The 108,621-nt window shown below is 43.7% G+C and overlaps 3 protein-coding genes and 1 long non-coding RNA gene across 9 annotated transcripts; 1 reads left to right on the top strand and 3 right to left on the bottom strand.

The window, feature by feature from the left end:
* Positions 1-615: 615 nt before the first annotated feature.
* LOC310675973 (beta-1,4-galactosyltransferase 3-like) lies at positions 616-16,895 on the bottom strand. 4 transcript variants are annotated; one of them, XM_083437194.1, is made up of 7 exons: positions 16,629-16,895; positions 11,862-12,346; positions 6,131-6,366; positions 4,995-5,185; positions 3,878-4,000; positions 2,037-2,141; positions 616-1,275 (listed from the first exon to the last, which is right to left on the bottom strand). In XM_083437194.1, exons 2-7 carry the CDS (start codon positions 12,112-12,114, stop codon positions 1,107-1,109), a joined length of 1,077 nt encoding a protein of 358 aa, XP_083293320.1. In that variant the 5' UTR covers positions 12,115-12,346; positions 16,629-16,895; the 3' UTR covers positions 616-1,106. The 4 variants fall into 4 exon arrangements, with proteins under 4 accessions (XP_083293320.1, XP_083293322.1, XP_083293323.1 ...); XM_083437196.1 differs by having other exon boundaries at positions 16,554-16,638; XM_083437197.1 differs by lacking the exon at positions 16,629-16,895 and adding an exon at positions 16,421-16,621.
* Positions 15,968-18,567, top strand: LOC310676014. The gene is made up of 2 exons (XR_014510352.1): positions 15,968-16,072; positions 18,390-18,567. It is a non-coding gene; the product is annotated as an uncharacterized lncRNA (long non-coding RNA).
* A 2,138-nt stretch (positions 18,568-20,705) lies between these two features.
* On the bottom strand, positions 20,706-27,827 carry LOC310675979 (galactosylgalactosylxylosylprotein 3-beta-glucuronosyltransferase 1-like). Of its 2 annotated transcripts, XR_014510335.1 has the most exons (5): positions 27,444-27,827; positions 26,749-27,284; positions 26,049-26,345; positions 24,807-24,952; positions 20,706-20,852 (listed from the first exon to the last, which is right to left on the bottom strand). XR_014510335.1 is itself a non-coding variant. In XM_083437221.1 (4 exons), the coding sequence occupies exons 1-4, from the start codon at positions 27,553-27,555 to the stop codon at positions 24,866-24,868; spliced, it is 1,032 nt and encodes a 343-aa protein (XP_083293347.1). In that variant the 5' UTR covers positions 27,556-27,827; the 3' UTR covers positions 23,942-24,865. The 2 variants fall into 2 exon arrangements, 1 of the variants encoding a protein (XP_083293347.1); XM_083437221.1 differs by lacking the exon at positions 20,706-20,852 and having other exon boundaries at positions 23,942-24,952.
* Positions 27,828-36,655: 8,828 nt separating this feature from the next.
* On the bottom strand, positions 36,656-99,276 carry LOC310675978 (galactosylgalactosylxylosylprotein 3-beta-glucuronosyltransferase 1-like). 2 transcript variants are annotated; one of them, XM_083437219.1, is made up of 9 exons: positions 98,444-99,276; positions 69,151-69,250; positions 63,857-64,078; positions 56,273-56,417; positions 55,577-56,112; positions 52,579-52,875; positions 51,374-51,480; positions 39,793-42,938; positions 36,656-39,448 (listed from the first exon to the last, which is right to left on the bottom strand). In XM_083437219.1, the coding sequence occupies exons 4-7, from the start codon at positions 56,382-56,384 to the stop codon at positions 51,394-51,396; spliced, it is 1,032 nt and encodes a 343-aa protein (XP_083293345.1). In that variant the 5' UTR covers positions 56,385-56,417; positions 63,857-64,078; positions 69,151-69,250; positions 98,444-99,276; the 3' UTR covers positions 36,656-39,448; positions 39,793-42,938; positions 51,374-51,393. The 2 variants fall into 2 exon arrangements, with proteins under 2 accessions (XP_083293345.1, XP_083293346.1); XM_083437220.1 differs by lacking the exon at positions 69,151-69,250.
* Between the last annotated feature and the right edge of the window lie 9,345 nt (positions 99,277-108,621).

The following is a 108,621-nucleotide window of genomic DNA, read 5'->3' on the forward strand; positions in this document are numbered from 1 at the left end:
GCTAGAGGCTTGTGGGGAAAAAGAAAAGAAAAATTGAGTTGGTACCAGAAAGTTTAGCAGCACATTCCCAAGAGCTGACTGATCCATATCAGGGACGCTCTGAGGAAAAGAGGCACAGTACAGGATGCCCTAATGGAAGACACAGAAGCACCTTATGTAAAGCAAAACCCAGCATTCTGACATGCGCTTAAACTGTGCATGGTCTCAAAGTGGACTAGGTGACCCTCATGGTCCCTTCCAACTTGAGGATTCTATGAATATAGCCAAGCGCAACAGAGCTACATACACCTAGAAGCAGGTGTCTTAATTTTTACAACAAAAGTGCACGCGGGGTGCAAACCTTGGCCACTCTCACACCTCACTATCATTTATCTCCGTTTAAGATGGAATTGCTTTAGGGAGGAATGTGAACTAGGGAGTTAGCTCCTAACACCCATGCCATACTGTAAAATGACCATGTGCTCTTTTATATGGGAAGGAGGCAAATAACTCATTGGCTATAGTTTTCCCTTGCCGTGTACTGTATATCAGAACCCTCTGGAGCAATGCAAAGCCTCTAAGGAGAGAGATGATCCTTCAGAAAAGCAGGTAATGATTGCAGCTGAGACAAAACGCTAATACTCAGTGCAGTTTATTTAAATTCATTGAAAAATAAACTTTTACAAAATTAACACTTTGAAACACATTTAATACTTAACTGCCACCTTAAAGCATTAACACTGGTGCAAGGGAACAGAATTTATAATGCCAAAGATGTCTAAAAATAGAACAAACACATAAATTTACGTTACATTCATACGGTTAAGAGGATACAGTAATGTCAAGTATCCACATCACAGTGTAACTGGTTATAAGATCTAACACTTGCTCTTCAAGAATTGTGCAGGTGAGTAAGAGTGCAGGGTTCAGTAGACATCGCACTTTACAATGGCTGCATGCTTTTCCAAAAATACACAAACTTAATACTCGCGTGTTCATTCGTGGTGACTTTATTATTATTTTACTTGTAAATAGAAGCTTTAAAAATGGATCTTCATGTCTGCGTACCGCACAATCCTTTTGTACCCAGCAAACTCCAGCACTGCAAGAGTCCAATGCTGCCAGAGTCAGGCTTTGTTTCCTTTGCTTTTGCCCTCGGGTGGTAGGACGGGTGCAGCCCCAATATCCACAGTAATGTTAACATACAGACGATACTTCTTCTTTCCCAAGAGTTTGTATTCCAAAGAATTCATCCCATCATCTCTCCACGTTTTTTTAGTGTTCAGTTCAGCAGGCCTAGAGGGGAAAGTAAAGGGGGAATTATGTGAGGCAGGGACAGTAGAGAGAGAAAAATGCTCATCAGATACCAATGTTACAGGTCTAGGTTTTTCAGCAGAGATGAAGAGGAAGTTTTCTAGCGCTATGAAACGTGAATAGATAGGCGAATTCTTGCAAAGAAAAACTTCCCAAGTAGGAGGTGCCTCACCCAGGAATGTGCTATTAAGCACATGAGGCTCTTTCGGGAAATTTGGTGGCAGACTGAATGCCTTCACAAGCAAAGCCTTCAATACCAAAAAGGCCAGGTGCAGCCAAAGAGCGGCATAGTTTTCAATCTATCTGAGTGCTATGAACCGAGGGCAGTCCAGTAATCTGCTTGGTGTGCCTCTGAGCATATACAGTATCTCTCAGCTCAAAGCAGCCACAACAGCGAAGGCTGAGAAGAGTTTCTGTGTCAGATGATGTAGCTGATAGGCACCTCTGCTGTTCATTTATCTCCATTCCAGTAGAGCTGCTGGAATGCCTCAACTCTGGCTGTTGGGGAGATGTTTATCAATAAGATATTTAAATATTTTGCTCCATCCTGCTGGTAGTTGCATTGATAAACAATGAATTTGAGGTGCCAAAGACTGTAAGTCTCTACTACTTAAATATAAATCCTGGCTCAAGGGTGAAGGTGTGGTTTGATCTGGTGCTGATGCAATGTGTTACAAGCCCTGTCTGCTGGGAAGTGTAGTGCACATAAAACCGGTCATGGAAAAAAGAAAATCTGTATTCACCTTTTAAGGTTCTGTGCACGTTCAGCAGCTTGTCCATAGTCTATCATTTTGTAATGCCCAACATAAAGTGGAACGCGATCTATTCCCATTCCTGCGATAGCAATCCTTTTGAAGTGAAGAGATGGTGAAAATGTTAATTTACAAGCATAAGTACATGCATTTCAGAACATTTCTCCATAAAAATGGCAAAATCAAGGCAGACAGCAACAAAGGTGAAATGGTTAGGACTGGCATATTCTAAGGGTTCATGATTGTCAATTATTTTCTGTCTAGCAGTGACACAGACACAAGATGGCTGGATAATTTGCTCTTGGTGGGTGGAATTATATAAGATCAGGCCAGCCGTTTTCTTTCTTGTCCTACCTTGGGTGCATTGCTCTGCCTCTGCTCAAAAATGGCTCACAAAACCCGAAACAACAGATTTTAGCACCAGCCTCCACCCTGTATCAGGGTTAGGATTAGGAAACCAATGCTTTGAAGTTCAATCTGATGAGCTTCAATGCGGTTCCCTAGAAATTGTTTTTCCTTTTTTTGAAAGGGGGGAAGGCATATGAGTAACATTGTCTTTATATAACCACATATGCTGACAATGGCTTCACGGCCTCAGTGGCCAGTATGAAAGCCTATCAGGCTGGTGATGCTGTGTCAGATTTCTCTGCTTCAAATGCACTGGGCCAAAGTGAGAACTGCAGTTATCAAGTCTACATTCCAAAATACTTTCCCATCTGCTATTCGGCACTATTTTAAATTATTTATCATTCATTAACAATTTTTTAAAGAAGGAATTAGAGAAGGGGGTCTTTGGTTTCACAACAATTATTAGGCACCATAGAATCACAGGAGGAGATCCTCAGGAATGGTAATTAATAACAATAAAATGGACAAATAGGGAGCATGAAGGGCACAAAAACAATTTGGCATCACACTAGAGTTAGTCAATGTTAACACATTTTTAACAACTAGAAAAATGGGGGGGGGATAATTCTGCCTTTCAACAAAAATCAACAAATTTGGGGACATCTTGAGGGGCACAAAACATGGGGCGGGGAGGCCTGGATACCGCCCACAGGTTAGTCACCTTTACTTTGAACAGCGGTTAGAACAAAGTGTTCCATTTACATTTTTATATTCTGTCAACAGTGTTTGGGAACAGAAAAACGCCCGGGAAAGATGAACAGAAATTTCACAAGACTTTGCCACATTCATGTTTGATAGGGCTGATCTTTGCTCAAACTAGCAACTGGCTGACATTTAATTCAACGCCCAGTAAGAAACCACCTTGTCACCTTGCAGCCCCCTGTACACATCCCAATCTAAAGTCTTTTTATAACTGTCTGCAAAGGCTTGTATGGGTGCCCTTTTATCTCAGACAGCAATCTTCTACCCTTTATCATAAACTGCTTTGGAAATCCCTAAGCAGCTTGTCACATGGTACAAGGAGTTTGGATTTAAAAGCAAACAAACAACAGAGTGAAAATTCCTGCTCCCTGCAGTGCAGCTTCAGGCTTGTTTATAGATTCTTGCACCGTAGAGCCCTGTCCTTGGAACAGCAGCCTTCAGAGGACGGTTTTCAAATGTTCTGCCATTTCAGCCAACTTTTCTCACACTTTTCTAACTAAAGGTGCAAAACAGTGCTTCTTTGAATGGAAAACACATTCCACACGCAAAAGGGCACCTTTAAATCCAACCTATCAAATGAAGTAATTACCAACCACTTTCTGAACAGAGGTCCTATTGAGCGATGGAGAGCTCTCACATCATTCTTTTAAGCAGGCACAACTTAACTGTTGTTACGTTTGAATTTATCACAACCTTTTTCAACGCCTGTTCCTCAAGAGTACCTTTCAGCAATGTCATCATCTTCACCATCTTTGTCCCAGAAGGTATTTGGAAACCCATTTATCTTCATGTAATGCTCTGGGGTCAAAGCAATTACACCACCAAAAAAGGACCAGTATGGGAAACTACAAAGAAAAATAAACCTAGATCAGTTTACCGAGAAAAACAAATATTGCACTGCACTGTGGAAAGCAAAGAGTACATGCGTCTGGTGCAACAAACTAGAATACTTTATTTTTCTTTGGTCCTACATGGAGCATCAGGACACAATGACTTTCACATTCATGCAAGTTTAGTGCTCCTGATGCTGTACCAGAAGTGTTGTGAAGACAGGGAGTATTAGTTCTGGAAAAAGTTAAAGACTTCAGTATGCTTAAAAACATACCTTCCAAGTTTCTTCTCTCTTACATCTCAATGTTAAGGCCATGATTTAAGCATGCTTAGAAGTAAGAAAATACCAGAAAACAGTTTTTCCTTGCAACAGAAGCAAAGCACTTTGGAATGTGCTTCCAATGAACACCAGGAAGGCACTTGCAGTATTGGCACTTACACACCTGCTTAAAACTCATTGGCGTTCCTGAAGGATGCTGTGTTGATGTATTAGGCTTATCTAATGTATTTTCTACTTGTTTTATGAAGAACATTTTATTGTTGATTGTATGCTTCTCACAGCCACATTTTTTCTAAAGGTTTGTTGTATTTTCAAATAAAAATAAATTGCAAATAAATTCAATGGGACTTACAATCCCAAGTTCAAAGTGCCATACAAAAGAAGCGCATGCAGGAGATCACCTGTGAGGTTTTATGCTCCGTACCCTAATCCATATGCACACAATGTTAGAAGGGGAAAAGGAGGAGACATATTCTATCCAATTGCTTCATAAAAAATGAAATTGCCAGAACCTGCAAAACTGCTGGTTGACTGCAAAGCACTTGGCCCAGTGTTAACCCTTATAATTTTTAAACAATTATTATTTAATAAATTCATTTTCATTTGTACTATTTGCATTTTTGTACTACTTGTGTTACATTTCTTCTCCTCTCTCCTGCCCACCCCCAGCCAATGGTAATATTATGGTTTATGGACCTAGTATACCTTTTCCTTAGGATATTTATTACCTGTAGGATAACTTGTCAATAGCAGTGGACAGTTGTTTGGGGAAATAATCATCACAGGCATAAACATTATAATCATTCTCTGGAATGAGGTCCACATCATGCAGAAGCAGACAGTCCCAGTCATCGTCTTTCATGGCCTCGCGGACTCCAACGTTAAGAAGCTTTGCTCGGTTAAATGGGCCACTTCCAGCCTGAAAAGAGAAAACGAAAATCAGCCTTAGAACACAATGATGAATTGGTTAGAGGGTGCTCATAATATATTGTGTTGCTTTTGTGACACTGAGATATTCGGCATGCTTGGTTGAAGAAACTAGTTTGCAGTCCAGCAACTGTGAGGAAAGACAAAATTAGTGGTTAGGAAGGGATCGCCACCTCACACAAGCAGCTGGACTATGGGATGAGAGATAAGGAGGCTAAAATAAGGGTGAAGAATAGCTATTAAGTAAAGAAGAACATGAAGAAAGGTAAGTGGAGAATGAGGATCTGAGGAAATGGAAGAAGCAAAATGGAGCTAATAATCACTGGACCAAGACTGCCAGCATTTCAGGACTGGAATTTCATGCAATATGTTAACAGCTGTAAAGTGAAGTTTACATGGTTAATAATGAGTGTGATGACCACAAAATTTGTAACATACAAGCCTGATATCAAGCCTGATATCAATTGTACACATTCACACCTAGAAATGAAAAACAACTAATTAACCCCTCCACAAATGGCTTTCTCTTCAGTACTTCCCTTTTGTTTCTGATCTTTACATGTGATTTTATTTTTTATTTTTTAAACTCCCCAGCAGATCACATTATTTTCACAGAAACATCCATAGGAAGAGTTTGAACTAAGCAGCACTCATAGCATGTACTCCATCTGGCATAAAAGCAGCATGGCTGATTAGAAGATTAACCACTTGCAATTTAGAAAGCAGCAGCATCCTTGACATTTCAACTTTTTTCTCCACAGAAGATTGTACATAAAGCAGATTTTGATTTTATGAGGAGCACTTTATAGACAGCCATATATCGAAACTGCAGGCACACTCCCATATTCTGTACTTATCTGACAACCTTTGCGTTAGCTCATTTTATTAAAAAAAAACATGTTAAAGAGATTTGCAGTGTGCCTTTGGTTTGGCTTACCTGATGAATCAAGTAGATACAGTAGTTAATCTGCTGACGCTGAAGGAAGGGATGGAGATAATAGAGGAAGTGCTGCAAGTGTTTCTCGTGATTCTTGTGTGGCACAATGACAGCAGTTTTGTAGCGAGCCTCACAATGTGGAGGGCTGTAGTGACCACCTGACTGGACATATGGGTTTTTGCTGATGATCATTTCTTCACTGGGTAGTGTGTCAAATGTGACGGCTAAGGGTCCAACTGTATGAGAAGAAGGGTTAAGTGGGTGAGTTTCAGAATAAGTTATTCATGGAGATGAAGTCTCATACGAGGATGGTTGGTAGAGCACAGGTGCTGATTTAAACATTTTTCTTTTACAAGAATGAGTGTGGGAGGCTCTGGATGAGCTCAGACATAACTGACTAAACCACTAATTAGCATTAGGAGAGCAAGCCTTTGCAAGCCTCAGGCCTGTGCATTTCCCCTCTCCTCTGATAAGGATGCAGAGGAGATTAGAGGCTTCTACTTCCATTTAAGATTAACTGGTTTAGCATTCCATCTAAACCCTAAACTATGGCTAAACTAAACTAAAGCAAGCAAGCTTCATAAGAGTACAATTTGATTTGCAGCTTGCCTGAGCTTAGATGCCCCCAGCAAGCTGCTGGTAGTTTAAAATGAATGCTTCTTTGCACTTGTGCAAGGATGAGTGCATGATCCCAAGGCTCATCCAAACAAGGCCATTATGTTAGAACGCAAAATCAATTAGGGACAGGCACAAATCAGCCAATCCCTTGCAATAAGAAGCTAGTCAACTGCTTTCTTACAAACTCTAGGTGGTTTTTAAATTCCAGCATGTTTTTATATAAGTACTTCACAGAAAATATATTTAATTGTGGAATCAGTACTTAATTTGTCTTTAAACAGCAAGAGCTATTAAGTATACAATGCAGCTTCCTTGGGTCAGTGGGGTCATAGCGCTTCAATTAACATTTTTAAATTAAAAGTGTTCCATTTTCACAATCAATAGCAGCCTTGAAACCAGAGGCTGGTATAAAGCTATACATTGACCAACTCTATTTACTATTCTGAGGGACTGATCCTTCTTATGCCAAGGGAACACCAATTGCTATGCCAGCACGCAGTTGAATATGACATTGCACCAGCACAGCAAGGACACTACAACTAAATTGCATATATAAGCTGGTTTAGAGTGAAGGAGGAATGGATTTACTGCAGACTAGAGTATCCCCATACTCTAATCCTGTATAGAACAAACGTTGGTTCCTTTAACTCAAGCAGATCCAATGATTGCACCTGTACAAGGAAGAAATGGAAAACAAGAAGAGCATACAGTGGTACCTCAGGTTACAGACACTTCAGGTTACAGACTCTGCTAACCCAGAAATAGTCCCTCGGGTTAAGAACGTTGCTTCAGGATGAGAACAGAAATAGTGTGGCGGCGGTAGCGGGAGGCCCCAATAGCTAAAGTGGTACCTTAGGTTAAGAACAGTTTCAGGTTAAAAACGGACCTCCAGAACAAATTAAGTTCTTAACCTGAGGTTCCACTGTACTGTGTGACTTCCTTCATGCATCCACAGGAGACAGACCACACTGGGACAAGCACTGCGAGTAACAACACCTGGCCACACTGTTTGCTGATCTCTTTTAACAGCTGAATAAATCACATACAGCATGATTTCTGTTCTCATCCTGAAGCAAAGTTCTTAACCTGAAGCACTATTTCTGGGTTAGCAGAGACTGTAACCTGAAGCGTATGTAACCTGAAGCATATGTAACCTGAGGTACCACTGTAATTAGAATGGTCTGGAAAATAAGAATAAGTTATGCAGAACAAGGATTAAAAGGTTCAAGATATTCATTTGGCTTCATGGGAAGGGAAAGGGTAGGAGGAGAGCATAGGAAGTCAAACCACACTTACTTAAGGCATATAAAATTAAAGTTAACATACCAAATAATAATAACAATAATCCCGTGCCCATCTGAGTGGGTTGCCCCAGCCACTCTGGGCAGCTTCCAACAAACTCTCTAAACTAGGAGGGATCAGATCTGCTGATTCAAGGGGAAAAGGCAATTACAGTTCTCAGTAATATTAATGGCAGAGGAGGACTTTTGTAATATGGTGTCCTGGGCAAGGACAGAATTTGGCACCCCACACCCAATATTCCTTCTCTTCACAATAATTCCTTTTAGTGCTGTTACTTTTAAAATGGATCTTCTCAGTTGGTGCCTGTATAAATATAGGTTTTATTATCATTATTATTATTTTGCGCCCCCTCAGCTCAGCGTCCTGTGCAAAGGAACAGCCTGCACCACACTACAATCCAGAATTGGTTATGGCCATGGTTGGTGCAGAAGACTTCATTGGTAACTAAGCAGATTATACTGATGATTCAATCATAGGTAAACTCATCTTCTCAAAAAGCAGCACAGCCTATTACAAACCTTACCCTTCAAGAATATGGAAATGAAGTTATTTCTTCTCACTACTAATGAGGACCCTAGACATTTACTGCATACAAAAGCAAAGAACACCATCTCTTCCACAACCTGACTACACTATTTGGATTGAGTCAGCTATTACTTTTTTTTCCTAGACAAGGGCTGAAAGATTGACAGTGTCACTTTTTCAAGTGTGTGAATTTCATTACTGCAAATCTACTGCTTTCCCATCAGGAGTCACAGAATGGCAACTATACTTTGTCTGGCTCCTATTTGCTGATATTGCCACTGCCGCACAGAATGATTTACACAAGCTTTATCAAAACCAAATGAACGCTGCCTAGGATATAGTACCATCACAACTCCCACTCATTTCACCTTATAATATCGGCTTGATCGGAATGTAATGAGAAGAGAGAAGAAATGGGGAACTTATAGTCATCCAAATGTTGCTGAACCACAACTCAGGTCATATCTGATGGGAGGACTGGGACTGATGGGAGTTTGAGTCCAGGTCAGCATGCTTTTGCTAACCATAGTTAAGATTAAACACAATTTGGGTTTGGATGACACAGCAAGCTGGAGATTATTCGAAAACAGTAATAAACAATTCTGAACTCGCCATCATGTGGAAAAAACACAAGCCAAGGGTGATGACTTTGCTGCAAAAAACAAATTGGTCAACTGAAATCATAGTGATGTTGGGTGATGGACAGCCGAGAGGCCTGCCAGAGTTGGGTGGGAAAACAAGGAATTGGCCTGTCAACCAGATCCTGTTCCCTACTCCTGTGTTAGACTATGGCGAGCATTATGTCAAAACCAGTCCAGCAGTAAGAAAAACAGGCATTGGAATAGACAATGCAAGCACAAGAGCCAGTTCCCTACCCCTGTGCTAAACTATGGTTTGGCCTTATGTCAAAACCAGTACAGCAGTAAGAAAAACAGTCATTGGAGCATTGGAGCAGATAATGCAAGCGCAAATCCAGAGTCAGGCAGTTATTCAGAAGTAGTTACTGAAAAAGATTAAGTTTTTAAAAATAGCAACATGCAAGATAAGAGGTACTGGATGCTAATATCTAGCACACTGAAAACCATCTTAAGATGAACAGCAATTGTTAAAAAGGATAGCTACTTATAGCAAAGGACGCGGGTGGCGCTGTGGGTAAAACCTCAAAAAAATCATATGGTCGGCGGTTCAAATCCCCGCGGCGGGGTGAGCTCCCGTCGTTCGGTCCCAGCTCCTGCCCACCTAGCAGTTCGAAAGCACTCTTGAGTGCAAGTAGATAAATAGGTACCGCTTTATAGTGGGAAGGTAAACGGCGTTTCCGTGTGCTGCGCTGGTGCTGGCTCGCCAGAGCAGCTTCGTCACGCTGGCCACGTGACCCGGAAGTGTCTCCGTACAGCGCTGGCCCCCGGCCTCTTAAGTGAGATGGGCGCACAACCCCAGAGTCGGACACGACTGGCCTGTACGGGAAGGGGTACCTTTACCTTTACTTATAGCAAAAGCAACTGCTTCCAATGGAAGATTAATATAGGAAATAATGCAAAAAGAACACAATCCTACAACCCAAAATACAAAAGCAAGTTCACTAGCCATAGGGTTTCTGAAATTTCAACAACAAAGGCAAAAAGTTAAAAGGACAATCAAAATCTCCTGTCAGACTAATGTGGACTGAGTCTCAAATGCCTTATGTATAAAAAGTCCAAGTGTTGGGCAACATTTGTCAGATGAGATTAAGATACAGTACACCAATGGAGCTTTGCTCATGAGGTAGCATAATAATAATAATAATAATAATAATAATAATAATAATAATTTATTTATACCCTGCCCATCTGGCTGAGTTTCCCCAGCCACTATGGGCGGCTCCCAATCAAATGTTAAAAACTGCACAGCATTAAATATTAAAAACAAAGCCAAAGCAATACAAAGCCAAAGTTGTGTATCTGCTGTTGTATGGCAGATGTGTGAGTATGAATATTTGGAAGACCTGGGAAACCAAAATCACATCTCATCAAAACCCAAGTTATGCAGAAAGTCAGATCATTGACTGCCCCTGTAGCATACAGCTATCACCTGGAAGAAGGGAACAGTTGCTAAACCAGGCATAGCTTGAAATGCCTGAATATAAATTTGTCTGCTTTTGCGCCTGCATTTTGAGGATATAAAACTGAAATCACTCCTGAAGTAAACTGCCTTACTTTCATTAGTAATGCATAATTGGTGTGGGGGCAGTAAATACACACAGTACAGTACTGCCTTTCTGATAAAGTCAAAACTTCTTTTACTGATTTATTACCTAATTAGCATATGAAAATTGTGTTATCATACAATCATAGAGTTGGAAGAGACCCAAGGGTCATCTAGTCCAACCCCCTGCAATGCAGGAATCTCAGCTAAAGCATCCATGGCAGATGACCACCCAACCTCCGCTTAAAATCCTCCAAAGAAGGAGAGTCTGCAACCTCCAGAGGGAGACTGTTCCACAGTCAAACAGCTCAAACACATGGGTCCACTGGAAGGTCATCCAATATCAAATCAATGTTTCCTGTAGTAGCCAAGGTTCTCTTAGCACAACAAACCAACCATTTATCAAACACATAACAAAGACACATAACAAAGACCCAGCCAGTCAAGGACAGAAACAAAAGTAGTTGATATAGCTACAGGTTTTTATGATGCTGTTTGTTGACTCAAAAAAAGGAAGCACATACATTGTTTAATGGATATCCTGGATTCCAGCACTAGAAAATACAAGCCAACAGGTGTAATTTCCCCTCAAAATTCTATATTCTGAAAGAATGATATAATATTTGAAATTAATGCTACTACAAAAGATGCTTTCACACATTGGTCCCAGTATAATAACTATCCCACATACAGGTAAAGCAATCCTAAAACCCAATCAGCTTAAGTGAAGAGATAGAATGCAGCAGGTTTCCCTCTACCCAGTCCTGGCAGTGTGGGGTGTGCTCTGTGAACAAGGTAGATCCCACTGCACCCAGCTGAGGTTCTTATGGAGCCTTAGTCAGTCCAGCTACTACCAATGGGCCTGATCCAGGCCCCTCTGCAACACCAGCCAGGAGCTGGCACAGTGAAAACTGGAAATTTTACTGTGTGTATCCCTCCTTATCCCTGAGCAGTACAACCAGGAAATGGAAGAGATGGTGGCTCCACTACTTCATGCAGCCCTGCTGCTCCTAAGTGCGAGTTAGGATCACAGCCAGATACAGCTTTCATGTGCAACTCAAATCATTAGGATGCATTACCAACATCAACCTGCAACAATACATACCCAATATTGGTGACTCAGTGCAGTACCGCATATTTGCCTTATCAGGAGCAGGAGTGAACAAACTGAGATTTGTATAGACATCCTCTGTTTTTGAATAGTCCAATGGGCGAGGTAGCGGAAAAGAAGTCCGATATACAGTTGAATTGCTGCCTCGGTACAGGATCAAGATGAATATGGCTTGAAAGATTATCAAAAAAAGCAGAAAGCAGGGGTTTTCTACTCGAGAAAGGGACATTTTCTTTCCAAAAGCCATACTTAGGCTAAACACTTAATTCTTCAAGACACACCGACATTTTAACTTCATGGGTACAGTGCAATGGAACAGTAAATGTTCTCGACGGGCAGCTGAATAAGGGAGCTAGCATCTTTGGAAAATGCCCAAAGTTCTCACAGGACATAATGCAACCTATATTATCATTGCAGATCAAACATCTTAGATTTTAAACATCTTCTATGCATCTTTATCCATTCTTCTATTATTCAATCTGCAATTAAAATGAGAAAAACAATGAAAAGGTGCTAACAATACATTTGACTTCTAACTGGATATAATGGCATATAAACTATAACTAGGAATACTGTTTTTAACAATTGTTTGACCTCTTCCGTGTTAGGTGGTCCCAGGTTCATCTGGTGTCTCCGGTCAAAAGCAGCTCAGGTAACATGACTATGAAAGCCCTCTGCCAGAAGCTTAGAGAACAGTCACCAGTTCAGCTTGTACAAGCAAATACAAGCCAATACTGTACTAGCAAGTGAATGAAAGGCAGCTTGATGAAACTGAGTTAGATAGATAAAAGGGCTGACAGCAGAAGCAAAGTGGGAGGGCTGTGACTTTCAATTCATTTACGTATTTAATTTATATAAATGTATGAACATTTATTGGAGGCAATCTATAATCACCTGTTTCCCACTTGCCACTGTGGAGTCGAACAGTTTCCAAACGCTGATCTCCACACTTCAGATTAAATTCTGGTTTATTAGCTAATAAATTTTCTTTACATTACTGAAATTCTTGTTTCAGGAGAAAGATTAACCCAAGCATAATTATTCCATATAATACAATAGGATCTAAAGCAATATTGTACTCCTATTCAGGGTTCTAGTCAGTTGGCCAGGCCCTCTTTCAGGAATCAGAATAAACTATTTCTCCTCCCAACCCTAAGTTTTATGTTTCTCTTTTCCAACTGAGACTCAACATTCTTTGGCAGCTAAGCATAAGTCAGTCAGTGTGTTTGTCTAGATTTAAAATTTTAGAAACTGTGAAGCCCAGGCTTCCAATTCAGTGAGAAATTCAAATATATTCAATACTTAATTATTTATCAAACCTAAATTTGTTTTGCTGCTTTAACAATACAAAATACACAATTTAACACTTAATTAGCATAATATTATACTTATTTGGCATTTTTCTTAATTTTACAAAGCAATGCTATGTATACTTATTCAGAAGAACAGCCCATTTTGCAAAGTGCACATAAATGCAGTATATGACTGGACACTTACTTTTGTACAAGCAAATATAACCAATACTGTACAGTACTAGCAAGTGAATGAGAGGCAGACTGCAGCACCCTATGCTACTTAAAACACAGGTGTCTTAATTTTTACCACCTGGGACACAGGCAAATAAAACTTGAAAATAGAAATTACAAATGTTGTAGTAAACAAACAAACAAAATGTATTACTTGGGAAGAAACCGCACTGCATACTCACAATATTAAGGACTGGCAGCATATTTGGGTATCAAGATAAACTTGCAACAACAATGAAAACAGTGAGCACACCTTGCATGAGTGCTCACAGGAATTAGCATTTTCTAACAGTAAAATAGATTGTTCTACATAAAACCATTACAAAATGTGTTTTAAGTAAACTGTTGTCCTCATCCGGAAGAAAAAAAAGAATTATTAATAATATACAGTGGTACCTTGGGTTACATACGCTTCAGGTTACATACGCTTCAGGTTACAGACTCCGCTAACCCAGAAATAGTGCTTCAGGTTAAGAACTTTGCTTCAGGATGAGAACAGAAATTGTGCTCCGGCGGCATGACAGCAGCAGGAGGCCCCATTAGCTAAAGTGGGGCTTCAGGTTAAGAACAGTTTCAGGTTAAGTACGGACCGCCGGAACGAATTAAGTACTTAATCCGAGGTACCACTGTATTTTCTCATTGCTGTTCTCACATATTGTCATTTTTATTGGCTAAGCAATTGTACTTTATGGCCTTTCTTGCTGTTATATGAATTATTATGGCAGCTGGGTGTTTTGAACTACTTGAATATAATCCCAGTAGTGCAAGAGTTTCAGTGTGGTTCACTGCTAGCTGGTTGACGCTCTCCATTCATCTGAGAACAGGTGTTCTTTCAACCAGACAGGGAAAGTTGAATGTAATTTGATCTGGCACTCAAACATGTCCTAGGTCACTGAAACGAGAATGACTGTTCTTTCAAATGGTCTTTGACTCTCAGGGTTTTCAAAATCCAGAACGCAGTGTCCTTGAAGCACAGGGGAAATACTCAGTTGATCTTATAGAACAGTATAGCACACTATTAGAATATCTCATGCCTGAACCCCAGATACTGTTTTTAATATCAGGAGTCAGTCATGGAACATGGGGGTAGGGAGGAAATCAGACAGATCGACACAAAGACTTTCAACCATATGCAGAGACTTTTCACAACCGCTGAGAACCAGCAGGATTGGTGGGGACATCTTAAAAGGAGGTAAAAGAGCCCTGCCATCTCACCTTTTTCATAGAAATTTGTTCATATTTTTTTTTCAAAATATGGTCCAGCCCCCCAGAAGGTCTGAGTGAGCCGGCCCCCTGTTGGAAAAGTTTGCTGACCCCTGGCCTACACTCTACAACAGAATGGAATAAACTTTCTACTGACAGAAAATGTAAAGTGGTGGGGGGGGGGCGGAGAGATAGGAGAAAATCACAAGGGGTAAGAAGTTGGCTTCCCACCTCTACCTCTACCCACACAGAGCAGTCTTGAGCATATTTTTCTCTCAGAAGTGGCGCTTCTAAGTGTCCTTAGCAGTCCCGCCATAATGTGGTGCCTGGGGGGGGGGGGGGGGAATGAAGCTTCAGAAGAGGGTCAAGCAAGCCCCTGAACTGTGCCAACGGAAGGCAAAATAGAGAAATAAGAGGAGAGACCAGCAATCAATCTACAGCAGGGATCAGCAAACCTTTTTAGCAGGGGGCCGGTCCACCGTCCCTCAGACCTTGTGGGGGGGCCGGACTATTTTTTTGGGGGGAGGGGGATATGAATGAATTCCTATGCCCCACAAATAACCCAGAAATGCATTTCAAATAAAAGCAAACATTCTACTCATGTAAAAACACCAGGCAGGCCCACAAATCACCCAGAGATGCATTTTAAATAAAAGGACACATTCTACTCATGTAAAAACACGCTGATTCCCGGACCGTCCACGGGCCGGATTTAGAAGGCGATTGGGCCAGATCCAGCCCCCAGGCCTTAGTTTGCCTACCAGTGATCTACAGTATTGTGCAAGACAGGGAGCTTGCGCATTCGCACTGGAAGCCATTTTTAGATCTTCCATTAGGCCCGGGTAAAGCTGAGTGAGAGCTTCCTATTGAACACAACTGAGAACCTCGGGATTTTACCATAGCAGTGAATCAGTAATCCTCTAGCCGGTGGGGCAGGAAGGATTTTCTTCTAACCTGTATGCTTGCTATGGTGGCTATTTCATCATGACATCCTGCCTTGACCCTGTTAGTACACTGCTTTGTGAGTCCTTAAAAAGTGACTAAAGCTGCTTTTAAATAGCGAACCCCTCACAGGGCTTTTGCAACTCGGATCTTCTTCTACGTGTGTGTGTGGCAGTGGGGGAACCCCTTATTAATTTATTTCTCACAAACATGGGCATAGCCAAATTAATCAAAATCAATACAAATCTGAAGTCCCCCACCCTTACAAAAGTCAGCCCCCATTAGCAAAAATCCTGGCTATGCCATTTTTAAAAATCGAGTACCAAGACCAGTAACACAGCCTGTTATCCCCACAATGTGTGTCTGAGAGGGATTAAGTCAGCGTATGACAGTTTGGACTCCTTTATTATCATTATTATTGCCAACCAGAACTGTGACGTTTCGCATTTTTCCTCTGAGGAGAAAACAACCGCGGGGGGTGAGGGTGGAAAAGAAGGGTTGAGAAGCGGACACAGCAGCGCTGGCAGAGGCGGGGTAAATTTAACTTAACCCCCACCCCAACCCCCCAAAAAACCACCCCTTAAAAGATGAAGCGCAAAGTCCCATCATCGCCTTACAATTCGCCCCGCAGCCCAAATCCAGGGCTGAATCCCGCGCCTTGAAATGTTTCACACCCAGCAAGACCCGAGTTAAGAAAAGCTACTCCGTGTTTGTGTGTGGAGACCGAGGGCGAAGCGAAAACCCCTCGATTTAGCTTTCGGTGCCGGTATTAGGCGACCGTCCCTCACCCCTATCTGCCCGTTTGCTTGTTTATGCAAGTATTTTTTAATTATTATTTTAAAGGCTGCAGTCGATGAGACTTTGGAGAGTCGCTTAGCTCACTCTACGGGACAAAGGGCAACTTTATATGTCTTGACTTCTTCCCCAGCCCCCGGCCTGCTTGGGTTCCCGGCCCCAACCCGCCACCTCTTGACGGTTCACACGAAGCCCCGTTCCCTTCCCCCCCCCAACCCACCCCGCTTCTCAGAGAAGCCTGACGAGCGAACAGGTGCCGCCGCTGCCGCCGAGGGCGAGAGATGGGGCTGCTCACCTGCCCGCCTGAGAGAACGCGCGTGTGCAACACTTCCGTCCAGAGGGCTGTCGTCGGGACCCGCCCACCTCCTCCCTTCATCCCCGTGTTTTTTTGCATAACAAGGGTTTCTAGGACTACAGCTCCCGAGATGCAACGTGACGCCTAGGCCCTCTCGGTGGGGTTAGCGTTGCATGCTGGGAATCGGAGTCCACTAAGGCTCCTGCCTTGCTGTAGTCTACGGAGAAGGAATCGGCGCCTGTCAGATGGAGTCTCGCTCTCTCTCTCTCTCGCTCGCTCTCTCTCTCTCTCTCCCGCCCCCGCCCCCCCCGCGCGCGCGCTCGCAGAACTGACTCCTCTTCAAGCGAATCCTTCCCTCTCGTTCTCTCAAGAGCAGGGAAGAGATTAAAATCTGAGAAGAAAATAATATTTAATACAAAAGCAGCAGCACAGTGTCAAAGTGGACGGAAGAGCTCTGCTGGATAGGAGCAAAGGCTGATCTCTCCCTATCCACCTTCTGCACCTCATACATAATTTTATATCACATTCAAGCCACATACCTGTCCCCACCCCCTTCTTATCTAAAAAGCCTCAGATGCAAAAGGCCCTTAAAAGCCATTTCCCCTCCCCATAGGCTCCACATTATATTGGCTGCCCCGTTTTGCAACTTTCGTTGTGTGTTGCAAAACATAAGAGATATAAGTGACACAGCTCTCGGGGCTGTTACAGTGTGAGAGTATCGACATTTCATAGCAGAAACATAACAATTCATTTTGTGCCTTTACATTAAAAGGAAAAGTTGAGAAGCAGCAAAAGCATCAGAATGACGAGTAGATGTAGCTGTCAGCTTCCACTACATTTATAGACATTTTTAAATATCATCACTATCAATTATTAAAACCAAGTTTACCAGTTAATTTTTAAAATGTGGCTTTATTTGGTAGGTTCAAGCTTAATATATTGCTGTCTTAAACCTCTTTGGGTTGATTCCACCATCTCACCAGTTTTGCTAGTTCTAATTTACACCACCAACCTTTGGATTTTGGGACCTAAGTGCTGTATTCAGGAATGAGACAGATCTGCTAGGTTAGCCCAAGGCCACAGAGACTGCACATGGCACAGTAAACTTACTGACGCAAAGCAGGTCTGAGTCTGTCAGAAAGAAGGGTAGTCTGTGCTCGATCAAATCCTTCACCAGAACATTTTACAGATACATTTTCAAGCTAGATCCCAATACTCAGTCCAATTTAGAAGGTCTGCTGCCGTTGAAGCAAAGCAGCATTCTGAAAGCAAAGTTTAAGAGAATGGAGAAGGGTAGTTTATCCAGAGAAGAGGGTCTGCATTATAGGAAGGTCTCTCGGGAGATGTGTAAGGTAATGGAACAGTAGCCATAAGACAGGGAACATCTTTTCAGATATTGTTCTGTGTAGAAAATATACTCCACACATTCTCCAAGGATCTCAAGGTAGCATTCAATGCATCATTCCTCCCCCTCCATTTTTATCCTCACAGCCCATCCTATAAGGTGGGCTGAGAAAAGTTGGTGACTAGCTCAAATTCTCCCGGTGTGTCTGATGGGTGAGTGGTGATTTGAGCCTTGGTCTCCTTGGATCTATTCTGACACTGTTACTACTGCGCCAGCACCAAAGGGAGGGGCAGTCTACATGAATTCATTTTAATGTCCAAAATAAGCCTCTGCGCATAAAGATTTGTGTGTGTAGGCATCTCTCCATTCTATCTGAAACTGTGCCATTCTTTCTACACCAAATAACTTTTGAATAGGAGCTACGTGACGATGCAAATCAAGAAGAAAGGGTGCAGCAGAAGGAGAGAAACAAGAACCCCATGGAAAAGGAGGTGGGAAGTCAACAAAAATAAGAGAAAAGACGGAATGGTGTTTTTATTGTATTTCTTTAAAAAATGTTGAAACTTAATAAAAAAAATTAAATAGCCAAATCAATCACCTTTCCACATGAGCCTGAAATTTGACTTGCAACTGTTTTGCAATGCAAATGAGAAACTGGCATTGGGCAAAATGCTGATTCAAATGACAAGTGTATTACCTCATTCTACTCTGCTTTAACAGCAATCATTCATTTACAAATAGACGGGCAGATCAAGCCACATACTTTGTTTTTTAAGCCACAGGATGTAATGCACACATTGTAGGACTAAGCACCATGAAATCAGTGGAACTTGCTGTGGGTGGATGAGGAACAAGAATAAGTTTGGGCTGCCACCACCACCACCAATTTTTAAGTAGTACTTCTTTTCATCCATAAGAGCTGAATGCTTTTATTTTTAAAGTAAAAGTAGAGTGAGGGCACAAACTTGCAGCCCCAGACAGCTTCACTGCTAATTTGACTCTTGGTCATAAATCCCCTGCTGTTCTTTGATGGGTGCACCTCAAAACCAAGAAACTTGTGTAATGAAGAAGCATGAAGAACCTGCATGAATCCTCATAACTAACTTTTTAATAAAACATGGCCATTTCTAGATAGCTGTAATCGGCAGTCTAGACAGGTGGATAGCACACAATTCTCAAGGTGCTCTTCTACACAGAACGACCTAGCTTCAGACTGCTTAATCAAACATTGAAGCAAACGGGAACATTTGTTGCAAGCAATAACCCCCTTTTTATTGGTCCCCAGGAACTGTCAGCCAAGAAGAGTCAGACTCAGATGGTTTCCATCTTAGCCCATGTAAATAGAAAGATTGGAGGCTGAACAAACAAACATGGCCTAAAGCAAATGCCCCTGTTACTCCAATGTGAACACACACAAAAATGTTTTGATCCTGTTTTGGTTTTCAGAGAAATCCAGCCTTCGTTAAATGTAATTAATATCCATTAAGGCTCTCCCAAATGCTATGCCAATATAAAAACAGTGTTGTCAAATGGACAAAACGTTGCACTTTAAGCTAGGAAGCCTCTGCGGTTGATGTTGCATAATTTTGGGAAATCATGTCCAAAGAATCAGATGTTGGTGTGCATATGTGTGTTTGAGGCCTTCAGAGTGGTGGGTGAACAAAGGTAGGGTGTTTTTGTTTTTGTCAGGAGAGGGGAATGTTCGGATTCCTTTGCTTCTGTGTGACACCATTTCTTTATACCTTTTGTGGGTGTGTGAGGGCCTGGGGGTACAAAACATGGAAATTGGAAGGCGGGCAGCTGGGTGGGTGAAATGTACTCTGAGAAAACCTTCAGTTTTGTGGAGTTTATATCAGTTTGTAATAAAAACTGTCAGTCATTGGGTGTGTCTGTCAGTGCTTGCCTGGCTATATATCCTTTGTTCACACCCCAGGTCACACCTGATAGGCTGGTTCAAACTTCCCTTATGGAGCTAGGTTGGACGGCTCCCACGACCAATCAGATTACTACATTCTAAAGACCTACCTGCCTGTTATTCTAGGATTAAAGCTCCAGATACAACAGTGGGTGACAGCAGGAGCAGCTGCAGAAGGTTGAACAGACCTGGCAAAGCCTCAAAACATGTTGACAGCATCTCTGTGGTTTGCTTCCTTTTTCCTATTGCCTGATGTTTATCAGCAGTATCACTGCAGACACTGCTTCCTGAATCCAGTTTCATTTCTTTCCTTGTTAGGGCGTATGGCAGCCCTAACAAATAGTAATAATAAATAAGTACTGTGCTGGACCTAGACACATCAAAGAAGCATTTCAGTTAAACGCGTTGTAAATTTAAACAGGGAAAACAGGTACAGAAATAAATGGGACCCCACATTGCCATCTGGTGGTACACTGTTATATCGCACATAAAAGTAAAGGTAAAGGACCCCTGATAGTTTGGTGTTTTGTTTTTTAAAAAAATATTTTTATTAACAACTTCAACATACAAACTATCAAAACATATCATATTCAATATTTTCCCCCTTTTTCCCACCCCCGTCTAACCCCCCCAAGACTTCCCTCAGCTCCTCTCTCTGATTTCTCAGCACATATTATTTTCTGCATGTTATAAAATTATACATATCCTTACGTTATCCATCTATCATGTTATCAACCAATAAATTTGTGTATGTTTATTTGAACCCTTCCAAGGAGTCCAGTTCATTTTGTTTTCTTTTTAGATGTGAAAAGCTCCCATTCTTCCTTAAAGTCACAGTTGTCCTTGTCCTGCAGTTTGTATGTCAATTTAGCCAGTTCTGCATAACTCATCAATTTTTCTTGCCACTGTTCTTTCGTTGGGATTTCCTCATTCTTCCATCCTTATGCTATCAAGACTCTTGCCGCTGTTGTGGCATACATAAATTCTTTATTTTTCTTGGCAGGTCTTGTCCTAGAATCCCTAACAGAAATGCTTCTGGTTTTTAACCATTTCTTTCAGTTCATTGTATATCACTTCCCAAAAAATATTCATTTCTCTACATTCCCACCACATATTATAGAAAGTCCCTTCTTTTTCTTTACATTTCCAACATGTGTTTGACCCGGTTTTGTACATTTTTGCTATCTGTACTGGTGTAACATACCATCTATACATCATTTTCATGTAATTTTCTTTGAAAAGAGAACAATATGTAAATTTCAGATTTACTTTCTACAATTTTCCCCAGTCCTCAAATTGTATATTATGTCCTATATCTTGTGTCCACTTGATCATAACCGACTTGACCTCCTCATCTTTTGTTTCCCATTCTAGCAAAATACTATATGCTTTTCTCAACAGCTTCACTACTTCTTCTATCACTTCCTTTTGAAATCTAGAAGTTGTATAACTAAACCCTTTCTTGTTGTCTTCCTTGTACATCTCATGTAGTTGTCTGTAATGTAACCAACTCTGAAAATGGTCTTTTATTTCCTCATAAACTTTTGATTTCCATTTTCCTTCTTGATCGTTCAGCAAATCTCTGTATGTAAGCCATTTCCCCTTTTTACCAAGCGGTTTGAGCAACGAAGCTTCAGTTGGTGATAGCCACCAGGGGGGGTTTTGCTCTAATAGATCCTTATATCTCTCCCACACCCTCATTAATGATCTCCTAATTATATGATTATAAAACCCTTTGTGAACTTTTCCTTTCCCATACCATAAATATGCATGCCATCCAAATCTATTATCATGGCCTTCCAAATCTAATGCCTCTTCCTTTTCTAGTTATCCAGTCAGTCCCTAATCCAGACCAAACACACAGCCTCATAGTACAATTTAAGGTCTGGGAGGGCAAACCCACCTCTTTCTTTTATATCTGTAAGTATCTTATGTTTAATCCTTGGCCTTTTGCCCCCCCCCCCAAACTTAGAAATATCCTTTTGCCATTTTTTGAGGCAGTCATCTTTCACCATTACTGGGACTGTCTGAAAGAGAAAGAGCATTTCTGGCAATACATTCATTTTTATCGTTGCTATTTTTCCTAGTAGGGAGAGGTTCATTCTACTCCATATTTCTAAATTCCTTTTTATCTCAGACCACACTTTTTCACAATCGTCTTTATACACATTTATATTTCTTGCTGTTAACCATATCCCTAAGTATTTTACTTTTTTATGGATTTCTATCTCAATACTTTGCTTCGGCTCCCTTTTCTCTTCTTCATTTTACTAATAGCTTAGTTTTATTTTTATTTAATTTAAATCCTGCCACTTCCCCAAATTCTTGAATCTTTTCTATCATTCTAGGAAGAGAATTTTTTGGATCCTCCACCGTAATTACTAAGTCATCAGCATATGCTTTCAATTTAAATTCACTTTTTCCAGTTTTTACACCTATAATCTCTTTATCTGCTCTTATATTATATTTCTTGCAAGTACTTCCAGAACCAGAATGAACAACAGTGGTGACGGCGGGCATCCTTGTCTAGTTCCTTTTTGCATCTTGTGCTCCTCTGTTATCACCTGATTTACAATTAGCTTGGCCTCTTGTTCTGAATATATTGCTTCTATTCCTTTAAAAAATTTAGATCCACAATTAATTTCTTCAAGCAATTTTTTCATGAAATCCCAATAAACATTATCAAAAGCTTTTTCAGCATCTATAAATATCATTGCTGCTTTCTTTTCATTTTTTACCTCCAGGTATTCTATTACATTCAAAATATTTCTTATATTCTCTTTCATTTGTCTACCTGGAAGCAATCCTACCTGATCTTGATGTATATACTCCCTTAATATTTTTAATCTCATTCATCAGATCTTTGAATGGATTTACCAGTTGTTACTTAATTTTTTATAATATTTTGCCATTAATCCATCTGAGGACACCTGACAGTTAAGTCTAGTCACAAACGACTCTGGGGTTGTGGTGCTCATCTCGCTTTACTGAACGAGGGAGCCGATGTTTGTCCACAGACAGTTTTTCCAGGTCATGTGCCCAGCATGACTAAGCCACTTCCGGTGAAACCAGAGCAGCATACATAAATGCTGTTTATCTTCCTGCCAGAACGGTACCTATTTATCTACTTGCACTTTGACTTGCTTTTGAACTGCTTGGTTGGCAGGAGCTGGGAATGAGCAATGGGAGTTCACCCTGTCGCAGGGATTCGAACTGCCAACCTTCTGATTGGCAAGCCCTAGGCTCAGTGGGCCCTAGGCCAACAGTGCCACTCGCTTTGCACATACAACACATATAAATCACTTGTTTTTCACCAGTCTAGCTGAATCCCCTGATTAGGATCATAAGATCTAAGTTGTTCATGTCTGTGAAATTCTCTCCATCTGTTGAAGTGAATCTTCAGCCTGCTCACCCCTTGCTAATTAATTGCGGATATTCTGGAAATAAACATGCTGAACTACCACTATCAGATCTAATCTGGACCTCTTCTACCATCACCTTGTAAGCGTCCAGTCACAGTCATTATAGTCAGGTTCCCAGTCAGCCTTCATAATAGCTCTATACTGGTTTCATTAGTATGAGCATTTGAGTCTCAGCTCATTCCATGTACTCAAGACCTTTTCCTTTATTTTCCAGGTTTTAAATTGTAAGTGTGTGGAGAGGTACTGTGTTATAAATTTGTAAACTGCACTGGTAGTGGGTTCCAAATACTTTAATAAATAAACAAACATTTTGCCTAGAATCCCACTGACTTCAGCTCCGTAAACCTAGTGGGGAATGGGAGAAATCACAAAACTGCACAAAAATTGGGTGGTATTCTGAAGCTGAGGCTCCGATACTTTGGCTCCTCATGAGAAGAGAAGACTCCTTGGAAAAGACCCTGATGTTGGGAAAGATTGAGAGCACAAGGAGGAGGGGATGGCAGAGGACGAGATGGTTGGACAGTGTTCTTGAAGCTACGAACATAAGTTTGACCAAACTGCGGGAGGCAGTGGAAGACAGGAGTGCCTGGCGTGCTGTGGTCCATGGGGTCATGAAGAGTCGGACACGACTAAACAACAAACATTCTTTTGAATGTCTGAATAGGGCTTTGAATGGCTAAACAGTAGTGCTGAAATAAAAGCTGACTTTGATTAAAAGGGTGTGGCTCCAGAGTCCCTAAAAGTGATTATGCTAATAAAATGAAGCAGATATACTATTGTTTGTATTAGGTTGTTGTGGAGTTAAGACAATGGTCCATCCTCTATTTAAACCACGTCCCTCCAGATCTAAAATGGTACTATATATTAAATAGGCTGCAACCCTGTGCATGCTTATTAAATTTCTGGGGAAAGGTGCATAGGTTTCACTGTTAAGTTCCTTTTTAGACTGCTTTGTTTTCATCCTTCCCATCCTTTCAAATCCCAATTAAACAGGCATAGTTTTCTCAATCCAAACTGAAGTTCTTATCAAGGTCACAGGTTTCCTTTTTAAATGCAGATTTATTTATTTATTGGTCTTCTTGAACTAAAAGTTGACTTGATAGCTTTTTAAAAGCTACAACTGTCTCCATTGAAGCATGCCAAGGGTACGGTAGCTATTCTGAGTATCATCTGAGCTTAGCTGCAGAGCAGGGTGGGTGAGGGAAATGACAATGTTAGACTGACTAAGCACCATGCATGAAGCTATCTTCACAGCCAAAGGTCTGTCTTTCTCATTTTCACGCATCTGCCTCAGAAATTAAACCAGTGCATTTTTTTCCTAAACGCAGCTAAATACAATCTTCAACAGAGCTTGAAATTAAGTTTGTGCAAAGGATTGTGGATATCTGAAGGAGGTATCAGCATTCCTCCCCCACATATATTCTTGAAATATAATTTCTCTTTGAATCAGTCTTGAAGTAGATGAGAGAATCGGCAACAACAAAAATACATCATACCATTTAATAACTTAAGATGCATTGCATTGTCTCTTTTTGTCTTCTTATTGATTTCCCGATTACACCTCCACCCTTGGATCTGTGAATCCGTATTTGCCTTCATTACCCAGTCCTGGCTTTTCCGTCCTCGTGTGCCAAACCAAGACCTACGGAGAGAATGTGCACCTTATTAGGATGTCATGGCTGAACCTGAAGGCAAATATTGGCAAATATGCATGGCAGCCACCCATGAAGCCTCTGGAACATATACATCTGAACAGAACTATACTGTCTGAAGAGAAGAATCTCTGGAACATGTATACATCGATAGGAGTTGCAAGCCTTGTTGGAAGGGCATGTTGATACTGCTCTTTCTATTAATGAATTAATGAATTAAATGTATATTCTGCCCTTTGTCACAAGATCTCTGGGTGGTTCACAGAATAAAGTATGAGATAAAAACACCAAGTAAATAATTAAAACAAAACACAAAACAAAGCAAAAACCTTCCCTTTTAAAAGATGAAACAAACAAAAACAACAACACCCCAATTAAATAACAATCACTCCTACTAATGTGGGATTCATCTGAGTTGAGGTAATTTTAATCTGTTTTAGTTTTTTAACTGTGTACTTAAATTAGGCTTGTAATTTTATTTTATTGCTTATCATTCTGTAAACTGCTTTGAGGTGGGTTTTTATTTTATTTTTTTACAATCAAGCAGAATATGAAACAAACCAACGAACAATTCCATGAGCACTGACCCCTTTGTAACCAAACAACCCCCATATTTGCACAAGAGGGAGCGGGAACGGAGGGCTTGGCGGAACCCCAGTGTTTGGGAACAACCCAAATGAAGACTAAGCACGCTCTGTAGCCACAGAATGTTGAGCCATAAGACATTTCCTAAAATATCGTAAAACTTTAATGTTCATTGCAGTCAGATGCTAAAACATGCTGGAAACACTCAGCAGTGGGTGCCTACCCAGTGGCAGACCTTGGTGTCTCAAATTTCAGTGGCACCCCTGTGGGTGACGCCAAAATCCAGTCCTCTCCCCCCCCCCCCGCCTTCCGTTGGATGTCATAGTTACGGCACCATCTGCGGTACCCCAGAAGCTCTGTGCCCAATGCAACACAACTGGACGCTCTCCCCCAAATCCACCTTTGGCCTACATAATCTCAAATGAGAGGCACCTTCCATGGTGGAAGTGGATGGCGGGGTGTGTGGGAAGGCTGTTGCACAAACATTTTGGCCATGCTAACCTTTGTGCAGTTGGCGGCTCTGGGCTCCAGTTCATCCATCGTAACCAGATCCTTCAGCAGGCTAGTTTCTTGGTAACCTCCTTTCACTCCGTTCAGCTTGAAAGTGGCCTGAGGCTTCTCCAGGATCAGTCTGAGGCTGACGGCAAAGCCAGCCATGTCGATGGCAAAGGGCCGGTTAGGGTCGTATGCGACCTTCCAGCCCACCACTTTGCCTGCCGGGCTCAGCTTTAGGGACTCGTACCTGAGGCCCCCAGCAAAGGCGACTGGCCAGACGGACACCTTCTTTGTGTAGCGCATCTGCTTGTCAGAAAGAAAACAAAATTGTGATGGCCGTTCCTCTGAGAATTCCTCAAGTGTTCCACTTTGATGCCTCCGACTTCCCTTCTATGCACCCACCTTCTGAAAAGCCCGACAGGTTAATGGGCACAGCAATAGCGTTGTAAAAAATGGTAGCACAAACAGCACAATCCTAACCATGTCTACTTGGAAATAAATCCCATTGAATCCAATGAGGGTATGCACCCAAGGCTAGGACAAGTGCTCTACCACTGAGCTCCAGCACCTCTCCTTTGTCATCGGCTTGGCACCTCTTCCTATCCACCCCAATAACACTGTCCACTATGGCTAGGCAATGCACTCAACCAATGTGCCTCAATCATGGATCCCAAAGATGAAACCACCCTAAACTCGAGTCTCATACCTCTTCAAAGATCTCTAGGCTGTAGGTGTTGTCATCATCAGCAAAGTAGACCACACCCTCTGGTGGTGGTGTGGTGTTGAAATTCTCCCTCAACCAATGCAGTCCAAGATTCCTCTGCAACGTGCCCCTTGCTTTTTGAGATGGGAACCAGAAAGGGTTCTTCAGACTCTTAGGAGTCTCAACGTTCAGGTGCGTAAAATTGATCCCTATCTTCTCCAGCAGATTGGATACTAGGTTGGTCCTTCTGGGAGCATCTTCCACCACCACCCAGTGGAGGTTCTGCACGTGGAGGAAAGTATTGGCCAGACGGGTCAGCTCAGCCTTCTGCACTGGCCGGCTGTAGGTAGGGGTGATCACAAAGATGGCAGGCAGAGCCTCTGACCATGGGGGATGCCTGGAGTACACATAGCTCTCGATTACTTTTGGAGCTGCCCCAACAGCCGGCTGCTGAGCACATGATGAGAGTCCATTCTCCCTCGTGAGTGGTGTGTTATTATTGAAGAGAGATTTGGCCTTCACGTTTTCATCTGTTTCCTCTAAGGCAAGCCGAATAGAGAGAATAAATCATAAAACACCCACTGCAGTGCCACCAAGACCTTCATCACATTCACATTTGTATTTTAATTATCCCCGAGCACTGTAATTGCAATGGGGTAAAAAGAAGCTCTTTGTAAGGCTGGGCTTGGTGCACTTACTTCTCAGAAGGTTGAGGTAGTGGGTAGTTGGGTACTGATGCAACAGGGTAAGAAGAAGCCCCCATGGCAACACAATCAGAAGTGTAGTGAGTAGGTTACGTCTCCTCAGCATGCTGCAGAGATGTCCCACTGCCTGGGCATCTCCCTACATTTCAGAACAAAGTAGCGGGGCGAGTTATGAAAGTGTATGGATAAATATAATGATACCTGGAACGCACTTGTAAAATTATAATGACTTGTTAATAATTATATACTGGTCGGAATAACAGCATTACTTATATACATAAATATCATATTGTATTACAGTCCCCCCCCCCCATTTATTATTTCATTTGCATTTTCAAAAACAGGAACAGGGAGCATACTTAGCCCCTTCCCTCTCCCTGTTCCAAATACAACATGTATACATATACCATATGACTTCCCTTCCACCCTTATCCTGGTTCCTTTGCTTTTCTACTACTCTGCGTAATCCACATCTTTTTAATCATCCAATTTGTTATCTATTAAACACTCTATTTCAACTCTGCTAGATTTACTAAAGTCCTGCTAAGCTATGTATTCGTTTATACTGGTTCTTAAAATATTCAAGAAACATTATCCATTCCTCTTTTTTTACTTATCTTCGTTTTCTCTTATCCTGTACACCAGACCAGCCAGTTTGGCATACTGAAACATTTTACACATTTGGAAATTCATGACAAAACTGCTAGAACAAATTAGAAGTGGTTCTAAATTTCTAAAAGGAATAGCAGCGATTTACTCAGAACAAAAAGCAAAATTAATTATAAATCAGGTGAAAATGGATGACTGTAAGATCCTCAAAGGAACGAGACACGGATGCCCATTTTCACCATTATTGTTCGTCCTGGTACTGGAAGTACTTGCCAGAAACATAAGAGCAGACAAAGAGATTATAGGTGTAAAAACTGGGAAAAGCGAATTTAAGTTAAAAGCATATGCAGATGATTTAGTGGTAGCAGTGGAAGAACCTAAAACTTCACTCCCCAAAGTAATAGAAAAAAATTGGGGAAGTGGCAGGATTCAAGTTAAACAGGAATAAAACAAAATTATTAGTTAAAAATATGAAGGATGAGGGGAAAAACAGAGTTAGAACAAGATATTGAGATTGAAGTCCAGAAAAAGATCAAGTATTTAGGGATTTGGTTAAGATCAAGAAATATAAACCTATTTAAAAATAATTATGAAAAAATCTGGCTTGAGGTAAAAAGAAATTTAGAAATATGGAGCAGAATGAATCTCTCATTGTTAGGCAAGATATAGGAGATTAAAATGAATGTGTTGCCAAAAATGCTATTTCTTTTCCAATCAATACCAGTCATCCTGAAAGATGAATGCTTTAAAAAATGGCAGAAAGAGATTTCAAAATTTAGGGGGGGGGGGCAAAAGGCCAAGGATAAAACATAAAATACTTACAGAACAGACACAAAATATAGAGGTGGGTTTGCCCACCCAGACCTCAAATTGTACTATGAATCTGCTTGTCTAGTATGGATCAGGGACTGGATGAGGTTGGATAAGCAAGAGGCATTAGAATTAGAAGGACACGATAACAGATTTGGCTGGCACCCATATTTATGGTATGGGAAAGGAAAGGTTCACAGAAGTTTTTATAATCCTATAATTAGGAAATCACTAATGAGAGTATGAGAGAGATATAAAGACTTACTGGAACAAAAGACCCCTTGGTGGCTTTCACCACATGAAGCATTACTGCTCAAACTTGGAAAGAAAGGAAAATGGTTCACATATGTTGATTTATTAAAGGACCATGATGGAAAATGGAAGTTAAGAGATTATGACGAGATCAAATATCATTTTCAGAGTTGGTTGCACTGTCAACAATTATACGAAACATATAAAGAAGACAGTAAGAAAGGATTTAGCTATACAAGATCTAGGTTTCAGATCGAAGTGATTGAAGGGAAAGTGAAATTACTGAAGGCTGCATACAGTATACTGCTAGAATGGGAGGCGAAAGATGAAGAGGTAAAATCAGTCATGATCAAATGGGCACAAGATGTAGGTCACAACATTATGATGGAAGATTGGGAAAGGTTATGGAAAATTGATCTAAAATTTACACATTGTTCTTTGCTGAGGGAGAATTATATGAAGATGATGTATAGATGGTATATGACACCAGTGCAGTTAGGGGAAACTAGCTCAAATATATCTTGGAAGTGTAAGGAGAAGGAGGGGACTTTTTATCATATTTGGTGGGATTGTAATGTAATAAAAAAATTTTGGGAAATGATATGCAACAAATTGAAGAAAATGTTCCACCTAACATTTGTCAAAAAACCTTTAACATTTTTGTTAGGGATTGTAGATTGTAGGGAAAGACCGGTCAAAGAAGTTGAAAAATATGTTTATGTATGCGACAACGGTGGCAAGAGTCTTAATAGCACAAGGATGGAAGACTGAGGAAACTCCGACTAAAGAAGTATGGCAAGAGAAATTGATGGACTATGCAGAATTGGCAAAATTGACACATAAACTACGGGACAAGGATAACTGTCCCTTTAAAGATGAATGGGAACCTTTTACAAAGTACTTAAAGACGCAACAAAGTGAATTGGACTGCTTGGCAGGTTTTGAATAAATACTCACAAACTTTTTATTGATAACAAACAGTTAGACAAATTAAGGATCTATACAAATTTGTAACATGCAGAGAATAGCATTTATAGAGAAACCAGAGACTGGAACTGAGGGAAGTTGGGGGTGTTAGTTTTATGGGAGGGAGGGGGAGGGGGGAAATGGGGGGAATTAAGGATGATATGTTTTAAAATAATATGTTTTGTTTAAATTCTTAATAAAAAATCTATTAAAAAAAGAGAAAAATTTTACACAGCCGTTCTTCCTTAGTGGGTACTATACTTGTTCTCCACCTTTGTGCCAATAAGGTTCTAGCTGCGGCAGTGGTGTATAGTAATAAACTCCTTTGTTTTTTGTGGACCTCTGTTGTTTCTATCCCCAAGAGGAAAATCACAGGTGCGGAAAGTTTTTAAAATAATCTTTAAAAAAATTCATTATATATAGTTTCTCAATATTCCTTAATTACTTTACAGGACCACCACATGTGGAAAAAATCTCTCATTTTCATTACACTTCCAACATTTACCTTTTTTTTTTTTTTTTTTTTAAAAAGACATTTTCACCAATCTTGTGGTGTTAAATACCATCTGTGGGTCATTTTCATCATATTTCCTTTTATTGCAAAACATGTTGTGAATTTCATATTTATTTTCCACAACTTTCTCCATAATTCATAATCCGTATTGTGACCCACACCTTGTGCCCACTTAATCATGCTCGATTTCACAAATTCATATTTAGTTGTATTGTACAATTGTATTGCATTACAGTTTAAAGCACATTTTGTTTTCATTTTTTCATTTCTTTCACTTTATTTGTCCACTGAAAATTTTATCTCATATCCCTGACAACATGCTCTGCTTGCTGCAAGTACAGATATATCCCCACATACCTGGTTTTCTCTTCTCCTTAGTGAAGACATATTCCTGAGATCATTCTTTCTAGATTTTTCAGTAGCGAATGATTCTTTACTCTTTACAGCTAAGGTGTATACGTTTAATGATTGTATTGCTGCCTGCATATGTGAAACCTTGAAGACTGAAGGCTATATACTTTATATGTCTCATTTCCATGTAATAAACCAATCTTTATTTACATTAGGGTGTACAAAGGTCTTTATGGGCATCAGGGTGAAAGGTGTACACCATTTTAAATGGAGGCATGTACTGACTCCATGCAAAATATTCCTGTCCTCTCAGAGCTGTATGCTGAAGACGCATGTGTGGTAGGCGTGTATGTGGGTTCAGACATACACCTTGTAACAGTGTAAAATGAGACGAAAGTTTCAGTCCAATTCTTCATAGAGTTTGCTTCTGCAAAGTGACTCTTATCCTGCACATAATTTCTTCATTTGCCCCTTGAAATAGTAAGCTCTTACATATGTAGTCAGACAAATGTAAAAAGAAAAACCTGAATATTGTATATGATTTTTACTTGCAAGAGAATTCACATTATGGTAAGGGTTGTGTAGACTTGGCTGGATTCCATCCGTTGGCCAAAGAAGAAGTAGTTGCAATGAATTTGTTTTCTTGCCAGAAAGAACAATCTGCTCCAATTGTCAGTTACCCTAGGATTGCAGAACTGAAGGGGAACTTCACTGGATTTTCCTAGGAGGATACACTCTATTGTGCTCGTAACTCTCTCTCTATATATAAAAAGATATTATGTAGTGTCCTTGCATACTGAAGACACACCTCTTTACCCTTACCTTTGACACATGAGATATATTGATTGTATTTGTTTTAAACTGATTTTTAATATCAAAATTTTAAATTGCAACTGTAACCTGCCCTGGAACTTTGTGGTAAAGGGCAGGTAAGAAATCAAATCATCCCCATCACTCATTCTCAGTAGCATTCTTTTTGGGGGATGCTACAGTGGGTAGATATTTCCTATCAATTGGATCTTATTTCTGCATTTAGTCTTAGAAAATTTCAGAATGAAATGTCTATGTGAAATTTCCTTCATCCAGATCTATTCCCAGCCAACCTGTCATCAGTACAGAGTTATGTATCCACAGGGAATTCTTGTTCCTCCTGCTAAAGCATAGGAAGCAGATTCAATGGAGCAAAGAGCAATGCAACAGAGACCTACTTAATTCTACTTGAGTAGAAACCAGTCTTTCTGCCATAGAAAGATCCTTGACAACTTATCCTGCATCCTGGAGTAATAAATGTTAACCATGATAATGAGCCTAAAAAGACGAGCGGGAGCTTGTAACACAACAAGCAAGCTAGTTTCCTCCCCTCTCCAACATTTCCAGTAGCTCACAATAGCAATGTCAAGGTATTGTCAGTTATTGCTTGCGCAGATGCGTAAACAAGCCCAGAGAAATGATTTGTTCGGAACCATATGGCTACGCAACGCATAGCTTGGAACAAAAAAGCATATGGTGCATGGACCTTTCCAGACAAAGATTAAAATGAGTTTTATTTTTAGCGCTTTATTAGCACGAGCCGTGATCCAGCACCAGTGATATAACTCATATCCTGCCCTTATGTAATGTTTCAGCTTGGGGGCATAACAACATCTCTGCAACGGAATGAGCTCCATATGGAACAATGTTTTGAGATCTGAGCAACATCTGTGCATGCTAAAAGAAACATCTGGAAAGTCCCTCTGCTTCTCCCCACACAACAAGGCCTTCTGGTGAAATGAACTCTTCGTAAGCAGGAGTCTCGACTGTCTTCTCTGCTCCCCGCAATTGACTGATGGTTAAAAGCAGAGATACGGTAAGGAAACCATATAGTAAGGACAGAAAGCAGATAGGGAGAAGGAGGAAGCCTTGTCAACCATGCAGGGCCCAAGATATTTAATGAAACAAACCCTGCTTTACACAGATAAGGTGGTGAATGTGTTCCCCGACTGTGACGCTTCAAACAGCAGGTGGAAGATCACTTAGATGAATGCTTCTGAAATGAAAAAAAGATTCCCAGGACGTTCAAAACTCTTGTATTGTCGGAGTAGAAGGGAAGCTGGGTTGGACTCTCACATTTAGTTTTCTACGTGTGGGGATTTTCCATGTGGAAAAACATCAGATCATGCAAATGCTCCTCATCTCCTGCACACACCCTGAAGCAGAGAAGTCCAGGAACACTTTTTATGTCTTATTTTGCTGTTTGTGTGAACTAAGCAAATATCAAGGTAATCGAAGAGTGCTATAGTTCAGTAAGGAGGGTTGCTGTGCAACCACAAACTCACTTTTAGCTCCCAACCCCTGCAAAAAATAAAATAAAATATTTTGACAAGGTCTGTGAGCTTTCAGGTCTTATGGACTTTTATTGAGCTTCCAGAGATAACCACTTTGTGGTTCCTTTGACCCCTATTTTTTTCTCATTCCCCATGAGCCTGTTAGCAGCTAGGCATGCACTGCAACACTTTGTTGCAAGTTCCCATTTGCTGCTGCTGTTTGTGAGACCCAATTCATTACACTAGTGGGGAAGAATGGAGGAAAACGCTTTCTTGCTTTCAGATGACCGACTTTTGGGTGACCACAACATTGCCTTGATATAAAATGTACAGGGTTGCAGTTGGATGCTAACTTCTTGTGCACTTCTATATCACTGTGATATATGACCCCTCAAATTGAGCTATTAGTGAATCTACAATCAGTTAAAAACAAAACACAAATTCCTCTCACCATTGACATATATCTAAGTAATCAATTCTCCTCCTTTAGAAAAGGTATCCAAAATATTTGTGGCATTTTCACCTATATCAAATATGTTATGCCAGGCATAGGCAAACTCAGCCCTCCAGATGTTTTGGGACTACAACTCCCATCATCCCTGACCACTGGTCCTGTTAGCTAGGGATGATGGGGGTTGTAGTCCCAAAACATTTGGAGGGCTGAGTTTGCCTATGCCTTTGTTATGCCCATATGAATGTGCTCCTTGAAATTGTTTTCCTAAAACATCATTTGCACCTGTGATTGTATGACAATGGGTTTGCTGGAATGGCTTTCATATAATGTCTTCTGGCTTCAGAGGTACCCATGAACATCCGGTATATAAAGCCATTGTCTCTGTAGCACCATCTGTTTCGGTTTTGATATTTAGGAGTAAGATTGACAGAGCAAGAACTGAATTTGTTATTCATGAAGAGTCTTTGAATTTACAAATGTATGCATGATTGGAAGTGGATTCCTTTTTTTCTACTTTCTCCCCATGAATACACATATTTTCACAAGCAGCTCTGCGAGATTGGATATCCATTTTGCAATATGGGATTTATTTTTTGATATTTGTGTACATTGTGTCTTAACGTTTTCAAGCTGGCCTCATCACTTTTCAGTATTTTACAATGCTCAGAATCTATTTTAGTTTCTTTTCCATAGTTTGTTATAAACCTTTTTAAGCATAGCCACCTTGAGGCCTTGTGGTTGGGTATATTGACAGAATATTTTATTGGGCATGGTGGGGGAAGACTGCTAAAACCCTTTTCTGCCTGTGCCATTTACTACATCAGTGCTACAGGTTGATCACATAAAGAGCCCAACTTCCAATGGCTTTCAACTTTTCCCTTTTTAAAAAGGACATTCCCTTATTCCGAATAGGATTCCTCGCAAGAAAAGGGGAAAGTTGACAACTATGGCTATAATTCTGTAAATATGAAACCAGTGCCACTGGTTTGTGAAAAGAATGCATGGAAACTGTGCAACTTCCACACTGGAGTTGTTTCCTGATGGGATTCAGTCAAGTACTGGCAAATTTAGGTTGTGCAATTAAATATTTGGTGCTCTTCTGTGACAAACCTTTTAAAAAGAGAGAGAGAAATACATTTGTGGTAACAAAAGCGACTGGAAAGTGTGAGATAACGAAGCAACATCATATACTCTCCCTGAAAACAAATCAGAATGGATCCTCAATAAACAGCCAGCAGCTGGGTCCAATCCCTCCTGGCTTCTCCTCAGACCACACTCTCCAGCCCCATCCCACTTGGCTGTCCATCAATCCCACCCAGGAGCACTAGGGAGGGGTGTGTGTGTGAGAGTGAGTGAGTGAGTGTGTGAGTGAGACACTGCCAGTTAGTGGCAGCTCCCTCAAACCGCTGGGAAGGGACCACTGGTTCGCTGCCGCAATCCCCCCTTCCCTCCCCACCCGGCTTCTCCTTCTTCACATACGCTCCTCCTCTTCCTTGGTTGCCAGGTGAAGCAGGTCTGAAAGGGGAGGGACCGGCCCATGGACCAGCCAGGCCTAGAGCCAAGCCCGGAGGAGCCGCTGCTGCCAAGGAAGGCCTGTGGAAATACAAACGTAGTGCAAAGGTGCAGTGGCCGTCGCCAGAGCCACAGCTGGGCTGAGGGTCTCTTGCTGGAGGGCACTGAGGGAGGAGCAGCCGGATGCTGCCGCCGCCGCTGCCCAGAACCTGAGGTGACGCCTCTTTCCTTTTCTCCCTCTTACTCGGTCACTCTCCCCTCTCTCTCTCGTATTCCCCCTCCCCATCGAAAAACTTCTAAGTTTATGTTGATTGAAATCATTCTTCATTTTAAGTATTGTATTGTTTTCCCAGTTTTGTGTGTGTACTACAAATAAAATATATGCAGTGTGGAATTCGTTCATATTTTTTTCAAACTATAGTCCGGCCCCCGACAGTGTCTGAGGGACAGTGAACTGGCCCCCGTTTCAAAAGTTTGAGGACCCCTGGTATATAACCTTTTCTTCTGCTCTGGAGGGTAGGACTCGAACCAATGGCTTCAAGTTTCAAGAAAGGACATTCCGACTAAACATACAGAAAAAGCTTTCTGACAGTAAGAGCTGTTCAGCAGTGGAACAGACTCCCACGAGAAGTGGTGGACTCTCCTTCCTTCGAGGTTTTCAAACAGAGGTCGGGTGGTCATCTGTCATGGATGCTTTAGCTGAGATTCCTGCTTTGCAGGGGGTTGGACTAGATGATCCTCAGGGTCCCTTCCAAGTTCTATGAACTCCAGTGTGCAGTTGGAATTGACGGAGAACTAGAGAGGCCTATACAGAGAGTGTGTATCTCAGGAGTGTTAGTTGAAACTGGGTAAGTGACCTTGTGGGGCACTTCACAGCTTCCTCTTTCGGGACTTTTCTGTCTGTGGAAGGAGTGCCTGTTTGCTACAAATGTGTTTTCCTAGCATTGTAAAACAAAGCAAATACTATAAGCACTCTGTACAGTGTAATCTCTTACAAATAAAGCTTTTATTGGAAACGGCCAGTGGTCTAATTAAACCATTTTAGACTCTGAGATGAAAGGTCTTACATGAGTCTCCTTCTTTAGGTAGTAATGTGCACTATATACTTCAAAATGTGGTAGGCAAGTTCTGCTGCAATTTGGATGTCACCTGATGGGTGGGACCTAGATTCTGCCCCCAGAGTTTTGCCCTGACATCATCACCAGTGGAAGTTCTCCTTTGAAAAGCCTCTTTACTGAAGGGAAGATCAGCAGCGTCTGATTTTGGGCAGTGTGGGCAGCCCCTGCACAGGGCACCAAGCGGAGAGGCTGCAAAATTAAGAACATCCATCATTGAAAAAGATCCACTTGGGGGCGCCAAATTTTGGCCTCGCACAGGGTGCCATATTGCAAAAGATTACCAAAGTCCGCCCTTGATACAAGTTATCTCCACGTGCTGTTTTCATAGCATGTTTAATAATAGCCAAGTGCCCACCATCATAAACATTACAAAACGACTTCGTTGACATTTCCTCTCTTTCTCTTGTTAACTCCGCGGTTGTTTTCATTTTTGCTTTGACAATACAGAAGGTTAATGTCATTCATGAAATTCAAGGACTACACCACTGGTCTCAATGAGATGCCACAAAGCCTGCTTGAAGCCTTTCTTCACAGCTCTTTACAAACAACTCACTCTTCTCAAAGGACCTTTCTCTGTTAGTTCTGAAAGCATCCTTCTGCTGGTCTATAGCATACCTGTTACAAGGTCACACCTATACCATATATTTAAAACACTCTTATACCACTTCAGCTGCCATGTATTCCCCCAAAGAACCCTTGCTAAGCGTGCTGAGAGTTGTTAGAAGACACCTCATAGAGCTACAATTCTCAGCATCCCTTAACAAACTACGTACAGGGGCAGCAAAGCTTCTGAATGCTGCTTGGTGGTCCTGCTTGGCTACTGTGAGAATAAAATGTTGGACTAGATGAGCCATTGGCTTGATCCAGCAGGCTTGTTTTATATTTCAAGGTAACTACAGTTCCCATGAGTCTCTGGGAATAAGCCATGGCTGTTAAAGTAGTATAACAGGGTTTTAAATGTATGGTTTGGATGCGACCTTACCTCATACAGTTCTGCTGGTCAATTACACCCCCTCATCACAAGGCAAGGCCAAAGATGCCACAAACTCTGTCCCATTTATTTTCATTTTCTGGAAGCTGGCCTGTCTCTCCACATATGCAACGCAGGTGGGGGCTCTGTATAAAGTGGGATCTTTGGAAGTTATTTATCCAGCTGCCAGAACATTTCAAAGGCATGCCCTCAAGCTATGTCCTTCTTCGATCTGTGGCTCAACAGAAGGCTGCCATCAGGAGCAGGGAACCTGCAACACACCAGACGTTTCTGAATCCCAACTCCCAGCCAGCTTGGCCAATGGCCAGGCACGATGGGAGTTGTAGTCCCACAACATCTGGAGAGCCATCCTTGACAGGAATCCTGAAGTCCTTCCTGAAAGCTCTACTTCACACTCTTCACACACAATCCTACCAACATTCCACTTTCTGCATTTTTGTTTCAGTAGCCTCTGGATAGGCAAACAGTACCCAAGAAGCAGGAAGCTGGCGCTGGCTCATCTAGTCTGACAGGAAGTGGCTTTCTGGAGATTCAGACAGGAATCTTTCCAACCATGTGTTGAAATGCAGGGGCTGAGACCTTTTGCAAAGTAAGGCGTGTATTTTACCAGAATGGCCTGTGACAGCCAGAGACTGCTACTAGTTCCTAGATAACACAATGACCATGTACATACGCAATAGACAATCTTTATAAGAATTCCTTCAAACCATAATATGTACAAAATGAAATCTTTAGTCTCAAAGTCTCTGAAAATCTTTAAATGAAGCAAGGTACCGATGAAAGACAAGCTGTGAAGCTTTGTGTATTCAGCAAATATGATGCCCAACACTGAACAGTGATTCTGGATCTTGACTACTGTTTCGTAGAATTCTTCATCAACGTGGTGGGAGGATATAGAATTGCTTCATAAACTGAAAATAAATTTTTACAGACGATGACCTGCATGACATATCACTTTACAAAAATTATAAACTATAATACAAACAGTAATGAAAAAGAGTACATACTCCATCTTATTTCGAATGAATGCATATAAATGAAAATATCAAATGCTGTGGAACAGTGCTCATATAATAATGTAGTCACTGCTACTAACAGATTTCATTTTGTACTTATTATGGTTTGAAGGAATTCTATAAAGATTGTCTATTGCATATGTACATGGTCATCATGTTGCTTAGATATTGCTGACGTTCTCTTTGCAACACAGGGGTTTGTTTGGTTCCTAGGTTCCTAGATGGCAGTGACACTTTGTGCATACCAGCTAGGAAGTAAGTCCTATCCAATTCAATGGGGCTTGACCTGACTAAGCATGCTTAGGAGCAGATAAGAAGGCACAGGATATGCAATGTAGTTACCCGACTCTTGTTTTTAACAACAACATGACTCACAAATATTTAACTGATGAAGCTTTTCCTGGTATGATTTTAAAAGGATTAGGTTACTGCTACTTTTTTTTCTTTTTGCATATCAAGCTGCTCTTAAAGTCATAGCTACAGGCCAGTAAAAAAAAAGTTCGCAACCACAGTGAAAAACTTGGTCACATTTAGAAAGGGGGTCTTTCTACCACCATTAACCATGACTGCCCTTCCTTCCTCTATTGCCTGCAAGCTTGAGCTCAGAAGAAGAAGAGAAGAAGAAGAGTTTGGATTTGATATTCCGCTTTATCACTACTGTAAGGAGTCTCCAAGTGGCTAACATTCTCCTTTCCCTTCCTCCCCCACAACCAACACTCTGTGAGGTGAGTGGGGCTGAGAGACTTCAGAGAAGTGTGACTAGCCCAAGGTCACCCAGCAGCTGCATGTGGAGGAACGGGGAAGCGAACTCGGTTCTCCAGATTACGAGTCTACCGCTCTTAACCACTACACCACACTGGCTCTCTTTACTGGGGAGCCACAGTAGGGGCTTGAAAGGGTTACAGCAAAGTTTTAAACTATTCCTGCACACAACGCAATGACAGGTGAAGCTTGAATAATTGGATGATGGGGGGTGGAAACTGTTCATCTGATGAGCAGGGAGGAGGTGATTTGCATCCTGGGTGGCACTGCATGACCATGATGGGGATTTGAACTGCTGTGCCCACTTGACGTTGTTCACTCTTTTCTTCTCTTCAGCAGTGCTGCCGCCCAGTGGCGTAGCGTGGAAGGTGCAGGGGGGGGCCAGCAGCACCGGGCGCAACATCGGGGGGGGGGGGCGCTTGCACTCGCAGCTCTCTGCCCCTACCTGGCTCACTCTCTCTCACTGCAGTGCTGGCTGTGCGAATCTGATCCGAGCCGCCAGGTCGCCACCCACGGTGGAGGGGAGGGTGCCAGGCGTGCGGTGCGGTGTGGAGAGAGAGAGAGGGACTATCTGGGGGAGGGACAGTGCAGCGGGGGGGGGTGTGCAAATTACTTGCCTTGCCCCGGGTTAGGGGGCACAAATTACTTGCCCTGCCCTGGGTGCTGACAACCCACGCTACGCCACTGCTGCTGCCGCCGCCGCCCCTGGAAATTGGGTCGGGGGGTTGGCAGGCCCCTGGGGAAGTCTGTGCAGCCTGGATCAGTTTCTTCCCTGCCCCTGCTAAAGGTTGTTATTTAGCAAAGCAATTGCAATTTTGCAAAACAATGAAGAAAGACATTCAGAGGCGGGGGGGGGGGGATTTCCAGATTATCAGTAGTTTCGGATGGGATTCAATCGTATGCCACCAAATTCATGTTGTGCATTTAAAGTGTATTTGGAGATCTTGCATGACAAGCCCAATCTTCCAGCCTTGCTCCCAAACTGGACTATTTGCAACAAGGAAAGTGATGGGGAAAATGCCCTGTGTAGTGTGGGGTCACTTGCTTGATGCAACATTGTATAGCTTCCCCACATATAAATTGGCCCTCAAAAGCCCAGCAGTAGACCTGACGGGAAGAAAAAAAGCACCTTAAATAGGTGCCAAGTTCATATAATTTCTCTTCTCAGTTGGACCTCATCCTTCTCTCGGTGAAAAGAACAAAAGTGGCTTGGTCTTAATGCTAGAGGTTCAGTATGGGCCCTAGTCCCCATTCTTCAAATATTTTCTACAGCTAATGTTCTCTGAAATTTCCCAGGATTCTCTTTGTTCTATAATGAGGTGACCTCCATGATTTCCCACAGAAGCAGCAGCTGGCAAGGGAATCGAAAAGCTTGACAAACCTTTCCTGCCAACCTTAACTCCCACATAGCCTCTTTCTCCTTTAAATTATACTTTCCTCATTACTGTGCTTCTAATTATTTTGCTAATTTAAGACATCACTTCTCCCCCCCCTCCTGTAATGCAGTGAGCATGAAATATATATGACATTTCAACGGAGAGTATAAATTGGTTATTCCCTACTGAGATTCAGAAGAGCAGAGGAGGGGAAGTGGGAAAGTATATTTTCCATAAAACACGCCAGGCGACCTAGGTTGATATAAATGGCATAGGCAGAAAAGACCCATGTTACAAACAAGCTAAGAAACAAGTAGGTATCCTGCCATTTCTGAATCATTTTTAGGAGTGGCTCAGTTGCTAAAAAAGTGTCCTTCTAATTCTTGGGTGTGAGAATTTCCACACATATGTAAAAACACCAGCAGTGGGCTTTTGTGAGCACAGCCCACCACAGAAACAAACATTTGTGCTATCATGTCATTCTACCTTTTCAGGTATTTGGGTCCATCGATTCTTTGTTTCTTTGACTCTACATTGGCCCCAAACCTTATTCATGTGCTGACAATACTTTTCCAATTACAAATATAAGAAATTACTTGTAGGTGCTTTTGTTTCCCTTTAACACTCATAATGGATGAATATTTCTGTTTTCAGTAGTCATTTCCCTCCCCAGTGGTTCCAAGTCTTGTTTCTGGGTGATGCTGCATTTTTTTGCCACCATCACATGTATTTAAAGCTTGGAGTCAATGGCTGAATGCTCTCTGCTCACTCCAAACATGTTGGTTTTGTTGGAGTTCATAGCTGTCCGGACAGGAAATGAGTTAGTTGAGTTTGATCATGCAAGTGCACCGACAGTTCCAGAATGTGTAATAGTTCTACAAAGCCACAAGACTAAAAGAACTGACCAGCTGTATCTAACCAAAAGTCCACCTATTGCAGTATCCCACTCCCAGTCACGGAATTTCATGAAGCCACTGCCTAGCTATTAGCCAGGATTTCACCCACTTGGAGAAAGAGAGAGAAGCACTGGATTCAGAACATCTTCTCTTGTGAAAAAGATTTAGCCAAATAATACTGCACACAAGGATTTCATCCTGGTAAGTTTTAGACAATGGTGTCATTCACACATCATGGTAAACCATAGTTAATGGTTTCCTGTGCACATGCTGATCTTAGCCAGTTTGCCCCTCCCAGCTCTCAGGGCCAGGAAACAAAGCACATTCACTGGCTTAGCATTACATCTGAACCAGGGACCATGGTTTGTTTCACTCCCAATAAATCTTGCTCTGTACCCAAGGCTTGTTCTTGGCTTACTGATCATGGTTTGTTGCAGCAAACCAAGCCATCCTCCCTGGTTCAGATATAGCACTAAACAAGGGATCATGGTTTGTTCTCTTCATACACTAGTGGGGAGGAGAAACAGCCCCCTTTGTGCATTCACAGCAAACCGTTAACTATGGTTTACTGTGACATGCAAACTGGAACAATGAGGTTCAATGGACCCACTTTCTAGCTCAGTTTATCATTCCAATCCAAGAGGAACTGGAGATGGCTGGAACCATGTGTGCCACTTTGGATCTTATATACAGTGGTACCTTGGGTTAAGCACTTAATTTGTTCTGGAGGTCTGTTCTTAACCTGAAACTGTTCTTAACCTGAAGCACCACTTTAGCTAATGGGGCCTCCTGCTGCTGCCGTGCCACCGCAGCGCGATTTCTGTTCTCATCCTGAAGCAAAGTTCTTAACCCGGGGTACTATTTCTGTAACCTGAAGCGTCTGTAACCTCAAGCGTATTTAACCAGAGGTACCACTGTAAAGGGAACTGATGCAGAACTCAACAAAGCCAAAGAATGAACCACATGTACCTCCAAGCATGAACTGCCCATCCACATTCTTCTGGAGGGCAAACCCCTCAGATTGAATGAGGCTTTAAGCTACTCTGAGAGCTTCTCTTCCCCCAAAGTGATGTTGGCATATTCCATTGTTCCCATTGCAGGGATGGCCTCCTTTTGAACTGCTGTGGCATGGAGCAGATTTGCAGAAGCCCTCATCCCATTGCTTCACAATGCAGAGCTTCAAAAATCAGGATGCGAGGTTACCAGAAAGAGCTGTGTCCAGAGTGAAAGCCTGGTTCTTCTTCCCTTGCCCTGGAAGTAGTGTGTGTGTGTTCGCGTGCATGCGCACGCACGCACACACACACATTTATATTTTTTAAAAGTCCTTCAAGAAATAAATACAAACGTAGAAACAATTTCTCCTAGCTGCATGATGAATGGCCATTGTACAAAGCAACTGGACTTGGGGTTCCACATTCCCTTCCTTTCAGTCTTTCTGTCTTTCTTTCATGGCTTTCAGGACGTGGGAAGCTGGTAGCTATGAACACAAGTAGGATGTTATTCTTCATTGCTGCATCAGTTTGCTGCTGAGCAAGTGTAGAGATGAGAACAGTTGCTACCTGCAAAACAAACAGGGGAGGGGGGATTTTTAAAGAAATGTGTATAGATACTCAGCGTGTCTTAGGACATAGGCAACCAGATCATTGTCAAAGAACACCTTGCATCAATGCAGTAGAATCTCTGCTTACGATAACGTTACCAGATTTTTTCCCAATGAATCTGGGGACACTTCAATCAATCAATCAATCAATCAATCAATCAATTAAATACTACACGTTCAGGACATTGATGCTGCAGCGATGGCGGTGGCAGAGGGGCAGCCACCGCCTTGACCTAACCACCACATTTCCCCTTCCTCCGAGGCTTCTATCTCTTTTTCCCATGAGCCTGGGCAGCCCCTGAGTTGTTGGTTCTTCGGTGGTGGAGGTGGTAGGGAAGTGATGCCTGGTGCGTCGTGCATGGAAGGCGGAGAAGGAGGGCCAAGAGTGGCGGGGGTGAGGCTTGGGCACCGCGATGCCTCCCTTCCCATCAGAGCAGCCCCAATCTCATTCCTACTTGCGTGCAAACAGGAGGGGGTGGGGATCCCTCAGCTGGGAAGGGAGGCTTCCTGTTGCCTAACTGAGAGATCCCTGCCTTCGCCTGCTTGCACGCAAGCTCTGATAGGCAGTGTGAAGCCTCCCTTCACAGCTGAGAGATCCCTGCCCCACTCCTGCTTGCATGGAAGTAGTTGGGAGGATGCGCCGATAGGCAGCATGAAGCCTCCCTTTACAGCTTAGTTGCTGGGGTCAGGGAAGGTGGAGGCAGCCCAGAAGCTGCATCTTAGAGCCCCTGCACCACCATCATATGGGGACTTCTGAGCAGCTCCTGAAGCCAGCCAGAGACAACTGCTCCAGGCTGCTGAGACTGCCACTGCTGCGTTTCTCGGGGACATCAGATGAAATCCGGGGACATTCCAGGGATGGAATTTGCCCGGGGACTTATTTGCAAAACCAGGGACGTCTGGTAACTCTAGCCTACGAGGTTTTGCATGCTGACTCACCCACCTTCCAAACTGGATTGCGTGCCTCTTTTATACTTATTCTTATGAAACTTCTTTTGATCCATTTTCAAAAACAATGTCTCACACAGGGGGGAGAGCTATCATTTAGGAAAGGCAAGCTCGAAGTGACCTTGGAACTAATTTCATGGCTGTAATAATATTATTTTTAATTACATTTTCACTCCATCCTTCCTTCGAGGGCTTCAGAAAAAATGGTCTCCCTCCAGTATTTACTTATCCTCACAACAACCCTGTGAAGTAGGTTCAGCTGAGAGAAAGTGACAGGTATAATAAGGTCACTACGGTTCCCAGGATTCTTTGAGGGGAAGCCATGACTGTTAAAGTGATATAAGAATGCTTACAACGTATGGGATGGATGTGACTGAAGTGTTATAATTTGCTCTGCTTCTTTCTTCCAGCTTTATGGAGTTAGCCAGGAAACCAAACATCTTGAAACTAATACATATATTGTGGAGGAAGTTTATCACAGCACTGAAGTGAAATGGATTATTCAGACAGATTTGGGCTTTTCAAGATGGCAGTGGTGTAACAATCCTAAGGGAATATTTCCTCATTCATTACACTTCTTTACACTTCCTTCCCAACCATTTGGAATGCCTACAAAATAGGAGTAAGGAAGTAATGGATCCAAAGTTACAGGCAAGTCGCCCAGCTGAGCAGGGATTGGAACCCAGATCTCCTGGAAGGTAGACTATCCTCACTACAACACACTGGCTCTGATGCAAGACCCACAGAAAACGAGTAGGAATCCCAGTTTTATTAAATTCAAGAGTGTTTGCCCTTGAGTAGGTTTGGATGCCTCCCTCTGCCTGTCACAATCCAGCGCAGGGCCAAGCATACTCGAACCAATTTTTTAAAAAAAAATAATTTTTATTAACCGGCAAATCAAATCACATCACATAAATTCCGAATTACAAAGCTGAATTTTAAATTTTGTTGAGGGGACCCATGTTTCAAGATCCGAAGGGGGATTCTGATCATCTTCTTGCTACTGCGTTAATGTCCAAATCAGTCCAAACAAAGTTCATAATTCTATCCAGTCTTATCTTGCTGTTTCCACATCACTTCTTGTTCATATATTTTCTCTTTTTTCTTTATGATCTCTTCTGATAGTCTCCTTAAGCCGATAAACACCAATAATAATCCTGTGTGAATTTTTCCGTTCTTCCAATCCTCAAATCGAGATGGTTTCCATATATCATCGCCTTCATAGATAACATCGCTCTTTCCATCATTAATTACAGAACTGTCGTTCTTAAGTCCCTCTGAGGAGTTTCACCCACAATATAAAAACAGCTCTATTTCTCTATTTCTCTATTTCTCCTCCCAGACTTAAGTCCTCCGACAGAACTTCCCAATATGGCGACGGTATTTTTAACTGCGTCATTCCAAAGCCCTTATACATTCCACGCTCTTCTTAAAACATGCTTTGGTTCGAAAGTTTATCTCCACACAGCCTTAAATCCACAGCTTAAGTGCTTAAAATGACATTTCTGACTTGTGTGTGTGTGTGTGGGGGGATTCTTGTTTAATCACATAAAGGAAGGAAAGGAAAGTTTTTTCCCCCCTCCCCCATCAGTCCCTTTGCCATACCGAGTCTTGGCGTATCTTCTCATGATTTATACTTGTTCCTCCAACTCGTCTTGTTTTATCAGAGATCTCTTCTGTTAGCAGTCTTTACTCCCCCTCCTTCCTTGAAATATGTGCATTCGCTTCATCCAAATTGTTTCTTTTGAAGTTCTTGCAGCTAGTGGCGCGGATCAGAGACGGCGTCCAGGAGCGCCGAAATCCCACAGGAGGGCATTGTGCCTAGTGCCCCCATCCCCACAAATTCGGGGGTGGTATAGGGCACAGTAGGCAAGGGCAGTCCCCCCCCCCCCAATCCTGGGGTGGGGTAGGGAGGCTATTTACTCCCATCACAGCCTCCAAATTACCTCGTGTGGGTCGGAGAGATGTTATTGTTAGCCATCTTCTGATGTGCCCCAGTGGCCCCTCCAAGCCAATTTTTTTTAAGGGGAGTTAAGCTTGCTTAAGTCTGTGCTAAATTGTGCCCCACAGGTTGAAGAATTTAGCTAGGTGGGGGGGGGGGGACAACACCTGTGCTTGAACATTTCATTTTTTGCCCAGATCTGAAGAAGTTGTATTATAAAGAGGATTGTAAGCAACTATCTTTTACTTTCATGGTTAAGGATAGTTATTTATGCCATCCAGTCTCCTAGAAAAGCGGGAGAGGGGAGGGGAGAGAGAAAATTAACTGGCAACTTGGAGGCAGCTCTAAGACATATGCTTGCTGCAGGCAGAAACAAGCTTTTTACATCAGTGATGTAGAACGGAGACAGAGCAGCTGCATAAAACAGCAAGAAAGGAGGGAGAAAAGCAACCCCCCCACTCCTTGTTATTGTGGGGGCTTATTATATAACCCCCCAAAAAGCAACCACAGTCATCTTTTTTATTCTTCTGGAGGGCATTTTTGAGGGTTGCAACAACACAAATGAGTATTTTCAATCCTACAGCTGAAGAACATCTTGCAAATTGACCATTTAGCCTCGGGGTTCCCAAAGTGAGAGGAAGATCTCCCTAGAGAGATGCAGACAGTTGCTAGGCTAAATCAAGCTTTTCCACGAGACACTGCAATCTGTGTATGTGTGGTTGGCCCAGGAGGCAGCAGAGAATTGGAGGGGGGGGGGAGAGAGAAAAAAACAGCATTTCTATACACACACACAGTGAAAAACTTGACTTTGTACAAACCAAGATGTCTGGGGTGGAGTGACTTTGCCTGTTATTGTTGCAGTTTCCTGATACCTGTCTGTCTGTCTGTCTGTCTGTCTGTCTGTCTGTCTAAAATGAAAGGCAGGATGAGCTTTGAAGTAGGTATAAATATTTTGTAGATGGCAGGTAGGTTCCTGGCTTACAAAAAACAAACTGATCTTCACTTTAGCGCTGGAGAAGGGGGAGCATACACCACCCAAAGAAAGATGGGGAAGGAATCAATCTTTTTCTTCTTCTTCTTTTTAAAGTAAGACAAGTGAGAGCTGGACCATAAAGAAGGCTGATCGCCGAAGAATTGATGCTTTTGAATTATGGTGCTGGAGGAGACTCTTGAGTGTCCCATGGACTGCAAGAAGATCAAACCTCTCCATTCTTAAGGAAATCAGCCCTGAGTGCTCACTGGAAGGACAGATCCTGAAGCTGAGGCTCCAATACTTTGGCCACCTCATGAGAAGAGAAGACTCCCTGGAAAAGAGCCTGATGTTGGGAAAGATGGAGGGCACAAAGAGAAGGGGACGACAGAGGACGAGATGGTTGGACAGTGTTCTCGAAGCTACGAACATGAGTTTGACCAAACTGAGGGAGGCAGTGGAGGACAGGAGTGCCTGGTGTGCTCTAGTCCATGGGGTCACGAAGAGTCGGATATGACTAAACAACAACAACAAAGTATTTCTGAAATAGGGTATATTTGTCATGGGGAAAAGGTAGCCTTAGCTTTGAATTTGAAGTGATTTTATGTTGCATTACCTGAGGCGTTGCTGTTTTTTTCCTGGTCATATTTTATAATGTTATTTTAACTGAATGCTGTGCAAGTACGCTTTGATTTGAAAGGCAGTCTAGAAAATGTATTAGTATCTACCATGTATTTTGGAAAATGGCTTTTCTGTTCGTTCCCTGTGTGCTTCAATGCCTATCAATATATTGCCACTGAGAATTAAAAGCACAATGGTTGCAAAGTGGGGGCAGCGATCTCTGTCAAAGTTCAGATGTTTCCCCCATTTTGAATCAAGATGGAAGTCTGGAACATCACTTTGGTGTGACTTTGCCCCCTTGGTGGGCATAGGTTTGGCCGCCTCTTGATATTGTTGCCAAACGCAGCATCAGGTTTCCTGAGGTGGGGGTGGCAGCTTTCACCATCATTTCTACATCAGACGCCATTTTGAATCTGTAGTGGCAGCTGCCCTGTGGAACGCCCTCCCATCAGATGTCAAGGAAATACAGTGGTACCTTGGGTTACAGATGCTTCAGGTTACAGAGTCCGCTAACCCAGAAATAGTACCTCGGGTTAAGAACTTTGCTTCAGGATAAGAACAGAAATCGTGCAGCGGTGGTACGGCGGCAGCAGGAGGCCCCATTAGCTAAAGTGGTACCTCAAGTTAAGAACATTTTCAGGTTAAGAACAGATCTCCAGAATGAATTAAGTTCTTAACCCGAGGTACCACTGTAAACAACTATCTTGCTTTTAGAAGACATCTGAAGGCAGCCCTGTTTAGGGAAGTTTTTAATGTTTGATGTTCTGTTGTGCTTTTAATTCTGTTGAGAGCCGCCCAGCGTGGCCAGGGAAACCCAGCCAGATGGGCGGGGTATAAATAAATTGTTATTGTTGTTATTGGTGTGATGAGTCAAATTACGCATTTAAAAATCACAATACTTCTTGGTTTCTAAAAATTCTGGCGCAGCAGGAGAGAGAGATATATATAGACTGCTCACACATTAGTGGCATAAAATGCAGGGAGATGTCTTCCCTCTGCTGTGATATAAATCACATGTTTACACTGCTGAACACACCAGAGAGAGGCCGGGGTGTCTTCACCCGACCCACATTACCTGATTCATTTCCCTGCACCTGCAACCTGCCCTGAACTCTTTTTCAATAAAACCACCATCTGTGCATGTGCTGCCATCTGCACGTGTTTGACAGACACCTGAAATGCACACACCTTAACAGTGGCTGGTGTTTTCAAATCAGACGGAAGCTGAGAGCAAACCCATCAAACAGCGGCAATTCTCAAGAAGCTACAGGACAGATAGGGATTGTGGCAAACATCACGCGTACTTGGCTTCAAACACCAGAGGTGGGAGCACAGTGGAGCCGAAGTAAATGGTAATGTGTGCATAAAGATAGAGAGAAAGAGATATAAAGATAGCTAGACCTGTATCTATTTCTCTATCTGCATACAGACAGAGGTAGACAGAGACAGAGAAAGATACATAAGATTAATACATTCATACTAGGTGTTCTGGAGGGAGAAAAGGTAAACATGTGGCTGCTGTTTTCTGTGGATCCACCTTTCTGTTTTCTTTTCTGCAGACCCCAGTACTGAAGTTAAAAGGAACAGGTGACACTAATGTAATCTGCCTGGGAGCCATTCCAGTCAGAGGAGACAATATTGGGGTGGATGGACAAGCAGCCTGACCTGGTATTAAGCAACTTCTTATGTTCCACACTCAGCATTTAGTTTGGCTCCCAATTCAGGTCATATTTTTTTTTCCAGGCTGCTTTCCCTCTTTAATCTACAAGCCAAGCCCAAGATGGACAACAACCCATTTTTATATGCACAGAGAATTAGGGCACCGTCTTTCAGAAACTCTGACATAAATGCTGTTGGAATTAACCGGAACAGAAGCCTCGGTCCCTGAAAAGCTGTGTTTCGGAGTCGTCAGCAGATACTAATTCCCCTCACTTTGTTACGCTGCTCCAAAGGCTTTACACTATGTCCTTTCTGTGCCTTTCTGTGAAGCCAGGATCAGATTTGTAGTCCCTGACCTCTGCCAGGCTATGATGGCGCTGCCCGAGGGTAACAAACTTGGTCGTGTCCGGGCCAAGAGGGCTTTATCGTTTCAGTTCGCAAAGATAGCTAAACTAGGATTTTCTCAACAAATCGTCTCTTCTTTTTTGTAAAAAAACCCCCTAAAAACCACAAAGAAGCTAATATTTTGGAGAACAAAGAAGTATTTATGCTGCAGTGCAGCATATAGGTGGTTTCAGATTCTTGCCTTTGGGCAAGTTTAACTATTAAAGGAAATCAAGCCTTCCCTACCTTTGCCTTCCAAGTCCATTCCACCGGCTCAGCCTAATGCTGCGATGTAGAATTCATTTCCAGGAGGTCCCTTGCGGCATGAACTGTGGTTACGTGACATACATAGCTAAAGGAAAACCTTTGCAAGACTAAATTAACCATTGCCTATGCCCTGGAGACTGCCCTGACTCTTATTTACACAGCCAAACACTTTATAAGAATCTGTACCAGAGGTTGCTCCTATCATGGGCTGAGTCAGGGCCACTCCAGACTAGGCAATTTGGGTTTCCCCCCCGCGGTGTATTTTGCAATATGTCATTGTCCCCAAAATGGTACATTAATGCTGCATTTGTACTGGATCATCTGCACGTCATTCTGCTTTATTAACTATTCTGCAGTGCTTCTCCAACATTACCACTTGGAAGGGCACTTTTGTGCTATAGAACAACAATGATGAGATGAAAAGCAAACAAGCAAAAACCCAGCAACATTTTCAGTTTTAAAACAATTACAGGGTTTATGCAGAAGCTAGAGGGCATGGAAGTAGGATCCTGTAGAATTGCCCAAATATCATCATGAGCACAAATCATTATGGCATCCTCAAAGGCCCTGAGTTCCAGTAAGTTAGGACACATTAATGCCATACATGTTAAGCACCATGAATACCACTTTAAACTGCCACAACTTTCTCTAAAGAGTTGTAGATTTTGTTAGGAGACCTCTGTTTCCTGCCCAGGGCAAAAATTCCCAGAGTGGTTTAACAGCCAATTCCTCTTCACATGGAACTCTGGGAACTGGAGTTTTGTGAGGGGAATACAGGGGTCTCCTAAAAACTCTCAGCACCCTTAACAAACTACAGCTCCCAGAATTATTTGAGGGAAGCCATGGCTGTATCATAGTGCTTTAAATTTATGGTGTGGATGTGGCCGTAGCTAGCACATCAAAGATAGTTAGGATGACTGAAATATCTTAATGTTTTCAGGTTCTGCATCCTACATGTAAGTTATTCAGAAGAGCTATTCACAAGCCCATAATGAAGTACAGACACACGCAAACATGGGCGTAGCCAGGATTTTTGTTGGGAGGGAGGGGCAGAACCTTAGTTAGCTATGTATTTTTATTGATTTCGGGTGGGGCAGCTGCACTTCCCTGTATTAGAATTCCTGCTCCATTATTACAGTCATGGGATTATTCTCTTTCACATGACGGTATATGTTTTGACTCCACAGAGTGGGAAGTGATGGAGACAGCATGTTTGTGTTACTGTGTTCCGTGAAGTGGGTCTATTGTCCTTTGTTCTTTTTCCTCTTTGCTGTCTGATGCTAGAGAGAAAGGGAGCCATGTTGCAATGCTCCGTGTGTGTTTATATGAAAATAAAGTAGATTAGCCAAAATGCTGAGTTGCTGAGGTCTGTCATGCAATGCTGCGAAGACTCTGCGGATCCCTAAGTGTGCTGGTGTCGGTTGGCATTGGTTGCTGTGATGTTCGGGCAGAAGAAAGCTTTTGAAGCTCCTGAACAATTGTCCAGGAGGGAGAGAACATGCCAGTTGGGCATATGTCTCTGCCAGGGTCCTACTCGAGTGTAAGCCAAACTCCTGACACCCTGCCTCCACCTTTGGCTATGCCCATGCATGCAAATACTTACAGAATAAGGTGATTTCCCGATTACACCTCCACCCTTGGATCTGTGAATCCGCGTTTGCCTTCATTAACCAGTGTTGGTCTTTCTGTCCTCGTGTGCCAGACCAAGACCTACGGAGAGAATGTGCACCTTATTAGGATGTCATGGCTGAACTTGAAGGCAAATATTGGCAAATATGCACGGCAGCCATTCATGAAGCCTCTGGAATGTATACATCTGAACTGAACGTATACTTCTGTCTGAACAGAAGAATCTCTGGAACATGTATACATCGATAGGAGCTGCAAGCCTTGTTGGAAGGGCACGTTGATACTGTTCTTTCTATTAATGAATTAATGAATTAAATGTATATTCCGCCCTTTGTCACAAGATCTCTGGGCGGTTCCCAGAATAAAATATAAGATAAAAACACCAAGTAAATAATTAAAGCAAAACACAAAACAAAGCAAAAACCTTCCCTTTTAAAAGAAGAAACAGGATTTCGCAAAAAACAAAATCAATTAAATAACAATCACTCCTACTAATGTGGGATTCATTTGAGTTAATTTTAATCTGTTTTAGTTTTTTAACTGTGTACTTAAATTAGGCTTGTAATTTTATTTTATTGCTTATCATTCTGTAAACTGCTTTGAGGTGGGTGTTGTTTGTTTTTTACAATCAAGCAGGATATAAATTTTATGAAACAAACCAACAAACAATTCCATGAGCACTGATCCCTTTGTAACCAAACGACCCCCATATTTGCACAAGAGGGAGGGGGAGCGGAGGGCTTGGCGGAACCCCAGTGTTTGGGAACACCCCAAATGAAGACTAAGCTCACTCTGTAGCCACAGAATGTTGAGCCATAAGACATTTCATAAAATATCAGTAAAACTTTAATGTTCATTGCAGTCAGATGCTAAAACATGCTGGAAACACTCAGCAGTGGATGCCTACCCAGTGGCAGACCTTGGTGTCTCAAATTTCAGTAGCACCCCTGTGGGTGACGCTAAATCCGGTCCTCCCCCCCCACCTTCCATTGGCTGTCATAGTTATGACACCATCTGTGGTACCCTAGAAGCTCTGTGCCCAATACAACAGAACTGGATGTGCTCCCCATAATATACCTTTGGCCTGCCTAATGTCTGATGAGAGGCACCTTCCAGAGTGGAAGTGGATGGCAGGGGGTGGGGGAAAGGCTGTTGCGCAAACATTCAGGCCATGCTAACCTTTGTGCAGTTGGCGGCTCTGGGCTCCAAACCATCCATCGTAACCAGATCCTTCAGGAGGCTAGTTTCTTGGTAACCTTCTTTCACTCCATCCAGCTTGAAAGTGGCCTGAGGCTTCTCCAGGATCAGCCTGAGGCTGATGGCAAAGCCAGCCATGTCGATGGCAAAGGGCCGGTTAGGGTCAAACACGACCTTCCAGCCCACCACTTTGCCTGCCGGGCTCACCTTTGGGGACTCGTACCTGAGGCCCCCGGCAAAGGCGACTGGCCAGACGGACACCTTCTTTGTGTAGCGCATCTGCTTGTCAGAAAGAAAACAAAATTGTGATGGCCGTTCCTCTCAGAATTCCTCAAGCGTTCCACTTTGATTCCTCCGACTTCCCTTCTATGCACCCACCTTCTGAAAAGCCTGGCAGGTTAATGGGCACAGCAATAGCTTTGTAAAAAATGGTAGCACAAACAGCACAATCCTAACCATGTCTACTTGGAAATAAATCCCATTGAATCCAATGGGGGCATGGACCCAAGTAACTGGGGCTAGGATTGCAGCCTACACTTCGTGCTTACTCAGAAATATGCCCCATTGTGTTCAATGGGCGGCAGTGTGCAAAGGATTGCAACTGATGGTTGTGATTGATGATAGTTCTTGCACCTTTATTTTTAGATCTTATTATGATTTACTTGGAAATCGTTTAAATTTGGCTGTGTACTTTCTGATGCGTTTTATTTTTATGCCTTTTTATGTTTGGAATTTAGTGATGTATGGAAGTGAGAGCTGGACCATAAAGAAGGCTGATCACCGAAGCATTGATGCTTTTGAATTATGGTGCTGGAGGGGACTCTTGAGAGTCCCATGGACTGCAAGAAGATCAAACCTATCCATTCTTAAGGAAATCAGCTCTGAGTGCTCACTGGAAGGACAGATCTTGAAGCTGAGGCTCCAATACTTTGGCCACCTCATGAGAAGAGAAGACTCCCTGATGTTGGAAAAGATTGAGGGCACAAGGAGAAGGGGACAACAGAGGACGAGATGGTTGGACAGTGTTCTCGAAGCTGCCAGCATGAGTTTGACCAAACTGCGGGAGGCAGTGGAAGACAGGAGTGCCTGGCGTGCTCTGGTCCACGGGGTCATGAAGAGTCGGACACGACTAAATGACTAAACAACAAATGTTTGGAATTAATAATAATAATAAATAATAATAAATTTTATTTATATCCCGCCCTCCCCAGCCGAAGCCGGGCTCAGGTCGGCTAACATATATAATGAAATTCTAAAAACATTTCATTATAAAAATTAATTAAAATCAAATTGTTGGCAACCATTAAGCTAAGGTTCTATGGAGATTGCCAAAGGAGGGAGTCAGGCTGTGCCCTGACCAAAGGCCCGGTGGAACAGCTCTGAATTATGTAAATCTTTTCATGTTGTAAGCTGCCTTGAACATGGTTTTAACTATGGAAAGGCAGCATACAAATAAAATGAGGAGGAGGATGAACCTAAGGTGGATGAGGTCAGTGGTCCATCTAGGCCAGCATCTTGCTCTCATAGTGGCCAACCAGGTGCCCATGAGAAGTCTGTACGTAGGACCTGAGCACAGGACCCCCCCTCTGCTAAGGTTTCCAGCAACTGGTATTCAGGAGCATTACTACCTCTGACTGTGGAGCTAACCATCGTAGTGAGTAGCCTTGATCATCCATTAGTTTGCCTAATCCTCTTTAAAAAGGGTAGTTGGTAACTATTACTACCCCTTGTAGGAGCAAGTTCCATAGCTGAACTGTGTGAAGCATTATTTTCTTTCATCTTCCAACCTTAAACTTCAGTGGATAACCATGAGGTCTGGTGTTATGAGAGAGGGATTTTTTTTTTATTCTCCACAGCATACACAATCTTATACACTACACAACATCACAGATTTGTAGAGTCCGGGAATATTTTGCCCAACATGGGACTCAAACCCACAGCCCTGAGATTAAGAGTCTCATGCTCTACTGACTGAGCTACCCTTCAGGGTACTTCTATCCTGTTGCCTGCTCTCTAAATTACAAAGCCCCAAGTATATTAACCTTTCTACACAGAGGAGTTTCTCGATTCCCTCGATCATTCTGGTTGCCGTTTCCTGAACCTTTTCCAACTCTACAATATCCTTTTGGAGGTGAGATGACCAGAACCGCTGTACACAGTATTCCAAATTTGGCTGCGTGATAGATTTGTTTCATGATATTCTATCAGCAGTTTTATTTTCAATTCCCTTCCTAATGGTCCCTAGCATGGAACTTGCCTTTGCACAGCTGCTGCAAACTGGGATTAGAAACCGAAGGTCCGTCACTGCCAGCTAGGATGCCATGAGCATGCACATGAAATTCAGATTTTGTACTTCACTTTAAGGTTGTTTACACTGATTAACATTTGCCATTTTGCCACTCATTCTCTCAGTTTGGAGAGGTCCGTCTATTTTATTGTAGAAAATCCTTTTCTTGTTTTAATGACCCTGAACAATTTAGTGTCAGCAGCAAACTGAATTACCTTACTGCTCACCTTGATCAATTATGAACAAGTTAAAAAGCCCAAGGCCCATTACTGATCCTTAGGGGCGGGCCTCCACTTTCTACATCCATCCATTGGGAGAACTGACCATTTATTTCTACTCTCTGCTTACTGATCCACAAGAGGACCTCACTTCTTATTCCATGACTGCTAAACAAAACCAGGAGTCCTTAGTGAGGTACTTTGTCAAGAGTTAGCTAACTGTTGTTTACGATGACTGGCTGAAGCTCTTGATGATTTCATACAGACCTCTCTTCTTTTTTAGACATGCCGGGGATCCAGTCTGGGACCTTTGGGATTAAAAACAAGTACTGTACCACTGAGCTCCAGCACCTCTCATTTGTCATATGGTTGGCATCTCTTCCTATCCACCCAAATAATGCTGTCCACTATGGCTAGGCAATGCACTCAACCAATGTGCCCAAAGATGAAACTACCCTAAACTCAAGTCTCATACCTCTTCAAAGAGCTCTAGGCTATAGGTGTTGTCGTCATCAGCAAAGTAGACCACACCCTCTGGTGGTGGTGTGGTGCCAAAATTCTCCCTCAGCCAATGCAGTCCAAGATTCCTCTGCAACGTGCCCCTCGGTTTGTGAGAAGGGAGCCAGGAAGGGTTCTTCAGACTCTTAGGAGTCTCAACGTTCAGGTGCGTAAAATTGATCCCTGTCTTCTCCAGGAGATTGGATACTAGGTTGGTCCTTCTGGGAGCGTCTTCCACCACCACCCAGTGGAGGTTCTGCACATGGAGGAAAGTATTGGCCAGACGGGTCAGCTCAGCCTTCTGCACTGGCCGGCTGTAGGTAGGGGTGATCACAAAGATGGCAGGCAGAGCCTCTGACCATGGGGGAGGCCTAGAGTACACATAGCTCCGGATTATTTTTGGAGCTGCCCCAACAGCTGGCTGCCGAGCACATGATGAGAGTCCATCCTCCCTCGCGAGCGATGTGCTATTATTGAAGAGAGATTTGGCCGTCACGTTTTCATCTGTTTCCTCTAAGGCAAGTCGAATAGAGAGAATAAATCATAAAACACCCACTGCAGTGCCATCGAGACCTTCACCACATTCACATTTGTATTTTAATTATCCCCGAGCACTGTAATTGCTATGGGGGGAAAAAGAAGCTCTTTGTAAGGTTGGCCCTGGTACACTTACTTCTCAGAATGCTGAGGTAGCGGGTAGTTGGGTACTGATGCCACAATGTAAGAAGAAGCCCCCATGGCAAAGCAATCAGAAGTGTAGTGAGAAGGTTACGTCTCCTCAGCATGCTGCAGAGATGTCCCACTGCCAGGGCATCTCCCTACATTTCAGAACAAAGTGGTGGGGGGGAGAAATAAAAGTGTATGGATAAATATAATGACACTTGGAATGCACTTGTAAAATTATAATTCTTTGTTAATAATTATATACTTGTCGGAATAATAGCATTACTTACTGTATTTTCCCCCCCTATAAAGGTAAAGGTAAAGGTACCCCTGCCCGCTCGGGCCAGTCTTGCCAGACTCTAGGGTTGTGCGCTCATCTCACTCTATAGGCCGGGAGCCAGCGCTGTCCGCAGACACTTCCGGGTCATGTGGCCAGCGTGACAAGCTGCATCTGGCGAGCCAGCGCAGCACACGGAATGCTGTTTACCTTCCCGCTGGTAAGCGGTCCCTATTTATCTACTTGCACCTGGAGGTGCTTTCAAACTGCTAGGTTGGCAGGTGCTGGGACTGAACGACGGGAGCGCACCCTGCCGCGGGGATTCGAACCGCCGACCATGTGATCGGCAAGTCCTAGGCGCTGAGGCTTTAACCCACAGCGCCACACGCGTCCCTTCCCCCCCCCATAGGATGCACTTTTTCCCCTCCAAAAATGAAGGGGAAATGTATGTGCGTCCTATGGGGCGGCTGCAGGCTTTCGCTGAAGCCTGGAGAGCAAGAGGGGTTGGTGTGCACCGACCCCTCTCACTCTCCAGGCTTCAGGAAGCTATCCGCAAGCCTTGGGAGCCCGTGGGAGTTCCCGCCGGGCTCCCAAGGCTTGCGGACAGCAGCCTGCAGCCCGAATCCTGGGGAGCGCAGCGGAGCGCACCCCGGGCTTCGGGCAGATATCTGCAAGCCTGGGGAGACCGGCAGGAGTTCCCGCCAGGCTCCCAAGGCTTGCAGATAGCAGCCTGTTCTGGGGGCTGGGGTCGGGGGAAGCTCGGGCTTCCCCCGCCCTAGCCCCGTGCCGGGGGGGGGATATTTTTTTTTCCTTTATCCCCCCCAAAAAACTAGGTGCGCCCTATGGGCCGGTGCGAAAAATACGGTATATACCTAAATACCGTATTGTATTACAGTTCCCCCCATTTATTATTTCATTTGCATTTTCAAAACAGGAACAGGGAGCATACTTAGCCCCTTCCCTCCCTCTCCCTGTTCCACTTACTACTTCGTACCAAATACAGCATGTATACATATACCATATGGGTTCTCTTCCACCCTTATCCTGGTTCCTTTGCTTTTCTACTACTCTGCGTAATCCACATCTTTTTAATCATCCAATTTCAACTCTATTTCAACTCTGCTAGATTTACTAAAGTTCTGCTAAGCTATGTATTCGTTTATACTGGTTCTTAAAATATTCAATAAACATTATCAATTCCTCCTTTTTTACTTATATTCATTTCCTCTTATCCTGTACGTCAGACCAGCCAGTTTGGCATACTGAAGCATTTTACACAGCAGTTCTTCCTTAGTGGGCACTATATTTGTTTTCCACCTTTGTGCTGAAAAGGTTCTAGCTGCGGCATTGGCGTATAGTGTTTTCTGGGGACCTCCATTGTTACCATCCCCAAGAGGAAAATCACAGGTGGGGAAAGTTTTCTTAATTATCTTTTAAAAATTCATTTCTATATAGTTTCTCAATATTCCTTAATTACTTTACAGGACCACCACATGTGGAAAAAAATCCCTCATTTTCATTACACTTCCAACATATACCTTTTTCTTTTTTTATACATTTTCGCCAAACTTGTGGGTGTTATATACCATCTGTGGGTCATTTTCATCATATTTTCTTTTATTGCAAAGCATGTCGTGAAATTCATATTTATTTCCCACAACTTTCCCCATAATTCATAATCAATATTGTGATCCACACCTTGTGCCCACTTAATCATTTCACAAATTCATCGTTAGTTGTATTGTACAGCTGTATTGTATTACGGTTTAAAGCACCTTTTTGTTTTCCTTTTTTCCTTTCTTTTACTTTATTTGTCCACTGAAAATTTTCTCATATGTTTGTTTGTTTGTGTGTGTGTGTGTGTGTATGAGAGAGATTTCTATCCCTGACAATGTGCTCTGTTTGCTCCGAGTTCTGCTATATCCCCACATACCTGGTTTTCTATTCTACTTAGCGAAGGCATATTCCTGAGATCATTCTTTCTAGGTTTTTTAGTAGCAAATGACTCTTTACTCTTTGCACCTAAGGTATGAATATTTAATGATTGTATTGCTGCCTGCATATGTGTAACCTTGATGACTGAAGGCTATATACTTTATATGTTTCATTTCCATGTAATAAACCATGGGTAGGGAAACGAAGGCACGGGGGCTGTATCTGGTCCAACCGCCTTCTAAAATCGGCCCACGGACAGTCTGGGAATCAGAGTGTTTTTACATGAGTAGAATGTGTCCTTTTATTTAAAATGCATCTCTGGGTTATTTGTGGGGCATAGGAATTCATTCACCCCCCCTCCAATAAAGTCTGGCCCCCCCAGAAGGTCTGAGGGATAGTGGACCGGCCCCCTGCTGAAAATGTTTACTGACCCCTGTAATAAACCAATCTTTATTTACATCATGGTGTACAAAGGTCTTTATGGGCATAAGGGTGAAAGATGTACACCAGTTTAAATGGAGGCATGTACTGACTCTATGCAAAATATTCCAGTCCTCTCAGAGCTGTACGCTGAAGACGCATGTGTGGTAGGCGTGTATGTGGGTTCAGACATACACCTTGTAAAATGAGACTACAGTTTCAGTCCAATTCTCCATAGAGTTTGCTTCTGCAAAGTGACTCTTATCCTTATCCTGCACATGATAATTTCTTCATTTGCCCCTTGAAGTAGTAAGCTTTTGCATATGTAGTCCAGACAAGGGTAAAAAGAAAAACCTGAACATTGTATATAATTTTTACTTGCAAGAGATTTCACTGTTTGGTAAGGGTTTGTAAGCTGGCTGGGTTCCATCCATTGGCCAAAGAAGCAACAGTTGCAATGAATTTGTTTTCCTGCCAGAAAGAACAATCTGCTCCAATTGTCAGTTACCCTAGGATTGCAGAACTGAAGGGGAACTTCACTGGATTTCCTTCTATTGTTGAAGGAAAGTAAATGCAGCTTCTTGTTAATGCAGAGGGCCCTGTTTGTGTAGCAATCTAGCCAGCATTTGTTGGTAGCTCTCTAAGTTAACTCCACTCCTAAAAACTGAGTCATTTTGTTTACTGTTCTGTCTTCTATTTCTTCCCTTCTATCTCCATGCATCCTGTAAATAGTTCCTGCATGAATAAAACCTTTGAATTCCACATACTGATTATTCTAATCTAATCCACCCAAGCTGCAAGGTCTGCTAACTCCTCTTGCCTTTCAGAAAGCCTGGCATCATCCACTGGCTGAGAAAGTGCAGCTGTTCCAGTGCTTCTCCACCCCTTTCCTTCACTCTGTATTCCTTTTCTATAATGTCTGTTAGACTGTAAGCCCGACAGTAGGCAGAGTCTTATTTTGTAATCTTTGTACAATACGTAGAAAAAAGAGAGGCAATTTATAATATTGCTAAATAATGGTGATGAGAATGATATTGCTAGGTATAAGAACTTGCAGGCGACAACATGGTTTTTTTTTAATTTTTGTGAAATCCTAGCACTTTCAGATGCTTTTTGCAAACCCCCGGCTGGATTTTCTGCTATTATCTGCAAGAAACCTGAGACAGGCACTCACACAGAACTGTCAACTTTTACATTCAGCTCTCTGTGGCATTCACTCTATCAAGAAATACTTGGGAATTATTTCAGTAGTTAGTCCCACGCTTTAACAGCTGCCTTAATACATTTTGCCTCTGCAGGCTCTGAGACCGGAAGTGAGTTTGTCATAGATATTAGGGATGTGCATCAGATTCAGACAAACCCTGAATCCTGAGCTGAAGCTGCTTTGGGAAAGATTCTTGTCTGAACCAGAATGGGGTCTTTCCAAAGTGCCCCCTGAAGTGAAGCTGCGGCAACCAAAGTGATTTGGAATGCTTTGGATATTCAGGCAAAAGGCTAAAGGTGAAATCTTTCCTCCCGACTTTGCCATATGAGGAAAACTCTACAGAGATGAGGGAGAGGGTTGGGTGGGAGAGTTGCATTGGGAGCTATTCTCTTGGCTCTCAGATTTGAAGTGCCTGCTGGCTGTGCCTGCCACCCAGTTGCTAAGTGAGCACCCAGACCCCCAAGTCCAAACTCCAGTAGCAGCTCCCCGAAATGAGCCACCATTAGCAGCAGCAGCAGCTACATTTTACGTTTAAGATAACACTTCATTTTCTTGCTAATTATGCCATTTTAAATGTGCATTCTACATCTGACCTCCTTTAGGAATGTTTCATTTTGAAATGTCTAAGAAAATAGGTAAAGGTAAAGGGACCCCTGACCATTAGGTCCAGTCGTGGCCGACTCTAGGGTTGCGGCGCTCATCTCGCTTTATTGGCCAAGGGAGCCGGCATTTGTCCACAGACAGCTTCCGGGTCATGGGGCCAGCATGACCAAGCTGCTTCTGGCGAATCAGAGCAGCGCACGGAAACGCCGTTTACCTTCCCGCTGGAGCGGTACCTATTTATCTACTTGCACTTTGTGCTTTTGAACTGCTAGGTTGGCAGGAGCAGGGACTGAGCAACGGGAGCTCACCCCATTGTGGGGATTCGAACCGCCGGCCTTCTGATCGGCAAGTCCTAGGCTCTGTGGTTTAACCCACAGCGCCACCCGCGTCCCTGTCTAAGAAAATATTTTGTCTTAATTTTCCTGTCTTAAATGTATATTTTGTATTTGACCTTCCACCGTAATGTTTTATTTTGAAATCTTTAAGATAGCATTCTATTTTCTTGTTAATTATGTTGTTTTCATACAATCATAGAATTCTGGAGTTGGAAGGGACCTTGAGGATCATCTATTCCAACGCCCAGCAATGCAGGTATACACAGCTGTCCCATACAGGGATCGAACCTGCAACCTTGGCATTATCAGAGCCATGCTCCAACCAACCGGTCCAAGATCACTGAGTATATATATATATATATATATATTATATTTGAACCTCTTCTGTAAGGAGTTCTGCTTTATTTTTTAATGTTCTATTTGATGTTTTAATTTAGGCTTGTAAACAACTTTGAGATTTCCCCCTATTTATAAATAGAAATGAAAAATAATGATAATCAGAGGGAATAATCTTACCAGTGTTTTCCAATCACAGCAATGCATCACCTTGATCTGCTCTGCGCTTTTGCTAGTTCTGCTACTGATGCTTGCTTCCTTGGAAAATGCTGGGCATTTAACTCCTTCTGCCTTTGCCAATGCCACGCATCCACTCCCATTAAATCAACTCTGCACTTAAGTTTCTGTGGCTTTTAGTGCCAACTGAGCATCAAACAAGCCTGAAGCTGTTTTTCCTTTCCTTATAACTTATAGCCTATACACCTGTCTTTCTGGTATTTTGCAAGTTACTCTCCTAAAGGCAACTCTACCATGCATGCTATTTTCATGCAAAATTGTTGCCTGCAAAATGTCAGGGATGGGGGAATGACTCCCTTTTAGTTCTCCTCAAGAAAACCAACTTTGAAAAGTACCCAGCACAAAATCCCCTGCACCAATCCTTTTGAATTATGGCAGCTTTCTTGCTTTGGGACACCTGTCTGATATGTATTATTTTCACACACAATTATTTTCACACCAATTGCCCAAAAACAATAGGGGAATTAAGTTAACTCTTTTTAAAACCACCTCCAAACTGTAAATGCTGCCCTGGCACGTAAAGCACTGCAGATGTACTTTGGCAATTTGGCAGAATTCATCCTCTTAGAAATGCCTGATAACTTCATCCATTTCTGCCAAAAACAAACAAACTGGTCAATATTTTAATCAGGCAAGAGACATGAAAATGAAACAAATATTGGTCTTAATTCATGAACTGAAATTCAAGCATGAACTAACGGAAAATGGGTGGGGAATCTTTTTTAGCTTGAAGGCCATATTCTCTTGTGGATTTTGCCAGAAAAATCATTGTTTCCTTAGCTACTGGGGTGTGATAACGCATCCATACAAAGTACATCCTGACAGGGAGCAAATGTTGAAAACAATGGAGCTTAGGGAGAGGAACAAGTTTGACTCCACACTCCTAGACAGCCCCATGAGTGTAAAAAGTGAACCATTGCCACTCTGTTGCAGCTGAACCAGGGAAAACATGTTTAATAAATCGGCACTCTTATGGTCTGATCCTTAGTTCTGAGTAAAAATGCCAGGATTGCAACTAATTGCCTCTCTCTCTCTCTGTGTACACACATAAATTAAATAATATTTGTTTTTTAAAATATGGATCTCTTTAGGGATATGGATCTCTAAAGAAGTTCCTATGCTGGACCATCTTTTTCTTTTCTTTTTTTAAAAATCATTTTTATTAAGTTTTACAATAAGTATAAAACAACAAAAACAAAAAAAATAAACCACAGCACTACAAAAGCAGAAAAGATAGAACAACACACAAACACAAAACAGCAAAAAATACAAATAAGAACAATAAAAACAAAAACAATTTTTATCCTCATTATATTCTTGGCATTAATTTTATTTCATCGACCTCCCCAGACCTTCCTTCCCTGTATTCCCAATCTTATCTTCTATCAGCAAATTCCTTCCCTCTGTCTTAATTTAATTTTGTCAAAATTTTACTATCTTAATATAACTATATTTCCTTATATCTTGAAATATTGGGTCTTTTTAATCTTTCAACTTTTTACTAATAACCTTTTACATTCAATCTGATGTCATCAAACATTCATTATCTTATAGTGTGGACCATCTTTATCTTCAAACACTGAAAGCATAGGATTTCTTTCTTCTGTACTAATGCTATCGACACCTGAGCAAGAGGCAAAACTTCAGTGGGTGAAGCTTTTCCCTTCACTGAATTCCCACTCTAGAAAAAGGCTCTGATGTGGCAGCAGTTTTGCCTGTCATAAAAGTGCCAAAAGGCCCTGAAGGAAAGAACCCAGCAAGCCTAACGAACTGTCAGCGCTACGTGCAAACAAGCAACGGACATCTTCCCATAATCAGTCTCATAATTACATTCAGTTACCTAGTTCCGGGTAGAGGAACAAAAACAGTTTCGGCAGTGTGTCAAGTTTGTTTGTTCTTTTATGAAATACTTTCAAGTTAGCCAGCAAAAGCAGAACACTGGAAGCAGTAGCTGCAAGAGCAGAGCCAATAGGCGGGAACAGAGCAGCTACGTCATAATCCTGTCAGCCATTTCCAATCCCTCTCTAGGATCGCAATTTTGCAGATCAAGGCTGACAGGAGTCCAGGAACATCTCAGGGACCGCAGGTATCCCACCCCTGAGTCAGAGCTGTGATTCTCCTGTCCCTGCCTGCAATATGTAACTGCTGACAGTTCAGAAATTTAGGAGAAACCCCTGTTCATAATAACGGCACTCCTTCCCTTGCTAGGCGAGCACACCTCATCAGCCATGCTGCAAAATGACTCACCAGTTATCTGTCACAACAGAGGGCATGCCTTGACACCAATGGCTTTGAGGAAGAGAGTCTAGCTGGCAGGTTTGTTTAGCCCCCTGGCCTTCCTGGGATCTGCCAGGAGTTGGTGTCCTCTGAGATGCTCCTCAGGTGCAGAGTGTATACATTTGGCACTTCCTTGCAGGCCTTCTTCCACATTCCTGTCTGTCAGGGGGGGACGGTGCTTTCTCTGGAGGCCTAAGCAGACACAGACCTCATTAGTCACAAAGCAAAGTTTCTCACCTGCTTGGAAGAAATACGACCGTGGCCGTTCCTGATACGAAAAGCACAACTACAAGTATTTCATTTGAAAAGCTGATTCACATACTTACTAGGCATCTTCAAGAGTCCCTGTGCTACAGCCATACGTTTACAAAGTCAATTACGTCACTGTTTTTAAAAAAACAAAAACTGTTGCTAAAGGGTTGGATATTTTTTTAAAAAATATCTCTATCTTGTTTTCTCTAGGCTGAGTACATACATAGGTGCTTCAAGCCTTTCCTCAGATGACAGGTTTAATTTGAGCTCTGAATCTTTTCTGATTTAGCAACATGCTCCTGGAACTGTGATGTTCCTAGTAATCTACATGAGGCCTTGCCAGTGCAGGGTAAAGCATATTATTCCTGCTTGAGCCTTGGGTAGAACGTTTCCGCAAACCAGAATTGAACTGGCCTTTTGTGCTGGAGTGTCGCATAGCTGACTCACATTCAGTTTGTTCTTCACCACGAGTCCAATCTTCACTTTACATGTGCACAGCTAGTCTTCCTTCCAGTGTTTAATTAGTGTTCTTTCCAAAGTTTACAGTGACATTTGAGAAAGACCAAGCAGTCATCATCAGTCTAGTGCTCCAATTGATGGCAATAATTTTGCCATTTTAGCCCATCATATAAAAAGGGAATGTTCTGAATGGGAAGGAGAGCACTTTCGCCATGACGACACACCTTTGCCAGCATGCGCTCACACCTCAAGAGTATAAGGGTCGTCCTACTAGATCAGACCAAAGGCCTATCAAGTCCAGCGTCCTGTTCTCACAGCAGACAACCAGATGCCTATGGAAACTCCACAAGCAGGATAGGAGGACAAACACTCCCCGCCCCGCTTGTTATGCCTAGCAACTTGTATTCAGAGGCACACTGCCTCTGACACTGAAGACAGCACAAAGCCATCATGACTGGTATCCATTGTTAGGCTTATTCCCCATGAATTTGTCTAACCCCATTTTCAAGCTCTGGAAGTTGGTGGGCATTATTACTACTTCTTGTGGGAATGAATTCCATAGTTAAACAATGCACTGTGTGAAGAAATACTTATTTTGTCTGCTGTCAATTTTTCAGCATTCAGCTTCATTGGGTTTTAGGTGTTACAGAGAGGGAGAAAAACATCTCTCTCCATTCATAATATTATACACCTTCAGGTCAGCTCTGGGTGCCAGTGTGTGCTTGTGTTGTACCGCCCCCTAATATCCCACTTAAAAACCTGGGAATGGAAAAATGCCATGAGAAGTTTTGAGAGTTAATGGCGTTCTGCAAAAACTCAAGCAACTTTTGTTAGGAGTTTAGAAGAACTGTGAAGGGCAATGACATATAATAAAAACAGATGAATGGAAAACAATTAATGCAAATTAGGCACTGGGAGACGTAGAGAATGACTAAAGAACTATATGCAACAGGAAAAGATCCACAGCTGGCAGGGGAAAATGCTATTGTGAGTGTGCATTTAAATATACCAGGGACAAAAGAAATCCGAACAATGATGTAACTTGTTCTCATTACTAGAAGCAGAGGGCAAAACGGTTAATAGTGAGCAGTGAAAGCAGTTGTGTTTAAAACAGATCCCCAGATTAATTATGGAAAGGAGTGGGATGATGCATTCATGACACATAATGATGATGAACTACTTCCTGTTCCAACTGTATCAAGGGACAAACACAAACAGATTTAAACGAGCCAGCCTGAATAACTTGTTCCAAATCATATTTTGGATCTCTGAATACAACACATGCACAGAATAGAGCAGTTAACACAACATTTTCACCCGGTCCCTTTACTTTTTCTTACAAAGACCCATATCACTGAGACACGTGCTCACATGGCAACATCCCTTTAATTAACATGGTGCCAGATTTGTAATGTCTGAATGCACTAGATACCTTCTAGAGGGCTTTGCTCAGGAGCAATGAAATAACAGCAACCAGGGGCTGCTTTTCTTTGACCTTTTCATATTCTAAATGCTGCTCTAAAAACTATGATTTCAAAAGTACACCTACAGGACTCAAAGGATGAACAAACCAGTGTTTGGAAACACATCACGCAAGTATACTGGTCAGGTAGTCACAACTGGTTTCATTTGGGTGGCCACTTATACAAAGAGTCAAAAAATGTGAACTACATCACCAAAAAGAGACAAAAATGGGGCAGATGTGCATGACATTTGCCTATACACTAGTATTAATAGTTTAAATGAAGCTTGTAAATGTTGGAACGGCTCTGAAAACTAGGATCAGAAATGAGCTCTCATCACTCCCTGTTCCCTTTCATCACCTTTCTTCTTTTCTGAAGTTTCCTCTTCTCAGCTCCCATATCTGTTAATACCTGCTTCAGAACTTCATTCCTAACCACCTATAACAACATTCACTGGTCGAATGATGGATGCCTTCAATATGCTGCCTAAGATCCTTGAGCCGATTTCCAATTATACACGTCTCGCTTTAATTTCAGTCATCCATCATCCCCTTTCCTTTTATATAGAGATATCTAAAGGAGAGCTTCATAATTAAAAGTTTGAGATGCAGCCTTTGAAACAGATGCTTCCCCTTTAACTTAAGTGTTCCTGTCGTCTACGCAACCAGCTAATAATTGTGTGTGGGGGTGTAGAGTCAGAAGGATTGGCTAAATAAGCATGGAGAACCTGTAGTCCTCCAGATGTGTTGGCCAACATCTCCCATCATCCCAGCCCAGTGGTCAAGCTGTCTGGGGCTGATGGGAGATGACTATAGTCCAGCATCATTTGGCAGACCACAGGTTCCCATCCCTGTATCCAAGGAAAGCAAGTATTGGTTTCAAGTCAAAGAGGTAAAATGAATATAATTTTGTATGTGAAAGAAGAAGAAGAAGAAGAAGAAGGAGAAGGAGAAGACTCTTGGAATTAGCAGCCATTCAAAGATTGTTGACAGTGTGAACAAGCATGCTTTAGATCTGTCATTCTACACATATCTGCCCATATCTTTACAAGCATAATCTCTCCGTAGGAAGCAGATTTGCATATCCATCTATGTGGAGCCCCAAGAAAAAGCACAGAGCACAACCTTCCATTTCACATGCTACACTCCGCAGGTTCGTTTTGAACAGTTAAGTATGATACTCAAATTATGGAGCAATTAATTTTAACCAGCTGCAAAGGTAAAGGGTGTGACAGCCTGTATACATGCCAGACAAGGGATTATCTCTCCATAAAGAAATCTGGCCATGTGACACAATTGGCCACATATATTTATTAGTTTGTCTCTCAAAGCCGGTTTCTATAAAAACTTTATTGGATAAGACATGATGTTATATACCGTATTTTTTGCCCTATAGGACGCACCGTCCCATAAGGCGCACCTAGTTTTTTTTTGGGGGGGGAATAAAGGGGAAAAATTATTTCCCCCCCAGGCACGGGGCTGGGGAGGGGGAAGCCCGAGCTTCCCCCGACCCCAGCCCCCAGAACAGGCAATTCTCCGCAAGCCGTGAGAGCTCAGCGCGCCCAGCCTTGGCATGCAGGCAACTCTCCGCAAGGTGCGGGAGCCCAGCGCAGGGCTCCCGTGCCTTGCAGAGAGCTGTGCGAAGTCTGGGCGTGCTGAGCTCAGTGTGCCCAGCCTTCGGCATGCAGGCAACTCTCCGCAAGCCGCGGGAGCCCGGCGCGGGCTCCCACGACTTGCAGAGATCTGCGCGAAGCCTGGAGAGCGAGAGGGGTCGGTACGCACTGACCCCTCTTGCTCTCCAGGCTTCAGCGAAAGCCTGAATTCGCCCCATAGGACGCAAACACATTTCCCCTTCATTTTTGGAGGGGGAAAAGTGCGTCCTATGGGGCGAAAAATACAGTAAACATGTGGTTCTTTTAATTGTCTTTTTTTCTTTTTTTGTCACCTTTAAAGCTTTTTTCGACCTTTTTGAGGTGACGAATTCTTTTTTTTCTTCTTTTTTGTGCTTAATATTGTTATACTTACCTTTACTGTATGATTGTATTTTAAACTAATAAAGATTTATATTTTTTTAAAAAACAAAACAAGCAAACAAAAACAAAGCCAGTTTCTGTAATCGTTGGCTCCGGTGAGGTAGGCCTTGGCAGCTGGGTTGCTGTCCAACTGCTAGCTATTTCCATTCTAGCTGCGTATATGAAATTGGCCCATACAGGGGGAGATGACTGGGATGGACGCTCTGATGGTGGCGATGAGAAGGAAAGGGGCTTTAAACCTCCAACTGCTGCTTATCTGGATTAGGCCCTTGCGCATAGTATTTATACTGGAAAGAAACATCCCCTTAACAGCAATGGAAGACATCCTAATGCAAAAAACACATTTGGATGGCCCAGTCTTTGCTGTGGCAGGCAAAGTTCCCAAACTGGATCATTCATATATGGACATATATATGAGCCTCTCTCTTTCTTCCCCAAAATCACCTCTCACCAGTGTAACTGCAACGCTTAGGTCAAATTCACCTCATACTTTTAAAGCATGTGGCTTTCCCCCAAATAATCCTGAGAACTACACCCTAAAGAGCTACAATTCCCAGCACCCTTAACAAACTACAGTTCCCAGGATTCTTTGGGGGGAGCTATGCTCTTAGGGAGGGGAAAAAACACCTTTCTATCTGTACAGAGAAAGTGATTTTGGCTCTGATCACACTATGAAAGCAAGAAACAACCCTCCCTTCTCTGCATTAAACCTTCCCTGAAAGGATCACACACAAGCACATGCTTAAGTACACACCCCTCTGATTAAAGTTCAAACTTAGCACACAGCTGTATGTTTTATATCAAACAAACATCTCGCTTTGCTCTCAGAGGGCAGTGAATCTGAGTCAGGCTGTAAATGCTTTATCACATATTTGTAACCAGGTGTGTGATGATGCCAAGAAAGAAATAGGAACATTAATTTCAAGAGTGGGATTAAGGCCCTTTTCTCTATGCACCAGGCATGTGGTTGGTGTGCAGATCTGTGTGGAGTCTGGAAGGGAATTTGAAGTTTTTTGGTTGGTGAGATTCACACAAATATCTGGTGCCCCTTACGTTACCTTTAATGCAAACTGATAGGCAGGAACTGCAGTCCAGGAATACATTGGAGGCCAGCTTTTCTAATCTTCCTACATCCCTCTAACGAAAACCAAACCAAACCTAGGAGAAGAAAAAGAGGAAGGAAGTTTAATAAAAGTTTTGCCATGCTCATGAAAACCAATTATTTATTTGTGCCACAGAGTATTTAATTGCAGAAAGATAAAACATGTTTTCTTTCCTTAAAAATGGTGCAATCTGTGTCTTTCAAAGGGAGAGTTTAAATCTATGACCCTTAATGATGACTGGAAGATCTGCACTCAAGTGTATTAGGCTGGTTGAGACAGTAGGTGAGGTTGGAGGTGGACTTTCTGCTATGTGCTCATTCCAGTGGTGGAAATGGCATTGGGCAGGATCTCAAACATAGGAGGGACCCCCATATGAGGTCTGTGTTGGTTGGCAAGGAAAAAATAGTTATATGAAAAGGAAAGTTCCTGGATGCCAAAATCCATGCTTGGGGCAAGGACTCTTTGGGGAGAGAACGCCAGCAGAGATTTAAAATCACAAAATATGCAGCAAAGTAAAGCGTGGAAATACAGGCTGTTAGACCTTTACAATATGCCCTTGTGAGTTCCTTCCAAAGTTTCCCTCTTCCCCCAGCATAGAAAAAGACCACACATTTGGTAAGTTAAAAATGGCTTACTTAATAACTCAGATTCATGTGCTTTTCCATATAGAAGTCAGAAAAGCTGCACAGGCAGTAAAACTCGTCTTAGTTACTGTGGTGAAAGAACCTGAATTATTGGTATAGGAACACAAGCATGGCTTGTGAAAGCCATGTGGTCTGAGCTGCAGCAACTGTCTCAGATCTCCTCACATGTTGAGCTTCTCTGGTAGACCGAAGGAACAAAGACTTGATTGCACAGTCCCTCCCAAGGTGAGCTAAGTCTGGCAGGACAGCTTACTTTATGGTCTTAACCCCTTCATGCATAAGATTTAAGCATGTTGGTTACATGAGTCTAGTTATTCCACAGTCTGGAGGTGACACACCAACCTAAGTGCATTTTCCCTGCCACTTTCCTAATCGCAAAAGACATTTTTAAAAAATAATTGGACTGGTAGCGCTTGGGCAACAGAATGCTTTAATCCACTTTCATTGTGAAAACCTAAACTTCCCACTATCCACCTCACAAAGCTATGACAGTCTGGAGGTACCCTCTAGCATCCAGAGACTCAAACCAGGTTTGGACGTATGCTTAGTGAGCTGCCTAGGTCTGTCGATACTCAGGCCTCAGAGCCATGAAAAACCAGTCCCTGTGATTGGCAGCCTCTGTATAGGCCAGGCCTGTACTGGCCAGAACAACAAGAACAAGAACAAGAACAACAAGAACAAGAACAACCACAGGATCTTGGGCTTCTGTCCAGGCCTGATCAACATATCAGTGGCCTTTGCCCACTGCACATCAGATTCAGCCCTAGACCCTGCTCAAGTCAAGTTTTAGCGCCAGACAGCAAGGCTCTTCCTGGCCCTGGTTTCAAGTCCAGCCATGCATGGCCCAGCCCTGACATTCAGATATGCACCACATGAGTATATTTGCTTTTAAAAAACATAACAGGGAAGGCAAATAACCTGCCCAGTCTGGCCTTAACAGCAACACTGAAAAACTTGGAGAAGTGACTCTTTCTTTCTTTCTTTCTTTCTTTCTTTCTTTCTTTCTTTCTTTTTTCTTTCTTTCTTTCTTTCTTTCTTTCTTTCTTTCTTTCTTTTTTCTTTTAAACTAAACAGGACACTGTGCTGGTGAGTACAGATGTGTCTGCCTTAAAATTTGTCACCAGTTGGTGAAACAAAGTCAGTATTGCAAGTCCCAAGCCCGGATGCATGAGCTGCAGTCAGCTGCATTTCACAGGCAAGTGTGCATTTGTGGGCCTGTGCCAGAAAGGATCTAATCAGATCTGCGCAAATGAATCCCGCACTCATTCGGTGCCTTGTAAACATGCACAGAAATTTGCCGCAGCTCGATGTGCCGGTTGCTTCCTGCTCTGCGGCTTCTTTCCCCCGGCAGCCCATAAACACCCTGAGAAAGTCCATGCAGATTTCATGAGTTGTTGGTGCTGGAAGATGCAGGCAGAAGGCAGAGCGGGGAGCCTTTCCTCCATTATTGATGAGGCTGACCTCTCTTCAGACAAGGGATGCATAATTCATGCCAGCTCGGGTGTCTGTGGTGCTCGGCAGCTCTTCTTTCTGCTCCCTGAAATCAGGAGGAACGTCCTGTTGCCCACTGCCACCCTCCTCCCTCCACATCCCACTTGGAAGGGAAGGGCCATAGCTCAGGGGCAGATCATGTGCCCAGCATGTAGAAGGTCCCAGTTTCAATCCCTGGCATCTCCATCCCTGTCTGATATCCCAGAGAACAGCTGCCAGTCAGTGTAGACAATACTGAGCTAGATTGTCAGGGAACTGCCATCGGAACAGGGAAGGGAGGGAGAGGGACGGTTGGGATACAGGGAACCTTCGAAAATCTTGCCAAGCAGTTCCTCTTCCTGCGGTGGGGAAAGCCACAGCGCCGCACCTCTGAGGGTGGGGAAAGCCGCACCTCCAGGGTTAAGGAGGGGAACGGGCTAGAGGATGCTGGTGGGAGCCTCAGCACCACTCCTTGCCAAGCCGGCCGGGGCGGAAGCACGCCTCTTCTGTCGCCCACCTTGTGCAGAGGTGTAAAACGCAAAGAAGGAAGGAAAAGGCTGGGGGTCACTAAGCTCTTATGTTGGGGGAGGACACAGAAACAACCACTCCCAGATTCTGCTAGCGATTGAGGCAGACATGAACTTGTGGTTCTGTGCTGTAAATAGTTTTGCACCATAATCATTACCGAGCGAGAGTTGTGTGCATTCCAGATATCTCTTTGGCCGAGTAATGCTCGCTATCAGGATATTGTGTTTTCCCCAGCAGCTACACAGCAGTGTTTTTATTACTGGGGGAAAAGCAATTGTCTCTGCTCCTCTGCTGTTAACATCAGTTGCAACGGCAAGGGCTGTGTGAGATACAGCTGTGCAGATGTCATATGTACCTGCTGGAGAGTGCCTGTGAGGAGCACAACAGTTGTGTGATTCTCCACCCACCCACCTGTATCTTGAAGTGGCAACGGCACAGAATTGTGTCACATTTTCTGTGCCCCCCCCCCCCGAAATTGGTAGGTCAGCCCATAAATACACAACTGAGGCATGTGTGTGTGTGAACAAGTCCTGGAAAATCCATTCACAGGATATATATTCCTTATCTACTTTATTTGTCTTGTTTATATCCTACTTTTCCTCCAAGGAGCTCAAGGTGGTGAATGTGATCCTCTCCATCATTTAATCCCGACAAGAATCTTGTGAGGTAGGCAAGGCTGAGAGGCAGTGACTGGCCCAAGGTCACCCAGTGAGCTTTGCGGCTGAGTGGGGATTTGAACTCTGGTCTTCCACGCCATAGTCTGCAAGGGCTACACCGGCTACAAAACGAGGTTACAAAGCTGGTGTTTGGTCTATGATTATTTGAGTCTTGGTGGCTCATGCCTCCACATGCCACAGGAAGCTTCTATGCAACAGCTACCCAGCCTGATCACGTTCTTCTTCAGGTAACTCTGAAAATGGTGGCATGGAAGGTTGCATTGTCACAGGAAAATGGTAAAACGCCAATAGAGCATCAGATCCAAGGCAACGGAGTCAGTAGATCCCAAACCTTTCCCACAATGGACCCCTGGAAAACACTTGGGGGTCTTGGTGGACCACTTAAATGATTTTTTTCCTGCAGCTTGTAGCATTTTTAACGTGCTGGGCTACATTCCATGCGGTTTTTAATTGTATTTTTTATCGCCACGTTCATTTCTTAAATTGTATTTTACTGTTTCACAATTTGAATTCCACAGAACTCAAATTGTAACCCAATAAAAATAAATACAAATGGTAATAGAAGCAATAAAAATACAATTGAAATCCATACGGATGTTTTAATGCGGACCCACCTTTCTTTCAGACCACCTGAACGAAAACTTGCAGTTCACAGTTTGGTAACTCCTGCAGTAGTTGATAGCTGGCTTCTTCCAGTATTCCCTGATCACACTCCTCTATCTACCTAGAATCATAGAGTTGGAAGGAGCCCGAGGGTCATGTAGTCCAACCCCCTGCAATGAAGGACTCTCATCTAAAGCATGCAGGACAGATGGCCGTCCAACCTCTGCTGAAAAGCCTCCAAGGCTTTTCACAACCTCCCAAGGTAGACTGTTCCACTGTTGAACAGGTCTTACTCTCAGAAAGTTCTTCCTGGTGTTAGTTGGAATCTCCATTTCCAAATGATTAGACAGAATCTCCTTTCTTGTAACTTGAAGCCATTGGTTCTACCCTCCAGAGCAGGAGAATACAAGTTTGCTCCATCTTACAACATCTGACAGCCCTTGAGATATTTTAAGATGGCTATTGTATCTCCCCTCAGTTCCCTCTCTTCCAACTCTAAACATACCCAGCTCCCTCAATCATTCCTCATACGGCTTGACTTCCATACCCTCGGTCATCTCGGTCGCCCTCATCTGCACACATTTCAACTTATCAACGTCCTTCCTAAATTGTGGCGGTCCAGCTCTTCTGTGGAGGATGAACTGGTGCTTAGATTCCAAAAACATGGGATGCTTTGTACAAATTTGAACCTTTTTTGATACTTGATTAGACCGGGGACACCAAATGGTAACACAGCAATCAACACTTAGCATCCATTCTGAAAAAAGCAACGGAGCACAACCAATTTCTTTTCTCGTTTTTTAAAAAAAACCCACAGTACATTTTCCTGCCAGCACACTGCAGTGAGGAGAGCTATGTATGCAAAGACGTTCATCCCCTGTTACGCGAAGGGGAGTTGGGCTAACAAGGGGATTCAAATCAGCTACAGCAGATTTATCAGAGCGGGTTCAACATACTGTCTGAGATTACGGTTTATCCATATCATTCTATGGACTGTGGGAGCAGCTGGTCACTAGGCATAGATCACCCTAAGAAACAGGATAACACTGACTCAAGGAGGCAGCTACAGAGATGGAGTTCTGCTAATCATGGGCTTGGCTTCTCCTGGCTCTTCCATTGCTATGCAGACTTAATGAGATAGTTGTTTAAGCAGATCCTCCCCCCCCCAAAGAAGCACATCTGTAATGAGCAGGTTTCTCACACTGCTTTCCGCATCAGAGAATGGCTCTGCGCAGATTCCCCGAACTGGTCCTCTTGTTATCTGTATTGTGTCAGAGCTCAGCTGCATGTTGGGGATGTACTGCTTATAAAGGAAGAAAAGGTTGCAGCATCCAAAGAAAGAGGGGGCAGGAAGGAGGCAATGGTCACTCTGTTACAACCTGCATGGGGGTGTCGATGGGAGCAATGGCAGTATAAGGGTACTGGGTGCCAATTCCATTTATTTAGCACATTTTAACCCCACTTTCCCACAGGGCCCCATGGAGATAACATTGAATTTTTTTTTTTTAACTGCCAGTACAACACACAGACACACACAGAGATAGAGACTCATAGAATTGTAGAGTTGGAAAGGACCCTAGGGGTCATCTAGGTCTACCCCCTGCAATGGGGTTTATGGGACCGCCTCTCCTGGTAAGCCCCGCAGAGGACCTTAAGGTCCATGAATAACCATAGTTTAGAGGTCCCGGGCCTAAGGGAGTCAGACTATCCTCCACCAGGGCCAGGGCCTTTTCAGGATTTAACCTCCTTCCGTCGGGCCTGTAAGACAGAGCTATTCTGCCTGGCCTTTAATTTGAATTCAGCCTGATCTTTTATTTCCCTTTATTTTATTTCGAACTGCTAGGTGGGCTGGGACTGAACAACGGGAGCTCACCCCGTCGTGGGGATTCGAACCGCTGACCTTCTGATTGGCAAGTCCTAGGCTCTGTGGTTTAACCCACAGCACCACCCGCGTCCCATCCCCTCTTTAGCTGCCTCCTAATACAGATTGTCTAGGCCAGGGATAGGGAACCTGTGGCCCTCCCGATGCTGTTGGAGGCCAGCTCCCATCAGCTCTAGCCAGTATGGCTAATGGCCAGGGATAATAGAAGCTAGAGTCCAACCACATTTGGAGGGCTAGAGGTTGCCCTAGAGCACTCCACAGAATACCACATTATGGTATGACAAAAGTCATATAGGCAGGTGTGCTCCTGGCTAATAAGACCCTGTATCGTAGCCCCAACCCCTGCAGAAAGCTCATTTGCACTTGCCCCTCATTGCAGGTCCATGTTTTTTAGAAACACAGGACTCAGCTACACAGCTGTAAATAAAACGTTTTAAATTTGTTGTAAACTACAATATACAAACATGACACTATATGCCGACACTGAGCCATGCCAAATTCAATGTATCTTTCAAAATGTTTTTCTTAAAAAAGCATTTTCACAGTGTTTTTTATATGTGTGTAGATTCCACCACAGTTGCACCTCATGGTCCAGGAACTTCCTTCCAGCATCCTTGCAGGAGCTATGCTTCATCACCATTAGGACAATCACAGGAAACACTTGGGAAGGTAAACAAAAGGCAGCCCTTCTCACCTAGTCTCAGGTTTATTCTGAACACATCCACTTATTACCTGGTTTGTGAAATTGGCTTTTGGTGAAATGAAACTTAAGGGAGGCGGGAAGGAGAAAACAATAGTTTCAATTTACTGGAGCACTTCACTGAAAGATTTGTATCCTGTAGTTTGGGGGTAGTGCCTGAATGGCGGATTTTGTGCACATCTAGGAACTGGAAATGGACGCGGGTGGCGCTGTGGTCTAAACCACAGAGCCTAGGACTTGCCGATCAGAAGGTCGGCGGTTCAAATCCCAGCGACGGGGTGAGCTCCCATTGTTCGGTCCCTGCTCCTGCCAACCTAGCAGTTTGAAAGCATGTCAAAAGTGCCAGTAGATAAATAGGTATTGCTCTGGCGGGAAGGTAAATGGTGTTTCTGTGCACTGCTCTGATTCGCCGGAAGCGGCCTAGTCATGCTGGCCACATGACCCAAAAGCTGTCTGTGGACAAACACCAGCTCCCTCAGCCTACAGAGCGAAATGAGTCGCAACCCGAGAGTTGTTCGTTACTGGACCTAACGGTCAGGGGTACCTTTACCTAAGAACTGGAAGGCAATTTTTTCCATCTTTTCACTTAGTAATGCTTTCTTTTGAAATGTTTAAGATAATTGTTTTGCTAACTTTGCTCTGCTAAATGTGCATTCTGCAGTTGACTTCCTCTGTAGTGTTTTGGTTTATTTTTAAAAAATGTTTAGGGTAATATTTTGGTTTCCTGCTAATTATGTTTGAATGAGTGTTAATTGTATTTAAATGTATACTTTATATTTGACTTTCTTCAGTAATGTTTTGTTCTGGATTGTTTTATTTGATGTTTTTAAGTAGTTTGTAAACTGATTTGAGATCCCCCCCCTAAAAATATAAAGCAGTATAGAAATGAAATTAATAATAATGATCATTTTAATAATAAAGGTAAAAAGGTAAAGGACCCCTGGATGGTTAACGCCAGTCAAAGGTGACTATGGGGTTGTGGCGCTCATCTCGCTTTCAGGCTGAGGGAGCCGGCGTTTGTCCACAGACCATGACAGAAGCCAGAGCGCACGGAAACGCCGTTTACCTTCCCGCCAGAGTGGTACCTATTTATCTACTTGCACTTTGACGTGCTTTCGAACTGCTAGGTTGGCAGGAGCTGGGACTGAGAAACGGGAGCTCACCCCATCACGCGGATTCAAACCGCCGACCTTTCAATCGGCAAGCCCAAGAGGCTCAGTGGTTTAGACCACAGCACCACCCACATCCTAATAATAATAATAATAATGATGATGATGATGATGTATTGGGTATACACTTCAATTCTGGATCTCTTAGCCTGGGTTCCCCCTTTTCTCCCATTCTGTTGGTTACATTGGCTTATTGATTTCTAACAAGGCACCCCTGTTCCAACCTTCGTTTTCATCTCCTACAGCACTCAGTGGACTCATGAGCACCCTTTGTTTTATTTGGTGTGTTTTTTGTTTTGTTTTTTTAAAAAAGAATAGCACATGTAATACTGGGGCCGAAATCTCATGCACATTTAACTGGGAGAAAAGCCTAGTGAACTTATATCAAAGTAAATATGCAGAAGTTGTTTGCATAGGACTTGCCATTGATGTATTTTCCCTACCTGTTGCCCGGTTCTTTTGCCTTTCTGCATCCACCAGGTTGTTCCAGTGTTAGATACAGGTCCCTATAAAGTGCTGTCCTAGGCAGCCACCTAGTGGAAAGGCCATCCTGGTCCTGATGCAAATGGCTAATTAGGCTGTATTCAGAAACACCACTGCAAAAAGGCATGTAGCACCAAGCCAACCACAAAACTGGGAAAGCACCACTTGCAAGGGGAAGAAAGTCCAGATGTTTCAAATGAGATTTATTCTAGCCCTGTCACACTTTGGATCAAATCCTTTCTCAGGGGCACTAAAAATACACAAATAGTATATGTCCTAAGAAATGGGATCATAAAATGTAGGATATAATGCACTCTCATAGTCCTTCCACTAAATCAAACTGAAACAAAAATATCAAGTTCCTTTAAATATTTTCCCCCTGTCCCTCTCACATACACATACAGTGGTGCCTCGCAAGACGAAATTAATTCGTTCTGTGAGTCTCTTCGTCTAGCGTTTTTTTCGTCTTGCGAAGCAACCCTATTAGCAGCTTAGCGCTATTAGCGGTTTAGCGGCTATTAGCGGCTATTAGCGGCTTAAGGGATTAGCGGATTCGCTGCTAAAAGGCTATTAGCAGCTTAGTGCCTTAGAAAAAGGGGGTGGGGAGCAAAAAGAAATCTCAAGACTCGCAAGACATTTTCGTCTTGCGAAGCAAGCCCATAGGGAAATTCCTCCTGCGAAGCGCATTGAAAAACGGAAAACCCTTTCGTCTAGCAGGTTTTCCGTCTTGCGAGGCATTCGTCTTGCGGGGTACCACTGTATATCAAAAACCCAAATGTCTAAAAATCAGACAACTCTCAAACATGAGAACCACCTAATTGGAGTCTAAAACCTGTTTAAAATTACATGCAATGCTGCCTGAACAGCAAATGCAAAAGAATAAACTAAATATTTAAACAGTAATTTTCATCAAATGCAAGAACACAACAGCAAATCCTGCTGCAAGAAGCTTCTAAAATGTTGTATGTGTGTGTGTATATATATAAACCATTGTCTATGTAGCCAAGTGCTACTAATGAACTCAGGAAATATGTGTGAGCACAGCTTTCATATCCTAGGTCTGTTTGTAAGGGACTTACTTTTATTTCACAGTCAGTCACACTCTGCTCCAGTGAGGACGGTTGTACACGTTGTTGTTTGGAGCTTAAAAGCCTGATCTCGTGCTGCTGCCGTCAGCCCAACTGACAGAGAATGCTTCCTATGTGCATTCAAGCAAACCCACCCTGCAATCAGTGAAAAGATAAAACCGAACTGGATGGATGATATGGGCCAGAGTATAAATGCATATCAAAGGCCACAGGCGTCTGGATGGCCACTGTGAGAACAGAATGCTGGACTAGATAGATGGGAGTTCATGGCATGCAAGTTTCCATGCATGGCGTATGTAGTTCCTTAAGATGAACTAACCTGCTTAAGAACATGCAGTCGACTAATGCCAGCTGTCGCATGCCTTGTATCTACTACAGCTTGTATGTACTACAGCTTACATGCTGGGGCACAGGGGGCAAAAAAGAGCAAGCAGTCTCTTGTTAAAAGTTGCTGGACAGAGAGGCTGAAAACCTGCATTTTCCATAGCAGCGGGGGAGCACAAAACCACATACTGCATGATGTTCAAGACATTGGTCGTCTTTAGAGCAGGACTGAGAAACATGTGGCCCTTCAGGCGCATGTGGACCCCAACTCCCAACTGCCCCACCTAGCATGATCAGGGATGATGGGAGGTGCAACACCTGGAGGGTGTCCTCTGCTTCAGAGGAGTATACCATGTTGAATCATGATCCTTCTCCTGGTGTCCCCGGTTTATATGTGGATTGTGCAAACTTTTGTAGCAGATCCAGTAACTGTGGGTTGCTTTGGGGTGGGGGGGGTGAGGAGACCCAAAAATAAAGAGGCAATACATTTAATTAGGATCAAGTAAAATGTCACAGTGCAGCTGGCAGGCTTTTGTGTTCCCCTGATATTCAGACTGGATCAGTGTTCGAAACTCCCATTGTTCTAGGTGCATTTTGCAACAGGGAATTTCATTAGCACAAGCAGTTTCTGAGCTCTGGGCGCAGTACTGCACCTAAGATTTCGGATGAAAACTGCAGAGTGAAAGGAAAGAAGGACCTTTTTTCTGCCTCCCCACTTCCAGCTACTCTCTGAAGACTGGAGACCCTCTTAGGGGTGTGTGCAAGGTAAGGACTAGACCATGTGAAAAATGAACATAATATTTTATGTAATAAAATTTTCAGTTTATTATTCTTGTTATAAAAAAGTGCACCTAGACATTCAATTGTTGCGCCCAGAACCTAGGTTTAAAGTGCCTTTTAGCTCCTAGCTTTCATATCTCAGTTTCTAACACTGGACTGGATGTTAGGCTAAGAAAAAGTTGGGATGAGAAGGAAAAGACCCTGAAGTCTAAAGTTTGTAACAATTGCAAGAAGGAGGTGTTAAGTACAATCCCATGCCTACTTGCAGAAGTAAGTCCACTTGTGTCCAGTGGGGCATCTGGATACAGAATGGCAGCTTTAATAAGGTTAGAATCAGTGTGTTTCAAACCTGGGTCTCCAGTTGTTTTTGGACTACAATGTTCATCATTTCTGACCACCAGATGGTGGGACTTGGGAGTCCAACAATATCAAGAGACCCAAGTTTGAAACACACTGAGTTGGATCCTGGTGGGTGCAAAAAAACATGGCAGATTGCACTAAGGTTGTACTGGGATCAAAAAACAAGGGCTGTTCCCCATTGAAAAGATAAAGGCCACTGGTTACTTGGCTCTGCCTCCAGGAGTTGTGGGGAGATATTACCTTTTGGCTAGTTGGTTTTTCCCCCCTAGTGAACTTTCTCAGACAGCACAAAGGGTAACTGAGGGCACTGATATTTTATTTTGATGAAAGCAACACTGGCTCTTTCTGGATGACAATACCATAGGAAACAGATGGGTTTTGATAAAACAAGTTATTTATATCTGTGACTAATCTTAGTTACTCACGTCATGCTAAGAATCACACATGTGCGCCCCAGAAGAATCAGTGATCAGCAAGAACTAGCACATTTCTTCTGGGGGTGGGGTGGGGAGGTATTACTTATAACAAGCCCAGAGCCTTGTTTTGAGGCAGCAAGGAAGCCATGCTGCTGATATGTCATGTGTGGAATCGGCACAGCTTCCTCACCTCCAAGTGCCTGTAGTGGTTCCCTGGGGATGCCTTGACATGTAGCAGCAGCACCTGCCTACAGCACCAAGTCCTCTGCCTAGTTGCATACCTGTCAACTGTCCCGCTTTGAGCAGGACATCCCAGAATTACAGAAGCCACGCTGGCTTCAGATTGGATCCCGGGATGTCCTGTTTTGGTTGCCATGAGTGTGTGGACCTGAAAGATGCCGATGTTTGGAGGCCATGCTCTCTTGCCGGTTACCTGGAATGGTGCAGCCCTGAAAGATGCACGTTTTGGGGAGCCATGCTCTCGGATGAATCCTGTGACTCACATGGAGGTGCAGCCTAGAGAGACACACATCCCGATTTTCTGCTGCAGAAAGTTGGCGGGCATGTAGTTGGTCAACTCATCAAAGAGAGATCCTGCCTCTCTCGTTGGCTTTGCTTCCCCATTCCATCTTTAATGCTGTACTGTTTTTAACATTTGATTGGGAGCTGCCCAGAGTGGCTGGGGAAACTCAGCCAGATGGGTGGGGTATAAATAATAAATTATTATTATTATTATTATTATTATTATTATTATTATTATTATTATTATTATCTTCAGCCAGGGGGGTGGGGGGCCAACATTGTTGCTACTGTGTCACTAGCTCTTTGTCACCTGTTTGGATCTGAGGCATCGCATGAAATGAATGGCACTACAGCAAGAGACGAGGAAATGTATTCGGCTGAGGGCCACACTCCCTCCTCAGCAGCCTTCAGAAGGCCACATGCCTGGGGTGGGCGAGGACTAAAGAGACATGTAGGTGTAGCAACAATGGCATTTTTTTTACCTTTGTTCATTTGGTTACCTGCTACACACACCTGGGCAAGGAAGAGGCATTTGACCAGGCACATTCCAACCAGGCAAGAACTCTTCGGGTGCAAGAAACCAGAGGCCTTTCTTCTTGGAATAATAGGTTTGGAATTGCCTGAGAAAGATGTTAGATTGTTTTTGTATGCCACAACAGCTGCTAGAATTTTGCTGGCCAAAAATTGGAAATCACAAGAAGTACCAACAGTGGAGGAATGGCAGATGAAGATGATGGATTTTTTGGAGCTAGCCGACCTGACCAGAAGAGTCCGCGACCAGAAGGAGGAGGAGTACTGGGAGGAATGGATGAAATTATTTAGCTAAATATGCTAAGATAACTTAAAAAGAAATACTTGCAAGTACCAGTTTGGCTTAGGATTTAAATATGTGATGCTATAGAATAATATATCTAAAGTTAATATGAAAAGAAAGAAAGATGTTAATTGATTAACCAAATTTTATGAGAAATTAGTTTTTGGAAAACTGTTACAATGATATACATAGAAACTCAGCCAGGGGGATTTGAGGAAATCATCTAACAATGTTAGCAAAAGTGGAACTAATATAGTTAGGATTTATGTTTATTTGTTTATTTATTTGTTTTTTATGTTTGTTATAGATTTGGAAAATCAATAAAAAATTTTGGGGGAAAAACTCTTGGGGTGCAAAGTAGCAGCAGTAAAGGGGGAGCATGGGGAGAGTTATGAGGGTCAGACACAGAGGTCTGAAGGGCTGCTTCTGGCCCCCAGGCCTGAGGCTCCCCACGCCCGTGCTACAGGTTGCCGTAGGTGTCAGCAGAGGCACCCACAAACTATGCAGTCATCCTGCAAATTATCTGACTCATGATAGAATTAAGCAGAAAAGCCTCAAGCTCATTGAAGGACCTGGGCTCCAGCTACAGGCAAGTATTGAACCCACCTTTCGTCCATGGTCCATCCAAGCCCATTGCAGATGCTTCAGAGATGCTTTGCCTGTCATTCATTTCAGACAGGACAAGTGGTAGGCTTGAGCCAAGATGGATGAGGGATGGACTCCAGCTGCAGAGTTCACATGCGGATCTAAAACTTATCCACTGCCTGGACAGGTGGGGTTAATATAAACAACATATTTTATTTTTGTTTTATTTATTAGATTTATATACCGCCCTTCAGCATGAGATCTCAGGGTGGTTCACAGGATAAAATACAGGATATAAAACATACTGCTTAGTAGTAGTCGTGGGAGTAGGGCCACTAGCTGCAGAACTTGCAAAAGTTTCCAAACTACTGTTAAAAACACTGATGAATCTTGTGGCACCTTACATAGCAGCCAACATATTATGGCACTAGCTTTCATTGAGTGTTTACATCTTTTCCTCTCTATCCATGCATACCTGCCAACTTCGGGTAGCACTTAATTTATCTGACGAAGTGGGTTTTCGCCCGCAAAGGCATATACCACAGTTAATCTACTGAGTGCAAAAGAAATCTTTATTGTTTACTTGCTGCAGCTGACTACCGTAGCTACTGCCCTTCTGGAAGTTAGGCTCCTAGAATCCCATTCATTGTTTGGGGTTGGACAAGGTAGAACACATCAGGTAGAACAGATTCATTAGGCCCCATCACATTTTATTTATTTTTCAGCCTCATGTCCTCCAATCATAATATAAGTTTAGATCTCGAGTTTAAAGGATGCAAGAATGCAGGGTCTGGGTTTGGAATTGATACTGCCAATTGAAAATCTAATTCCACGGTTCAGGGGCCTCCTTGGAGAGGAGTTGGAAGTAAAGTTAGTGGCAAAAGCACATTGCAGATTCTGCCTGGCGCTCTCGACGCTTGTGCCTTGATTGGATGTGCAAGCCTGCACTTTCCCATCAGCACCAATTGTTACAGTCTGAATTATTAACAGTACATCACGGCAATCAAATCCTTCCAAATCAATGATCAGGATTCATTCATTTGTATTTAGTCATCGGACCATCACAAAACAAAAGTTTAACAAGGTAACATCAATGAAAGATAACTCGGCCCCAAACAAAACTACATGCAGCATAAACAAACTTAAACTGCCGAATTCCTCTGGCAGATCACAGCATATCGCTTTCTGACATTCTCACAAATTGAAAGTGAACAAAATCTTTGAATGTTACTCACATCCCTCAACCTTCCCTCATCTCCACTTTTGCTGCATTTAGTTTGCTCCTTTGTTGTTGTTTGTGTGTGTGTGTGTTGAATTGATATGAACTAAAACAAAAATTCGATTATATATAAATATGCACATATGCATAGTGACAAAAGTTCATAAATCTTCATCCATGGCCACAAATGATCCAGAGAGAAACCACATCCCTCCAACAGAACAGGAAAATTATCAACCAATAGGTTTGGGAGGCAAAAAGCCACAATTTCTATATATTTGGGCATACATATATCACAATTTCTATATATTTGGGCATACATAAGGGACGCGGGTGGCGCTGTGGGTAAAAGCCTCAGCACCTAGGTCTTGCCGATCGAAAGGTCGGCGGTTCAAATCCCCGCGGCGGGGTGCGCTCCCGCTGTTTGGTCCCAGTGCCTGCCAACCTAGCAGTTCGAAAGCACCTCCGGGTGCAAGTAGATAAATAGGGACCGCTTACTGGCGGGAAGGTAAACGGCGTTTCCGTGTGCTGCACTGGCTCGCCAGATGCGGCTTTGTCACGCTGGCCACGTGACCCGGAAGTGTCTCCGGACAGCGCTGGCCCCTGGCCTCTTGAGTGAGATGGGCGCACAACCCTAGAGTCTGTCAAGACTGGCCTGTACGGGCAGGGGTACCTTTACCTTTTACATATATCCTAGCAATATCAATGCGGCATACACGAACCTTTTTTAAACAAACAAACAAACAAACAAACAACCTCCAATGAGGGAGAGTCTACAATCTTCTGAGGTATTCCGTTCCATGGTTGAACAGTTCCTACCACCAGAAAGTTCTTCCTGATGTTTAATTAGAATCTCCTTTGTTGTTATTTGAATAACAAGACCCATTTGTTTGGGTCTTGCCCTCTGGAACAGCAGGAAAAAAAGCTTGCTCCATCTTCCATGTGACAGCCCTTCAGATATTTGAAGATGGCTATCAGATCACCTCTCAGCCTTCTCTTCAAGTGTTTGTATGGATTTCACGACAGCTAATGTGTGGTGAACTTTCTATGCAATGCCCCCCTTCGCCAACCTGGTGCCCTCCCTACATTTTGGGCTGCAAGTCCCATCAGCCCCAACCAGCACGGGACAGCACCCGGCACGGCGAAGGGTGCCACAGAGATTTCTCAACCCTTCCCCCAGCTCTGCTTCTCTGCCACGCAAGCATATGGAATTGTTCGCAACTCTTCTGCTTGAACAGAATCACATAAGCTTAAGGGGAAGCCTGGGCATATTTTTGGTTGTAATTCAAGGAGCAGAGCCTCTGCCAGTCCGGAAGCAGCAGGATCCGATTCTGCTCACAGGAACACAGAGAAATATCATGTATGGGAAATGAGAACAGTCAACATGTTCCTAGGTGTTCTAGTTTCAAAGCAGTGATTTACCAAGCTGACTTGCATTGCAAGCTTCCAGTGTTCCATGCCGGAAGAGAACGCAGGATTTGTGGCTGAGGAAACTGAATGCCACAAAGAAGACCCATGATTCACTGAGGAGTCACACAGAGTGCGATATATATCTAGTACACCCCGGCCCCTTTTCAAATGCACAAAATGTTGGATGGCAATCTGGATCCTGCTCTAGAGTGGACTTACAGAGGCTGACCTTGGGCAAATCATTACTCCTCAACTTTGGCTTCCCATCAATAAAACGGGAAGGAAAAAGACACAATCTACTTACTGTTATGAATTTGTGGTGGGTGTTAAACTGTATGCCAGACTCTTCTAACCCCTGGATCCAGCAAGTATGAAAAGCTAATCAAGCCTTCTCATTCTGGGAAATAGCCAAACTAGCTTCCTGGTGGGCAAATGGGACAGAAAAAGCCACAGCTAAGAGCAGAGTTGGGGCCGGGATGTGGGCTAGAAGCAGCAAGCTGGAGCAACATTTGAGAGCAACGCTTGATTCTGTTTGAATCCAAGGCTGCAACTATGGGAGAAACAATACCTTTTTGGGGTGTTGATGCTGTGAACCCCTCCATCCGTCCAGGGGTCTTTTACCTTTTTACCTTATACAATGGACCCCAATATTTACCTGGTTTGCACCAACAAATATCTGAATGTGGAAAGCCATCTCCCCTGAACTGGGAAGCAAACTTAAGTGTGTTCTTGATACTGCTAGTGATTTAGCCATAGGAATTCTACATTGGTCTGTTTTTGATAGGAAAAAGCAAGCGTCAAGAGTGAAGGGACAAAAAGAGGAAGGTGGGGCAGGATGGTGAAAGATGCACAATGGTCAGAGGTTCGATCCCAGGCGTCTCCATGTAGGTCTGGGAGCTTCTCCTGTCTGGACCCCTGGACAGCTCTCCATAATACTGAAAACATGGCCTGACTCTGCATAAGGCACCTCCTTGTGAGAAAGCAGAGATGGATTACAGGGAAGAGGTGAAAAGGGGAAGGGGGCTGAGTGCGAGAGAAGAAGAAAATAAAAGGAGCGGCGTCTAAGAAAAATAAAAGTGGGGATAAACAGTCAGCTGAGCCTCTGCGGTTTCTCCGAAGGCAAATTAACTTTTCTTTCAGGCTCTCGCCTTAAAATTGCAAAGAATGTAGCAGCACAACATCAGCTCTCCGATTTATTAATTCCATCCTATCCTACAAGCCCGCCAAACAAAAGCATCTGTGTTTCCTCTGGAGGAGAGGATGAAGGGGCTCATTCATGGTGGAGGTGGGGAGAGAAGCAGCAGATAGAGGAGAGCCATCCCTGCCTCATTCCTCTCTCCTTTTCACCTTTGTGCGGATTTGGGGAAGGGGGAGAGAGAGAGATGGGGAGGGGGATTGCACATGGAGATGAAAAGCAACAAAAAATGTTACGGAACAGAGGAGAACAAGATCAGATGGCGCTTGAAAAAGTCTAGGCAAGCTGCTCAGCAAGAGCACTGGCATTTCAACCCTGCAAAAGAGCCATCTTAAGCCTATTGTGGCTCCTGTTATTTTCCTTTAGAAAGCAACTGTTCTTCTGCTGAGGCCATTTGATGTGCCTTCAAAGTCTACTGGAGCATCTGCTTTGCATGCAGAAGGTCCAAAGTTCAACCCCTGGCATCTCCAGGTAGAAACCATGGTGTGAAATCCTAGACAGTGCAGGCAAAACTGAGCTTGATGGACCAGAATGGAAGTAGAATTGATTTATTACGGTCACAGTCTGGAAATGAGCTTGATGGACCAATCAATGGTCTGACATAGAATCATAGAGTTGTAACGGAATCCAACCCCCTGCAAGGCAGGAATCTCAGCTAAAGCATCCATAACAGATGACCATCCAACCTCTGCTTAAAAACCTCCAAGGAAATCCACAACCTTTCTGTCAAAAGGTTTTTCTGTATGCTTAGTCAGAATCTCCTTTCTTGTAACTTGAAGCCATTGTTTTGAATCCCACCCTCCAGAATCACTACCCGAAGGAGTCTCAAAGTGGCTAACATTCTCCTTTCCCTTCCTCCTCCACAACAAACACTCTGTGAGGTGAGTGGGGCTGAGAGACTCCAGAGAAGTGTGACTGGCCCAAGGTCACACAGCAGCTGCATGTGGAGGAGCGGAGGCGCGAACCCGGTTCACCAGATTACAAGTCCACCGCTCTTAACAACTGCACCACACTGGCTTGTTCCCTCTTTCATGTGACAGCCCTTGAGATATTTGAAAATGCCTATCATATATCCTGCCAGTCTCCTCTTTTCCAGGCTAAACATCACCATCATCATTGTCGTCATTATTAATATACCGCCCTATACCTGGGGGTCTCAAGGCAGTTCACAGAATAAAATCAAGATATAAACATACCCAACTCTCTCAACCATTCCTCATAAGGCTTGGTTTCCAGACCTTTGACCATCTTGCTCGCCCTCCTCTGCACACGATCCAGCTTGTTAACTGGTTTAAAGCCATTTATAATTTACAGATGCCTCCCCCCTCCTATGTTTTTGAAGCCCCAGGCTGTGGTTTCTCAAATACAGCCACACAGGGGACGAGGGGGTATGGTCCCAAGGTCACTACGTTAAGTTTGGAGCCACATAGCGTGACTCTCCTTGCTCCCACCAGCGACCCCTGCAGGAGGAGGTGAGGATCCCCTGTTTCCCTCACCCTGTGAGCTCCTGACATTCGCTGTAATGTGCTGCCATGTTGAAATTTCTTTGGCTGTGGGGCACGCCGCAGATTAAATCTTGAAGGTGTTCAACTGTGAACCAAAGTATAGGGAACGTGCACCTGCAGGTGACTTTGTAAAGAAAGTTAAGGACAACCACAACGATAGCATTATGCAGTGATGCGCTCAAAGGGCAGGTGAGGCGAAGGAGTGGGGAAGCTCTCAAAATACAAGGGCATTACTTTCCGTGCTGATTATTTCTGAGTTGTCAATTGCTTTCAAATAAAGTGGCGTTCTTCCCCGATTCCTTCCCGCGGCCCCTCCTGCCCCCCACCCCCGCAACTCATCACACTCCTGCCTTGAAGCCTCTTGGAAACAGGCTACCAATTCTCTGAGTGCCAGACAGAAGGAATTTCCTGGCTGATTGATTTCTGGCTTGAAGTAGCCAGCAATTGTGAAGTCTCATCCTAGGAAAGCAGCCAAACTGGGGGAGTCTGTAGATGGGACGGCATCCAAAACCGTGGAGTGGGGAGGCTGGGGCAGCTGGGCGGGGGCATACGAAACGGCGTCAGGAGACGGAGCCCTTTCTGCCTTATGCTCGGAGAATAAACAAGGAGAAAACGTATTAAACAACAGGGGGACGTCCGTTGTTAAAGCAGAAACAAGTCTTTAAATTAAGCCGGGCACTTTGCTGAACCTTGGGAATTTGCATATGCTTAACCAGGACAAGCCGGGAGCCAATGGATATTGCTGCACACCTTGCACACTGGCCTCAAGGGACTATCTGATATACAGCGAACAGCAGCAGCCCCCTCTCCTCCACCTTTCCAGTCAATGGAATCTGTGTTCGATTGCTTTTTAAAGCATCAGTTGCACTACTGTTAATAGGAGCTAACAGGGTTCTACATTGGTCAGACCACCTGTGACTGAGACGAAATCAGATCTACAGTCTGAAGGCAGGCAACACAACATCACTCGCCACAAGCTAAGCTAGCCAGAGTCTGGCTAGTGCTTGGATGGGGGACTGCCTGGGAACCGTGTTTATGCTGGGTCCCCCTAGGCTGTCACTAATTATCAGTAAGGGTTCAAGAGTATCCTGTAAGTTTAGGTTTGCACCATTACCCCTCATTCCTCACCCCTCATGCTCTCCCAGCTGAAATAGGGATGTGCTTAGCTCAGTTTCCTACATAGATCTTGGACTTGCTACTTCTTTCATTAAAAAACAAAACAAAAAGCTTATGTGATGACCCTGAAATTGTTACCAGTGTGACTATGGCTGCTCAGTCATTTCATCTTGCTTAGGGAAGTTTTTAATGTTTTATCTTGTTTTTAATATTCTGTTGTGAGCCGCCCAGAGTGGTTGGGGAAACCCAGCCAGATGAGTTGGGTATAAATAATAAATTTATTATTATTATTATTATTAGTGAATTAAAGTACTTCCTCGCTCTAGCAAAACAGACCCACTTTTTAAAAAGAAAATGGCCCCTCTTTTTTTGAGATTAGGAAAGTGACAGGGAAATGCATTGTGTGGGATGAACAAATGATCAACGGGGAAGAGGATGAACACTCAGAAGCAAATCAAGAGGCTCGCTCATTGTCACAAACGAAGCAGAACAAATGTCCAATGAAGACTGGGCACAACGCAAGCATATCAGGATGAATGCACAATAAATAGGTCAACTGGAGGAACCCACTCTCGTGAGTTCCAAAATAGGGGGGAAATAGCATATGCATGCAGGGAATAAATAAAATGAAATCCCACTCAAATACACACACATAAAACAAAACCTCAGCATTTATAAACATTATCAAATAAGTCACACATGAGACCATGCTCTACTAGACCATATTTGTTTATCCAGAATTATTATCGTCCCCTGCTATGCATACCCAGCATCACTAACATGTATTTGAAGCCATGCCAGTTTCACATTATACAGGGAGACGGAGGAAGCCCTCTCTGGGGCCAAGCAGCACTGATATAGAAAAGAAGACCATCATTTCCCTGGCCCCACGTAGGTCTACTTTACGGACATTGCCACCTCACTGAGGAAAACCAAACCAGCTGAAATGAGATCCTGTAAGGACCATGCATGAAAGCAATTAAAATGGTGGTGGGAAGTCAATATGATACTGTGCTCCCAGAATTCTTCAGAAGTCCCTACACACACACACACACACACACACACAGCCTCTTCTGCTTCAGTCTCCAAGTCTGAACTGCTCCCTGTCACAGGCTCTTCCTGCTCACTAAACCCAGCTGTCACTTTGGTATCTAGCACCTCTTCCCCCTCTTCCCCCTCTGATCTATCCTTAGTGTCCCACCACCAATCCCTGGCTCTGAGCCTTCCACCTCTGGGATTTCCATTGGGGGTTCCCAGTGCTATTTTTCTAGAAAGAGAGATGCTGGAACTCACTGTGAAAACCTCCCTTGTTCTCTTGGAATGGCAATGGTGCCCACCTGGGAGACCCTGGGGTTTCTCTTGGGGTTTCCCTTGGGGATTCCCTACTAGTCATTGTCATCCAGCCAGCCCCCGACACCAACCCACACTGCTCCCTACAGCCATGTAAAGAAAGGGCATGGTGGCTTGGCGAGTTGTAAGGGGAGGGGGTAAGGGCTGACGAGGTCTAAGTGGGGGTGGGTGGGTAGGTGAGCAATACAAGCAGGGTCACAACCCTTAGTTCTGCACAAAACTGGAGAAACTAGAAAGTGAGAGATCCAAAAATTGACAGATTCATCCATCCCTACTTTGAGCACATATTAGCAAAGGCCCACTAACTGGAGAAGCATAATATGATCTTTTCACAGTAGAACTCTCGTGTATCTATCCAAAGTCTGTGATGGGCTGGCAGCACTTCCCCCAAACAAAATTGCTTTTGCTTTTCTTAACATACTGCAATATGTAGCCACATAAACCTGGCAACTCTGCACCATTACGACTAGCCTTACCAGGTTTGCATCAAGTGTTTAAATTTTATGAATGCTCATTTCTCCTTTTTATTACATTGCTTCATTTAGCAAGCAGAGAGCTACCAGAGCTGTCGCCATTGATGCAAAATACCTGGGACAACTGAAAGCACACCGGCTCAGAACAGTTTAGCCCGGCCTTTGTATTCCAGCGTGGTTCGTAAAACAATGCCTCAAACAGGCTTCACAGCTGATTGCAGTGTCCTTTCAAAGGAGCAAAGGGCAGCGCAAATTATACACTGAACCGTTGGATTCAGCTGCATCCAATTGTTTTTCCTCTTGAGCTACAGGAAACCTGTTGCGTCTGTCGGTGTTCTGAACACCGAGATATAATGAATTATGCTTCATTTCTTCACGGAATGAAGCAGCCCCCCCAAAATGACTAAACCTGCATTATTTTCACAGCGACACTGATTTTCATTCCCTCCTTTTGATGACATGAGGTCTTTTCCTCAATGAATAAATTGCGTTTAATTGCAAGACACCCACTTTTTAGATAATGTAGCATGAAAGCTACGTGCTTTTAACCATGAACACCACTCCCCCCAAAAGCTCTTTTCAGTTCTCAATAGAATCTCATAGAATCATAGAGTTGGAAGGAACCCTGAGGATCATCTAGTCCAGGCATGGCCAAACCTGGCCCTTCAGATGTTTTGGGACTACAGTTCCCATCATCCCTGACCACTGGTCCTGCTAGCTAGGGATGATGGGAGTTGTAGGCCCAAAACATCTGGGGGGCCAAGTTTGGCCATTCTAGTCCAACCGTCTGCAATGCAGGATTATTCAGCTGTGCCTTACGGGGATTGAACCTGCAACTTTGACATTGCCAGCACCACACTCTAACCAACTGAGCTATTCTGTGAGGCAGTATCTTTTCACTGGTGGCCATGGGCTTAAAACTACCACCACCGGTTTAATCAACAGTTGTTTCCCATTTAGAAAGATATAAAAAGCAGTTGTTTCCCTTTTTAAAATAGATAATTTTATGAATGATCAAACAGGGCCATTCCAGAGTTGTTTCTGCTCCAGGGTCTGCTTCCTCTTAGGGTCAATGTGTTCCATCGGCTTTCTGCACTTTGGGATAGAGGGAACTGCTTGAACTGTAGGGCAGACAGATGGGTGGGGTACAAATAAAATTATTTATTATTACATTATTATTATTATTATTATTAATTAGGTAAAGGTAAAGGGACCCTGACCATTAGGTCCAGTCGTGACCGACTCTGGGGTTGCGGCACTTATCTCGCTTTATTGGCCAAGGGAGCCGGCGTACAGCTTCCGGGTAATGTGGACAGCATGACTAAGCTGCTTCTGGCGAACCAGAGCAGCACACGGAAACGCCGTTTACCTTCCCGCTGGAGTGGTACCTATTTATCTACTTGCACTTTGACATGCTTTAGAACTGCTAGGTTGGCAGGAGCTGGGACCGAGCAATGGGAGCTCACCCCATCACGGGGATTCGAACCGCTGACCTTCTGATCGGCAAGTCCTAGGCTCTGTGGTTTAACCCATAGCGCCACCCGCGTCCCACATTATTATTATTAATTATTATTATTATTATTATTATTATATTTTAACCCAGGCCTCCCAGGTCCTAGTCTTGACACTCTAACCACTACACCACACTGACACCAGGGAGGCTTCAGCAAAGCTATTTATGTGATAACTCCATTGCTCTCTGGCTCTCTGGTGTCTTGGACACTGAAGGTGCTTTCAGATGGGTGAGGAATGTCAGGAATCTGCCATATACTGAGTGAAGTCACTGGTCCAGGACTATCTACACTAACAGACAGCAGATTTCAGGCAGGCTTCTCTGTCTCAGAACTTCTGCAGGTGCTTCACCAATAAGCTGCAACTGTTCCCAGGTGGGTGCTCACTGTGGCATCCCTGCTCCCTGTGTAAGCAGGTTTTTGAGGTCCACGTGACATTACGGGCTTCAAAACGCCAGCCCACATATTTCCCACCTTTAGAATCTTGTGAATTAAAAAAATCCTGTTGCCAGCGCTTCATCTACAATATTAAACTCCCCATGCGGAAGCTCCCTTAAATGGAACCAACCCAGGGCGCAAAGGGCCATGGGCCGTGTAGCTTCATAGCAGGCACAAGTAGCTTATATGGGTACCAACTGTTGTAGAAATGACATGGTCCAGGTGCCCCTGTGCAGAGGATGCTGTTGTTGAGGAGAAACAGCATTTTGCAGGGTTCCTGGTGCCTGAAACTTTGCTATTTCAGCGAGAGAAAGAAGGATTTACAGGTTGCCAGAGAGACCTCCTGTTGACGCCATCAGGTGAGTTTCAAAGAAAGTGAAGGTAAGAAAACGAAAAGGCTGGTCATTTTACCAGCTTAGCTGTGTTTGTACACGTTTGTATTTTATACTCGGTGGCTGGTGGCTGATGCAAATAAATATCTACCTATAAATAGGGAAGGGGTTCAGAGGCTTCTCAGAATTTGAGTTTTCAGGGGACAAGGGGTGAATTTGATTATGATTAATCCTGATTATGTCACTGAGAGCATCACATAGTCCAAATTTCAGAGCAGGCTCTGAATAATACATTTTTCCAAAAAACAGAAAATAAAAGTACAAAGAAAGCGTTGTAAAGATTATGAGGAAAGAACATACAGTAGATTAAACACCACACAAAAGCTACAATTTAAACTAGTCTGCAAAGCTAACTTCCTTATCGCTACAATTTTTCATTGAGACAATGGAGTTCCAGACATCTTAAGTTGTTTTTTTTAAAAGTATGAAATCATTCCTCCTATCTGAAAACCCTTGTATAAAGCAAATCGTTGGGGACTAGCCGTTCAACATCTTTTTATAGGATTTTCATACAAGTTATTAAATGCTTTAACTAGTGCCCCCTCCTTTTTAACTCTATCTTGCCAGGACTTTCCAAAATCTAGTACAAATAATTATTGCCAAAGTCAACATGAAGAACACTTGCTTCTGTTTCTCCGCTGCGACACAACATTTCATGAATTTCAATGCATTTTCTGATTCTGGTGGTGAAGATGGAATAGTTTGCATTAGCCAAAGTGAAGTGAGTTCATTAATAACGTGTAGCACTGATAGAATGCATTTGAAGCACATAACAATCATATTACATCAGCCCTGTAACATATTCCTCATGTGTGTCTGTGCACACTTGTGTATGCTACGGGCACCAACCAAGTTTGGCCTTGGGAGAGACCTGAATGAGATCACAGTTCTGCCACTTACGTTACACAAATGCCATGGGATTTACAGCGCATCACTCTTCCAAACAGACTCGCTGCATGCAAAATTCAGCACCCCTTCTCCTCTTGCTCCAATGTCCGTCATGTCCACCCTATGTGACATATTTGTGCAAACATGATATGCTGCTTCCCCTTACATCAAAGGTGGCTGCCTATTCCTGCCGCCCTTCAGCAATGCTCTCTCTAAAAGCACCTAGAATATCACACTTCTCTGGGCAAGCGTTGCTCAAAAAGTGGAAATGATTCATTAATGGATATTCAGCGTGTTGGTACTTTTGATTGGCTCTGGCATACAGCATGCTTTTAATTCTGTATCAATAGACTTTCAGAACACACAATATAGAGTTTTAATTGCTGCAGGGTTCCCTCCTCCTCCTCCCACTGGCCTTTTATTCAGTGCAGAGTTAAGTGCACTGAAAGTGATGCTAAGAGGCTGCTGGTGCTCCTGCGAGACAAGCATGGCAATCATACTCTGCATGCTTCTGACCCCCCTGCAGGGGGACTCACAGCTCTCGCTCAATGAACAGCGTTTAGGTACAGAGTGTGCCACATACATAGCCAATCCTATATTCAAGTTACGCCAGCTGCATGAGGATGGCAGTCACTACTAAATTCCTGTTGCACAAGTGGGAAAAGGCATCACGCCGGCAGGTGATCTGAGTTCTATGCAATTCACGCTAGTTGCTGATCAGCAATTCGTTTCCAGGTTCAACGGGAAGGTGCTGGTGTTAATCTTTTAAATCTCTTAACAGCTTGGGGCTTGGATTCCTTAGGAACCACCATTTTCTGTACGTTTTACACCTCATGAGCCATCATCATCTAGGGGCCTGTTCCAATCCCCTCCATCTCAGTAGCCAAGGGTTGGGATTTGTGTTGTGGGATTTGTGTTGAGCAAAGTCAATCATGCCCTATCACTACACTGTGCTGGGTGATCACTGAAGACGCTGCTGCTTTTAAAAAAAAGAATTTTAGTTCATTGCATGATTTTTGCTGGGTCAGTTCCGTGTCACCTTTGTGCTGCTGGAGTTTGTTAAACAGGTTGGATACTGCTAACTTTTTAATTTAAATGTCCATTGTTGTATTTCAGGGACTGTGCTTGTTTTATTCTTTTTTTTATTACAGTTTCTTGAGTCTTTTTGGAGAAATTATAAATGTGTGTGTGTGCGCGCGCATAAGTTTATACTGTGACTGCAATACTGCTGCAAATCATAGAATCAGAGTTGGAAGGGACCATAAGGGTCATCTAGTCCAACCCCTGCAATGCAGCAAACTTTTGCCTTACATGGGGCTCAAAGCCATGACCCCGAGATTAAGAGTCTCATGCTGTACTGACTGAGCTATCCAGGTCAAAACACAAAGCACAAATTGCATATTTAAGACATGGGGCTACATTGCTGTCCCCTCATGCCTAAACATACATGGTGAAATCCGAGGACACTCTGGCAATGGGAAACTTGGGGGGAAACACTTAGGGCACTGCACTGCCAATCAGGACTAACATTCCCTTGTCTCCACCTGCTGCAATCTCAATAATTATCTCCCAGCAGCTGTGAAAAACATGCATGCTAAATACAGCAGTGCAAGTAATGCCAGGTTGCCTCGAGTCCCTTGAAGAGGTTTGACTTTGGATGCAAATCCCTCCAGAAGCAAATGCAACTCTTGAAGGGGTGACACTGGTTCCTGATCCTGCACCAGAGGACACAGTACATGTATGTAGCTAGGACTTGGAAGCTTTCTACACACAAGACACAGTGAGATGTGCATTCAGCTCATTCGAAGGTTGGTACCCCAGTCCTAACCTCAGCTTGAACCATCCTTTGCTCTCAGGATCCTCTCCTCTCTCCCTCTGCTACACAATGGCCTACAACTTGCACCTCCAATACTTTCTGCAGTTCTATTTCTATCCCCCACCTTGACTTGTAATGCTCCCTTCTTCTCCCAAGGCCGATTCACACATTACACAGCAAGAAATGAGCCAACAGAAAAGCCCTGATCACAATCCCGTCTCATAGACCCAGCAAGACCCATGTTAGGCACATTCACACTTTATCCTTTTAGGTGTGCCCCAAAACAAGTAATGCGTGAAGGCACTCATGGCCTCTATAGCAGGTGTGCCCAACATGGCATCCTTCAGAAGTTGGTCTCCAAGTTCCATCAGCCCAAGCCGGCATAGTCAGAGATCATGGGAATTGGAGTCTGGCCACACTTGGAGGGCACCATGTTGTCTACATCTGCTCTGTAGATCAGGCCTGGGCATGACAGCCAACATCTGCTTCTAACTGGCAGAGAGATTTTACTCTTCTTCTTCTTCTTCTTTTGCTTCCTGCTCCACACCATGCCTCTCTTATATCCGCTGCCTTGGCAAGAAGATATTACAGGACGAGAGCCGGGTAGTGGATGTGTTTGTAACCCATGACACAAACGCTGTATCTCAGCGCAAAGTCAGACAGCCGGGCACCATGTTGAAAGGGGCATTTTCTCCATCTCCTTGTGCTGCTGGCAGGTTTTTTAAAAAACGGTGTGGCAGAATATACAGGAAGCTTTCCCCGCTGGTCACTTGAACTAAATTTATGGTCACCACTGGCGACCAGGCAGCCATATTTCTGAGCTCTTGTCTAGTGAAATCGGCCATTGCCAGGTACTCTCAAGCTACTTACTCCTCTACCTCTTCCAGTCTTTGGCTCCCATTCCTTGGCTCTGCTTCTCCCCTTAATCCTGATTGCCATTTCAGTTCTACATGCCCCCCCCCAGCTGTCCCCTAGCACCTTCCATCACTTTGTAATAGCCTCAAATAAAACAGGCTGGCAGCCCCTCAACTTCCTCCAGGCACATCACGGTCCTGAATTTCAATAGCCACTTCAGGTTAGCTTGATCAAAATGCAATTCTTCTCCCCCCTCAGCCAGCCCACGTATATAACCAGGGCTGCAATGGCCTCTTCTCCATGGTCCCTGTTCTAAGCCAAGCATAGTTGCGCGTGAGAGAGTATGCTAGATTGCTAAGGCTGTTATGGACTGTAGAAGCAGATCAGGCTATACAAAAAGCACGAAAGTCCTACACTTTCTCCATCTCCCTGCTTTGGAGATATGATCCTTCACTTTCTCTTTGGACTTAGGGCAAGATTCATATGATCAAATCTGGATGAAAAACTGTCTCCCCTTGCTTTTAAAATCTATGCAGCAGGGAGATATTCAGCAGATACGGCTTATCTATCACTGCAACACCATGACAGAAGTTGTACCTGCACAACTTCCCTTTGAATACAGATTTCCAAGGCACAAGAGCACCTTTCAGATATTAGTAGCCTGCCATTTATCCTCAGACATTGAAACTCGGCTCGGCACAGATGTGGGACGCCTGCCGCCCAAAGCAAATCTATTAAACCTTTTCCTGCATTACATCGGTACAGAACTTACACGACTGTAGATCTTCACTGCCATTGCATGCTCTGTACGTTGATTAATTTGAGCTGCATCTCATCAAGGGCTTTGCTGTGGGATTTCTTTAATGTCACAGATCAGCACGGGAACACGCCGATCCCCACGAGCGAACCCCGAGTGCTCACCTCTCGCCAGTATGCAACTACAATTTGCCCAGGGTCCCTCTTGTACCTGACTATGGCTTCCAAGTCAGAGAGCGAGGATGCTGAGCTCATGCCTCTCATTTGGGTAATTAGACCTTGTTTGCACCTGAGTGGTTTAGAGTGGCACTGAAAGTGAAGCTGTTACCCTCATCAGATTCATCCTCCCCTAAACAATAATTACATCCTAGAAAAGGAAGAAGATGCATCCTAAATAGAAACAAGCACGGCAAGGGCAAAGGAGGGAAAAAAGAGAGAATATTTTCTTCCACTTAACGTTCTAAAAGTGGTCCAATCTTCTGAATCTTGGATGAATGTATCTTGCCAAGTTGTCATAGTTAAGACTTTTAAAAAACATCCTGGAACCTTTTCTCTTTTGTTAAAGTACCGAGACTCCCCCTCCCCCCTTTGTGTGCGACTCCTTTTGTTTAATCCAAACAAAAGAGGAAGATTTGATTGGGAATTGGAGAATGCAGTGGGTCCTTGCATGCCCATCTCTGCCGCTGCTTTCTTATCCTTAGGTGAGCACCGGCAATTTGCAACAGCACATCTATTCCCCCCCTTCTTCCAAACGTAGTTAAACACAGGTGACATTTCAGGTAAAGATGATGGGAGGGTTAAATAATGGATTGGATATTATCCTCTAGGATTCTTTCACTGGAGCGTTAAATATGGGAGGGATGTAGAAAAATGCATTATTCCATCCCTTGTAAAAACATTCCCACATCTCTCCATCTCTCTTAAATCCATCAAATTTGCTGAGGATGAGAAAACATTCGTACCTAAGGAGAAGGGTGTTATTCGAGCCATTCTATATATCTTAAAATTCATGGCAATTGTTTGCTTCGCTTAGCACCTTTTAAAGTTAACTGTGTCCAGTAGAGACGGGACTCTCTTACAAAAAGAGGGGGGAAAGTCGGCAATGTCAAGGGTGTTTAGTCTTAAAACATTGTCCCCCGAGAGAGAGAGAGAGAGACTTTCCTGCCCACCCACTCAATATTTATTTATTTATTTAAAAGAAGAAGAAGAATACGGTGAAGATCTCTCTGTTCATGACACAGATCTAGTCCTCTCCATGCGGGTTTTTGGTTTTTTTTACCTGAGGAAATAAATGCGTCGGCTTGTTTCGCGGGTAAGTTGCGACGAGGATCTCCAAGATCACCCGGGCGGGGGTCTCCGGCGGGATCTCCCGGCGCTTAAAGGCGGCCGCGGCACCCCGCTCCAGGATGTGGAAGCAGGCGGGCAGGCAGGCAGGCAGGCAGGCAGGCGTCCGTCCGGCTGCAAGGCTACAGGTCTGCCGGCTGCGGCTGCAGCACGTGCCCCAGTGGCGGCGGCGGCGGCGGCGGCGTCTTGCGCGCGATCCAACTCCGGGCCGCCGCCTCCTCCTGGCCAAGCCTCCCGCCGACTGGAGCGCAGCAGCTTCGCCGGGCGCCCTTACAAAGCAGCGCCGCTCAGCGCACCTCGAAGCTTGCGGCTCTGGGTGGAAGGAGGCGAGGAGGAGGAGGAGGGTTTGCTTTTAAGGCCCCCTCGGCGGAGGAGACGCCGAGCAGCGGCCCACATCCCGGCGCGCCACCTTAAGAGGAGGGAAAGCGGGCTGAGAGCGAGAAGGGCGACCCGGGAGGAAAACGGCACGCGCGCCTTGGTCCCGTCTGGTGCAGAAGGGCTCGCTCGCTCGGCAAGCAAGCAGCTTGGAGGAGCCTGTCTCATCTTTCTCCGACACCCCGCCTTTTTAATCCCCAGGGGGTGCGGGGGTGCACCGGAGCAGAAACCCCTACGCGATTTCATTCCATAGGCCGCCGCCGGGTTCTTCTGTTCCCACGATCGCTAACCCGGGTTGGAAAACGAATAAGCTACGCACATACTCGCATGCGGGGAAAGACGGGGGCTGTGACTGTGAGGAGACCGGGGAGACGCTGGCTGGTGGAAAAGCAGCCCCCCCCCCCCAATGACCACGGTTTAATGATGCGGATGGCATGCGCAAAGAAGCGTGTTGAGGGAGGGGCGCTTCCTCATGGGGGTTTGGGGTTGCAAACGGGTCGGCTTTAGAAAGGGTGAATCTGGAATAGATTGGGAGGGGCGGCGAGCGGGCTGACAGGTTGATGGCAACGCGGTACTGTGGACGCTGCAAAGAAACTTGCAGGCGCTGATCCCAGGACAGGCAGTCTTATGGAAGGGACCTGATACGTAGAAAGCGGCTTTGCGCCTCCTGGGTGCCAAGAGCGGAGGAGAAAATGCAGGAGAAAGCCATGTTGAAAGGGCTCCGAGTTTAGCAAGGCAGCTCTGCCCTTTACAAGGGAACACCTGTATGTATTGCACCTGCGTGTCCCATGACAAACGTGCTGCGAGTGGGCGCAACATACTGGTCTGTGCTCTCTAGGAACCGGTAGGCCATTCATGGTTAGTAGATGTGTGTGTCCAGTAGGGGTGGAGGGAAGAGGGGAGAAAGCTGAGTCTCATTCAAAGGTGTGTCCATCTTATTTGCACTTTTGGAGACAAGGCATGAGCCCAAAGCACAACCATCCTTTGAAATTTGCACTTCTCTGAATTCTGCAATGCAGTTCTCCTGCCAAGCAATGTGTACAAAAAGGCGTATACTAGGGTGAACTGTCCAAAAAAAGTGCATATAATGCAAAAATGCATTGGATCAGGGAAAAAATGGCTTACAAAAATGTGTTTATTAGGCAGCACTGCACATTTTTTTTTAAAAAGGAGACATTTGCACTAAAACACAGTTGAGTATCATAAGCATTTGAAACAAAAAATTGCAAGCTGATGTCAAAATGTGGAGAACTGAACTCAAGACTGGAAAAATGAGAAACTGAAATTGACAGAATCGCCCATCCCTCCTGTCCAGAGAGCTTGAAGACATATGTATTGCTCCCTAGTGAGGAAGGGTTGCAACAATTGAAAGGCTTTTTTCAGCTTAGAAAAAAGAGGGATGATGTGATAGAGATTATACAAGCATGCATAGTGTGAAGAAAGCATATAGATAATATTTTTCTCCCTCTCTCATGATTGGGGTCATTCAGTGAACCCGAACCTTGGAAGATTCAGGGCAGGCCAAAGAAAACCCTCCTCTCAATACAGCACACAGTTAAACTGTGGAAATCTCTAAGATAAGATGTGATGATTGCCACCAACTTGAATGGCTTTGAAGGAAGACTAGGAAAATTGAGAACAAGGCTGCCAATGGCGATTCATTAGGATGGCACCTCTGCTATGAGAGGCAGTCTGCCTCTAAAAACCCATTGTTGGGGAGTGCAAGTGGAAGAGTGTTCTTTGGGTCTGATCCTTCAAGGCTCTTACGTCTGATGCAACTCCAGTGTTTCCCATTGACAGCTTGAGCTCACTCCCAAATGCATACTCCTCCATTCTGTCTTCTGAGACAGATGGATGCCAATTAAAGTGTTCCTCTTAGCAGTTATATTGATGCTGGGATATCATTAAATAAATGGTTGGATCATTTGGTCAACTTTTCAATCACCAGTTCTTAACAACTTTAATCAGGCACTTAACAAAAAAAAAAAGTTAGATACAGGATTTTATAGAATGCAAAAACGTAGGTGGCAGATACTGTCTTAAAAGAGACCTTGCCTTTCCCCCCTCACATAGACACACACATAATGGCATGCCTAAGACGCCTGCCATCTTAGACATGTTGCATTATCTACAAACAAAGGAAGTATTTTTGCCAAAGCTATTGTTTATTCATATGCAAATATATGCAATTTAATTAATCAATTGACTAAACCTCTCACTGTTATTAATCCAACGTTATACTAATCCTTGTTAGGTGATCTTCAAGTGTGCTTTGCATTTTTTCACATCCCTGTGCAACTGAGCCGGCAACCTGCCAGTGGGATTTGTTAAAAAAGAGAGAGAGAGGCTGGTATAAGGAGAGCTGAAATTGCAGAATTGCTGAAATGGGGAATTGTATGAATTCTGCACATTTGCAAGCATTCAGGTCCAATGCGAGTGACTGTGAGTCCTGTAAAGCTCAAATAAGAACATAAGAGCACAACAAATTTCACCTGAGATTCCTAACAACCGGTATTCAGAGACATACTGACAGTGGAAGCAGAACATAGCCATGGCTAGCTCATCCTTCCATGAATTGGTCTAATTCACTTTTAAAGCCATCACTGCCTCCTGTGGAAGGAAGTTCCATTGTCTAACTATGTGCACAGCAGCGACCAGAGAAGGATTGACCACTGGGAGGAGCACAGAGAGAAGAAATGCCTTGGTGCATCTGCAGCAGCTCAGTTGGACACCTTCGTATGCCCCAGCTGCAGCAAAATATGTCTCTCCCATATCGGTCTCTACAGCCACTGCAGGTGTTGTAACTCTCCAACAGTTTGACTCCACCTGCAAAGGAGCACGTTGTCTCCTGAGACAGACGGATGCCAGCAACTAAGTGCAAAGAAGCTCTTCTTTTTAATCTGTCCCTTATCTTCCAACATTCATCTTCATTGAACGTGCATAAATTCTAGTGTTATAAGAGCAGGAGAAGAACTTCCCTATTCACCTCCATGCCTCACACAATTTTATGAACTTCTGTCATATTGCCTCAAACTCACTTTTTCTCAGATGCTGCAGCCTTTTCTTATAGGAGGGCTGCTTCTTTCTCTTGGTAATTTTGCTTGCCCTTTTCTCATACGAGATACTAATCCTGTGCACACATGCACACTGCAACCTTTAATTTCGTAAGGGTTAGTCTCTTGCAGCAGACACAACAAAGAGTAAGATTTAATTCTCCATCTTAAATGCATCTATTAGTCCACAAATTTATAATAAATTTTCTCACGTGTTATGGTGACACAAGACTATTGTTTTACTTCTGTAGTCACGACTCCTGGAGATCCCTTTTGCAATTTACAAGCTGCATCATGCATATATTAGGATACTTCTAGATAGAGGCTTAATATTGCATTCAGGCATCACTTTGACAACAGCCCCCCCCCCCCTTGTTTATCTTATCAGACTTTTCCACAGAATTAAATTGGGGGGGGGTGTATGTGTATGTGGGCTGCCATTTTGCTGCTATTGATGTCATGTGGATACTGAAAAAAATTATATGCATGAACAACATCAATCCCATAATAAACATCCACTTGGAAGCACCCTAAATCTTTTGTTTCTATCAGCTTTTGTTTCAGCATTAATAGACAGTTGTTGTTTCTAGAGAGAATAATGGTGCTTCCAGATGGAATGGTTCTGAAATCACGTCGGAACTGAACTGATCAGAGTGCTGATCACTCCTAGCCCAAATAGGTGATAGACCCATCACTGAATTTAAACAGCAGCAGTACTGCCAAACTCCCATGTTAAACAGTACCCTTTCTTAAAAGTACCCCCTTGTCTGCTTCAGGGCTGGGCATCTCTGGCTCTCCAGAGGCTGCTGGACTCTGAACTCCCGTTAACCTAAGGCAGCATGGTCAGTGGTTAGCCGCGATGGGGAATCTCATCCAGTAGCAACTGTAGGACTTCAGGCTGAACACACCTGCCTTGCGTCTTGGTCAGTGCTAACTGGCATTGGGTGAAAGCAGCTGTTTGCAAGCATGCCAGAATATGAAATGCGCAAACTGCTTCCCAGTTAAAGAAATCTCTGACTAGTAATGTGATTTGTAGCCAATTACGTGATTAAATTTGAATGAATTTGCATATGAATACAGCATTGATCTGAATAAAAATTGCATACTTAGTTCTTAGAACATTCGCCAGCCATTATCACCTTTAAAATGAGAGGGACATGTTGCTACATGATTTAGGTGCCATTCTGCAATCAGGATTTCAGATAAATTAATTACTTGCAGTTGTGGAAAGCTAGAGGGTTTTTTTTGTTGGTTTTTTTAAGGAGGGGAGCCTAGGTTTGGCCTATTGGCTCACCCTCTTCTATTCAGCATTTTAGCAGCTTTCTAGCTGATGTGCTTCTGAACAACCCCCTTCCCACTGCTCCGTTGATTGTTAAGTTAGAAGAGAGCTCATGGAGGACAGCACAGGAATAATATTTTATTTTTATTTTTACCAGGTTAAAAAAAAATGGTTGCCCCGATTAGTTGTGTGCTTGTTTTTAATCAATTAGAATGTTAATCTAAAGGATTAATCAACTAAATGTTGTAGCTGAGGAGAGAGCTTGCTACAGACCCGGCTTCTGTTAGGTCGGGCTGTTAATCAGCACAAGCCTTGCATTCTGCGGCAGCCGTGAGCAATTAATTTCTGTGAAATCCTGGTTGCAGGAGAACACCTACAGAAGTTGATGCTTCCCAAAGCTGCTGTGTAATTTACCAGTCATTTCTCTAGGCAGGAGAAAGAGAGAGAGAGAGAGAGAGAGAGAGAGGGGAACTGCCGAACAACCAGGGTTTGGTTCTGCTCGGTCCCTTCTCTGATGGTTTTAGTCCTTGCCAGCAGCAATGTGCCCTCTTCCCTTCTGCCCGCTGCATTTGCACTCATGCTTGGAGGAAGCGGCTCCCAACAGGATCATCAGGGCAAGGTTCCTCAACACCCTCATCCATCCAATCCTAGCCCCAGCTGGGCAGTGTAATGAGAGGCAGAGCCCTGCCTCTAACCTCTGGCCTTGCTTTGCTGGGCTCTGGCAAAGAGGCATCATTGACACGGCAGTGTATATATATCCGCTCTGACTGCCTGAAAAACCATCTGCTCCTCTTGCCTGCTTCCAAGCAATGCAAAGGGCTGTGGGATATTGCCTGGGTCCAGGGTTCTTTGTCCTCACACCCATCCAACCGGCCAGAGTGTCTTCCTCGAGTACCTGCATTTCTGACCCATGCTGCCATGTTCTTGTTGTTGTTTAGTCATTTAGTCGTGTCCGACTCTTCGTGACCCCATGGACCAGAGCACACCAGGCACTCCTGTCGTCCACTGCCTCCCGCAGTTTGGTCAAACTCATGCTGGTAGCTTCAAGAACACTGTCCAACCATCTCATCCTCTGTTGTCCCCTTCTCCTTGTGCCCTCCATCTTTCCCAACATCAGGGTCTTTTCCAGGGAGTCTTCTCTTCTCATGAGATGGCCAAAGTATTGGTGCCTCAGCTTCAGGATCTGTCCTTCCAGTGAGCACTCAGGGCTGATTTCCTTAAGAATGGATAGGTTTGATCTTCTTGCAGTCCATGGGACTCTCAAGAGTCTCCTTCAGCACCATAATTCAAAAGCATAAATTCTTTGGCAATCAGCCTTCTTTATGGTCCAGCAAACTGAACTGCATGTAAGCTATGCATGCCAAAGGTATACATCTCTTTGCTTAAACAAGAGTGACTGTTTGGCCTCCTGCATTGCCAGTTGGTTCCTCAACTCAATTCAAGGTGTTCACGTCAGCAGACCCTCCAAGGGTCCATATTTTCCAGGGGCAATCCAGGATTTAAAGAAGCCACCCCAGTTTCTGATTTGATCCTGGAATGTCCCGCTGTTCCTTAGGATGTTTTTATTTTCATCAGAGAAATGTTGGAGGGTATGTTTAGTGTTTAAAGCCCTAAACTACTTAGGGTCAAAATATCTGAATGAACACCCATGGATGTTAAGATTGGCAGAAGGGACTTTATTGGTTGTTCAACCACCCTTGGACGTTCAGGGCAGGGGCGGCCTGGGAGAGGGCATTCTCTGGGGCAGCCCCTAAGTTGCCGAACGCCCTCTCCACAGAGATGCATCTTTCGGCAAATCTGGCCTAAGTTTATTCTGCTCACTGTGACCTTGAACAAATAGGCTTTCTATGTTGTGGGTTTGACTTATGGGAAAGAAGTACACACCCACCCACACATAGACACACAACAAATTGTGGAAGGTTGACTTGATACCAGCCATTCTGGGGAGCTTGGAAGATTGAGAACGCTGTCAAAGATATCAAACTGGATTTTATAGGCGAAATGACATTTATAAAGCTGTAACATATAGGGGATATCTAGCAGTTGGCAAAGCAAAAAGCGTGATGCCATTTTCTGCTGACTGCTTATATCCTTGGGCCATCTTGCACATGACACAGCCTTGCTACTAAACATCCACTAAGGGAGGAATTCAACTAATCCTGGTACCATTTTTAAAAAAATATTATTTATACCCTGCCCAGCTGGCTGGGTTTCCCCAGCCACTCTGGGCGGCTTCCAACAAAATATTAAAATACAGGGGTCTGTTAAACATTAAAAGCTTCCCTAAACAGGTCTGCCTTCATATCTCTTCTAAAAGTCTGGTAGTAGTTGTTGTTCTCTTTGACATCTGGTGGGAGGGTTTCCAAAGAGCGGGTGCCACTACCAAGAAGGCCCTCTGCCTGGTTCCCTGTAACTAGGCTTCTTGCAGTGAGGGAACTGCCAGAAGGCCCTCGGCGCTGGACTTCAGTGTCTGGGTAGAATGATGGGGGTGGAGACGCTCCTTCAGGTGTACTGGACTGAGGCCATTTAGGGCTTTAAAGGTCAGCACCAACACTTTGAATTGTGCTTGGAAACGTACTGGGAGCCAATGTAGATCTTTCAAGACCGGAGTTATGTGGTCTCGGCAGCCGCTCCCAGTCATTCTGGATTAGTTGTAGTTTCTGGGTCACCTTCAAAGGTAGCCCCACATAGAGCACATTGCAGTAATCCAAGTAAGAGATAACTAGAGCATGCACCACTCTGGCAAGACAGCTGCCCTGGACACTGAATTGACTTGTGCCTCCATGGACAGCTGTGAGTCCAAAATGACTCCCAGGCTGCACACTTGGTCCTTCAGGGGCACAGTTACCCCATTCAGGACCAGGGAGTCCTCTGCCCCTGCCCACCTCCTGTCCCCCCAAAACAGTACTTCTGTCTTGTCAGGATTCAACCTAAATCTGTTAGCCGCCATCCATCCTCCAACCGCCTCCAGACACTCATACAGGACCTTCACTGCCTTCACTGGTTCTGATTTGAAAGAGGTAGAGCTGGGTATCATCTGCATATTGATGAACACCCAGCCCAAACCTCCCAGTGACTGCATGTAGATGTTGAAAAGCATGGATGAGAGGACAGAACCCTAAGGCACCCCACAAGTGAGAGCCCAGGGGTCTGAACACTCATCCCCCCCCCACTTTCTGAACAGGGCCCAGGAGGAAGGAGTGGAACCACTGTATAACAGTGCCCCCATGACAAATATATCTGTTTAACATGCCTGTTTGTCACATCCACACAATTGGGTCCCCCCCCCAAAAAAAGTGTGGCTTTATCTTTTGCATTTACTGTGACACTTATTGTGGCATTTACTGAGATTCAGAGCAACCTATGCTTGCATACTATTGGATTTGACAAAGGGAGCCGCTGCCTGTGTTTTGGCAGAAGAAGCAACTAGGGAGCTATTTGGAGCCCAGATTCTTCCCATATTCAGACAGTTGTCAGCAAGCAAGAGGCTGTGGTAGACAGAGGAGGTTTGGGGCATGAGGTTCCTTCCCTTTCAGGTAGGTTGAAGGCTGGAGTAGACCAACAAGTGTGTGTGAGGAGGAGCAGAGTTTGGAAAGTGGGAAACCACCAAAGAAAAGCTGGGTGTCTGATGCAAGGGCTGTGGATGGCGTGTGGGTGATTTCACTTGGCACGCAGCCCTGCCAGATCAATGCAATAAATAAAAACTAAAAACTGCAAGTTCATCAGATGAGAAGGTGCAAACGATGGGCAAATCATGCATCTTACTCTGTGTGCGGCTCCTGCAAGTTGTTCTACTTCCTTGTTTTGGACTGGAGCTCTGCCAATATGTTGCTGTAGCAGCAGGAAGAGTTTGCCGCTGTTTCTTCTCCACTCCTCCTTTCGTTCCTTAGAAAGTGTCACCAACATGCACAGGCCACCACAAGGTTTGTGGAACGCCCACAAATGTGGATGAGTTTGAAGAAGCCCTGTCAGATACCTTCAGTGTCTCTGGGAGTTCAGACAATGTGTAGAGCCTCTAATTACCTCTGATTAGCTGACAGAGAATCTCAGAAAACATCCCTCCCCCCACCCGGTTTCCCCTCTGTTCTTTCACTCCACTCTTTTTATTTATCTGTTAATTTAGTTAAAGTGTGTCTTATGTGATTTTGGCATTCTGAGATTAAGATTTGGGTGGGTGAGTGAGTGAGTGAGGGGAAAGGCATTTGGAGGGGAAGGGTAGTTTTATGAGAAAAGGCTGAATGGGCTGAGAAAGGAGGAGGGTGAATTTATTAGGGATCAAATATTTTTAAATACACATTCTTTTTCGCTGTGTGGTTTCAGATAGAAAACTCTGAGTAATAGGTGTTTTTTTAAGGGCCTGGTCGACCATCAGCTGTCAGATGTTGCTGTAAAAGTTCTGCAAGTGATTACTGAATTATCTAATAATAATTCAGAGCACCCAAAAAATTTCCTTCATTCATTCACAAAAGAAAAGCACTGGATAGCACCCTACAATTATACCTTTTGGCTGCCCAGAGGATTCCACCCCCCCCCATCCACATTTTTAATTGGACCAACCAAATTCCATTTCCCGGGCCAATACATGGATTGGAAAGTAATTATCCTTCAGATTTTGCATCTCTTCCGAATTTTGTGATTCATTTCTTGGTGTCATGATTCTCATGGAGATACCATGGTGGGGATGGCTGGATCCCCAATGGGAGAACCTCAATGAGTTGGAGCTGAAGAACCCTGGGAAGGGTCCTAGTGGGATAGGGGAGGTGAAATTGGGACCTCAAGATAGCTGTGAGCCCAAGAATCTGGGAAATGGAGAGCTGGACCCGGGGAGGGGGGCAAACAAAGCAGGTTGGCAGAGGAGTATTCCACCCCATGACACACCCTAGTTAGATGCCTCCTGCTGTGGAGCCACCCTGGGCCCTCCTCCTGTCAGTGAGGAGACTCCCCTTTGTAAGAAGGTGACTGAGAAGTACCGTAAATCAAATGGCTAGCTGGCACCACCTTTGTCTCCAAGGGCACAGATGCTAGTACTAGCAGCCCCACCCACTTGGAAGAATGCCCATTTGCTTGCCCAGTCATGGAACTCTGGCCACTTGCCGTGCTAAAGATGTGCCCACCCAACTCAGAGGCATACCTAGGTTCCCTTGTGTCTTTGGCAAGGAGCTGTATCGGCGCCTCTGAAGCTGGGAGAGACCATGGACCAGAAACTCAAAAGGTTCTTTTTTTGTTGCCTTTCCTGCTCTGCCAGTGGCTTCCTCAATGGCCTCAAGGGTCAGGTCTGCTCTGCTGTGCCTCCCCCTGCCTCTTCCTCCTCCTCCCCTGTAGTCCAGCAGTCTGATGGGCACACGGGCTCCTAGCCACTCCAAGCCAGAGCTCTTGCAACCTAAAATGGAAAATTGTGGAGCCGAA

This window comes from Podarcis tiliguerta (genome assembly GCF_965153285.1).
Source record: "Podarcis tiliguerta genome assembly, chromosome: 4".
NCBI classification, from domain to species: domain Eukaryota; kingdom Metazoa; phylum Chordata; class Lepidosauria; order Squamata; family Lacertidae; genus Podarcis; species Podarcis tiliguerta.

What these genes read in the sequence shown, in the direction of transcription:
- LOC310675973 (XM_083437194.1), bottom strand. Translation starts at nt 12,114, where the DNA reads ATGGCTTTTGGAAAGAAAATGTCCCTTTCTCGAGTAGAAAACCCCTGC. An exon ending in GTATCTACTTGATTCATCAG is followed by an intron (nt 5,186 to 6,130) that starts GTAAGCCAAACC and finishes TTCTCTTTTCAG; the next exon opens with GCTGGAAGTGGCCCATTTAA. An exon ending in ATTGACAAGTTATCCTACAG is followed by an intron (nt 4,001 to 4,994) that starts GTAATAAATATC and finishes TTTTCTTTGTAG; the next exon opens with TTTCCCATACTGGTCCTTTT.
- LOC310675979 (XM_083437221.1), bottom strand. Translation starts at nt 27,555, where the DNA reads ATGCTGAGGAGACGTAACCTACTCACTACACTTCTGATTGTGTTGCCA. An exon ending in CTACCTCAACCTTCTGAGAA is followed by an intron (nt 27,285 to 27,443) that starts GTAAGTGCACCA and finishes GGCTTGCCTTAG; the next exon opens with AGGAAACAGATGAAAACGTG. An exon ending in GCCTAGAGATCTTTGAAGAG is followed by an intron (nt 26,346 to 26,748) that starts GTATGAGACTCG and finishes TCTGACAAGCAG; the next exon opens with ATGCGCTACACAAAGAAGGT.
- LOC310675978 (XM_083437220.1), bottom strand. Translation starts at nt 56,384, where the DNA reads ATGCTGAGGAGACGTAACCTTCTCACTACACTTCTGATTGCTTTGCCA. An exon ending in CTACCTCAGCATTCTGAGAA is followed by an intron (nt 56,113 to 56,272) that starts GTAAGTGTACCA and finishes GACTTGCCTTAG; the next exon opens with AGGAAACAGATGAAAACGTG. An exon ending in GAGCCGCCAACTGCACAAAG is followed by an intron (nt 51,481 to 52,578) that starts GTTAGCATGGCC and finishes TTCTCTCCGTAG; the next exon opens with GTCTTGGTCTGGCACACGAG.